The sequence below is a fragment of the Physella acuta genome, unplaced genomic scaffold (genome assembly GCF_028476545.2).
Source record: "Physella acuta isolate Inbredline_101_S28 unplaced genomic scaffold, ASM2847654v3 ptg000144l, whole genome shotgun sequence".
Lineage (NCBI taxonomy): Eukaryota > Metazoa > Mollusca > Gastropoda > Physidae > Physella > Physella acuta.
The window spans coordinates 1,492,487-1,636,665 of record NW_026731663.1 but is presented as its reverse complement, the minus strand read 5'-3'; the positions used below and the strand labels follow the sequence as shown (position 1 = coordinate 1,636,665).

At 38.1% G+C, this 144,179-nt stretch overlaps 3 protein-coding genes across 7 annotated transcripts in view; all 3 read right to left on the bottom strand.

Annotated features, from left to right (window-relative positions):
- Positions 1-23,622, bottom strand: part of LOC131935409 (FH1/FH2 domain-containing protein 3) — a 117,012-nt gene extending 93,390 nt beyond the window's left edge. For 2 of the 5 annotated variants that reach the window (XM_059291802.1, XM_059291800.1), the window contains exons 1-2: positions 23,468-23,622; positions 13,127-13,177 (exon numbers count right to left, since the gene is read on the bottom strand). In XM_059291802.1, coding sequence (XP_059147785.1) covers positions 13,127-13,177; positions 23,468-23,515 — 99 coding nt within the window. In that variant the 5' untranslated portion in view covers positions 23,516-23,622. Of the gene's footprint in view, positions 1-1,445; positions 1,542-13,126; positions 13,178-14,341; positions 14,432-23,467 lie in introns of those variants that run through there. The other 3 variants (XM_059291801.1, XM_059291807.1, XM_059291806.1) reach the window with 3 other exon arrangements.
- Positions 23,623-49,443: 25,821 nt separating this feature from the next.
- On the bottom strand, positions 49,444-52,554 carry LOC131935385 (uncharacterized). Its single transcript, XM_059291761.1, has 3 exons — positions 52,427-52,554; positions 51,897-51,998; positions 49,444-49,641 (listed from the first exon to the last, which is right to left on the bottom strand). The coding sequence occupies exons 1-3, from the start codon at positions 52,546-52,548 to the stop codon at positions 49,476-49,478; spliced, it is 390 nt and encodes a 129-aa protein (XP_059147744.1). The 5' UTR covers positions 52,549-52,554; the 3' UTR covers positions 49,444-49,475.
- Positions 52,555-57,574: 5,020 nt separating this feature from the next.
- LOC131935446 (neuropeptide Y receptor type 2-like) lies at positions 57,575-99,125 on the bottom strand. The gene is made up of 4 exons (XM_059291844.1): positions 98,948-99,125; positions 58,821-59,042; positions 58,201-58,322; positions 57,575-57,754 (listed from the first exon to the last, which is right to left on the bottom strand). Exons 1-4 carry the CDS (start codon positions 99,123-99,125, stop codon positions 57,575-57,577), a joined length of 702 nt encoding a protein of 233 aa, XP_059147827.1.
- Positions 99,126-144,179: the final 45,054 nt, after the last annotated feature.

Below are 144,179 nucleotides of genomic sequence, written 5' to 3'. Positions count from 1 at the left end.
TATTGTTGTATGTGATGTCTTATATTGTAACATGTATACCGTGAAATGTTGTATGTAATGTCTTATATTGTAACATGTATACCGTGTATTGTTGTATGTGATGTCCTATATCGTTGCATGTATACCGTGTATTCTTGTATGTGATATCCTATATTGTAACATGTATACTGTGTATTGTTGTATTTGATGTCCTATATTGTTACATGTATACGGTGTATGCTTGTATGTACTACCCCTCCCCACAAGATTGGCTTGACCTGTGTCAGCACGATAATGTAAACAATACCAATCTATTTGGAGTGACCTCCCATGCCGTGTTTACTAGACATCGAATAGAGTCTTAAGTGTGATGCTACTAGTGTTTACCTTCTCATTCTAGCTAGTACGAACAGAGAGGCAGAGAGAGAGAGAAAGAGAGAGAGAGAGAGAGAGAGAGAGAGGGGGGGTAGGGAGGTCGAGAGGGAGAGATGGTAGATAGGTGGGAGAGAACACACACACACAGAGAGAGAGAGAGAGAGAGAGGAGAGAAAGAGAAAGAGAGGGGGGGGGGGGTGATTAGAGACTTGCTTGTTTTTATTGTGTAAGTTTACTTTATTTTTACGTCTGTTCTACAGTATTTATTAATTTTGTAAAAACAAACAACAACAATACGATTTTTTCATCAAATCTCAATTATTTGTATTTAGTCTAATCATGAGATTAGTCTCTGAGTAGTTTTGTCTGAATCCTGATCTGGTTACATCGCCAATACACCACGTTTATCACGTGTGAGATTACGTCACATGTGTAGTACAACTTTGCCAGGATTACGGACGACGACACTACAACACTAACTTAACTCTAACACTAGCCTTACCTAACACTCGCTATAACCCAAGCAGGTTAACAGAAATCAATGCTGGGGGTTCGATTATGTCACGATAGCTAACACACCAGCCTCTCTAATTTCATCGCATTTGAGTCGAGTGTTCGAATCCAAGGTAAGCTTAGCACAGTGGATGAGCAATATGGGCTCAGGCCTAATGGAGGTTTAGTTAAGATACATTAAGGATAGAGAAAGGGCTAACAGCAAAGCAATGTCGACTCGTTATGGTGTGCTTTTACATAGTGATGTAATTTGGTACAATTTTATACTTTAAAAAAAAAATTAATTAAGAAAGTCTTTTAATTAAGTACATAGCAAATTATTTCGTATAGAGTAAATGGTACAATTTTATACTCATCGAGTAAACAGTTGTTTTCGGCAACACATCAACACCTTTAGAAACACCCTAAATCTTTCTATAGTTATTTGCTATAGTTACATGGATAGTTTTTCAACAATAGGCCTAGCTTTTATCTGATTTGACTACAAATAATGACCTAGCATTTCACACATTTAGTAAACCCGATTAAGAAAAGGTAATTAACGTAAAGATCAATTATTTGCTATTTAATCTACTCACGTAATCAGGTAGGTGAAATTCGCGACCCGCACACCGTCGCAAATTCCGAAAAAATAATGCCCCTTTCTCTTGTGAGCTGGCGAGTAGCCGCCCCTTGCTCTTACCTTTTTTTTTTCTTCTCTCAGGGGAGATCAACAAAAGATAGCGATGGGTGCAGAGCTGGCATATTCAGGCTCTGGCATTTTCGTGGTTGGGGGGGGGGGGGGGGGAAGGGGGGGGGGCAGTAGGCTTCAGTCGGTCTTTCCCCGTGGGTGTTAATGGATGGAGGGGGTGGTGTGAAAGATACAGGGACGGGATGGGAAGGAGGTAGATAAACAAACAGTAACGTTGCGATGGACACAATGTCGATTTGCTGGGAGATAATGTGCGACTAATAAGTAGTTTGGGTAAGTTTTATAATAGATTTGTGTACGCAATTCTTTGAAATTTAGGGGAAGGTGTGGTCGAGTGGGCAAGCGCTAGTACGTCCCGAGTTTAGACCCCCGGGGGCCCGGGGCAGATGCATCTAAGAGAAAACTTTCAGACCCCCGGGGCAGATGAGGCTAAGAGAAAACTTTAAAAACAACCAACTGCTGGGGACGGCGTGGTGATGGTGATGGTGGTGGTGGTGTGTGTGTGTGTGTGGGGGGGGGGGGTGTATGATATCTAACTCCAAACGTCCTGCGTTCCAATCCCCGGGCATATGCAGATAGCAACCGAGCTAGGAGACAAATCTCTGAAATTAAACAACTGCTTCATTGCGTACTGACCTTAGGTGGACGAAGGCTATGGGAGCATATCCAGAGAAAAAAGCTGGCTGAAACTTCAGTCTAGAGGTGTAGCAAACAAAATCCGCGCTCGGGGCCTACTGTCAATTTTGCGCCCCCCCCCACTTTTTTTTACATAGCAAATAAGAGCACCCACTATTTAAAAGTCTGGGGGAGGGGGGGGGGGCGCTTTTTACCAATTGCTCTCCCCTTACAAGTTTTATGTTGATGTCACATAATGGTTGCAGAAAATTGTCAAATCAGTCAGAAAGGTCAAGTAGCAGACCATTTTCTTAACTTCGATTATGTATAATTCAGTAATGAGCTTTATTTTTTTCCTACCCTGTTTGACACCCCCTATAATCATCACCCGGGGCAGCTCCTCCCATCCGCCCTCCCTTAGCGGCGCATTGCATATTGACACGTACTACCCACGTATGTTAGAGTGTATGTATTTCCTCCGATATTATAATTATAAACGAAGAAAAATCTGAAAACTGCATGCCATGTACACAATCATTTGATCGTTTAAATTGTTTAAGACACAGCTTAATGAGACACATGAGTTAGTGGGGGTATTCACGTCTGGGGGGGGGGGGGGGGAGGCGGATCGTTAGCTTTTGTTTAATGGGAGGCACGCAGCTTTATAGATATATGAAATTAAAATAACGGTAGTTAGCCGCCAAAAAAACCAAACACCAGCGAATGATACACGTGAGTGAAATGTCAATGATACATGTGAGTGAAATGTTAATGTTACACGTGAGTGAAATGTCAATGATACACATCAGTGAACAGTAAATGTTACATTCTAGTTAACTATCATTAACAGATAAGTTAATAACCAGCCAGTGAAGGTTAAACGAGAAGAACCAATCTTTTTTTTAAAGTCCATTAAAACACACTCACAATCGAAATGCAATAATAGATATTTTAAAACAAATTTATAAAGAAAATCCCAGTTTGTTTTAAATGCACCCATGCTTTAGGGTGGGGGGGGGGGGGCAAGGTCACATTAGTCACACTGTCCTATAGTCATACTGTCCTATAGTCATACTGTCCTATAGTCATACTGTCCTATAGTAACACTGTCCTATAGTCATACTGTCCTATAGTCATACGGTCCTATAGTAACACTGTCCTATAGTCATACTGTCCTTGCACATTAGTCATACTGTCCTATAGTCACACTGGCCTATAGTCATACTGTCCTATAGTCATACTGTCCTATAGTAACACTGTCCTATAGTCATACTGTCCTATAGTCATACTGTCCTATAGTAACACTGTCCTATAGTCATACTGTCCTACAGTCATACTGTCCTATAGTCATACAGTCCTATAGTCATACTGTCCTATAGTCATACTGTCCTATAGTAACACTGTCCTATAGTCATACTGTCCTATAGTCATACGGTCCTATAGTAACACTGTCCTATAGTCATACTGTCCTTGCACATTAGTCATACTGTCCTATAGTCATACTGTCCTATAGTCATACAGTCCTATAGTCATACTGTCCTATAGTCATACAGTCCTATAGTCATACTGTCCTATGGTAACACTGTCCTATAGTCATACTGTCCTTGCACATTAGTCATACTGTCCTATAGTCATACAGTCCTATAGTCATACAGTCCTATAGTCATACAGTCCTATAGTCATACAGTCCTATAGTCATACTGTCCTATGGTCATACAGTCCTATAGTCACACTGTCCTATAGTCACACTGTCCTATAGTCATACTGTCCTATAGTCATACTGCCCTAGTACATTAGTCATACTGTCCTATGTTCATACTGTCCTATAGTCACACTGCCCTAGCACATTACTCATACTGTCCTATAGTCACACTGTCCTATAGTCATACTGCCCTAGCACATTACTCATACTGTCCTATAGTCACACTGCCCTAGCACATCACTCATACTGTCCTATAGTCACACTGTCCTATAGTCATACTGCCCTAGCACATTACTCATACTGTCCTATAGTCATACTGCCCTAGCACATTACTCATACTGTCCTATTGCTTTAAGCTCCAAATGACTCACACTGAAATTTGGTCCAATTTTGTAAAGACCGTATTGGCTTGTGATAGTTAAGGCAGGCTGACATTTCAAATAACAATAGAAAAAAAAAGATATAGGTTAAGTGCACCTGGTATTAAGGTAAGTGTTAAATAAAACCTCAAAATGCGATCATAAAAACTTTATTTCGCTATGACAGTAGAAGCGTGTGTCTATCACGACATCTGTGTACTATTATACCTTTAAAAATAAATTAATTGTTTTGTGCATGTCAAATATTTCTAAAAAATATCGACATTTTTCAATTCTTAATCGTTACAAAATTGGTGGGTATAGTATTGCATGATATTATAAAGTTTATTTGTTCACTTTCTTCTTCTTTTAAAAATCCGTAACAAAGTTCCAGTCCTTATGGGTATTTTACAGATAAGATTTTGTGTGTGTGTGTGTGTGTGTGTGTGTACTAATTGAAAATTGAAATAATTATAATGTTTGAAGCTTGTATATTAGATTAACACAATAGGATCAATAAACTTTAAATTCGTTTTCTGAGTTAACGGGAAAAAAAAAGTTTTACAATTTTTAGATATATTTATATATATATATATATATATATACATACACATATAAATATATATTTTTTTAAATATTTAAATATTTTTTAAAATTTATTTATATTTTTTTAAAGTAAATCTGTATATTTTTTTTTTTTTTTTTTTTTTTGTTTTTTTAATTTTATTTTTATTTTCTATTTTTTTTTTAAATACTTTTATTTGCAATTTAAAACAAGTACATCAACATCAAATTCTTACATAATTTCGAACATCAAATGAAAACGAAATAGTAATACAATATATTACAATATATTACAATAGTAATATTTCTTTCTTACTTGTAGCCTGCCTTCATTCATTTAAGATGGTTTACATATACATAGATGTAATACAAAACGTCTAAATATAAAGAAAAATTAAAAATTAAAAACCAACCTGAAACTGAAAATGCAAATGTGTAATTAAAAGATGATTCAAGGGAAAGTAAATCTGTATAGAAATTGTATCATGCATTTTGCGATTTTTAATCACTCTCATCAGTAACGCACAATTATTTAAAATCGCCTGTTGTTTAGAAAGGTATCGTTTCTATGATAAAATAATATCATTAAAAAATTATATAAGTTAAAATTTAAACGTTGATTTTTACATTTTAAGAAATTATTAGATTGTTTTATTAATAATAGCTTAATCTATAAATACGTACTTATTGTAAATATGCTGATTTATAATATATAACAACTTAAATTACTTTGATGAGAGGGAAATAACCCCCCACTTGTGTCGTCGAGTTTACTTATTTTACTTCTAATACTACTAGGTTACTTTAAAATTTATTTTATCTTTCGATGATAAATTTTTTTTTAGAAACATCATGGAATGAGAATAAGAAGCAGATGTTTAATAATATTTAAACCATGCCGTCGTCCGACACAGCGTACTGGAAGAAGCCGAAAGGATAGGAAGAATATAGCATGAGACCAACGCAAGAAACGTAAAAAAAATAATGGTGAGGTGGTGAAGATGTCGTCCGATTGCCTTAATTAAAATGGTTGTGTAGCATAGTATGATTAGGTCTACTTGATAAAGGGTATAAGGTCGAAGGTTAAAGGGTTTTACACTGCAGGAATATTAGAATGTAACATAGGGTTAAAATTAGTTAAAATAACTTTCTTATAATATCTAATTACATCCTTTGTTAATATTTAAAGTGCTTGAACTTAATTCTTAATGGTTGCAATAATACCTATTTATATAAATTATTAGACTGTCCTGCATGCTCATTGGAGCTAAAATAATCGCACTTGAAATTTTCGGGGGGGGGGGGGGGCGGTAGACTTTCTTTCGGGGGGGGGGGGGCGGACACTGTTAAAAGTATATATTTTCTATATAAATTTCATTTCGTTCGGGGGGGGGGGGGGTAGACTTTCTTCGAGGAGGGGAAGACGCTCTGGTTGAAATAGAGTGGATTTAAAATATTTGACCACTGACTGGACTCATTTTTGTGCCTTAAAAAAAGTTTCCGTAAAACTCAAAGTTTAACCGTAGTTTCTACCAAACTTCCGGCATATTTGTTTTTCTGGTCGTTAGCTTGCAATCGACCGATTTCTTTCTTACTCGAATCGTAGCGAGCTCCGGCGACAATGCAATGTGACAAGAATTTTAACATCATTGCATGTTTAAATATTTTAAAATCTATAAAACAATACCTCAAGTAAAGGGCCATCTTAGAGGAGTGCTTCTATAACTTGAGTCGTTTTATTTTCTCAACAGCTGTTTTTAAAATACGCCAGAAATAATAGCGTTGGTTATCTCCCGCTTTTAAAGGTGTCTTACGTAAGTTGTATGAGTTAAAGCCGGAAATAATTAAGATAACTTCGACATCGGGAGATTAAAATTATAGGCCTACATGTTTTCGTTTAATTAAACCCAGGCGTCCCTCAAATAGCTCAACAATTACAGATAAAAAGAATTAGGATTACTCTTATATATATATCTATATATATAAAGCAAAGTGGTCAGGTGCCCGATAGGGCACTTCCCGGCGCCGGAGGCGCGTCAAATTTGGCACGATGGTGCCTTGGGGCGATTGAACACGAGGGCCGGTGACGGTTGGCCGAAAAGTGTACGAGGAGGGGGTCAAAACTGACCTCGACTGACCGGCGCCTTATATGGGCTATATTACGAAAAAAAATTTCCTCCGACGACCCCCCTTGAAATTTTGTGAGGTGGTAGGAGAACGCCTCGGGGTGTCACAAAAAACTCGCCATGTCCGGGAAAATTCGTTAAATGGGTCAAAACTGACCAGTCGTATTTCCCTATATAATCTTTGTATTTTATGGGAAAAACAGAGGGTGATTTCAAAACGGATTTTAGGGCACTTACCCTCTTAACATCTGGCTAATTTTTTGCATGCTGTTAGGTAAATGGCTTGACCTTTAGGGAAAACTGTCGGTTTCACTCAAAGCCCTCGACGAGGGCTAAAAAGTGACCGCGAGTGAAATTCTCATTATACGAGATTTGGTCTTTTGGTCTTTGAACAGGGGAAGTAACTTTTTAAAGTAATAATTTTTTAAAATTTTGTATTCTCTTTTCAAGAAAAAAACAAAAATCATAGAGTATAGCATTGTTTAAAATAAATATTTTGTTATGAATTAAGTTTTGCATTGTACTGAAATTGTAAAAAATAATTGCGAAAGTAATTTATTATAATATTTGATTGATACTATTGAGAAACCCCACTGTATAAATTTAGGCCCTAAGCATTTAAGATAGCAGCCAATCACCTATTAATTAATTGTTCGATTCCTCAATTTTTTGAAAACCTAAGCGAAGCTAGGCAGTATGCCTAGTATATATATATATATATATATATATATATATATATATATATATATATATATATATATATATATATGCATGTGGTTGTGTGTGTATAGCAAACAGACGTACACAGATATGAAAACCATATGCTGGTTAGTAAAAATAAATCTTTGTAATTTTTTAATACGAAGGGTTAATCTTGTTATGAACAGTGTAACAATTATTTCTACAAATTTTGTTTCTTAGTCTCTTTGTCTCCTTCGTTCTTAACTGCAATATGGGAGGTGATAGCCCACAATACAACTAAGTATTTTATTTGCCAACATATGCGCCATGCGGCCTATTGACCTTGACTCCTGCCAATTTTCTTTCTGGGTTTGCTTCCACAGCCTGTGTCCACTCAACACCAATCTACAAGGCAGCAGTTGTTTGATCTAGGAATTTTCTTTTTACAGCCTCATCAGTCAGAGGTCCGAAGTCTGGACTTTGCGGAGGATTGTAAACTATGTCATATTTGAAATTCACAACGACTTCTCCCTGAGGTCGCAATCACAACATCCGAACCCAAGAAATGTTCGATGTATCCATGAAATTTGGTAACTAGGTCAATATGGCCGCATAACACACCTCACCTTTATAATACACAATTCGGTCAATGAATTTCTGTACTGCTAGTAAACTACTGTATCAACCCAGTTTCATATTACTTTACAACTTAACCTCGTTACGGTAACAAGTTGGATGAAACATTTCATCAAGGACGACCACTGCGCCAGGAAACGTATCACGTGGTTTTGGCAGACGATCCAAGATCTCATTAAACTGTTACAGAAGATCTACGTCACGTGGCTCATTTAACACGTGAGTGGCTAATAAGTAGGTTAATGAAAAAGTAGCTTAATGATTAAGTCGATATTAGTAGTCAGCATATGAACTAGTAACTCGTTTATTGGATATCATTAGGAGGTGACGGCTTTGATATTAAAATGACGTCACACACATTTTAATTACGTTCTGATCATGGATCATTAAGCCTACACACGGATTTATTAATACTTAGAAGAGAGCTTGACTATCAAAGAAATAATTTTAAACAGACGCTGATGTTTCACTAGGCACAAACTTGCTGTATTAACAGAGTTCTTTTGCACTAAGGTGAAAGGCACATTAAAAAATCCCATCCTCACTTCCAATTTCTGTCCGCATCCCCGACCCTGAACCCCCCTCCCCCCCCCCCCCCCACAATACGCTACGACACTTCACTCCAATTTACGCCCCACACCCTCAACCACTCAACATTTTAAAAACGTCGAAGGATGAAGGATCTTATGTACCCAGTTTTAAAACTCAAATATAAGTTTAGTTATTGCAGCATTGGATTAAAAAAAAATGGTAATTGATAATCCATGGATTAGGGAAACAGTGTGTGATAAAGAGTTATTCATTCGGTACAGATGTTTTAAATTTCTATCATGAACATACACAGACTCCATGGGTTGATAAATTATATTTACAAGTAAACAACCCATGCACTACAAATATTCATCACCAAATGTCATAACAGCAACAATAACTTAAGTTTCCTATGTAGCGAGTTATCTGATAAAAGTAGCGTCACTTATCCTATTATGGCGCCTCTCGGGTGACTTCCTGTTTAATTCTTGTTGAGATGCCTGTGTGTCTGTTTGTCGATGTTAAAACTACATCTTTTAAAGTGCTGACTGACTTCGTGTTTAATTCTCGTTGTGCTGTCAATTTTTTCTGTTTGTCGATGTTTAAACTAGCTCTGTTAAAGTGCTGAATGACTCCCGGTTTAATCCTGGTTGAGCTGTCCGTGTGTCGATGTCAAAACTACCCCAATTTTAGAGTGCGAATAATTTCACAGCGAACTTTTGAAATATCGTAAGCTCCACCATAAAACCCTGGCTCGCCTTTTACCTTGAAATCTCGACGCCACCAAAATTGATAAGTCTATTTTCAAACCACGCCCGGCGCCCTGTCGCCTGCGAGCACCCGAATAGAAAAAAAATAAATCTCGAGCTAATTTCAGCACTTCCGGTCTCAAAGCTCGCTGGCCCGGGAATAAAACTCAGTACGTGTCTTAAAATGTCCAAAAATAGACAACCTCTAGAACTCATCTTTTTTTAAAAGATAAGGTTGTGAAAATTTAAATTCGAAAATACAATTTCCTTCCGCGATAAACTTGAATTGCTAATTTAATGTATAAATATGTTGATAGTAAACATAATACTAAGTTAAAAGTGCTTTGAATTATTTTATGATTAATTTTTTACGCCGTTACCTTGACTCACGAAAACCTATAGCACTTATATAACCTCGAACAAACTCCAAATCTTTATTAACTGCATGTTAACCAGTTCCAGTAAAGGCAGGTGCATTTGTTTAATTATCAAGTAAACAACGAAGATTTAACATTTTTTAACACTCATAAGAAACATAAACAAAAGTAAGTAAAACAAACTACGTTTGAACCGTAGTCTTCTAACAGATTATAAAGAACATTGAATAAAAATAATGAAAAATTTATTTTAAAGATAGAAATAATCGGATTTCGTGTAATTTTCAAATAAACGTATTTTGCTATAAATATAGCTTTTAAATTGTTTTTAGACCTTAAGACGAGACGTCAGTTTGAAATTCTTCTGACGTTTATTGTTTTTTTTTCCTTTCTCAACCCCACTCTGGTACATAGTGAGTTAGTTGTGACGTCACGGTACGTTAATGACGTAGTGAGCCTAGTGATTCACCTGATCGTATTTTAGACTATAGCTCGGTGACGTCAGTGTGATTAATCTCTCCGAGGGAAAAAAATGATCCAAGGTCGATCAGGAGGAAAATACGTGCGATAAATTTGTGAGGTTCTGTTTAGGGGCTAGGATCAAACAGGTGAGCAGGGGAGACGATCCTGAGTACTTCCTGCAGGTTAGGTAAGGCGCATGCGCATCACCGGCTCCTGCATTGCAGGGAGGTTAGATGACTTGGTGCAGGCTATAACAGTTTTACCTGGTACACTTTGCAGACAAATGAGGCAGAATTTAACAATTTTATCTGGCCAACGTGGCAGAATTTAACAATTTTTATCTGGCCAAATAGGCATAATTTATAATTTTTATCTGGCCAACGTGGCTGAATTTATAATTTTTATCTGGCCAACGAGGCAGAATTTATAATTTTTATCTGGCCAACGTGGCAGAATTTAACAATTTTATCTGGCCAACGAGGCAGAATTTAACAATTTTATCTGGCCAACAAGGCAGAATTTAACAATTTCACCTGACCAACTAGGCATAATTTAACAATATCACCTGGCCAACTAGGCATTATTTAACAATTTCATCTGGCCAACAAGCATTCTATAACAATCTGGCCATCTAGGCAGACCTCAGCTATTGTACTAGATCAACTAGGCAGAACATAAGAATTTTACCTGGCCAACGAGGACACTTTAACAATTGTACCTGGCCAGTCAAAAAGACAGCAGTGAAACATTGCAACAAGCAGGATAGTAGTTCACTATTATGACGGTAGCTCCAAGATTGATGAACGCATTACTAATCTGCTCTTTGATATATAGGAGGATGTGGATGGAGACTTTTCGAAAACATGGAGACTGACAATTTCCAGAGTTGTAATAAGTGAGAGTAGAATAGGCGGTGGAGGTGTAGGGAGTGTGTGTGTGTGTTTATTAAGGCTGATGACTAGTGTCCACCTTAAGGCTAATGACTAGTGTCCACCTTAAGGCTAATGACTTGTGTCCACCTTAAGACTAATGACCAGTGTCCACCTTAAGGCTAATGACCAGTGTCCACCTTAAGGCTAATGACTAGTGTCCACCTTAAAGCTAATGACTTGTGTCCACCTTAAGGCTAATGACCACTGTCCACCTTAAGGCTAATGACTAGTGTCCACCTTAAGGCTAATGACCACTGTCCACCTTAAGGCTAATGACTAGTGTCCACCTTAAGGCTAATGACTAGTGTCCACCTTAAGGCTAATGACTTGTGTCCACCTTAAGGCTAATGACCACTGTCCACCTTAAGGCTAATGACGAGTGTCCACCTTATCCCTAATGACCAGTGTCCACCTTAAGGCTAATGACTAGTGTCCACCTTAAGGCTAATGACCAGTGTCCACCTTAAGTCTAATGACTAGTGTCCACCTTAAGGCTAATGACCACTGTCCACCTTAAGGCTTATGACCAATGTCGATCCTTAAGGCTAATGAACATTGTCCACCTTAAGGCTAATGACCAGTGTCCACCTTAAGGCTAATGAACATTGTCCACCTTAAGGCTAATGACCAATGTCGAACCTTAAGGCTAATGACCAGTGTCCACCTTAAGGCTAATGACTAGTGTCCACCTTAAATCTAATGACCAATGTCCACCTTAAGGCTAATGACCAGTGCCCACATTAAGGCTAATGACCAGTGCCCACATTAAGTCTAATGACCAATGTCCACCTTAACATTAAAGAAGACTACAGCCACTAGACAAAGTGCGTTTCATCCCTCTCCCAGTACAGCTTCACATTGACCTACTTTCTGTAATTAGTGCACAGCTGTCATTAATTAACTAAGACAACCAGCTCTGTTGTGCGGCTGTGACCTACATATCTGGAGTGAGTACTAGTAGGTAAACACAACAGACGTGCCACCAACACGAGATAAAAAAAAAACCTTTGCCACAGTTCGTTCCCCTCTTAAAATCTACCCTTGCTTATAATTTAGATGTAATTGTAGGTTGCCATTTCACCAAACAAAAAAAAAAAAAAGAAATAAAAAAGAAAATGTTAATAATTAAAACATGTATTAATCGTTACACCATTGAGTAAACTGGATTAAAAAAAAAAAACTCCCCCCAAACGATGTGCAGCACGCCTTTTAGCTTTCATACAAACAATGGCCAAGCTTGACGCTTTATCCACTTGGCCACATAGATAATTTTGTATAAATTCACTGCTGTTTTCAAGTATACGTAGTACTGTACTTCGTTAGTTATATGAATTAAGTATTATCTACCTGGTGTTTTGCTCGAGCCTCTTCAGTTATATATATATATATATATATATATATATATATATATATATATATATATATATATATATAATATAAATATATATATATATATATATATATATATATATATATATATATATATATATATATATATATATATATATATATTATATGTGGGGGGGGGGGGTAGTTGTGTGTGGGTGGGTGTGTATTTAGATACATCTGGCCTTAATATGAAATTATTATTTTAAAAACTTTTGTTAATAAAAGTTTGTTACTACTAACGAACAGCTCAAGTTATCTAAGGGACAGAATCAATAAAACACGAAGCCTACATTAAAAGTTTGCTCCCTTGTCGAATTATTCCTCTGGTAACAAGTACGCTTGGCTAATAACATGAGGGGTATACGAGGGACGGGAGGGGGAGGATTAAAGTGATGTTATTTTCTGGAAATATTACATGGTATGAGAAACATTGACGATAACTTACCGAGCCATAGGACCTTCCAGTTGACGAGGTCCCATATCTATCGTAGGACGGCTGAAAAACAAAACAACACATCTTTTAATGACAATTTTTAAACTAATTCGAGTAAAAACAAATGTAAATAGGACAAACGAGAAGGGCCATATGTAAAGACATCGAACCTAAAACACGACATTATTAAGAATAATAATACAGTATATAGATTATAGCTAAAATATATTATATATCTTGTTCAAAATGTATATAAGATATTAAAAAAATGAATCTTTTTGTTCCCCTTTATTTGCCGTGCCTATAGACCTTATAACAAACACTGGGCACAAGAGGGTTAACAATCAGTTTTTCATTGTTTTTATTTGACTATTAAATCTTTAAACCCAATGGCAGAATGAGAAACCATGAACATATAGTATTTTAGTCTATAGTAGGTGTTAATGTAAAGAAAACAGCGAGGTGATAGCTAGACCGTGAACTCCAAACACTAAAGTAAGCACCGACAATACTGAGATCAAAGTGAACTAGCAACAACAGATACGTAAAGCAGATCAAAGTGAACTAGCAACAATAGATACATGAAGCAGATCATAGTCAACTAGCAACAATAGATACAGACGAGACACGCCAAGTATACAAGCAACATTAACATAAACAAGTTACATGTAACATTAACAATAACAATTACCGGTAACATTAACAAGTTACAAGCAACATTAAGTAGTTGTTAGTTTATTATATCTAAAAGCCGCCAACACATCTGTAAATTTAAAAAAAATCTTCTGTTCTGCTGGGTTACTTATAAAATATAGTTCTGTGTGTAACTGAATTGTATCTCATTATATTATTAGTCAAGTGTAGCTGTAGCGCTAACGATAGTACGTGATGCTACTAATTCTCACTGCAAAACATAGACATTTATATTTTGATATCTAGTTTTTAAAAACACATGTTATTTACAGTTACATCAACAAACCCATATGTTATTTTACAGTTGCATAAGCACATTTGTTATTTTACATTTACAACATCTATTAACATAACTGTTAAGTAGTTCACAAAACACTCGTAGAGTAGCTATTAATAGCTAGCTGACAGCCAATGAGTAAAAGTTTTACACCGAAAGCAAATCCAGCAGCCAATAGCAACACTTGAATGTGAAATGTATACAGAAAGAATAGCAGCGAAAAGCTATATGCAACATAGAATGAGCACTCGCTTTACCATGGTTGAATATTTTCTCTGTTATTCAGGGGTGGATTGGTAACTACATTTGTCAAAATTCTTGCTGATGCAGGCAGTCTAGGCTAAACTCTGTAATGGGAGTTACTCTATGGTTAGTGAGATAATATAGTGACAATTTACAATAAAAAATAAAGGTAATATTTTTAAAGAAATGTGTTTACCCATAGTAATTTACAATTAATTCTTTATAACTAAAAAAAAAAAAATAAAAAAAAAAAAATAAAAATAAAAAAAATTATTATAAAGGGATATAACTGGTATACTAAAGTAAAAGGTAACATTTCTCGTGTTATTTCCCTTTATATAAACATCGTTTTGTCCCATGGATTCCCAATATATGGGTTTGGACAGTTTTTTGGTGGGTATCCAATTTAAAGAACTACGCAAATAAATTTTTTTATGCTTTTTTAATTGTATGGGGGGGGTCGCAAGTCACGTGAAAAAGTTTTGGAACCGGTGCTTTAGCGTGGGGGTAAGCAGATGTGTATGTCAAGCTAACGGAGAACAGAATACTTGCGTGTGTGTTTGTAGGATGTACATTAACTTAAATATGAATTATATATACCCTATGATTGTGGAATTTTTTTTACAATATATCCTCAAAAATATGTTGTTTTTTTCTGCGGATTAATCTAACATGATTGTTGATGATGATGAAACTAATAATAATAATAATAAGTACGGTAATTATTATTATTCCAATTACTTCTCCCAGTACTTGCTGCAATATGAAAAAATCCCCGCTGTGTACCTTAGGGATGACGTAACGAGAGGTCTACCATTGGTTCAATCTGACACGATAAGTTTGACGGGAAATAAAAAATAAACACAGGGCGGTGACGTCAATGTGGGAATATGATGTGCTTTATGACGTCAGACTTGAATAGGCGGAGCTAGATAAAGGGAAAGATCATTGGTTAGTCGTCCACCGCCCCTTCCATCGTACTTAACTATTTTTCTTTTTTTTTTGTCTATAAGAATGGTGTACATACATAATGGTTTCTTTCATTAAAAAAACTTAAGTCGTAGACAAAAATCAATTTCAGGAGTCACTTTCAGATTTTTTTCTTTTTTTTTCTATCGACCCCTTCCCCCCCCCCCCCCCCCCGAACGAAACTGAATTTAGATCACGGGTTCCCAACCTGGGGGTCGCGACCCCCCTGGGGGTCGCGAAGGGCTTTCTGGGGGGTCGCCAACTGGTATACTAAACCTCAGTAATTTGAAACAAAACATAAATATTTAGAAGAATTTTTGAAATTCGGCTTTACTAACATCACTGGAAGAAGCAAAGCGTACTGTACAAAGTTGTTCTCAGTCACGAGTTTATGAAATCTACAAAACTAAAACGTCATTTGATATGAGTCATTCGAAACGCACCAAAAAAGATATGGAGTTCTTTCGTCGGTATGAAGCTAGTTGCAAACGACAGAGACTTGATCGAACAGGAAGTTTTCACCAAGGAAACACAGCATTAGTGCAAGCATCACATGAGGTCGCGACAGAAAATGCCAATTAAAAAAAAACACAATAGGAGAAAATCTCATCAAACGCTGCATGTTGAAGATGGTGAAGTTAATTCTTACATGTCTGTAGATGTTAAATAACACATTTTTATTGAAATTAAGCTTTCACCATTGTTTGCTTTTCAAGTTGATAAATCAACAGACGCGTGTTCGTGTTCGCAGTTGCTGGTCTTAGTCTATATTTATTCAGATGATAGCAAAGAAGAGTTGCTCTTTTGTGAAGATAGCATGGAGAAAATAAAAACGTTTTTTTTTTAAAATTGGATTATTAAAATGGGTTAAAACGGCTGTGAGGGTTTGTACGGATGGTGCACTATTTATGGTTAGGTCAAACTCGGGCTTTCAGAAAGCAGAAAAGATTTAGCTCCCTAACCACTGCCCTCACCAATCGCCATCAAGAGTTCATTGCTAGTATAAGTCGTAAATTATATAAAATCTGGAGCCTTCAAAGAACTGAGCAAAGACCTGAATAAAGATCACGAGGTTCTGATCTTCAACACTACAGTGCGCTGGCTGTCAGACGAAATGTTGTGAATCGTGTTTTTGAATTGAAATCTGAAATCAAATTGTTCTTGGAAATGCAAAGGAAACAAGACCTTTTGGTATACTTAAAACGACATAGTGTGGTTGGAGAGAGTATCATACCTAGCAGATGTGTTCGTACATTAACATAAGCATAACCTGAAGCTTCAGGGAAAATGAACGAATATTATCACTTTCCATGATAATCTCGGGGCATTTTTATCAAAGCTGCAAAATCGGCGAAGAAAAAAAATCTTGGAAATACTGCTAATTTGAGAAACTCTGCAGTGTGGTAGATGAATCTAATTGTGAGATAATTAAAATTTTGAAAGAAGAAATTTCAAGGCATCTTGATTGTCTTGAATCTATTGAAAACGAACTGCAGCGCTATTTTTTCTCTGAGCTGAAAAAAAAGAATCTGTTTTGACGCATTATCCATTCTCTTCTTCCCTTAATTTTGCCAGCATTCCCGATGAATTACAAGATGAATTCTTTGATTTGTAAGATGAAAACTTCAGACACAATTTTGGTGTAGTATTAACCGTTTATATCCAAACGTAAAATTGATTGACTTTTCGAGAATTAAATTTTATTTTGAACACTATTTTTTCAATTAAAAACAAAATTAAGATAATGATAATGACATAGGTTGCCGTTAAAAAAAAATACTTTAAAAAAAATTAACCGCGAATGTTTAGTTAATAGTATGCAATTTTACTCATGGTATTAAAACAGTTATCAAGAGTAGTTCATATTGAAAGTCTACTAGAAAATCTTATTTTAGTGCTTATTATTTCCATACAAATTTCGGCTTTTTAATTCTATGGGGGTCGCGGGTCACTTAATTTTTATAAAAGGGGGTCGCCACTCGAAAAAGGTTGGGAACCACTGATTTAGATGATATATACTTTTAACAGTGTCCGCCCCCCCCCCCCCCCCCCGAAAATGTTAGTCCGCCCCCCCCCCCCCCCAAAAAAAAAAGAAATTCCAAGTGCCTCCCCGGAGAAAAGGGTCTGGAAGAAACACTGGTCACTTCAGGATTACATATAGTATTATTAAAAAGTTAAATAAAAATTGTTACACATACACACACATACGCTTATGCTCTCATGCAAACATATACACACATACACTTATGCTCCCTATCAAACACATACACACACGGTGTTAACGTTTTTTTTTTGTAGAAGGATCGGCTAAACTAAAACCTGAATTGTAAATTAAAGCAAACACGAGTACCTTTCTCCCAAACATACATACACGCCTACTGTCTTCTTACACGTACTGATGCAGCCTCCATCTTTTTTTTAACAACATCCACTCACCTAATTATTTACCCAACCCACCTGCATCATTTTTTCTACCTGTACATCCAGGTACTTCACAAGGGTAAACTCGGCTCATCATACAATTACTCTTCAAACCAAGTAGTAAAAAATATCCTCTAAACCAAAATAAACTTTAAAAAAAACCATACAGATTAGACCTCAGTATCTAATCACCCCGCCCTTCCCACCCCGCCCCTCCCACCCCCAACCCACACGCCCTTCCAAAACAAAGTTTTGGTAAATCTTCTCAAGTTCATCTATAAATAGATTCCATTAAAAGTGGAAGATTTTACGTCATGTTCTGTTTTTTTTTAAATATTTTTTCAAAGGTCATCGTCAAAAAGAGAGGATTTTATTAGACCTGATCAGACGACTTTTCATCTATTTCTATCGTCTGCCGATAAGATAAAAGGCAACTACACCCCACGCCAAATTTTTTTTAGCTCGGCCATGATGCGAATCCTCCAGTAATCTTTAGTTGTTTTTTTTTAAACCTCAAACCAAAATAAATAACTTGCTTCTATCTTTCCTGGCAAGTCTACAAGTCAAGAAAACTAATGTTTAATCCCCGAAAAATATTGCTTTTTGACTGATAAAATTTTACATCAAGTATGCAAAAATCTGGCCGTTTCCGCTTTGCTCAAGTACATTAAATAAAAACCTTTGGTTAAGAGGGTTGTTGTTTCTTTAAAGAAAAACTCGTTGATGATATTATGAAAATTATAAAGCAATAAATTTATCACAACAAAAAAAAAATGTCTACAAATTTCCTGTAGTAGGCTATAACCAAACATACAAAAACTTAAGTTATATTTTGTTATATTATACGTGATATGAGAGTAACTAGTTGGAGCCAGTTAACGGCGTTTTTTGTTTCTTTCCCTGACCATCTCATACGGCAGAAGACTGACACGACAGAAGACTGACACGGCAGAAGACTGACACGGCAGAAGACTGACAGTGTAGAAGGCTGACAGAAAACTGACACGACAGAAGACAGACACGGTAGAAGACAGACACGGCAGAAGACTGACACGACAAAAGACAGACACGGCAGAAGACTGACACGACAAAAGACAGATACGTTAGAAGATTGACAGAAGACAGACACGGCAGAAGACTGACACGACAAAAGACAGATACGTTAGAAGATTGACAGAAGACAGACACGGCAGAAGACTGACACGACAAAAGACAGATACGTTAGAAGATTGACAGAAGACAGACACGGCAGAAGACACACGACAAAAGACAGATACGTTAGAAGATTGACAGAAGACAGACAAGGCAGAAGACTGACACGACAAAAGACAGATACGTTAGAAGATTGACAGAAGACAGACACGGCAGAAGACTGACACGACAAAAGACAGATACGTTAGAAGATTGACAGAAGACAGACACGGCAGAAAACACAGTCTGGACAAGATCCATACAAACAGGAGATAATCTCTACTAGACTTATAACTTGAGACTCGTTGCTATAGCAACATGTAGCAGCATACATTTTGTGGACAGGTACACAGACCCTTTGCCAATAGAATATATCGACAATCATTTTATTATTCAGTTTAACTTTCAGTTTTAATTTTTTAAAATGTATTTTATTTCTTGATGGTAAAATAGCGCTTATTTTAATTAAAAAATGGAGCCCCCCCCCCACGAAGTCCCACCCCCACACCAATCCCCATTAGCTACTTCATCGGTGTGGTCTGTTTAATGTGGTCTAACCATGACCCGTGCACCATAAAGTTGGTACTGGCTCGGTTTTTTACGCCAGGTGAATGAGAGCACACGTGACTTCTATTTTACCGATACCGCAAGCCAATTACGTCACATGATCAAAGCGTGTAGGTGCGGATACGACCTGGGAAGATCCAGAAATAAAAACTCATTCACGTATCCACTTACCACATTCAGAGCAACGATTCGACCAACGCCCGCACATTAACCCCCGCCCCTCCCCCCTCCCATTTAAGTACGAATCTCTTTACCTGCCTTGAAGATTTTTAAAATTTAAAACAAAAAACCAGAGTTATCCACCCCTGCTCCACCCGCTGTTAACAAAAAGTCAATTCTCGTCATATCTCGCATCGGATCCCCACTGTGTACATTATCATCGGACATTCATCAATAGCTAATTATGCTAATTAGTGTCTGGAGGCGGGTGCTTGTCAACACCAGTTGCTAGTGACGTCACGGAGGTTGTAAACATAATTAAGGCGAAAACAAGGAGCTGGTGTTAAAATTGGAAATTAAAAATAATGGATGTTATCATTCTATATGTAGCCTACATAATTCCTATGTGAATTATCTCAATTACCATTTAAGATATGCAAACTACGCAAGAATTTTGTTAACAATAGCTTCTTTTATCCATGAACTATAACAAGTGTTCCCGTTATCGTGAATTGTAGCTTATATCCCGATTATCCGGGGTATTCTAAAGTATTATTACTAAAGTAAAAATGTATGTTACAAATATTAATTAATTTCCCTCTTTTCTACATTTGTTTTACTGAAGCCTTTCCCATTTCTCATGGTATACACTCAATATTAAAAGCGCTCACAACTACATTATATACACGTCAAAACCAACTTGCTCATATCGCATCTCGCAACTCTCAAGCACTTCAACATCAAACTTGCTCATCTCGCAACTCTCAAGCACTTCAACATCAAACTTGCTCATCTCGCAACTTTCAACCACTTCAACATCAGACCTGCACATCTCGCAACTCTCAAGCACTTCAATATCAAACTTACTCATCTCGCAACTCTCAAGCACTTCAAAAACAAACTTGCTCATCTCGCGACTAAGAGATTTTGAAACATCACAGTCATCGCTCTTGTAGCCTTCACACAAGAAACGTCGGGACAAGATAACAGGTAGATAACAGGTAGATAACAGGTAGATAATGCTCGACAAGTCTGATAAGGATTTTGTTAAGGTTCAAATTTTAGCAACGTTTACCTCAAACCAGAATAGTATGCACGGAAAGGGTTGAGGTGAGGAAGGGAGAGGTACCCCCGCCACCATGGATCCCTAAAATGAAAGCTGTCTCACGTTAGATAACAATAAATGCGTCGGTACGTTCTTGCCGCTTTCATTGCTTACAATTTTAAGATGTGAATGTTATATATATATATATATATATATATATATATATATATATATATATATATATATATATATATATATATATATATATATATATAAAATTTTAACACAACAAATAATGATTACACCACACACACACACACACATACATACATACATATATATATATATATATATATATATATATATATATATATATATGTGTGTGTGTGTGTGTGTGTGTTTGTGTGTGTGTGTGTAATCTTTATTTGTTGTGTTAACATTTTCATAAAAGCTAGATTTATTTCTAAATAGTTGTTTAGACTTCCAAAAATGCACCATTTTATAAGTAAAAACACGACCTTTCTTCCAAACTAAAGTTATACCATAACTGCTATATCCTTCAAGTCAATCTTTCCCATCACACCACACCACAGCACCACCATACTCCCACACAACTACCCTCACATCTAGACCCACACAAAGACCCCCACTTCCACTCCCCCTACCTGCCCAACTATACCAGCAACACCCCGGGACCTACTCACTAAAACAACAACTAGAACTTAACCATCCTCCACCCCCAGTGATCAAACGTGGACGTGGAACGAATTAGGTTATCAAAACATAATTTAGTCAAGGTAGATAACCCCCTAAGACACGACTATTTGTCCAATAAATAAAACTTATCGCCTACAGTTTTGTGTTATGCATCCCCCCCCCCAACCCTTCTTTTTAATACACTAAAAAAATCTAAAAGTTCCCATACTAAAAAAAATAATATTCCATGCTTGTACAAAAACTGTGGATAAACTTGTAATTACTGTGTTAATGAGACCAATGTTGTCTTCACCGTGTTGTATGAGTGTAATGATTATAATGGGAAAGTTCTTTTCCTGCCCAGTAAATCCAGATGCCACTACTGACAGTATGACAACAGACTGACATGGGGAGCTAGTATGATGACACTACTGACAATATGACAACATAGACTGACATGGGGAGCTAGTATGAGTGTACCACATGAAAGTATTACACCTCAAACACGCTAGACAGTCAAGTACAGAGAGCTATCATCGTCTAAGTCACAGTTTACAGATGTTCTCATGCCTAACGATGCTACCAGTTCGTCTTTTATTTCTTGGCTGGAACACATCTCAGCCTGATGCCAAAGTAGGAGGCAACCTGCTTTTTTTTTCTTTCTCTCAGATAGACATACATTAAAGGGGGATAATTACAGTAGACGCAGGGGGCATAACAATACGCAATGACAAGCAAGCGATGGGGAAAACCCAGAGAGTATTAATAATTTGGATTGATTGAAGACGATTTAATTGGGACGGGTGAAGAAAGACTGCACTGCAAGAAATGTCGGGCTTTTAACATACTTAACCTGTAATTGAAATATGAAGCAGATATTTCTGCTCTGTAGGTTAGGTTTTAAAGGCTTTGGGACGAATGAAGCGTAGATATACATAAGAGGGCACGACTGCTAACAACCGAAAGTCATGTGTTCGGTTCACTTTGAGGAAAGTTGCCGAGGCGACAGCACGGTTTGGTACACTTTCATAGGCCGAAGTCACAGAAATATGTGAACTCTACCTCCTCTGACATCTCCGAAAGGTAACTTTAATATCTGGGATTTTTGGGGATAGATGTTTCTTCTTTGGGATTGTGGGATATTTGGGATCGGAATGTCCCTTTTTGGGATTGTGTGATATTTAGGATCAGAATTTCTCTTCTTTGAGATTTTGGGATATTTGGTATACAAAATAAGTTTGTTTTGTGTTTGGGATATGAATGTCGCTTTTTTGGGATTGTTATGTATTTGGGATATGAATGTTGCTTCTTTGGGATTGTGAGATACTTGGGATATGAATGTTGCTTCTTTGGGATTGTGAGATACTTGGAATATGAATGTTGCTTCTTTGGGATTGTGGGATGTTTGGGATATGAATGTCTCTTCTTCGGGATTGTGAGATATTCGGCAAACTTGACTCTACATGCAACCTTGAAATATATGTCTTATAAAGGTTGTGTATATGTTGTGTGAGTATGAGTGAGTTTTATGTTGTAATTGTGTCAGTGTTATCTCGTGTATATGTTATGTGTGTATGTGTGTATGAGTGAGTTTTATGTCGTGTTTGTGTCAGTGTTATCACGTGTATATGTGAGGCTGAGTGTTTTGTTAGTGTGTCTGTCAAGGGGTGGGACGGGGGGGGGGAGGAGTAGGTTAAGGTTTCGTGTTATCTTGTGAGTGTGTGAGTGTGTGTGTGTGTGTGGGGGGGGGGGTTATCTCGTAAAAAGCCTTTAATTTACAGGGTGGCGCCGATGAATTAGCATAGTTGGCTCAAAGCCCTTGCAGATTTTTATTTTTTATTATATTTTATTTTTTATTAGAAATTTAATTTAAAAAAATTTCGTAGAAAATTATATTAAATATAAGGGCTTATAAAAATATGGTACAGAGCGTTTTTTCCGATGGTCTCTAGAAAATTGTGTCCCCCATTTGACGCCGTATCGTATATCAAGTTTAAAATATCAATGATTTATTGATCTTAAATATCAATGTTAATGATCTTAATTATCAATGATTTAAGGATCTTAACTATCAATGATATATTGATCTTACCAATCTATAACTACTGCTAAAATCCAAAGAGGAACGACGACCATACATAGTACGTAAATATCTACACCATTTGGTGTGACATCACAATGGGAAAATCCGGAAAGTTGAGTTCTCTCTTGCGTTAGACCAGCTTGTTTTCACATTCTGTTTTTTTATACTTTCGTTATCTGTGGAGAAACATAGGTGACTGTTATAACAAATATAATATATTTTGTAAATTATTATAGCAGTGATATAAAGAATATTTGCGGCAATGAGGGACACATTTTTATAGTTCAACATCTTTTCTCGTTCATGCACAAGAAAAAGATAAGTAGAGTTCATCTGTTTCAATGGACTCGGCATACAAGTGTGGTCAGCACTATGTCCAGCCGCCTATGTTTCCCCACCGTGACTCAGGTACACATCAGTGCTGGGTGGATCTTAAAAGTTTGAACCAATACAACTTTAAAGATGCTTTACAAGAGCTCCATCGAGCGATGCCAGGACAAGTAGATAACTCTGGTTGGTGGGAAGTCGATCTCAAGGACAATTTGGTTACAGTTACGGCCCTTGTTTCTTTGTCTGGGGGTTTATCTGGTAAAGGTAACGCCCTACCTGTGCACAGTGTTTCTTGCCAATTGTGTTGTCGGTCTACGTATGTAGTCTAGTATATTTTGGGTCTGTGTCTAATGTGTCTTGTTTGTGTCTAATGTGTCTTGTTTGTGTCTAATGTGTCTTGTGTCTGTGTCTAATGTATCTTCGATCTGTGGCTATTGTGTCTTGGATCTGTATCTAATGTGTCTTGTCTGTGTCTCATGTGTCTTGTCTGTGTCTCATGTGTCTTGTCTGTGTCTTATGTGTCTTGTCTGTGTCTAATGTGTCTTGGGTCTGTGTCTAGTGTATCTTGGGTCTGTGTCCCATGTGTCTTGTTTGTATCTAATGTGTCTTAGCTGTATCTAATGTGTCTTGTTTGTGTCTAAAGTGTCTTGTCTGTGTCTCATGTGTCTTGTATGTGTCTCATGTGTCTTGTCTGTGTCTCATGTGTCTTGTCTGTGTCTCATGTGTCTTGTCTGTGTCTCATGTGTCTTGTCTGTGTCTCATGTGTCTTGTCTGTGTCTCATGTGTCTTGTATGTGTCTAATGTGTCTTGTCTATATCTAATGTGTCTTGTATGTGTCTCATGTGTCTTGTATGTGTCTCATGTGTCTTGTCTGTATCTAATGTGTCTTCGGACTGTGCATGACGTCTCATGTGTCTTAAATATGTGTCTCGTGTCTATTATGCCAGTTGTCTATCTAATATATCTGCTTTCTATGGCCTAGTTTAATTTTTATTGTCACCTGAAGTCATTTACTGACCGCATATATACATAAGCTCTACTTCACCTGGTCTACATGCCATTAGAGGCTACACAACTTGGGTGCGATTCAAGTTTACGGACCACCATGAGATGATGAACCTGAGCCGGCTGACACAGTTAGACGTCTCTAACAGACACGCCCCTTCCGGTTTCATGCTCAACTTATTTTAGTTCTCTACAACACGACAACATATGGCCCTAGTTTGGCTTAACACAACAACATATTGTCAAATCTCGCCAAAACTTAACAACATAAAGTTTTCTAGAACATGACAACATTTTGCTAAAGCTAGCCATAACACAATGCCCTATTGCCAAAGTTCGCCACAACATGAAAACATACTGCCAAAGTTCTCCACAACATGAAAACATATTGCCAAAGTTCGTCCGAACACGACAACATACTGCCAAAGTTCGCCATAACACGATGCCCCATCGCCAAAGTACGCCACAACATGACACATATTGCCTATGTTCGCCATAATACGATGCCCCATCGCCAAAGTTTGCCGTACCATGACAACATATTGCCAAAGTTCGCCACAACATGACAACATGTTGCCAAAGTTCGCCACAACATGACAACATGTTGCCAAAGTTCGCCACAACATGACAACATGTTGCCAAAGTTCGCCACAACATGACAACATATTGCCAAAGTTCGCCACACCATGACAACATATTGCAAAAGTTCGCCACAACATGACAACATATTGCCAAAGTTCGCCACAACATGACAACATCGCCAAAGTTCGCCACACCATGACAACATATTGCCAAAGTTCGCCAAAAACATGACAATAGATTGCCAAAGTTAGCCATAACACGATGCCCAATCGCCAAAGTTCGCCACACCATGACAACATATTGCCAAAGTTCGCCAAAACATGACAATAGATTGCCAAAGTTAGCCATAACACGATGCCCAATCGCCAAAGTTCGCCACACCATGACAACATATTGCCAAAGTTCGCCCTGGACCTTAGCAATCAGATCTAACAGCGGGTATTGCCCCTCAAGGAATTCGTGCGCCCTAATCGTCTGCCTGTTCTTGTGTTTGCCGGGGCAGCCATTTTATTTCCTGAATGCCACAGGGGTCAAAGGTTCACCTATTTCACTTGGATCTCACCCTTTAGAAAGGAAGTTCCCAAATTTGTTACATCCTGCTGATTAGAACACGCAAACGGCGTCCGACATTTCACATTTTTATGTCTAGAATTTTCACATTTTCACGTCTAACATTTTAACATAAGTCACATCAACACTTTTCACATTGCTCAAGTCTGATGTTTTCAGATTTTACAAGAAGTGTTTCATTCAGACTTTTCTTAGGTGGGGGTGGGGGGGGGGGCAGACTAAATTTTCACGGGGTAGGACACTGGTAAAAGTATATATTTTCTAAATAAAATCTATTTCGTTCGGGGGGGGGGGGGGGGGAGAATGTGTTTAGACGTAATAGGCAGCCTACTGATTCGTGCTAGTATAATTTTAATAGGTACAGAATGTACCACTACATCGTGAATTAGGTCATGAACTTAGATTTGATGCACTGGAAGTAAACCACGTGACAACCACACAGCGCCACCTGCTGAGCATCTGGTTGTTAACTTTTTCTATCCTACATTTAAAGCGACCTAATTGTTAGCACAATCTACCCTACATATGTGGTGACCTAATTGTTAGCCCAATCTACCCTACATATGTGGTGACCTAATTGTTAGCACAATCTACCCTACATATGAGGTGACAAGTTAGCCCAATCTACCCTACATATGAGGTGACTTGGTTGATAGCCCCAATCTACCCTAAAGTGCCATGTTAGCCCCAATCTACTCTAAAGTGCCATGTTAGCCCCAATCTACTCTAAAGTGCCATGTTAGCCCCAATTTACTCTAAAGTGCCATGTTAGCCCCAATCTACTCTAAAGTGCCATGTTAGCCCCAATCTACCCTAAAGTGCCATGTTAGCCCAAATCTACTCTAAAGTGCCATGTTAGCCCCAATCTACCCTAAAGTGCCATGTTAGCCCCAATCTACTCTAAAGTGCCATGTTAGCCCCAATTTACTCTAAAGTGCCATGTTAGCCCCAATCTACTCTAAAGTGCCATGTTAGCCCCAATCTACCCTAAAGTGCCATGTTAGCCCAAATCTACTCTAAAGTGCCATGTTAGCCCCAATCTACCCTAAAGTGCCATGTTAGCCCAATCTACCCTAAAGTGCCATGTTAGCCCAAATCTACCCTACTTTTGAGATGAGGGGTTATTACAATCTAACCTACATTTTAACGGTTCCTTTGATATAAAAACAACTATTGTGATAATAAAACGAACGCATGTGGAAATGTATTTAGCAAAGCATTAAGCGTGATTAAGGTAATTCATTTTAAGACCAGGCAGCTATTGCTATGTCATGTTCAAGTTTGAATGGCTGCGTCATTTTATCGAGGTAGATGATGATGCATATGCCAGTTTTTTTTTAAAATAATTATCAAGGTCTCACTAATTTCACTATCACTTATTCTCAAGAAGTGTATATCAGTAGACTGTGCATGCAATTAGCAGCGGTGAAAGTGAGAATAAGTGAGAGTGAAATTAGTGAAACCGTGAGAATTGTTGAGACATTAGTGGGACCATGAGAATTAGTGGAACATTAGTGAGACTATGAAAATTAGTGAGACATTAGTGAGACCATGCGAATTATTGGAACATTAGTGAGACCATGAGAATTAGTGAGACTAGTGATGGCTGGTGAAATAGGTGAGACTGAAATTGTTGAGAACGTGGAAAATGGGTCAGAAGTGAGAATTATAGTTCAACTAATAAGAGATGGTGAGACGTGGTGAGAAGTGGTGAGACATCTTGTGATTTATCTGACACGTAAGTGAACTCGCCACATTCAGGTGACGTCAGATTTACGAGCCTGGGAGGGAGGTAATCCAAACTAGTTCTCGGCACTGCGGTCATGGGTTATCTAATGTAGGCCCCTGCAGCCAAAACCTCAAACCTAACAACAGTGGTAATAACACGACCAACAGAACACATTAAATCACACAACAACCACAACACATTCACAAGCTACACATCAGTTAATCACACAACAACCACAACACATTCACAAGCTACACATCAGTTAATCACACACCAACCACAACACATGAACAAGCTACACATCAGTGTGGTTATAGGCCCTCAGTAGGACGGTGCCGTGCATCGATGGGGTAGATGAACTTTATAAGCAACGGTGCCTTAATTGCAGTCTAAACACGCAGAAGGTCGCCTCTTGCAGGTAACTAGCAGGTTAGGCTGTTATCACACCTGAACAACTTTGAGGTTATCTCCCATTGTTTCTATTGGTCTAGTTTAGTACATGGTAACTCCAGACTTTGTTCACAAAATATTGTTGACCTATATATATATATGTATATATATATATATATATATATATATTTATTTATTTATTTATTTATATGTATGTATACTCAATAAATCATTTCATTCTAAATCAAAGACCAATATCAGATAACACAAAATAATTTTTAATAAAAATGAAATTAATCCTGTTTTCTTGATATTTTTTGCTAATCATTTACTACATCATATATATATATATATATATATATATATATATATATATATATATATATATATATATATATATATATATATATATCGTATATATCGTATATATCGTATATATCGTATTGGCTATATTGTATATATTTATATATTTGGTATACATCGAACAAGTCCGATAATTGCAGTTGCAGCAGTGCAAACATCAAACATTAAACTGCACAAAAAATACTCATGTACTGCATTAAATATAATTAATAACATATATAATTATGTAAAAAGTTAAAAACTAAGATCAAAATCATTAGCATACAGACGCCCTGAGTGACCTTTCTGACCTGATGTTAACTTATCACGAAGCAAATGTTTACAACACCTGTTCTCCCTACCCTCAACCAGATCGACCAGCCGCAAACTACTCCAGACGAATGTGTTTAACACCAACACAACGCACAAGGCAGCAGTAAGACAAGCAAAATAAAAATCAACACTCACTCACTCTATGACGGGTCTCCAACACTAGAACTCAGCACACGGCTCTGGTAGAAGAATATCGCTCACCCCGACTTGCACGTCACTGACTCGAGATCTACTCACACAGGTCTACATGGGGGAAAAAAATCACCTCTATAGGTTTACTTTGGTACCCCCTCCCTGCCCCACCCCTCCCTTCTCTCTGATCTACCTTCCCCGTGTTCGTACATCCTGGCACAGCTCGCATCCCGTGCCAGGAGAGAGGGGGGGGGGAACCTGGGGTCAGCTTCACCTGTACCCTCTGTGCGCATGAGCAGAGCTCGGCGCGCGCATGTTTTTCCCAAGGAACAAGGGGAATTAATCGCTGAGTTCAATAGGTCGACTGACGAGTGTTGTAAAGTGATTGGCGACGAGTGAGGAGTTCAATGGTTTCAAAACCGTTACACAATATTTCTTTTCCAAAGTGAAAATCTCGTTGAATATACATGGACGGCTGAATGTATGAATATATATATATATATATATATATATATATATATATATATATATATATATATATATATATATATATATATATATATATATATATATATATATATATATATATATATATATATATATATATATGTGTGTGTGTGTGTGTGTGTGTGTGTTACGGTCAAAGCCCGAAGTCGGCCAAAGCGCACATTGGCCGGCCAATATGGCCTCTCATTGACCGGCCAAAGTCTGAAACTTTACTTCATTTCAGTCTTTGGCCGGCCAATCCGCGGATTGGCCAGCCATGGTGGACCGGCCAAAGTCTTAATTAGAAGATCATCTGGCTAGGGACGACCGGCCAAAGTCTGAAATGGCTCTTGATTTCGGCCATGGTGGACCGGCCAGTCCGAATTAGAAGAGCATCTGGCTAGGGACGAGCGGTCAAAGTCCGAATTAGAAGATCATGAGCAGATTTTGGTTTTTTATACGGTACGGATCATAAAAATTAAGTCTCAGTTGATTATTATTTAGAATTATATTGTTATTTTTACGCTTGCAGCGATTTGTTGTGCACTAGGTTGTGCAATCGCAGCAAATGTAGCCTTGGCCGCCGTTCAGTGATCCATAACAAATGATCAGATAAAATATCCTAGACAAAATAACCCCAGACAAAATGTATCTATCACCGACCAAAGATCTCAGGACAAAATATCTCAGGACGAGTGAAACCTTGGACAAATATTTTCTAGGCGCTATACATGTTTCGTTCTTGCAGTAATTAACACGGCATGTTCTAGTTCGTCTAAAAATTGTATTGTAGATTTAGGTATAGGCCTACTTTGATTAAGAAATCATTTTATGTTTACAAATTAAGTTATTACTTACTAGTTGTCTAGTTAATTCCCATTATTTGAAATTCTTGTATGGGAGACAACAAATAATAAACTTCTAATTGTCTTCAATATCAATGCAGTTCAAAAATAGTGTAAAGACATAATTACAGAATAAAGCCCTTCTTAAAATTACTTTTATATTAAAAAAATCATTTAATAAACGACTCAGTTTAGGTGTATACTTTCTTTTAATAATAAAAAATTATGGTGAAGCTATAGGTTTAGAAACATTAAGAATAGTCAATACTAATTTGATTAATACATGAAAATTGTCTTATCATACCATTGGTTGTATGCTGCTACAAACTTGCTAAATTTTTGAAATTTTAAAAATTAAAAATAAATTTATCAAGCGATAATATTTATAGTCACATTAAAAACATAAAATCATTTGGGTTCCACCGATGACACTCAGTTTCATATTTCGTATAGAATATAAGCCGTTGTAAAGCCGTTAGAATTATTTTATCAGTTCAAATATTCTTAAAAACCGCCCATAAAGTCTCCTTGATGTAAATAGGAATGGCCATTAACTGTACATCACATGTCTGATACAAATGAAGAGCTTTTTTGCTTTTCCATTCTATCAGGTATTTTGTCGACAAAAGAAATTGAATCGTTAAATTTACCTGTTCGACATTTTGATTTACTTTATTATGCAGTATTTTAATATTTCTGTTTATCTTCAAAATTAAATAAACAGGGGACCTCTGTAGACGTATACTGTACTTGATCAGAAAAAATAATATTTTTTTTTCAATAATTTTATTTTTTTAATTTTTGAAATATTATCTCTTTTATTATTTCAGATTCATCCTTTGGTATTTACTAACTCCCCCCTTTCTAGTACAGTTTATAAGCGTGTTGGGCTTTATCAGGAGAGAATAAGACACGGATTATAAGACACGGACGGATTATAAGACACGGATCATAATGCAAGGATAGATTAGGCTAGTTATCTGGGGACAGTAACCCGAGAATCCTGCGAAATCTTTGCTGACTTGCCGATTGTTCTTCAATGGACAAGGGCTATGGAAACAGATCCGGAAAAAAGCAGGCTGAAGTTGAAGTCAACAGGTTATATGGTTATTTCATGCATAACATGTTAGCGCGTTATACTTAATTTTTTTTTCTCCACATTAAGAACGAGGAAGAAGAAGAAAACAACATCACTAAAAATCCCGGTAAATCTAAATGTATTGTCACGGGTACAACCCATTGGGTACCAGTACAACCCTAGATTACTTATATTGACGTGTCCTTTTGAATTCCAACATCTTTAGAACCGCTGAGAATCACAGCACTAGCTGATTAATCTTCGAGTTGCTGGCACTTTTTAAAAAAGTTATCTCCCCTGATGCCAGGTATATTGCTTTATCAGACTCGGTCGTGGGGTAAAAACACATTAGGTCTCCTTAATAACGGGTGATTAGTGGGGGGGGGGGGGGGGGGGGTCACATCTATGTCAATGATCTCACTAGATACATAACATTGTCAGTGTTATATAATAAAGAAACATGAAGCAAATTTCAAACGGTGGTAAGTCGAAACATTGACGTCTTGAGTAGTGAAGTGCACACGTATGGAACAGTCTGCCCAGCGGGGCAAACGACCCGGCTCCACAAACCCCTGGCCTGTATGAGAAGGTCAGTGGCGTAGGCAGGGGGGGGTTAGGGGGGGTTACAACCCCCCCATAGACCCCTCTGTATATATATATATATATATATATATATATATATATATATATATATATATATATAATGCTGGGAAAATTTGAACCCCCCCCCCCCCATGAGACGATCCTGGCTACGCCACTGAAAAGGTAGAAGAAACACAAGTCCCACAACCCACTTCCAAACAGGAAATGCCTGACAAGATTCTCAGAACGTAACTTTTTTTCCCTATTAGTTTATAAAAACATTTCCCAAGGCTGAAACATGTAATATAATTTTTTAATTATTTATTAAAATAGTACTACCAAGCTCAACAATAATCTCTAAAAAAACCCTCATCAAAATTACTCTCATCATCTAAATATAAATAGGCCTAGCCCTGAATTACACTGAAGTCAATGTATATCATCCACTATTTCCTGTTCAAAAACGACCTTAAAAGAGATTTACAAACTATAGATGAGCACTAGGTCAGATATGAGCAATTGCCATCGTGTATGACGAAACTGCATCACTCACTCATCATACAACACACACCACTCACTCATCATACAACACACACCACTCACTCATCATGCAACACACACCACTCACTCATCATACAACACACACCACACACTCATAACACAGCACTCACCAGTCACTCATCATACAACACACACCACTCACTCATCATACAACACACACCACTCACTCATCATACAACACACACCAACTCACTCATCATACAACACACACCAACTCACGAGCATGATGACCTGCTTGGTTTAATTAGCGCGTGTTTACATCCCAGGTAAAACGTCGTCAGCTAGCACTTCCGGGTCACGTGAGTGGCCTAATTAGGTTGTTTACCTAGCGTGTTGGCTCACGTGAGTACATCAGTTGGGGGCTTTGATTTCTGTGGCTAAACTAAGCGGAACGGTGACTGACCCCAGGAGGTAATGACATGATTGATGTGTACATGACGTATCAGTGTGTACATTTGTGTCGGTTGGTGTGTACATTTGTCAGTTGATGTGTACTGTAACGTGTAAGTCTGCCATCATTTTGCTATATTTTTTTTGTCGACCCGTGCATAAAGTTAATATGCATTGCTTCATTGCTCACATTCAGATTTCAAATCAAGCTGGGACTGAATAATTATAGTTGACCAGATAAATATTGATGACACAAAGTTAAAATTACAAGTTAATTAAGTTGCAGTCACCAAAATCAGTCGGCCAAGTAAATGTATTATTTATAAGGTAAATTACAGTTTTATTAAGACCAATTAAAAGCTAATCAAATCAATTAAATGAAATTTGATTTGGCAAAATCATTAAAAAATTTTAATGAGTAGTTAAAATGTCATTAAAATTATAGCGAGCCTGTTATCGAGGCGAAAAAAAACCCATATCAGATAAAAAGATCGATGAACCGACAAGGCCCTGCACCGGATCAAGACACTGGCGGTCAGGTTTTAAGCTAGAAGTTACACAACAGTTCACACATTTCTTTCTATTTAAAAATACCTCTCTTTTCATATAGTTTTGACTCACAACAGAAACAGATGAATCTACTTTAACTGCCACATAGACCGTCAGGTTCGAAAAGTGTAACTTACATACGTGCACACCATAACACCATAACAGATGATTAAGCCAAATGTGAAACATGAGTTGGACACCATTTACTTTTTCTCTAAAGCTCAGATAGGAAATGACTTTTAAAAAAAAATTCTGAATAAAATTTCACAATGACGAAACTTCTACTTGTAGATAGCATTGTTGCGCAAAAACACATTATTTTTTTAACTTCTACACGTTGTAGCTTCAGTTTAATTTTGAAAATGAAAGCATTTTTTTTAAACAAAATTTATAACATACAAACGGCTATTTTCACCTGATACAGTTCAAAATATCAAATTGTTGTAACTTAACACTACAAAACTTCAACAAACTCACCATATTCTTGATTCCTCAACATGTATCTCCTCTCTCCTGATTTACCAACTGTTGCTTGAAATCACATCTTCTGAACAAAAACTCTCCCCTTCGCCAAGGTACGTAACTACTTGTCATTATAAAGCTGCTAGTCGCTTCCCTTGGTTTGTTTATATCATTTACTTATGTTCCTGTCTTTTGACTTGATATTTTGCCAGAACTCGATTCAAGCAAGTTTTTTTTAAGAATGTTTCTTCTTGAAGTAAAAAAAAAAAACAACAAACAACTCTGTACCTTGATGTCAAAAGTTGTTCAACTTTTTAAACTACTACACATCATACATTATGTGAGCAGTGAAAAGGCACACATATTACTCACACACAGCCTAACACACTGAAGCGATACACATGCCACTTATAATTAACGAGTGCACATTTTCAACGATCCCTCCTCTGTTTACTACTTTTATGTTTATTTGACATATCTTTATTGTCGTTTGAAAACGGGATGTAGCTTCAAATTGTACGTTCAATTATGTCCCGGATTAAATTATGTCCCCTTCGTTCAATGATTGAGTTATGCCCCTTCGTTCTCTGATTGAATTATGTCCCGTAGTTTACAGATAGAAAGTTAGCTTTCCTAGCATGGCACGCACACACTAGGTTCTAAATTTAAATCTAACAACCTTTCAAATTTTGATTCGCGTTTAGTTAGGTTGACATAACTGTGTTATAATAAAAGAGCAAGTTAACACAGAATGGAGTAGGCCTATATTTAGGATTCAATGCTTAGTTTTATCGAGAAAAGGCCGCACTCTTCTCTAATGTTAGCACCAAGTATCTCAATGTGACCGTCTCGCCCCATATTGTAGTCTTTACTTTACAAATCATATAAACTAGATTATTTTTTTCTATTTTCTTTTTATTACAACAAACCATTTCCACCACAAACCCATCTTAATCACAGCCACCCCACCAACCACCCCCACCCACACCGGCCACCTCAACCGGCTACCCACACAAGCGTCCCCATCTCCACCCTCACCAACCACCACCAGCATCCCCACCACCAACCACCACCAGCATCCCAACCACCAACCACCAACCACCACCAGCATCCCAACCACCAACCACCACCAGCATCCCCACCACCAACCACCACCAGCATCCCCACCACCAACCACCACCAGCATCCCCACCACCAACCACCACCAGCATCCCCACCACCAACCACCACCAGCATCCCCACCACCAACCACCACCAGCATCCCCACCACCAACCACCACCAGCATCCCCACCACCAACCACCACCAGCATCCCCACCACCAACCACCACCAGCATCCCCACCACCAACCACCACCAGCATCCCCACCACCAACCACCACCAGCATCCCCACCACCAACCACCACCAGCATCCCCACCACCAACCACCACCAGCGAACCCCAATATCCATCCCGCCCTCTGTTGTAAGTATTCACACGATGTTAGTTACATGTAGCAGTGAGCAGTAAGTACAGGTACATACATCAGGTGATTTTACCTGCACGTCACTTAAATAAACAGCTCTCGGAGCCAGCTGGTTTTGATCACGCTCACGCATGTCTGCTCTATGTGTCTCCCCTCTATACCTGTAATCTGTCTGTCTATACTTCTCCCCTCTATACCTGTAATCTGTCTGTCTATACTTCTCCCCTCTATACCTGTAGTCTGTCTGTCTATACTTATCCCCTCTATACCTGTAGTCTGTCTGTCTATACTTCTCCCCTCTATACCTGTAGTCTGTCTGTCTATACTTATCCCCTCTATACCTGTAGTCTGTCTGTCTATACTTATCCCCTCTATACCTGTACTCTGTCTGTCTATAATTCTCCCCTCTATACCTGTAGTCTCTCTATAATTCTCCCCTCTATACCTGTAATCTGTCTGTCTATAATTCTCCCCTCTATACATGTAACCTGATGTTATGAAACAACCAATTTTTGGAGTAAGCTTTAAATAATCCTTTCTAAATAATAAAAAAAAAAACATGGAATAATCGCAACAGCTGTTTCTTATTTTTAATTTTAGTTCTTTCATTTAATTTTTTTTTTAAATGTGTCAATAAAACTATTGCCATAGTCCCAACACATGTGTTGTTGAATAAAAGAGATCTATCGTTTTAAAAAACTAGACTTTTGTTGTTCAAAAAATTGAACTCGGTTGTTCTTGGCAATGAAAGACCTCTGTTTACTTTAAAAATAATAATAAAACATTTCATATTTTCAAATTACATACAATAAAACGTTATTAAATAAACCGGGAGTGATGTCCCCTAAACTTTCTCGAATATTCTTATATAAAATAACAGGGGATGGGAACTCGGGCTATAGACATGATTTTTAATCCATTTTAAATACTTAAAGTTTTAAAAATAGAATAAAATCTCGCAGACAGATTAATTGCACACCAAGTGAACGCCAAATAAAAACGCGTATAATAGTGCGCAATATTATTAGTACTTTAAAAATTTACATTAGTTTTTTGAGAAATCGGAAGTAGCGTAAATTACTACTTCCAGTCAACGGAAATTACTCAAACTTTAACAGAAGGTAGAGAATTAGATGTTTTACTTACATGTGAAATTTCATTTATCTATCTGAAATAGTATTCAAGTTATAGGCTTTTGAAAAATTCAAAGTAGGAAAAGTACCACTTCCGGTTATCGGAAATCGCTCAAAAGTTGATACGGATCTACGATTTTGATAAAATACTTATATATGAAATTTCATCAACCTAGCTGTAACGGTACTCAAGTTATCGTGTTTACACACGGACAGACAGACAGACAGACACACACACACACACACAGACACACAGACATACGGACAAGATTGCAAAATTATGTTTTTCCGTATCAGTGAGGTGTAAAACGTCGAGATTTGTAAAAATCTCGATTTTTTTTTTTTGCACGATTACAAGACTTTCTCTATACTTCGTATATACGAGAAAGTAAAAAAAACAATGCAATGCGTGAACTCATATTAAGTTTATATTTTAAACTTTAACCTATCTACCATTAACCAAAGTCGTGATTTGGAAAGCTCTGAATATTCGTAAAAACTTACACAACACCTTTTTTTACCCACTTTGTAATTACTATTTTACCGGAAATCACTAATTACTATAATTATCCATTAAATTAACCTGACTAAGATATCTTTGATTGATATTTTTACTTGTCTGGGCCCATCTTAGTGCGACTGTACCGGATTAAAATGGATTAGATAACTCCTAGCTTAGCTGACCTAATATTTTTGCAATCTCGATGTCGAGCTAATCTACTCTAGTAAACCAGACGACCCAGAAAACATCCGAATTAGTTGATGAAATTCCCCAAAAGTGGATTATACATGTATGTCACTAGACTGATGACGTAAGAACCAAGATTAACCAATCACATTATCACGTTTAAATTTACAGCTAACCTTGGTATCCAAAACTGACCCCGGAAATTTCGCTCGATATCGATATTTAACTATCGTTATGAAACTTTAATTGTTAGACCAGGCAGCGACTATTGGCTTGGTGGCATTTTAAATTTCGAGGACGGAAGTACATTACTGCTTAAAATTATGGTGTTTTTTGTTAGTGAATTCTAATTAGAAAAAGTTTAAATAATACAATCACGTTGGGCTATCAACGTAAAAATGTGATTTTACTTTTGCACTAGTTAAATATGGTTGTGAATAATTTATGAATAATTTATACAAAGAAGCAATAGTTTATAAAACAGTGTTCGAAGGTTTGACATCAGCGACTTTATTTGATGATTGCTGCAAGGGAGAGAAAAACAGTAATAACTGTTCAAATAATAGTTATCATACAGGTTAATTCCCTTTAGTTAGTTGCATTACCTGTGTAGTATTTACCCAGGTTTAAGTACAGTGTTTGATTGCGACATCTTTTCCGGAAGGGGGGGGGGAGGGTGTGAGGGTGGTTAAATTTCCAGTTGGGGGGAGCACTTGAAGTATATATTTTGTATATAAATTCTGCTTTTGTTCGACGAGACATGCCACCAGCCACCCCACCCCCTGAGGAGATGCCTGAAAGAAACTCTGCATACGACAAGTATATAGATGTATGTCTAGCTTGTTTACACCTAATGATGCTAATTTTGTTGCTGTCATCGATACATCACTGCCAGCACAGACCTAAATGACGGCCATCTTAAGCCGACCACATTATCATGTCACATCAATTTCAACCTATCACATTTCAGTGAACAATCCATTCACCAACCAACCCATCCCCATATCAACCAACCCATCCATTCACCAACCAACCCATCCCCATATCAACCAACCCATCCATTCACCAACCAACCCATCCCCTTATCCCCCCACCATCCCCTCACCAACCAACCCATCCCCTCACCAACAAACCCATCCCCTTATCCCCCACCATCCCCACCAGTCACCCCCGCCCTACAGTTATCCAACCAGCCCCCCCCCCATGCTCAGCTATCGATCATCTGTCTCCACCCCCCCCCCCCCCTCTTAACGCCAGTTGAAGCAGACTACAGACCGTCGTGAAGTCCTTTTGTACTGGGTGCATGACCTTGACCTACCTGGGTTAAACTCATCTCACACTTTAAACCAGAGCAGTGCGACATGACGTAATCCTAGCAAATCTCAGGGACGGAGATTATCACATCAAGAACTGAATCGGTGGCAACCAACGTTCCCTCTAAGGGGGAAAAGCTAGTGTGCAAAATTTATTTTCTGTGCGCGCTGTTCTGAAAGTTTTATAGAAGGATATATTTATTTTACCAAATCACAGCGCGGCAGCTCAAAACTACTGCGCGGCCGCGCAACCGCGCAGCTTAGAGGGAACATTGGTGGCAACTAACTCCAACTAACTCCAACTATCTAGCTCCAACTAACTCCTTCCATGGTTTGTGGCGTTCAAGTTAAATCTTTAGTTCTAGATTCTGGTTTAATCAGAATACTTTTATGGTACATATGAATTATGAGTAATAGTGCCCCAACACAAAACACACTTAAGTTAAGGCACTAATGCTTCAGTGTCGACTCAGATTTAATTAGTACCCAGACTTGTTAATTAAGTGTTTTTTGTTTATACAAGCTCTACTGCATCTGCTTTAAAATAGTGAGTCATATCTACCATCGGTTTTAGAATTTTTTTTTCATAAAAAACGTTTTAATAACAAGCTTTTATGTAATTATGCACTAAAAAGTAGAAAATAAATCACTTTAGTATCTATAATAATAATTCATAAAAAATTAATCAGGCAACCAATTAAGTCAAATTTAATGTATGTTGCAGTCTTTATGTCTTGACCCACATCGCAACGTTGAAACAAATCTGTAAGTTAGAAGTCTCCAAAATTTCGCTCGGGCGTTTCGATCTAGACAGACAGAAAGACTGTCGACAGAGGAAGGAAGTTAAATAAAAGCTTGTAAAATCACAATCCCACCAAAAACGTCAAATGTTTAAAGTGAAGAGACAATTTTAGACCCAGACGCAAAGAATTCAGTTTTCTTAGAATAAAGAAAGGACAGACTAATAAACTCTAATCTATTCTTTATGGCAAGGTAACATCCTTGTTGAAAATATAAATATATATTATTTACCGAAAGATCTTCCAATATTTCATTACATTTTTTTAAGTTCGTTGAAAAATTTTTGAAAGTGTCGACAAAGTCGAACAAAAATCGACCACAAACTTCCGTCTTCTTCAAGAAGTTTCAGATTCAGTCTAGACAACATTAAAGGCAGGAAATCTTGTCATGTTTTCCTTCGGTCAATACCAGTCTCAGACAAAAGTACACAAGTCTTGAAAGAAAACCTGAAGTCACACGTTTCTGGCAAAGTCATAAATTCTAGTCATATTTTTCTTAAATTACAACTCTGACGTCTAGAGCAGGGGTCTCCAAACTTTTCAGTCCGAGGGCCGCATTAGCTATCAAATTTCAGTTCGGGGGCCAGTTTCTTCCAGATATGTCTTTAATTTTTCTGGGCAAAGTTCCTCAGCCATCACCAGCAAACATTTTTTCCGTGGACAAAAAGATCTCCGCGGGCCGGATGAAAGGGCCTCGCGGGCCGCATCTGGCCCGCGGGCCGTAGTTTGGAGACCCCTGGTCTAGAGCGTTCGCTAAGGTACCGTCACAACAGCTGTTTCTATTTTTGTTTAAATTACTTTTATTCTTGGCCTAGCCATAAATTACATAATAGTTTAAGATAATGGTTATGATTTAATTTGTAGTTAAATTTACAGTTAAGTTTACGGTTAATTTAAATAGCTGTATAAAAGTTCAGATGAAATTGACAAGTCCCCATTCTTTTTTTCTAAATCTGATTCACTGTATAGTGCTTCGAGTCAGTACTAAGTTCAATAATTTTAGACAATCGCTGTTTACGCTATGCGTTTCACATTGGTTCATGCCGTTTGTTTAAAAACCGAGTTATTCATTTAAATCTCATGAAAACATAAATAATTTTTTACTTTAAATTGTATTTTGATGTCCCAACGTTAATTGCAACTAAATTACAATAATTCAAACCAAACAACTAAGTTACCTTTGAATTAATTAAGACAGACATTGTTTATCAATGTTATAATTCACAAAGTTTATTTAACAAACCGATTCCATAATAGTTTTTTCCTTCCTCTCAATACAAAAATAAAAATGAAAACAAATATATATTCTTGAAGTTTTCAAACCTGACATATCACAAGCTATAGTAACAAATAAATGCAATAGATCGCAACATTCTTCTGCCATTCAAAGTTTCCAATAGTCTGATATACCTCTAACGCGATCACAGGGAAGCAAGCAATCCCATGAGAAGATAACTCAAGATAAATGTAAAAAGCATCTCAATAAGGCACTGCACAACACTGAGAAATTGAAATGGAATTTAAAAAATGCTTACAAGTTAATTGGAATGAATAAAACAAAGATAAACAAAACTGAAGTACATATATCCACTGGAAAATTATTAGTATGGCACTAGAATAAATGATTGTAAATTTGACATTTGGAAATGTGGAATGATAAATTTATTCACATCCATAAGGAAAATAATAAAACAATTAAATATTTTAAAATGCTGATCGTCTCCTTGTAAATAAAATAAATGCAACCAGGCTTCGACCAAACGTCTTCACCAGTATTGCACAATTTTGTTACACACAATTGACAAAAACAGTAATATATAATTAAATAATCACAAGATAATAAACATGTATTTGATTAGCATTTTTACATATGTTAATTAGCTTAATAAAGTCAAGTGGAAATATAATATATGTTAACAAAAGCGTCAAATCTCCATATAATGACATTGTTTACAAATATCGCTAAACTGTTGCTATGACAACCTATGTATCGGTACGCCTGTAATGATTGAACTCACTAATAAATGTCGGGTCCTCTTTAAAACAGATGGACCCCACTGAGATTAAGTGTCCCTGTGGAATAATGAGATTTGAATCAAACCAAGGCCACATGACCAATTATTTAGCCCAGGCTGCCACCACGCCACTTTTTATAATTTATCCCCCCCCCCCCCCCCTAAAGAGGTAAGCGACTCACGTCCATCAAACAGGAGCTTTGGGTAAAATCAGTTTTAAAAAAATGAAAACTCCACACCATCGCTCAACCCATTTCTTTAATAGAAAAAACCTATCTGTGAAAAAACTAATAGAAAAGGGAAAAAAGAAAAGGAATTTAAAAAAAAAAGAACAAAGCGTCAATATTTCTACAGTGTCTGCCGATTATTTATCAGGAAAGAAAATTTAAAAATAGAAAAATACGCTAAAGAAGCCATCTACACTATAACTGAAAAAGTTACCCAAAAACAGGACGTCAACTACTCAATATGTAAAAGAAAATCCGGCTAAGAAATGTTTTTTATACTTCTAGAGTCTAGAGTCTCTCACGTGAGAAGGGACAAGATGGACGTTGCTACAAGAAATAAATGGCATCCGTTTGGTTGTTGTCACCCGCCATGTTTTGTTCGGCTACAACTCTCAGGTAAAGTAGGTCAACCGTACGTCATCCTCACGTTGCAGGTAAACAACAATGTGATCGTCAGGAGCGGCAGAAATGACTGGGGTCAGCCTGATCATTTGTCTTGCCATTGATTAACTATCAGCCAGAATTATATGCTGTGTCTAAACTGGTTTTTTCCTGTTTGTTTTTGAAAAACATCTTTTTTCGTCAAACTTAAAAAGTGCAAACAAATTTTCCGAAACAAAATATTTTAAAAATAGTGTAAAATAGGACAGTGTTGTTTTTCTTTTAACTTTCAAGAAACAATTTTGAATGATATTGCTTTATTTTAAATTAAAAAAAAACAATCAAACAACAACAGCCAATATACATCTTTCGAAAGTTACATTTGGTTGGTATGTGGCTAGAGACATATAACATTGAGACAAGCGCCCCAATCCCCATTCCCCATTCTGTTCTCACCACTCCCTCCTCATCACCATCTCTAAGATGATTGAATACCCAACCAGAAATGTTTTTAAAAATCAAATAAAAATGTCGACACCACAAGCCATCGCTCACGTATATTTTTTAAAAAATTTCTTTTATCTGATGAGGTTTATAAATAAGAGTACTAAAGCTATCACCCCCTCTAAGCCTCCACACCCACACCCACGTTACTTCCTGACTAAACAAATACCCCCCCCCCCCGGCCATCATATTTTTCTACCATCTCCATCTTGACATATTCACTATAACACACACTCACGCGAACAGTCTAATGAAACTCCGGGGTCCTTTTAGAATTTTCATGGCATATTTTACATTTAACTTGTCGCTTAAAAAAGATAGAAAGTCGTCTATTTTCGACTGCGGCTAATTTGTTGAAACTAAAATAGACAAAAAACCGGGGCCTTTTGACAGGCGTTAGGACTACTGGCATCCTGATCTCGTTACTCAAATCTCGCGAGAGTTGGGGTCGGAGGGTGGAAGTGACTGAAGCACAGGGAGGGGGGAGCCGTTTTAGTGACGTGTACGCTTTATCTGGCCAGTGGCGTTTGGTGTGATAATAGAGTGGCATTAGCCTAATGACACACATCACTTACAGGTCAGTGGCTTGATGGCATAGATTAAATACAGGCCAATGACCTAATGACATAGATTAATGACAGGCCAATGACCTAATGACACACTTCACTTACAGGTCAGTGGCTTGATGGCATAGATTAAATACAGGCCAATGACCTAATGACATAGATTAATGACAGGCCAATGACCTAATGACACACATCACTTACAGGTCAGTGGCTTAGTGGCATAGATTAATGACAGGCCAATGACCTAATGACATAGATTAATGACAGGCCAATGACCTAATGACACACATCACTTACAGGTCAGTGACTTAGTGGCTTAGATTAATGACAGGCCAATGACCTAATGACACAGATTAATGACAGACAAATGACATAAAGGAGGCTGACAAGAGACTTAACAATATGCCCTGAAAATATTTCAGTATTACATCAGTAGCCCGGGCCAAATATTTTTATATTACATCATTGATTTAGATGTCTAAATACTGACCACGATTGAGCTCACAGCTGTCATTTCTAATCACCCTCCCCCCCCCCCACCCCTCAAATATTAATCATCAAGGTAGACATTTTGCTTTTAACCCTCATGTTAACTGTTATTTAGATTTCTGATCCACTTCAGATTTATAATCAACCGTCCATTTTATACTGTGACCGCCCACCTCAGCGTCTATCCAGTGTAACATAAGGCGAATGTTATCTATAAAAAGTGTGATTAGGAAAACAAAAGTTATATTTTATTGCTTATTGGTTTGATAATGAACTATTTACATTATAAATACTGATCAATTCGGCACTTCAACAACAAAACGTCTCTGATACATGTCAGACTATTACACAAATATGAAAATGAATTTTGTTGTAACCCACATTAAACACGGCTTCCCATGAAAATTCAGATTTTTAAAACAAAAAAAAAAATTCATAAAAAACGTTTTAATAACAAGCTTTTATGTAATGATGCACTAAAAAGTAGAAAATAAATTATAGACTACTATTTAAATAACTATAAAGAAAAGCGTGGGTCACTTTAGTATCTATTGGATACCTTTACTAATGTTAAGGAAGACACCCACGCTTTTCTTTATAGTTATTTAAATAGTAGTCTATAATTTATTTTCTACTTTTTAGTGCATCATTACATAAAAGCTTGTTATTAAAACGTTTTTTATGAATTTTTTTTCAGTACTTTACATGTTTTATCTACAATAGAGTTACATGACTAAAAACCATTGCGCGCCTACTGAACATCACGTTCAGTAGGCGCGCAATGGTTTTTGAACGCAGCCATTACGTGGTCGTGATGGCGCAGCTATTGATGACGCGTGTGGTGTGGTTGGCTAGACATGCCTACTAATTCGGTCCAAATTTTAATTAATTCATAAAAAATCAATTAGGCATCCAATTAAGTCAAATTTAGTTTCAGATTGCATTGTCTTCATGTCTTGACCCACGTGCCAACTGTGAATCGTGTCGGTCAAGTAGAACTGTCCGAATTTTCACTCCTGCGTTTCTATCTAGACAGACTGTCGACAGACTGACGACAGAGGAAGTGAGTTAAATAAAAGCTTGTAAAAATCATTACGTTTTCAGATATAATCTATAGTAATAAGAGTTTTTCAACAGTAATTCTATTCCAGACAACAGATCCCACTGGTTCTAATAAACGACATTTTTTTTTCTCAAAGAGATAAACAACTACAAGATCTAAACTCTTCTAAAGTAGCCTGAATTTAAACTTCGCTGCTATAACACAAAGAAAAAAAAAAACAAAAAACTAAAAATGAACACTACCACTACAAATAACAGAGTTAAACTTTTCTACAATAAAGAACTTGACTTCCTTACTTCCGCTGACCTATAAAAAAGGGAATATGAAAATATTTTCTTATAATTAATTTTAAAAAAAAGTTTATCAACTATATTTTTGTAGCTTGTTCAAATGTAAAATAAATGTTGTCGTCAACAACTCCCAATTCCCTGTAAACTCCAGGTTCACTCAACAAAATCACAAGTAAGTGGCGTCCCCTGAACTAACTCGTGAAAACATTAAGTGTACAAAAACGTAGTCTCGCTAATGTCACCCAAGGCACAATGATAACTGCTCGCGCTGACTTCCCAGACGTTCGCCTACACTCACAACCTCACGAATAAAAAACTGTAATTAAAACTTAAACGCGAACAAACAATTCAACAATCCGATGTTGCCCAACATTAGATTAAGATAACATTTTCACTTAATGGAGGAGGGGGGGGGGATTTAAAATTGTACTTACCCCCAATTAGCCCCTCCCCCCCCCCGACTTTGCCTCAAGTAAAATATCCATCTCCGTTAGAGCGAAGCACCATCTAAGTTGTTGAGAAATCTTGCTACATTTGTTAATTAAGTCACTTCAAGTTAAAAAAGACAAATGTTATTTTAAAAAACATTATAATTAATGATTCATTGACACGGCATTTAACAATATTATTCTTTAAAAAAAAAAAACAACATTAAAATTTGTTAAGTTATGAAATTAATGTTGTTTTCGTCTTGGATGTGTTCGACAGGTCGTTATGACAAAAAGTAGGGGCGGGGCTGGGGGTTGGGGGGGGGGGGGGGGAGGGCAGGTATGTAGGGCGTGTTAACATGGGCTTCTTTCAGCACACGAGAACTTCACCCCCCAGCAAACCCCACCCCACCACTAACAAGTGCGATCATCAAAGAGTAATACGGCAAGATTAGCTTCCCCTTCTGCAGCGTATTACCTCGAATAAAAATGTACCGTATAATTTTACATCACAGACACTCGGGTGAGTTCCCATAAAATTTGACGATCATGAACGCAAATGCTTAATTAATCATAAAACTTTTTTTTTAAATAGACGCCCTCTGTTACATAAAGTCTAGAAAGTAATTTTCTTTTTTTCTTTTTTTTTGTGTTGTAGAAATGCTTTAAATGCTACCGTCTTCCATAGCTTCAGTCTAGACAGTCCTGTGGAGGGATCATAAATTTGGGTGAAGAATGTCATGTGTTCTGACTACACCCCCCCCCCCCACACACACACCCGTGAAATAAAAACCGACCCTCGGGTCAGGCAGTCGTTTGTCCAGTGCAAGAAGTTTGAGAACAGCTGACTTGGAAGGTTCTAGAGTACGAGCCAGAACCAGCAAAAGTTTTTTGTGTCTTAGACTTATCTCGTCCGTCGGTAATTGGAATCATTTTTCTGGAATAGTCGATTGGATTTAGATCGTAAAACGATTAATTTGAACAAACAGTAAATTACAAACAAAACAACAGATAATTTATCTTTCTGTGGGCGGACAAGAAAATCACAAGGTAATTTTACCTGTTTGGAGATTTGTTTAGGCTAAAATAAATACTCGCTAGAAACAAAACAAGACATTTAAAAATTAGCGACCTTGACATTAATTACATATTTGAATTTCCGATACATACTTATATATATATATATATATATATATATATATATATATATATATATATATATATATATATATATATCTATATATATAATTCTCTTCTTCGAGCCGTTAGAAAACAAGCTGCAAACGCTCTCCCTACCTCCCCACCCCTACATGGTTTTAGTGAGCTGTGTTCACTCTAAATGTTTACAAGCAGAGCCAACGATTTTAAACGTAGGGGGGGGGGGGGGGGGAGGAGTGGGGGAGGGAAGGAAGGGGGGGGGGGGTTATGGTCCTTAACGAGCTACTTATAGTGTTTTAAAGAAATATTTTCAGTGTCAGCGTTGGTACTGTCGAATTCACAAATTATGAATTATTGAAAATTAGAAACAACTAAATAGCGGCGTATGTTATGCCGCGGGCCGGCTCGTTACATTTTAAAATGTGTATCCAACGATTGGCGCAAGCCTGTAAACATTTGGTTGGAGAATTTCAATGCATGCAGAATGAATTATATATGTATTGTAATTATATAACAAACATCTGCAAGTAAATTTCTCAGGATGGTCACACAAAAATACTACATTGAATTTCGCTGTGATTTACACAGGTTTTCTGATGTAATTTCTAATAATTAGAAAAGTTAGATCGTGAATATGTAAGCAATGTAATCATGTACAGGCTAGGATTTTATGCGTTAAATATTATAGATAACAAGCCATTCATGAAAAATGCCTTTTAGTTTTCACGTGATTTGAAGCAAACATTATAGAAAAAGTAAACACAAATCAATACATTTGGAACAGGATAAAAAAAAGCTGAATAAATTTAAATTTTAAAAAAATATTTCATTCAGAAAAAAAAAATTAAGCGCTTTAAATTAACATAAAAATTATGCAATGAAAAAGCAAGTTAGCGAAATATGTTAGGAGATTATCAACATTTGCATAAATGGAGACAGTTCTATTGCTTAGAGAACAGGACTTCATAGAATTGACAGGCAAGATGGTTGGTCAAGGTCGCCGGAAGTGTGACCTGTAAGGTGCAGGTAAACAGCCTAGTTCATCCAGGTCAGCACTAGCCCCAGGTAGAACAGGAAACCTATTTAACCATGCACTTCCGGTTCTTTTAACAGCTGGTAGTGACCTGTATCCGGTGAAATGCAGAGTGTTGAGATTTCCGTTGATTTCTTCTAAGGCCGAACTAAAAGGCTTTCATTTCTCTTAATCTTAACACTGTTTATTTCCTGGGAATGTTCACATTCTAATACGTTGCTTCTAATCTTAAAACTGCTTTACATCTCCTAATGTTAACACTGCTTTACATCTCCTAATGTTAACACTATATTACAGCTCCGAATCCTAAACAGCTCCAAATCTTAACATTGTTTCACATTTCCAAATTCTAACAGTTTTACAGCTCCGAATTTGGACATCGTTACACTTCCAAATCCTAACTCTGTTTCAAAGCTCCAAATATTATTATACTTCATACTTGCCGCATGTGTTAACATGTCATTAAAGAGGTGTCCTCTTAATTAAGATAATTAAAAACAACAGCGAACAAATCCAATGAAATTGGGAACAAATTCGTTGAACCGGCCTAGGTGGGGTTCACGAAAAATGTGCCGAAAAAACAAACAAACAAACAAACAAACAAACAATCAACTGAAATCAATGATAAAACTACCAGACGTGACTACAGCTGATCTTAAAATGTCGCTACGTGTTGTAATGTGGCAAAAAAACAGTCAATCAACAATCAACTGACATCAATGATGACACTACAAAGCTTGCCTAAGCTAATCTACTTGTTGTAATGACAAAAGTGAATGGTTTAGTAGCAGATTGCAATGTAGGTATTAATGCTATGACGTAATGAACTATCAAGTGATTGTTAGAAAGTTGGATGGGTTACTGGCTGGTTAAACGTAATCTAAAACATAACCTTTTAAATAAAAAGAAGTGTTTTTGTACAATACTTAAATAGAATTATGTGTTTGATTAAATGGAAATTGTGCCAAGACTGAAAGATCTAATTATCATCACAAATATATGTGGTCAAAACTGATACTTGAAATGATGCGTAAGCAATTTACTACTGAAATTTCTACCAAATTTATAACATCTTAAGGGCTATTAATTAATTCTAGGTATTTCATCTTTCATAGCTGCTATAGTATATAGTTAAGTCAAATATATTAAAAATGATTGTGATTAAATGTGTAATGTCAACATCTACTTTCAACCAGATGTGAATTTATACCAACAGCCAGGACATTTTAGTAAGTTATAACTGTCTACTGGCGTGTATGTTTGGTGTGGCACAAAACTAGGCTGTTTCACCATCTAGTCTTAAAGGTTCATCAGGTCCTGGTTGTATCTATTGTTTGTCATGACTTTTAAACCACACACTGTCACACCCCTCATCATATACAATTTAACTGACGTAGCACGATCACACTCTCACCCTTTCAACCCTCCACTAACACAGGTAACCCTCAATACACAACCTATCTCTTATACTCTTTCAGCGCCCCTTACACCCCTTACCTCTATCATCCCACACCCCTCCTCTCATCCATCCCCCATTAATACACTTGGAACTTGGAACCCCCCTTGCCAACTTATAGACTAGTAGCCCTAAGCCTAGAATCCCATCCACACCTATACAATGATCGCCTTCAGCTTATACCCCCCACCAATAAACTAGAACCCCCCTCACCACTCCACCAACCCACCTATACACTAGCAGCCCTAAGGTTAAAACATTACCCCCACCCCTCCACCCCACCTACAGACTGGCAGCCCTAAGCTTAGACCACCCCCCAACCCCCCTCCCTACACACTAGCAGCCCTGAGCTTAGAACCCCCCACCCCCACCCCCTACACACTGGTAGCCCTGAGCTTAGAACCCCCCACCCCCACCACCTACACACTGGCAGCCCTGAGCTTAGAACCCCCCACCCCCACCCCCTATACACTGGCAGCCCTGAGCTTAGAACCCCCCACCCCCACCACCTACACACTGGCAGCCCTGAGCTTAGAACCCCCCACCCCCAACACCTACACACTGGCAGCCCTGAGCTTACACCCCTCCCCTACACACTGGCCGCCCTGAGCTTAGAACCCCACTGTCTAGACCGGTTCGCTAGTCACTCGAGCAGCAGATGCTCGTACAGCACGAGGAAGTCGTTCCGCTGGAAGTGGCTCTGTCTGTCCATGGCCTCCTGCTCCTCCCGCTCCTTGTCGCGGATGTTGTTGTCGATGTCGTACAGGCGTGCTGCTGTGCTCTGGCGCTGTTGGCGGATCGAGTCCATCCTGGAAGGTCAAGGACAATTTTGTTTTTAAAAAATAATGACGTAGTTAAACAAATACATAACTAGTTAAGACGTAAACACAAACAGAATTTAGCATAAATACTAGCAGAACGTGAGATACAACGTTAGGGAATGTGAAGTAGCACAACAAGTCTGTTGGAATAGTGGTTATGTTGGGGTGGGGGGGGGGGGGGGTGGATTTGAGGCTAGATTCTAGAGATCTGGATCTCGCGTGTTATGAAGAAAAGCGTCGTTAGTTGGAGGGGAGATTAACATAGTACGACGTCAGAACTAGACATTATCGCATACCAGAGGCGTAGCGATGGGGGGGGGGGGGCTTATGGCCCCGGGCGCCGACTTTAGGGGCGCCAAAATGGGTTGTAAAAACAAATTAAAATGTCATTTTAGCTGCATTTTCGCAGTTTGAGGGGGGGGGGGGGGGGGCAAATCGGAAGTTTGAGGGGGGGGGGGTGTGCAAATCGAAAAGCTGGGGGGGGGGATGCAAATCGAAAGTTTGCTCTCGAGGGGGGGGGGGGCGCCAAATTGAAAGTTTGTCCCCGGGCGCCGGGAAGGGTCGCTACGCCTCTGTCGCGTACCAGTTTAATACATTTTCCACCAGACCATATAATTATTATACAGCCAGATCTTATCATCTGTTAGTTCAATAATTTACAGCTAGACTAAATAAACTAGTACTTTAATACATTTATAGCCAGAGCGCATTACCTACTAGTTTAATCCATTTATAACCAGACCAAAGAAACTACTAATTTAACACTCATCAGAGCATCTTTTTCTGGCTCCCCGAGAGAACTATAAAAGCTGTTTACCTTTATGAAAATTAGGTTATTGTGCATGTTTCTTTGGCTTCTATTGTTGTGCACTATTCAACATTTTATTTACTCAAAAACACAAGGGGGCGGGGAGGGAGCGAAGGGGAGGGAGGGAGAAACGAGGAAACTCCATGCCAGAAACAATTTGTATCTGAACTCTGAGACGCCATCTTGGCGGGAAACACGCTTTTAACGCGCTCATTTTTCAGGCCGCCCATCGTTCTTTATTCAGTGTGCGCTCGTTCCATTCAGCAGTTCAATAATTACATCTTTCTTAGTGTTTCAGATACTTGAAACTTAAAGGAAAAAATTCCATCGTTCTTTTTTCCCTCTTTATCTTACATTTTAATTAAATTTTAAGAAGGTGAACAATGTTTACTTTGTGATTTAATTTTTAAAAAGGTGAACTATGTTTACGTTTGTGATTAGATTGCATCATGTGATTCGTGTCGAATTTTTTTTTTCTAATTAATTTTTTTTTGCTAATTAAAAACAAGGTCTGGGTGAGAATCAAGGACAAGCACAAACTACGTGACTATATGACATCTGTACTTGCTGACATATTACCCGCATCACGTGACTAGATGGCATCTCTACTATCATATCTGGGAACAGGGCATTACCCCCCTCCGTCAATTCCCCCCGGACATTCCCCCTTCCACATTACCCCCGGAGTAAATACCACCTGTCAATTACCCCCCACTGCCCAGTAGGACATTACTAGGATTAGGGTTAGTGTTATGGTCAAGGTTAGGCTTAAACCATTGTCTAGAGTTGGTTTTGTGTTAAGTTTTAGGCTGAGGTAAATACTTAGGCTTTGGTATTTTTCTTAAGGTAATTTGAGGGGGGTGGGGGGGGGGATAATCGACAGGGAGTAATTGCTCCGGTGGATAAATACGGGGGGGATATGTCCGGGGGTACTTGCCGGGGGGGGGGGGGGAGTTAATGTCCTGTAGCCATTATATCCCTTACTTCTACTCTGATAGATCGCATAGGAAACCAGCGACAGTTTTAAAAATGTTCCGTTCTCATAGTTTCGGTGTATCCAGTTATTTGTGTTCCCTGTAGTTCATGTGTTCCCATAGTTCCCTTTCGTTCATGAGTTAGATGTGTTCCCACAGCTCTCTGTGTTGCATAGTTCCATGTAGTTCCTATGATCCCTTAGTTTCCTGTTTTCCCATTGTTTCCCGTAGTTCCCGTAGTTCCGTGTAACCCCTTAGTTCCCGTAGTTCCCTGTAGTTCCTGTGTTCCCATAGCTCCCTGAGATCCCTTATTTCCCTTGGTTCCCAGTTTCCCCATAGTTCCCATAGTTCCCTGTGATCCCATAGTTCCCCGTAGTTCCGTGTAACCCCTTAGTTCCCAGTTCCCCCTTAGTTCCCATAGTTCCCTGTAATCCCATAGTTCCCCGTAGTTCCCGTGTTACCTGATTGGCTGTCTGTTGTTGACCAAGTCCTTCCACTCCTCAAGTCTCGCGTTTCTCCGTCGTCTCTCGCAGCATAGCCAGAGCAGTGCGCGACGGAATTTTCTGGAAGGAAGAATCGACGGACGTTTACATTTACGCAAGGACATTTTTAAGGGAAAAGAATAGCTTTAATTTTTTAGAAATTACAACAATGATATTTTTTTTTTTTGAAAAAATGTAAAGGCTTGTATAATTTTCGCTGGGTTTATTAAAGGAAACATTTCTAATTTGTGTTTTTAATCATTTGTATGGTGACATTTTGAGGGAAACCATACGATATTATTTATTTATAAAATTTTTTTTTTTTTTTTTTTTTTTTTTTTTTTTTTGTAAAGGAGATTTTTCCCTAATGCATATATGAACTGACCTAAAAACAGATACCAAAGTGCATATGCATTGCAATTATTATAATATTTAAATGGAAAATATTTTTTCCCAGGAGGAAATTGAAAAAGTTTATCATCAGAAAAACAAGTGCCATTTTATCTTACCTGGAAACAAAGTTGTAAACAAAAGGATTGATTGCATGATTGGAGTACATGAGGATGCGGGTCATGTAGATCATGGTGAGAAAACTGTTGTTGTCCATCCCGCCTGCTTCAATGGTGAACATGCTCCACAGCGCAATCGTTCTGTTAGACAGACACAACCACACGTTGAAGGTCACGTCAGACACAACCACACGTTAAATGTTACGTCAGATAAACACAACCATACATTGAAGATCACGTCAGATAAACACAACCATACATTGAAGATCACGTCAGATAAACACAACCATACATTGAAGATCACGTCAGATAAATAAACCACACATTGAAGATCACGTCAGATAAACACAACCATACATTGAAGATCACGTCAGATAAACACAACCACAAATTGAAGATCACGTCAGATAAACACAACCTCACATTGAAGATCACGTCAGATAAACACAACCACACATTTGAAGATCACGTTAGATAAACACAACCACATAAAGAAGATCACGTCAGATAAACACAACCTCACATTGAAGATCACACCAGACAAACAGAACCACACAAAGAAGATCAGACATAAACCACACATTTATTATTAACAACAAGAAGAGTAATCCTTATTTTATAACTGTAACAATAGTTGCACAGAAGCATTTTTTTCACATTGGCCGTTAAAAAAAATTAACAACATTTTAATAGAATATCAATTAAATATTAAAGACAAAATAGAAAAAAAAATTGTGGGGAAAAAAGAGATAATGTTTGCACAGTTATAAATGAAAAGTAGGAGAAAAGAAAAGATGAGCGAGAAATTGTGCGATGACTCAAGTCTTGAGAAACATAGAACAATATTTTTTTATTTGCTTCACTGCGCGATGTTTGCCTAATTAAAAAATCTCAACATTATTTGGTTTATTATTAACTTCATAGTGTGAATCGGTCCAAATCAACCGCATACATCAAGGGAAACAAATCGTGGTGTTTATATAACTCAGGCTTGCTACTGCTCTCATCTGATCCTGACCTTCACCTTGGTCCCAGTTGTTTCTGTGCCTAGCTGGTATGACTGCAGTGTCAATACATTACCTTCGTTAAAACTAACGGGAAAACATTTGTAAAATTTCTTAATGGGCCCGAGATAAAAACCCTGGACAATACCCCGCTGGGCTTAACCTTCTCGGACATAACCCCCCATGGACATTTATGGACATAACCCCATGGACGTAACCCACATGGACGTAACCCCCATGGAAATAACCCTCATGGAAATAACCCTCATGGACATAACCCCCATAGACATAACCCCCATGGAAATAACCCCCATGGAAATAACCCTCATGGAAATAACCCTCATGGACATAACCCCCATAGACATAACCCCCATGGAAATAACCTTCATGGACATAACCCCCATAGACATAACCCCCATGGACATAACCCCCATGGACATAACCCCCATGGAAATAACCTTCATGGACATAACCCCCATAGACATAACCCCCATGGACGTAACCCCCATGGACATAAGCCCCATTGACATAACCCCCATGGACATGACCCGCATTGACATAACCCCCATGGACATAACCCCCATGGACATGACCCGCATTGACATAACCCCCATGGACATGACCCGCATTGACATAACCCCCATGGACATAACCCCCATGGACATAACTGCCATGGACATTCATGGACATAAACCCCATGGACATTCATGGACATACCCCTATGGACATAACCCCCATGGACATTTATGGACATAACCCCCATGGACGTAACCCACATGGACATTTATGGACATAACCCCCATGGACATAACCCCCATGGACATAACCCCCACAGACTTGACCACCATCTACATTACCTCCATCGATATAAAAGCGCTGAACATAACCACCCCGTGCATTTTTTTTTTTTGAGGTAAGGAGAACATTAGCAAGTCAAGTTCCGCTAGTTATTCAATTTTTTTAGATACGCTGTTAAAACAATCAATATTTTGAGATTCGCTGGTCTCCTTTAAAAGTGTATTTCATCAAGGTCATCTGAAGTCTATTACGTAACAAGATTGATCTGTCTGTCTGTATTGTCTGTGTATTTAATGCTGGACGGAATACAAGAGTACTCGTAGTATTAAACTAATACATGTTCAGCCGTAGACGAGAGTTCCCGTTAACTGCAATATTTAGTTACTAAACAAAGAGAGGTAACTATAGTTGAGATGTGAATTATTGCCCCTTTTTGTTCTAGAGGTTTACGTGTGATTTATAATGTTATGGTATTGGGTTATTTATGGAAGATTGGGGTAAGGGAGTGAAGCGGCTTTGTAATAAACAAATGACATGTCAAGGTCTAGAGGACATCTCACCTGTTAGGTGTGTGACATACACATGTCAGTGTGACACATAGAAATAGCGTCGTCTAAAGGACAGAATACTTGTATGGTGTGTGACATAGCTCACATTAAAGGTGTGTGGTATAGATTACCTGGTGGGTGGGTGACATAGCTCACCTATAAGGTATGACATAGCTCACATGTAAGGTGTGTGACATAACTCACCTGTAAGGTGTGACATAGCTCACCTGTAAGGTGTGACATAGCTCACATGTAAGGTGTGTAGCATAGCTCACCTGTAAGGTGTGACATAGCTCACCTGTAAGGTGTGTGACATAACTCACCTGTAAGGTGTGACATAGCTCACCTGTAAGGTGTGTGACATAACTCACCTGTAAGGTGTGACATAACTCACCTGTAAGGTGTGACATAGCTCATCTGTAAGGTGTGTGACATAGCTCACCTGTAAGGTGTGTGACATAACTCACCTGTAAGGTGTGACATAACTCACCTGTAAGGTGTGACATAGCTCACCTGTAAGGTGTGTGACATAGCTCCCCTGTAAGGTGTGACATAGCTCACCTGTAAGGTGTGACATAGCTCACCTGTAAGGTGTGACATAGCTCACCTGTAAGGTGTGTAACATAGCTCACCTGTAAGGTGTGTGACATAACTCGCCTATAAGGTGTGACATAACTCACCTGTAAGGTGTGACATAGCTCACCTGTAAGGTGTGACATAGCTCACCTGTAAGGTGTGACATAGCTCACCTGTAAGGTGTGTAACATAGCTCACCTGTAAGGTGTGTGACATAACTCGCCTATAAGGTGTGACATAGCTCACCTGTAAGGTGTGTGACATAGCTCACCTGTAAAGTGTGTGACGTAACTCGCCTATAAGGTGTGACATAGCTCACCTGTAAGGTGTGACACATAGCTCACCTGTAAGGTGTGTAGCATAACTCACCTGTAAGGTGTGTGACATAGCTCACATGTAAGGTGTGTGACATAACTCACCTGTAAGGTGTGTGACATAACTCACCTGTAAGGTGTGACATAACTCACCTGTAAGGTGTGACATAGCTCAACTGTAAGGTGTGACATAACTCACCTGTAAGGTGTGACATAGCTCACATGTAAGGTGTGTGACATAACTCACCTGTAAGGTGTGTGACATAGTTCACCTGTAAGGTGTGACATAACTCACCTGTAAGGTGTGACATAGCTCACCTGTAAGGTGTGTGACATAGCTCCCCTGTAAGGTGTGACATAGCTCACCTGTAAGGTGTGTAACATAGCTCACCTGTAAGGTGTGTGACATAACTCGCCTATAAGGTGTGACATAGCTCACCTGTAAGGTGTGTGACATAGCTCACCTGTAAAGTGTGTGACGTAACTCGCCTATAAGGTGTGACATAGCTCACCTGTAAGGTGTGACACATAGCTCACCTGTAAGGTGTGTAGCATAACTCACCTGTAAGGTGTGTGACATAACTCACCTGTAAGGTGTGACATAACTCACCTGTAAGGTGTGACATAGCTCAACTGTAAGGTGTGACATAACTCACCTGTAAGGTGTGACATAGCTCACATGTAAGGTGTGTGACATAACTCACCTGTAAGGTGTGTGACATAGTTCACCTGTAAGGTGTGACATAACTCACCTGTAAGGTGTGACATAGCTCACCTGTAAGGTGTGTGACATAGCTCCCCTGTAAGGTGTGACATAGCTCACCTGTAAGGTGTGACATAGCTCACCTGTAAGGTGTGACATAGCTCACCTGTAAGGTGTGTAACATAGCTCACCTGTAAGGTGTGTGACATAACTCGCCTATAAGGTGTGACATAGCTCACCTGTAAGGTGTGACATAGCTCACCTGTAAGGTGTGACATAGCTCACCTGTAAGGTGTGACATAGCTCACCTGTAAGGTGTGTAACATAGCTCACCTGTAAGGTGTGTGACATAACTCGCCTATAAGGTGTGACATAGCTCACTTGTAAGGTGTGTGACATAGCTCACCTGTAAAGTGTGTGACGTAACTCGCCTATAAGGTGTGACATAGCTCACCTGTAAGGTGTGACACATAGCTCACCTGTAAGGTGTGTAGCATAACTCACCTGTAAGGTGTGTGACATAGCTCACATGTAAGGTGTGTGACATAACTCACCTGTAAGGTGTGACATAGCTCACCTGTAAGGTGTGTGACATAACTCACCTGTAAGGTGTGTGACATAACTCGCCTGTAAGGTGTGACATAACTCACCTGTAAGGTGTGACATAGCTCACCTGTAAGGTGTGACATAGCTCACCTGTAAGGTGTGAAATAGATCACCTGTAAGGTGTGACCTAGCTCACCTGTAAGGTGTGACATAGCTCACCTGTAAGGTGTGACACATCGCTCACCTGTAAGGTGTGTAGCATAACTCACCTGTAAGGTGTGTGACATAACTCACCTGTAAGGTGTGTAGCATAACTCACCTGTAAGGTGTGACATAGCTCACCTGTAAGGTGTGACATAGCTCACCTGTAAGGTGTGAAATAGATCACCTGTAAGGTGTGACCTAGCTCACCTGTAAGGCGTGTGACATAGCTCACCTGTAAGGTGTGACATAGCTCACCTGTAAGGTGTGAAATAGATCACCTGTAAGGTGTGACCTAGCTCACCTGTAAGGTGTGACATAGCTCACCTGTAAGGTGTGAAATAGATCACCTGTAAGGTGTGACCTAGCTCACCTGTAAGGCGTGTGACATAGCTCACCTGTAAGGTGTGACATAGCTCACCTGTAAGGTGTGAAATAGATCACCTGTAAGGTGTGACCTAGCTCACCTGTAAGGCGTGTGACATAGCTGACCTGTAAGGTGTGTGACATATAAAAAAGACGAGAACGACGGTGATGATGATCTGGGTCATCTGTCGCTTGAGTCGAACGATCTCCCGCGGGTAGTTGAGGGATTTCTCGTGTTCTCTCTTAAACAGCAGCATCAGTTTCATGTACACCTGCAATTTTAAAACATCAGTTTCATGTACACCTGCAATTTTAAAACATCAGTTTCATGTACACCTGCGATTTTAAAACATCAGTTTCATGTACACCTGCAATTTTAAAATATCAGTTTCATGTACACCTGCAATTTTAAAACATCAGTTTTATGTACACCTGCAATTTTAAAACATCAGTTTCATGTACACCTGCAATTTTAAAACATCAGTTTCATGTACACCTGCAATTTTAAAACATCAGTTTCATGTACACCTGCAAATTTGAAAACATCAGTTTCATGTACACCTGCAATTTTAAAACATCAGTTTCATGTAAATCTGCAATTTTAAAACATCAGTTTCATGTAACTTTAAAATTGGTGTGTGTGTGCGTGTGTGTGTGTGCTTGTGTGTGTGCGTGTGACAAATTAATCTAGCTAATGGTATGACAGTGAGTGACTGACCTTGGTGTATAAAAATAGAATAATAAATAAAGGCATGATGAAGAAGAACCAGTTTCCAAAGACAGCGTAGACTTTCTGCCACGTTTGGTTAATCTCTGTCACGCAGCGTGACACACGAGTACCTGCGTGACGGGAACAAGAGATGGGTTAAATGTTCCATGGTCATAACAGAATCTTAATTACATGGTTGGGGACGGTGTGGTCTAGCGGTGGAGAGCTAGACTGCTAATCCGAAAGTCTCGAATTCGAATCCGGGTTCAAGTCTGTAGATTGTCCCTGAGTCAGCCCAGCTATGATGGGTACCTGACTTGCGTTAGGGAAAGTAAAGGCGGCTGGGCATAGTGCTGACCACACTTTCCCTTCATTAGCCGAATTCCATGAAATAGATTAGCTCTACTTTATCTATCCCATGTGTCTTGGGCACGAACTGGAAAAGATGATGATGAATTACATGGTAATAACATATGGTTAAGTATTAACCCCAGAAAAGTGATAGAAACTAATATCTTGAAATAATAAAACAAAACAAAAACATTATATATATATATATATATATATATATATATATATATATATATATATATATATATATATATATATATATATATATATACACTTACCGTCAATGTACTCTGCGTTTTTAAACTCGGTGATGAACAAAAATGGTAAGGCTCCAGCGAACGAGGTTAGCCAGATGGCAAGGAAGGATTTGAACACAGTGCATATACTGGCGGTGGTGGTGGTGGAGCGGTAGGCCACACGGTGGCGCTCCACGCTGATGGCCAGGATGGTGACGACGCTGGCGTTACCCACCACGTTCTCCAGGAGCGTCACCAGATGACCTGTGGATGGAATCAAAGATAAAACTGTCAGTCACTTTGGTTTTTTTCGATAGTTGGTCTCGTGGTATTCTCGTGGTATTCTCGTGGTATTCTCGTGGTATTCTCGTGGTATTCTCGTGTTATACTCGTGGTATTCTCGTGGTATTCTCGCGGTATTCTCGTGGTATTCTCGTGGTATTCTCGTGGTATTCTCGCGGTATTCTCGCTGTATTCTCGTGGTATTCTCGCGGTATTCTCGTGGCATTCACGCGGTATTCTCGCGGTATTCTCGCGGTATTCACGCGGTATTCTCGCAGTATACACAACCAAGACAGTCGCCTGTAAATTGAGCGAAAACAAACTCGGATAAACACATTAATTAGTTGGTCGGCTGGGCGTAAATATTTACCTGTATACTTTCCTGCTACATCCGAAATAATATAACTTTTAATATAAGAGAAGTTGTTTTATGTCAATCCTAATCCTTTCAAATATTTATACAATATAATTAGACATTAAAACAGTTACTAAATTTTGTCTTAAGATTACTATATTTAAAAAAGGGGAGAAAACTCGATTAATTAATAGTGACACTCGATTAATCCATTGAACGGGGTCACAGATGTTTTCACTTAAGAAATCCGACCAGGAGTCTAATTAGGGGCAGATAACTGTCGTTTGGGGTGACTGATCGCCTTTTAAAGCAAATATTTTGTTTAGTTGTGTGTGTGTGGGGGGGGGGGGTCGTCTTTATTAATACAGCGGGAGTTAGCTCCCTTAAAGCTACTATTATCTACGTATACAACAATGAATGGTGGGTGTGGCGCTGAAATCGGGGCCTAGCAATGGCAGATATGTTTGTGACAACATCTTTTGTGTCGATTTTCTTCCCGATCACAATACTTCTCCGCAATATTCCATATATATTCCATGTATATTCCATATATTCCCTATTCCATAGAGGTAAAAGTAAAAAAGGACAGAATGAAAGAAAAAATATGAAACTAATTTATTATAAAATTTACGGATGGACCTTCTCTTACATCTATACAATATAATATATAGACTAAAAAGAAGAAATTAAAATTAATTTGTGTAACCATTATTATATTAACAATACGCTTTTAACAGCGCTAAAAACATGAAACACAATTGTCATCATATATTAATTGTAAAATCAAAGTTTTTTGTATTTGCGAAATCTTTGAATTTATTTTAGCAGCCAATGATTTTAATGTTACAGTTTGATGTAAAGACAAGACTTTATAAATCCTTAATGCATGTAAAAGCATATTATAAAGATCTTTTTGAGTTATAATTTTGTTTGTTTCAAAGATTTTCAAAAGGCTCAATAATTTACTACTGGGTTTATTTTGTTGACTAAGAATGCTAATGTTACCGAGGCTATTTTTACTTATCGTCACCAGTGGCTCATCGATAAAGTTGGTATTGTTTATACTTCACGCTCAGAGTGGGATGAAAGAATCAATTAATTTATGTCGTTAGTTGAATTGGTCGAAGCAGAGGACAGCTAAAATATATTGAAATATGCCGTAATCTGAAACACGATTAACATGTTCTATCGTTAATCTGAACCGGACTAGCCACAAGTCTTGTTTCATTAGCTCTAATCTGAGAAGCTAACGATGTGGGAATGAACTAGTTGTTGTGTTAAAACTTTTTAACCCGAATTTGTTTATGTGAGGAATGGACATATAAATACATAACATGTAGGCGGAGAGGGTGTGTTAGAATTTTAGGATTTTGATAGTTGTAAACAGCCTTTTTATGGTCAGAATCAACCATAACCCTTATGGACATAACCCCATGGACATAACCCCCATAGACATTCATAGACATAACCCCCCCATGGACATTCATGGACATAACCCCCCCCCCATGGACATAACCCCCATGGACATTCATGGACATAACCCCATGGACATAACCCCTATGTCCCTTTGGCGATTGTAAACAGCCTTCTAATGGTAAGAATCAACAATTTGGCGATAAGTCTAGTGGGGTCCTTTGTTGCCTAAAGCAGCTATTCGGAAAGGATGATTCGTCACATATAAGCATTTGATTTTATTGTATTGTTTATTATTGTGTCAATTCAATTGTTGGCTTTTATTAGATTAGATTACATAATAGAATCGATAACTTTAAAGATTTAGTTTCGAGGTCGCAAAATATTGCATTATTACAATACATTGATGTCCTTCCTTGATGTGTTTGTCTATAGTTTTTTTTTAATTTGACAACAGATTGAACTTATATATGTTGTAAGATTGTGTGTATGCAATCAAAATGTTTAATTTCAAAGAATTGAAAAAAAAAGAGTTAGCGGCACGATATTGTTTCGACAGAGACAAACAAATTCTTTAAAAAATCAAATAAATAATCTGAGGGTAAGCACTTGAATGTGAGTTAATTTGAATAAAGACTTAATTTACAAGTGGCAACTACTGGCAATTCAGTTCAGTCCATCTTAACCTCCTTGTCCTCGCGACGTCCAGCAAACTCCAATCTATTTTAAACTTCTCTTTTTATCTCAATCCAGCGTATTCCAATCCACCTTAACCTGTTTTCCCCCTCCCCGCCCAGAAAACTACAGTCTACTTTAAGACCCCCCCCCCCCCCCTCACGACCCTTCTATTTCCAGTCCTACCTCGCCGCCCACATCTGACGTCACTGTCCAGAAACCTCTGACGTAGCCGTGTCCACGCGTTGCTCGACTTTTCCATTGGTCAGCTTGCCCTTCCGGTTATCTGAAGGCTTCCTGCTTTAGACCCGACCATTGCTGATGGTGAAAGGCGGATAGTTCAACAGCTGACATGCGTACGGGGGGGGGGGGGGGGGCATCATGATCGGGTAGGGGGGGACGGAGGCGTATCTAGGTTAATTCAACAGCAGACATATATATGTGATGATGGCTCTATAACGTTGAAGCGGAAAGTTCAACAACCCCATCAGGCAATAAATACAAGTATATTTTTGTATTTCAATTTCTTTCACCTTTAATGTCTAGTTATCTTGAGAAAAAAAAAGTTTGTCTAAGGTAATTCTGAGAAACTATTTTCAGTGCTGACATCTGTCCACGCGTACATTGACCTAACCCTTGACTGCTAATTTTAATTTGGATATCTCTTTTGGGAATTTCATTAATAGAAGATAAAACAGTTTCTATGAGGTGTTTTTTTTTTTTACAGTACAACAACTTTGCCGCATGATTCCAATTAGTTAATTCAAATGACACAAAATCTACCGAGCATTAAATATCCTGCATCACAGCACTATCTGGTCAAAGAATTATGGCTCAGCTTGTTGTTATCTGACTCGGTCATTTGTTTTTGTACTTTGGGCTTTAGACTTTTCTTGTTCGTCTTTTGGGCGTAATTATTTGATGATTCCCTCTTGCTTGGTTTTTTTTTGTTTCGCTTGCTAGGCTTTTAATTTAAAAAATAAAATAAAAAACAGCCAACTCGACTAGAGGTACATATTCTCAAACGAATTAAATAATCTTGTGAAAACTTTATGTTACGATGTATTCCGACACCAACACCAAGTCTAAACTATCTTCAGTAGACAAAGTCTAAACTTATCTTAGGCAAACAAAAGGCTAAACTTATCTTCACTGATCAACGTTTAAATTTATCTTACTGATGAAAGTTTAACCTGAATGAAGTATTAACTTCACTGAACAAAGTTAACTTATTACTGAATGCCAGCTAACTTATCTTCACCAAAACCGACAATGTTCCTTAAGACAAACAAAACAAAACAAGCAACAAACCAATTGAAAACTCCACTCATGGAAACAAGCAATCCAGCGAAGAAAACCATTATTTTAGTTTCACAAATTAGAATTGTACATCGATTAAGCCCGACCCGTAGCCCAGATTTTGGATTCTAAAAAACAAATTTTTCTCTGTTCTCACCAGTCATCAGACCTAACTGGCAATATTTCATCTTGTCTGACCAGACAGTTGGCCAGATTTACTGCAGTTAAAAGCCCAATTTCTCGAGGGAGATCGCGGGGTGAAAAACCTTTTCAACGAGTGTACTAAATATAACTTCTCCAGAGCTTTCGAGTATAGAACTAATTAATGGATTTATTACATTAGGACAAAGTATTTAGCAAAGAAGTATAAGTCTCTCTCTACGTAGACATACACACACACACATATATATATATATATATATATATATATATATATATATATATATATATATATATATATATATATATATGTGAATATCACCTTAGAAAGTTAGTAAAAGTCCCTGGACTCTGAATATTAAATGTCCTAAATTTGAGACTGGGACTCCATTAGGTATTTTGTTAAAATAATGTAATGGTGTCATTGAAAATGGTGTCACGTTACATTGTGTAACTTCAATAGATGAAACGTTAAAATTGTGTAACATTACATGGTGCCACTCTCATCAGCTATCACAGAAACGTTAAAACCCTTCACATCACAGATGCATGCATAGATAGTTAAATGTCTGAAAATAACAAACAAAAATCCTTTAATCGATACACTACACCACATGAGTATAGCTTTGGCTGAACTTTAAATCAGCTGATGGCATCATACAGATGACATCGCCTCAACATTTAGGGTTATCTACGGTATAAAGAAGAAATTAAAAAACTATAACCTGCAAATAAAACAATGTTTGTTTAGTGACCTCGCCGATGCGACATAGCAAGATCAGTCATTACGATTTCAGATACCGGTAATTTACGTGCCCACGTCATGAGCTGAGGTAATTAAGCTTTTAATTACCTGAATGTTTTTTTTAAGATTTGTATTCGATTATCCGCAGTTGGTTGTAAAGTGTGTATCACCGAAACAATGTTTCAGGTCATAAACTCTAACCAAATTTATATACATAATTCTTTAACTATCTTAAAACTAACTTTGTGTCAGTATCAAAATCGGAGAAATCCGCATTACAACTTTGTGTGCATTTTAATGTTAAAAGTTCATTTCTATTAAGTTTGTACCATAAGCCTGCTGGTATGTACTTTATCATTTGTAAAAGCAGACCTCAAGCCAATGCGGACACGAAATACCGTAGAGAAGCAGACAATGAGAGCCTTCAACAGAAAGAAAAACACAAACAAATTTTAAAGTTTTTCTTCCTTCAACTTTCTACTTCCTCAGCTACAGAAGAACTCCATGCCCTTCTCCACCCATCCAATCCCATCCCTCCTCTCACCACCTACCCCACCCCCATCACGCCACTCACCACCAACCCCCCCCCCCATCTCGCCTTTCTCCATTCACCCCACCCCCAACCCTCCAGTCACCACCTACCCCACTCCCCATCACGCCACTCCCCCCCCCATCACGCCAGATCTGACCGCCCTAACTACTCAACCAACTTCCGGTCCCCAGAAAAAGAAGTCAAGTATCTTGTCTTGGTCACTGAGTTCCTCGGGCGCCATCTTGTTCTATTTGTTTCCCCGGCTCGGAAAATTGTTTTCCCTTCTCGAATCCCACGTCGTCAACGTAAACAAATTATCGCGAGAAAACAAAAATTGTTTGTGAACTTCAAAACATAACAACGGCGCTAGATTTTGTTTTGTAATCTTTCTGATCATTTTTGTGATAGATTTGTGTACGCTGCACTTCAAGAAACAGTTAACTTCATATAAAAAATACTGGGAGTTTCAGATTAAGAAATACAGGTGAGTTCACATCAAGAAATACAGGTAACCTCACATCAAGAAATACTGGTAATTTGACTTCAAGAAATACAGGTCATTTCATGTCAAGAAATAAAGGTGTTTTCACATCAAGAAATACAGGTAATTTCCCATCGAGAAATACATGTTAATTTCGGTAAACAGTTACAAACGTTGTGATCAATTGATAACGTTTCCAATAAGTGTAGGTTAGGCTAAGCTTCTTTGTGTGATGAAATATGATGGGTCATCGATTGATGATTTAATTAAGATTTTTTGCAGATTTTTTAAATCGTCGGTTAAAATATGTAATAAGGTGTACATTAGAAAATGTCTGGAATACATGGTCAGATAAGCAATGGTTTATAACACACACGCAGGCACACACACACACACACACACATACATATATATATATATATATATATATATATATATATATATATATATATATATATATATATATATATATATATATATATGGTTGATTCTTGGAGGTGGGTTCGTGGGGTGAATGATTGTCCTAAAATACATATTTTTGTATAGCCGACAAACATGTAAAACGTGTAAGATGAAGATTCGAAAATTAGTAAACTAATTTAATATTGGATGGGAAACTTTACAAAGTTATAGACTACAGTCAAAACTACTGCCATAGTTCATTACAATAATTGCTGTATTTGAAAAAATGCGATTATTTCTTTTCTTTAAAATATGATTTTGAATTAGTTTCACTTGAATTAATAATACAACGTAATCTACTGTATTGTGTAAAGTGTACATTTAAAATAAACCGGGAGTGATCTCCCCTAAACTTTCTCGAATATTTGTAATATAAAACAACAGGGGATGGCAACTCGGGAATTAGACATGATTTTTAATCCATTTTTAATTACTTAAACTTTTTAAAATAGAATAGAATCTCGTAGAAAAAAAGAATTGCACACCAAGTGAACGCAAAACAAAATGTGTATAATAGTACGGAATATTATTAGTACTTTATAAATTCAGATGCGTTTTTTTTTTAGAAAACGGAAATAGCGTAAATTAGTACTTTCAATCAACGGAAATTACTCATAATTGGATAGAAGGTAGAGAATTAGATCTTTTACTTACATGTGAAATTTTATTTTTCTATCTGAAATAGTTCTCAAGTCATAGGCTTTAGAAAAATTGAAAGTAGAAAATAATCCACTTCCGGTTATCGGAAATCGCTCAAAAGTTGATAAGGATCTACGAATTTGATATAATACTTCTATTTGAAATTTCATCAACCTAGCTGTAACGGTACTCAAGTTATCGTGTTTACACACAGACACACATACAGACATACGGACAAGATTGCAAAATTATGTTTTTCCCACTCAGAGATTTGCAAAATTCTCGATTTTTTTTGCACGATTACAAGACTTTCTCTATACTTCGTATATACGAGAAAGTAAAAAGCAGGAGTTACCTTTATCCACTAAACCATGATTGTAAAAGATAAAAGAGCTCAGTTAAACAAATCTAAAAAGTGAACAAATCAATTTAAAACCTACAGAGTTGCGATGAGAGATAAATCTCAACTTTTCCATTCAAGCAGCTACATTGTAAAAAAAAAATTAGACTTTCTCAGTCTGATAAATGGGATCAGAAGGAACGATTTTCTTCTATCAGGCAGATAAATCTCAAAGATGGGACAGCAATGAATGTATCACAAATACCCTGCTAGTTAGATCTCTTCACAAAATTGACGAAACAATAAATCAACCCACAGTGACGAATGCGGGAATTCCCTAACCTTGCCATTAAAGTAAACTGATCAGTTTGAAATAACATTTTCTAAATTACGAAATTCGGGACTTCCCTAACCTTGCCATTAAAGTAAACTGATCAGTTTGAAATAACATTTTCTAAATTACGAAATTCGGGACTTCCCTAACCTTGCCATTAAAGTAAACTGATCAGTTTGAAATAACATTTTCTAAATTACGAAATTCGGGACTTCCCTAACCTTGCCATTAAAGTAAACTGATCAGTTTGAAATAACATTTTCTAAATTACGAAATTCGGGACTTCCCTAACCTTGCCATTAAAGTAAACTGATCAGTTTGAAATAACATTTTCTAAATTACGAAATTCGGGACTTCCCTAACCTTGCCATTAAAGTAAACTGATCAGTTTGAAATAACATTTTCTAACTTAAGATTGTTTTGTTGTTGTTCTTTACCTCACAAGTTTAGCACTAGAGCTGGAAAACATGGAAAAAATTTAGCACTAGCCACTTCCGGCTGAGCCTGTCGTTCTGGAATCCTAAGGTTTCCCTGGCTGTCACGTAATCCAGAGCACAACTAGGTCAGTCCCCTTTCGCCCCCCCCCCCAACACTCTCTTTTAACAGGTCCAGTTCGTAAAAAAAATATACCCTGATGAAACTAATTATCCTACAGAACGGACATTCAATGTATATATAGCTAGGGGTTAAGTAGACAGAAAATCGACACACATTTTATATATATATATATATATATATATATATATATATATATATATATATATATATATATATATATATATATATATATATATATATATATAACTATATAAGCCTATATCTATGTATATATATATTTATATATGTGTGTGTGTATATATATATATATATATATATATATATATATATATATATATATATATATGTAAATTCTAAGGCAACAGCAGTTTATTGCAATACGTTGTTACAGCAATATACGAATACAGTCACTCTAATTAGTCGAGTATATTTGAATTAGCTAAATATAGGTCAAACATGTCTCGTGACTATCCCCCCCCCCTCTTTTTCCGCACCATAATTACTAATTATCAGCTAGAAAGTTACATCAAGCTAGATCGATCCAGTTCAAGATGCGTGTTTTTCTGGACTGACTGTTTTAGTATGTCAAGTACTTCATTTTGTTATTGACAGACTTAGCCTTCCTAAATGTCAGACCAGGCCTAGAAGACGTCTCCCACTTACTAAAATCAAACGGCACCAACGCTGCTGAAAATCCCCCTGGCATATCCACTAGCTCTCCCTGAAGAAAAAAAAATATTTAATTCCTGTGTATTTTCTGGCATTCGTTAGATCGGACCGTGTTTCGTCACTGGCCTGCTGTCACCGGTGATCTCCCCTTAATCTTGATACACGATTGATTTATTTATGGGATCAGGGATCACGGAGGCTGGGCGATACATGCATTTGATCAGGTTGGTTAGGGGGAGGGAATTGGGGGTGGGGGGGGGGGGGCGATACATGCATTTGATCAGATTGGTTGGGGGAGGGAATGGGGATGGGGGGGGGGGGCGATACATGCATTTGATCAGATTGGTTGGGGGAGGGAATGGGGATGGGGGGGTGTGTGAGAAAGTACGGCATAATTTGGGCATGTAGGAGGAGAATCAACAGTCGCGTGTAAAGGAAAGGACATTTGACAATTATATTATCTAGCAGAGGTTTGAACAATTTACAATAAAATTAGCGTCTTGCAATTCAGAATATTATAGTGTAAATGTTGGGACAATTTACAATTATATTATCTTGCAGAGGTTTAAACAATTTACAATAAAATTAGCGTCTTGCAATTCAGAATATTATAGTGTAAATGTTGGGACAATTTACAATTATATTATCTTGCAGAGGTTTAAACAATTTACAATAAAATTAGCGTCTTGCAATTCAGAATATTATAGTGTAGATGTTGGGACAATTTACAATTATATTATCTTGCAGAGGTTTAAACAATTTACAATAAAATTAGCGTCTTGCAATTCAGAATATTATAGTGTAAATGTTGGGACAATTTACAATTATATTATCTTGCAGAGGTTTAAACAATTTACAATAAAATTAGCGTCTTGCAATTCAGAATATTATAGTGTAGATGTTGGGACAATTTACAATTATATTATCTTGCAGAGGTTTAAACAATTTACAATAAAATTAGCGTCTTGCAATTCAGAATATTATAGTGTAAATGTTGGGACAATTTACAATTATATTATCTTGCAGAGGTTTAAACAATTTACAATAAAATTAGCGTCTTGCAATTCAGAATATTATAGTGTAGATGTTGGGACAATTTACAATTATATTATCTTGCAGAGGTTTAAACAATTTACAATAAAATTAGCGTCTTGCAATTCAGAATATTATAGTGTAAATGTTGGGACAATTTACAATTATATTATCTTGCAGAGGTTTAAACAATTTACAATAAAATTAGCGTCTTGCAATTCAGAATATTATAGTGTAGATGTTGGGACAATTTACAATTATATTATCTTGCAGAGGTTTAAACAATTTACAATAAAATTAGCGTCTTGCAATTCAGAATATTATAGTGTAAATGTTGGGACAATTTACAATTATATTATCTTGCAGAGGTTTAAACAATTTACAATAAAATTAGCGTCTTGCAATTCAGAATATTATAGTGTAGATGTTGGGACAATTTACAATTATATTATCTTGCAGAGGTTTAAACAATTTACAATAAAATTAGCGTCTTGCAATTCAGAATATTATAGTGTAAATGTTGGGACAATTTACAATTATATTATCTTGCAGAGGTTTAAACAATTTACAATAAAATTAGCGTCTTGCAATTCAGAATATTATAGTGTAGATGTTGGGACAATTTACAATTATATTATCTTGCAGAGGTTTAAACAATTTACAATAAAATTAGCGTCTTGCAATTCAGAATATTATAGTGTAAATGTTGGGACAATTTACAATTATATTATCTTGCAGAGGTTTAAACAATTTACAATAAAATTAGCGTCTTGCAATTCAGAATATTATAGTGTAAATGTTGGGACAATTTACAATTATATTATCTTGCAGAGGTTTAAACAATTTACAATAAAATTAGCGTCTGGCAATTCAGAATATTATAGTGTAGATGTTGGGACAATTTACAATTATATTATCTTGCAGAGGTTTAAACAATTTACAATAAAATTAGCGTCTTGCAATTCAGAATATTATAGTGTAGATGTTGGGACAATTTACAATTATATTATCTTGCAGAGGTTTAAACAATTTACAATAAAATTAGCGTCTGGCAATTCAGAATGATATTAAAGTGTAAAGGGTGGGACAATTTACATTACTATTATTTCGCAGAGGTTTGAAGAATTTAAAATAAAATAAAATTGTGACAATTCAGAAGGATAGTAATGTGTAAATAATTGAACAATCTACATACTATTTGATAGAAAACGATAGTTATACTTATAGTTTTCCCATTTTAAAAATAAAACCTTTCATGTGTGCTCCTGGTCACAGTAAAAAGTAATTTTTCATTGTATATCTCATTTAGCTGAACGTTTAAATCGCCGCGTGTCATCTTAGCTAATTCCAATCAAAACACGCCAAATTAACACGTTTCATCTTTATACAAATGTGAACAAACTTCCTAGAAAACATGAGTTCTCTGTTTCGTTTCGTTTATGCAATAAATTAATCCCATCCGTACGCTGAATTTTAAAATACAATTTTTTTCCACGTCATATTTGCATTGTACACGCTTCAGTGTGTGGGCGTGCTGGCTAGTTTTTTCCTCACACGATTCATATGCTCACTGCCTAATATTTTTCTTTAGCTGTCTTCTGCTCGTCCGAAACTTGAATTTTTTAGGCGATCAGCTGACCGGATCTGACGTCATACTAGACACGCGTTTATTGGGACATCTACACACTGATGTCACAGAGACACACAGTAGACAGTCTTCACTTTGACGTCACGTAGACACGCAATTATTGAGACAGTCTTCACTTTGACGTCACGTAGACACGCAGTTATTGAGACAGTCTTCACTTTGACGTCACGTAGACACGCAGTTATTGAGACAGTCTTCACTTTCACGTCACGTAGACACGCAGTTATTGAGACAGTCTTCACTTTGACGTCACCTTGCCGGTTGTTGGGACAGTCTATTTTTCACTTTATTTTAGGCAGTCGCCCGTGGAACAATCTACTTTTTTATGAAAACGGTTCTAATTTTAAAAAAAAAACAATCTAGGAGAGAGGCCGGAAATCAAAAGAGGTATTTCATCATAGACATGACTGAGCTAAATTTAGCTTTGTCCTGGGGTTTAAAAAAGATCGACCAATCCCCGATGTGGTAACAATACCACGTGTGGTTTGAGTCGCCCAAAATGGCCACACACAAAAATAATGACGTGTGCGTAGGCCACTGGTTGCTCTAGCGGATATGAGAACAAAAGATTCAACTTCCGGGGAGTATTACACTTGTGATACACATGACCTCTCATTCCCCCCCCCCCTTCCCCAACTAAGGCACTGATCCACTCTGCCTCTTATTCGACTAAATCATCGGACTAGAATTGTTAAATTTGACATAATTTAATAAAATTACTCTTTTACAAAGAGTGTTAAGAGTTTTTTTTTTAAATACAATATTTTTTCAAATCTAATCATCATTTATAAATTCATTTCACGAATTAAACGCTTACATGTATTTCCAATCATTATTAATTCTTTTAGCTTCAAGAAAATATTTAGTAACTAAATTTGTTAGTGCAAAAATATACCAATTACACCCTCGTTTAAAAAATTCTAGCACCCCAAGATTTATGATTGAACAAAGTTCGAGAAGCCCTCATTTACGAACATGTAAATTTTTTTAGAGGGTGTATGACGTCGGTATAGCCACTTTTCATATTTTACCAGAGGTGAAAAAAGGACGGCGCGACTGGAGTTCTGGGCGTCTTATGTCTGAGTTCCAGATTTTGAGCACCTTTTTTTGTATACTTGTCTGGACATTTTAACACTGCGCAAACTCAACTATACTCTGATCTTTCTTAAGTTATTTTTTAGCTTGTCAATTAAATGTACTTTTGACATTTTGAAACTTGTTAGTACAGACCGGAAAGAAATTCAGCTGTCAAGGAAATGATAATTTTGATGGGGTTTTTTTTTCTGATTTTCTTTTCTGTGTGGCTTTTTTTTTACAAATTTTAAATGCCAACTTCAGTCGTAAATAATTACAATGCCTTTATACGATATCCAGATCACAAGTAAATAAGACTTGTTTCCTTGTCTCGCACAAGTATTACAATTTCATCTCTGTCATAACTTTAGTCTAGATATGTGTAGTGCTTGTAGTGTAGAAATGTCCTTCCTACAGTGTTTAACTGTTTCACCTGCAGTGTTTAACTCTATTGTTTCCTGTCTGTAGTGTTTAACTGTTTCCTGCCTGTAAGGTTTAACTTTGTCCTGCCTGTAAGGTTTAACTGTGTCCTGCCTGCAGGTTTAACTGTGTCCTGCCTGTAGTGTTAAACTTTACTTTTACATGCCTGCAGTGTTTAACTGCGTCTTGCCTGCAGGTTTAACTGTGTTCTGCCTGCAGTGTTTAACTGTACAATGTCCTGCCTGCAGGTTTAACTGTGTCTTGCCTGCAGTGTTCACATGGGCTTAGCCTGCTCTCGTACATGTACTCTAACAAATAGATCAACTACCAAATCTCGCACAAGCTCTCGTTGCGCGATATTTCGTGCAAACTCCCATCCGCTCCAGATTTCTGTCAGATTTATGCCAGATCACTGGAATAAAACCTGGAAATCCTTCGCACTTTCTCTTGTGAGGTAACTGCTTTTTTTTTTTTTTTTTTTTTTTTTGTAGCGCCATTTATAGTTATATCATTTTTTTGTGTTATGGCACTTTCTAGTAAGGTAAAGTTTTTTTTATGGGGGGGGGGGGGGGGAGGGAGAATTGCGAATTGCGTAATCCAGCGGTAGAACGCATGCTTGCGACTGGTAATATGGATGAGAGACGGTCAATACACATGTGGCTCACTGGCTAGCTAATGACCGTATACATAAGAGAGAGTAATGTCCTTTTTTTGTATCGCCATTATTTTAGCTAGGCCTATATTGACAACCCTTTTGGTTATTATTGTATTAGGGTGACCGACAATGAACTGTTCCATAAAATGGGGATGTTAGTTATAAAGTAACAAGTCATAATATATAAGTAACCTATGTCACCGCTGATCAAGCCATAGCCCTAGCCTTAACACTAAACTCTATGATTACCACTAACTAACTACACCTTTAATTTGAAGTGTTCAGGCCCTAATCATATTTAGTGATATTCTCCAGACAATGTTGTTACTGTTACCATCACTCTCTTCCATGTCTCGCATATTGCTAAAAATAGGTACAATGGACGCCAATGACATTTTGTACACCTACACAATAAAAATTCGGATTTTCCCGACGTCAAGACAAAAATATCCGGTTCAAACTGTCAAAATGACTGGATGAAGGTCTTGACTGGAAAACAACTTTTTAAAATAGGCCGAGTTTTTATGCGTTAATTAGGTTGATTTAATTAGCACAGAAAAAACCATTAAATGTGTCTAATTACATAAACGAAAATGGTGCACAAGAAGAATCGGTAATTTTTCTTGAATTATTCAAGTAAGGCAAATCTGTCACAGTTGTTTAAAGTAAGACAAATCTGTCACAGTTGTTAAAGCAGAGGCGTAGCGGGGGGGGGGGGGGGTGCGGACCGCACCGGGTGACACCATTTAGGGGGGTGACACCAAGGCAAAAAAAAGCAAAATATATAGAGAAAAACTTGAAGGGGGGGTGCAAATCGAAAGTTTGAGGGGGGCGGGGGTGCAAATCGAAAGTTTGAGAGGGAGGGGGCGGGTGCAAATCGAAAATTTGAAAGTTTGTACGACTTTAGGGGGGGGGGGGCACCATTAAGTGCCGCACCGGGTGACAACCGACCTCGCTACGCCACTGTGTTAAAGTAAGGTAAATCTGTCACAGGTTATTCCTTTCTTTAAAAAAATAGTGATGTAAATATTTTAAGAACAATTAAAACGTTAGCAAATTATGCTAAAAATGTGTTTAATTTTATATGACAAAAGCATGCATTTTCTCATTAAAAATTATCCCTATTGCTATATGTAATTTACCGTGAGATTTTATCTGAGATATTTTGTCTTAGTTATTTTGTCTGAGATATTTTGTTCGTGATATTAAAGATTATTTGTCCTCAAATAATTTGTCCTGAACTAATTAGCCCCGACATAATTTGTCCTGAGACCATTTGTCGTGAGATATTTTGCTGGGGATATTTTGTCTGAGACCATTTGTCATGGTATCCTCCTCACTCATACATCTTTACAAAAGTCTCCTAACTCCCCTAAATGCCCGATTTAAACCAGAGGCGTAGCGACCCCTCCCGGCGCCCGGGGCGAACTTTAAGTTTGGCGCCCCCCATATATATATATATATATATATATATATATATATATATATATATATATATGCGTGTGTTTGTGTGTGCGACAGTCTGGAAAAAAATTAACCTATTACGCTGATTGTCGTTCCCTAAAACTTCACTGGACGCCTATTAAACTCACCTTAAGTTGCCGAAACGAATAAAAAGTAGAAAATCAAAAGAGCTTAGAACAGTGGGCTCCATCGAACCCGAGAGGTTCGGTAACTCAGTCTCAGGGCTTCCGCGGAGGTTAAGACACACACCTGACTCATAGGATTCACGATCGGATTTTGTCATTGTGGACGATACAACTATTATGGAGGGTTCGGTGATTGCGCATATGAAACTGATAGGGTTCGGTACTCCAAAAAGTTAAGAACCACTGTTTAGAGTGTATTTTGTAGAAGGTGCAAACCTTATTTGGTCTACTTTTGGTCGTGTCTTTAGAACAACTTCGATAATAGTAGGCCAATATTGCCATTTTCAATTATCAGTTAGGTTGAACAAAGTAATAATCAGTACAATATACTAATTTCTTCTCTCTTAAAATTTTGGCAAAAAGTGTCGCTTCCAATCCACCCGCTCAGACAGTCTGTTTTTTACTGATCGGATAGCGATACAAGAATCCGTTATATTTAAAAGAGGTATCTATCAACTGATCCAGTACAAATCCTGCGGTTTTTGTTAGTGAAAAAGCGCCCCGACATCTTGGACAAAAATGGTAGAGCGGATTTTAAATGTCACTAACTCATTTTTATGTTACACAATCGTAAAATAAGCTTAAGTTCAATGGGTTTCTTTTCTGAGTGATATCGGTTATTTATTCCTTAATCCGATGTGAATTTTTCCGATTTTAATCTTTGAAAAAGCGCCCCCCTTCCCCATCTACGAAAGCTTGAAAGCGGTTTTTCCGGTCACTGTTTCTTAAAGATATATGTTTTACAGTTACACAATCAAGGTAGAAAACAGTTAAATCAGTATGCAAAGGCTCTCAGCCGTTAAATTTCTTTACTTTGACTGTTTATAATTCAAAACTGCAGCTTAAAATGAGCTTTTAATTTATTTTTTCTACCCCTTTTGGCGCCCCCCTAGGGTCGGCGCCCGGGGCGGCCGCCCTCCCCGCCCTCCCCTAGCTACGCCTCTGCCCCCCCCCCCCTCTTTTTTTTTTAAATTATAGGTAGGCCTATATTTTCTTTGTGATCTCTGAAGTTTTTTTTCCCGTTCTTTTCAAAGCAGCATTCTGCTAACTATATTTAGAACCGCTAAGTTTTCTTGTTTTCTCGAGTAAGAGACAGACAAGCAAATATTAACTGGGCCGCGCGTTTTGCTTAAAGTGAACCAGTGTTTAAGTGATTGAAGTCTCACAACAGAGGTGTTGCATAGAACTGCTCACTAAATCATCGCCGCCGTACGAGAGGAGAATGAGATCTACTGGAGCGAGAAATTGTCTCAAGACAACAACCAGTGTAGACTGACTTCTAACGAATGCTGGAAAAAATTGTAACACATCAATACATTCTTATCTCACTGTAAAAGGACACACACGCATTTCCGTACACAAATATTCGCGCAAACACACACACTCACCCAAACACACACACTCATACAAACACATACACTCGCGAACACACTCATACATACTCTATGACTCTTGTACAGACACACTTGCTCACACACAGTTAAACCTAGTGGGCGGCGGGCACAATTTATTTGTTGTGTTCGCCGAAAAGTTCTTTCCAAAATACAAACGAGAAAAAAAAAAAAAAAAAAAAAAAAAAACACTAGCTAGAGAAATTCAACAAAGTAACGAGTTCTTTAAAAAAAAAAGACTCATTTTACAAACGCTTTACCGATAATTAAACTGATGTCCAAATACAATATGTTAGAAATACAAGATTTTATAATAACCGAGTTTCAGTTTTCTAGCGATCGTCATTTGCTGCTAAATACGTCACGTCTTGTGTTACATACACGTTTTCTTTTAAAATAACAAATGCCATCCGACCTAAAAGAAAGATAAGTCGAGAAATAAGAGTTGAAACTCTGGAATTTCCCAAAGTCAAATTTGGAATTTTAAGTACGCTCGTCTAGCTGTACTTAACCGTTGTGAGAAAAATGGGCGGTATAATATAATCCTGAATAAAAAAAATCATTAAAGCGCCGATAGCCTATGATCATGTTGTCGATCTATGGCGGAGCGAGGAGAGGGGGGGGGATGAAACAAAATTAGCCGCTGGTCAGACTTGATACAAGTCATGTGATATAAACGTGTCACTCCTATACGAGTCGCTGGACACACGTTAGTAATTGTATTCAAGTCACTTCAGACGAGCTTGTTATTATTGTACAAGTTACTTTGGATGATGTGTCCTTTAATACACGCAATGAAACATCATAATCATGGATAGACTAAGTGGCTGGGGGGTAGTCTTGCGTTCAGATCCAAAGCTCGAGTTCTCTATACCAATCGCTTTATATACCGAGGTCAGTGAAACGTATTTAAAAATTCAGTTCTTTAAATTTCACAAGGGTACACAGAAAATAGCGCAACACCTGCTGATCTAAAGAGGATTATGAAAATATTTAAATGTCTTGAACATTAGCACTCGATAATGTAACGAGGTGATGGAGGAGTAGCGCGTACGATTACTAATGCAGAAAGTTCCGAGTTCAAATCCACGGAGACAGCAACCCTTCTAGGGGAGGTAACTTCAAAATCAAACAACGACTACCTTACAGATTGTTCTTGGGTTGACGGTGGCTATAGGAGGAATTCCAGGAAGAAAATCTAATTGAATTCGGAGTCTAAGAGCTAAATTGCGCACATCATGTTGACACATATGTTACGGGTGAGTTATAGGTTAGATTAGAATAGGATAGAATGATCTAGAATTAGTGAGAGTGAGTGTGTGAGTTGAGTTTACCCTAGAATATTATTAACCCCGGTGTGTTTGTGTATTGTGATCCCAAGGTCGAATACGGTATAAAAGCTGGAGTGAATGATTGTCAGGGGTCAGTTGCTAGCGGTTAGGACGAGGGCTACTTTTGAATATATATATTTTTGGCGGAATAAAAGTAGTGAACATAGTCACGAAGAGTTGTTGTGTCAGAGACTAACCCGGAACGTAACAACATATTACTATTCAGCTGTGTTGGAGGATATTCCCCCCCCCCCCCAGTTGAACAATGAAGAACGAAGAAGAAGAACACACGATGCTTACACAACTAACTACCAACCAAAGACAGCAATGAATTAAGCAGGGCCAGTTTGAGTAATATTTTTAGAGTATAATACAGTCTACGACGGCTATTAAGAGAACAATTCATTTTAAGGCAGCTATTTTGAGAACAATCCTACGTATTGAGAAAACAATCCAATTTAAAAAGTCTATTTAGCGAGCAATCCAACAAGGCAGCTATTGGGAGAACAATCCTACATAAGACGGCTATTCAGAGAACAATCCAGCCTGAGGCGGCTATTTAGATGCACAGTGCTACATTAGAAGGCTGCTGATGTAGAGTACAAACACGTCCAAGACAGATATTGAGAATATCAACCTGACTAAGACAGCTAGACACATATTTAGAATATCAACCTAAGACACCTAGACACATATTGAGAATATCAACCTGACTAAGACAGCTGTTAGCAGAAGAGTATAATTTGATCCTTGAATTAAGTTTTCCCGCGCAGAGATTAACAAATAAATTGCGGTCTTCACGACTTCTAAGCCAAAGGATCAAAATCTTATCGATAATTTATAGAGGTTATTAATGGCACACGACTAAGGTAAACATACTTTTCCTGTGAAAATAGAAAATGCAGCATGTACTGGATACAAATTAAAAAAAAATACCTTTATAATAACAAGCTTTTTAAATGCACCGAAAATAAATAAAAAAATAAAACCTTGTTTTCTTAAATAAAAACTTTGGTCGCTCAACAGTTCTCTTACAAAAAAATATATTAACGGCCAAATATTTTATTTATTTATTACTTTTTTATATTTGCTTTATTTTTATCTCTCCTTTTATTATTGATATTAGTAATTTTTTAACAAATTATGAATATTTTTGCATTTTCATTAAAAAAGAAAGTATCTGGATAGTTAGAACTAAGTAAAAGCTTTTAAAAGAAAAACACCGAGAAATTCCACAGCTTAGCCTTACATTAGTTAGATCCAGAGGTGTAGTGATGATGGCCAGTGGTGACAGGTGAGGTCAGCATGACATACCTTACAGGTGAGATAATTAAGGTATATTAATTGTCCTAGTATTAACTGATCTACAGGTAGTTTTAATTTTACTCTTCCTGAAGAATATGCTGATATCAAGTGCTGAACTCTAGGCTAGTAAAGTTAAATTAACAGACATAATCCATAGATGAGGGATATTCTCAGTGACATTCTTGATTATTTAATTTTGCTAGAATAGACTATCAACAGAAGATTTAAACTGAAAAAAAAACAGCCTAAATATTCAATTTTTTTCAATCAAATAATTATCAAAAGTAATAAGTGGAAACTAACAATAAATTAAATCTAAGCGACGCAGCAAAGACATTGATAAACTACATAGCACTTTTGGAATCGCTAATTTTCTTGTTGATCTTCGTTAAAAGCTTCAGTTAAAACGTGTATTCTATCTGGGGTACACGTTAAATCTGAGGTACACGTTAAATCTGGGGTATAAGTTAAATCTGGGGTACAAGTTAAATCTGGGTAAAGTTAAATCTGGGTAAAGTTAAATGTTGGGTACAAGTTAAATCTGGGTACAAGTTAAATCTGGGTAAAGTTAAATCTGGGTAAAGTTAAATCTGGGTAAAGTTAAATGTTGGGTACAAGTTAAATCTGGGTACAAGTTAAATCTGGGTAAAGTTAAATCTGGGTACAAGTTAAATCTGGGTAAAGTTAAATCTGGGTAAAGTTAAATCTGGGTAAAGTTAAATGTTGGGTACAATTTAAATCTGGGTAAAGTTAAATCTGGGGTACAAGTTAAATCTGGGTACAAGTTAAAGGATATTTCGGCCAAGAAGAAGTAATATGGAGGGTGAAGTAAAGTGTTGAATATTATAACGTGTATTTTTCAAACTATATTCAGAATCGCTCAAGTCAAATAGTCATAAGCTACATTTTGCAAATTATACGACGTCTCGCTTAATATACGGCACATTTTGCAAACTATACATCGACCATCTAAAGTCAAAAAGCAAATTTTGCTAATTAATTATACGTACTCGCTAAAGTCAGAATATAAATATTGCAAACTATAGGATGACCGCTAGTCATAGAGTGCATTAAACAAAATATACGTGGACTCTCTGAAGTCGGAAGATACATATTGCAAAATATAAGTCGACTGGCTAAAGTTATAAGGTACAGTTTGCAAACTATACGTCGACTCGCTAGTCATAAGATACATTTTGAAAACTATACGTTTTCTCCCGTTACTGACTCGGTGTGAGTCTTGGACTCATAAAATTAATTTCTCTCTACTTAATCTACTTGAAATGCGAAATTATGGTGCGCGGACCTTTGACCACATGTGCTTTGACCATAGGGGGTTTGACCATAGGGGGTTTGACCACAGCGGAGCTTTGACCATAGGGGCTTTGACCATAGGGGGTTTGACCACAGCGGGCCTTTGACCAATATTTAAATAAACATTCTGCGTATGTTGTTTTTTAAGCTATCTTTCTTTTTAAAAAATAATTAAAATCTAATAATGTAAAAATGAATTTCCTTTGTAAAACTTAATTTGTATTTTTTTGTTCATGTCTCTTGTGTAACGAAATAAAACCATATTCGGACACGTGGACTCCAAAAGCCAGTTATTTACCAGTTACAAATATCTGGCCCACAGTGGGTCAAATTTTGTGCATGTAAACATAAGTGGACAAGGACATGATGCTAAAAATAGTTCATGCGATAAATCCTATGTCACGTTCAAAACAAACAACGCAGTAGGCGAGCTCTCAAGGTCTCACAAAAGCCACGGATGTCATTATCAAGGACGGTATCATTTATTTTCAAACTCAACATCAAATGGAAAAAAATGTGTACTTTATTCCAGACCTATTTATTGAGTGCAGGGCCAGACAGTTGCGGTTTAAGCTGGATTATTTTCTAGCATGCAATCTTGAAATGGCGGGGACAGTTAATACTTCCGGTTAAAGCAGAAACAGTTGATCACGTGGTGTTTACTTTGTCCCCATGTCTTGTCAGAAACTAAACGAAAACAAGAAGCAGCCCTGACAGCCCTACCATATCAACAATATAGTGTATATATATATATATATATATATATATATATATATATATATATATATATATATATATATATATATATATATATATATATATGTATATATATATATATGTATATATATATATATATATATATATATATATATATATATATATATATATATATATATTTATATAGATATATATACACATACACACACACACACACATATATATATATATATATATATTTATATATATATATATATATATATATATATTTATATATATATATATATATACATGTATATATATATATATAAACTATAAGATACATTACGCTGAATAGTGCATTTACTTCATGCGTTTATAGAAAACTTTTCTCTTGGCTATTAACGCGGCGTTAAATTTAGACCATCATAAAAGAGTTTTTTGTCCCTGATCTACCAGGGTTCAATGGATGCCGCTAAAAGGTTTCTTGTTTATATGCAGACTCGCATTCGCGTCTGCTGAAAGCTTTCATCCAATCAATTTTTAGCTGACAACCAAACTTCAGCTCCGCCACACTTTCGATGTAGGCCTGAGTTGATTGGTTAAAGATTTAAATCGTGTTAGACGCTGGCAGTTAAAGAATAACAATATTTAGACCAAGTTATTAGTTTAATCAATAAGACATTTTAGACCAATATATTTGTTAAACATCTATGATTTAGACCAAAATATGTATTAATCAAATCACTTAAAACATTTTAGACCAATATATTAGTTAAATCAAGAAGACATTTTAGACCAATATATTACTTAAATCAATAATCACATTTTAGACCAATATATTAGTTAAACATTCATGATTTAGACCAAGATATGTATTAATTAAATCACTTAAAACATTTTAGACCAAGACGTTTGTTAATCAAATCACTAAAAACATTTTCAACCAAGATAGTACCAAACGACTAAATATTTTAGACCCGGGCGTTAGTTAAAGCCTGAAGACACCGGATCATTTTAAACTAACAACAAAGTAAACATTTATAGTTAACATTTATAGTAAACATTTATAGTAAATGTAGGTCAAAGGATCTAAACCAGGTCGAACACAAGCTTGACCTGTACAACCATATGATGACCTAAACTAGATGAAACTCTATGAACTACGAGCAGTTACGGAACGAAATCAATTCATATCTCCAAGTACCAGTGTACATTTGCTTGCCTAAAGCCGACTCATTTGAAACCTGAGCGGATTTCTAACGAATTCACTGCTCGCACTAACGCAGGCTGAAAGTGCAAAAATGATTTTTTAACATCATTTCATTTCCGAAGGCCATTTTTATTTGAAGAAAAATTATTGCGTAATTTTTTTTACTCGGTGGAAATCTGTCAGTGTGGATTTGTTTTTTATTGAATTAAATCTAGCCTTTACCATAAATTTCTAGTTACAAAATATTACACTAGAGGAGGCTGTTCTAACTTGTGATGTAGGGAAAGAGTGTTTAACCTTGTGATGTAGGGGAGGGATGTTTTAAAAACTTGTGTTCTAGAAGAGGGCTGTTCTAACGTGTTCTAGGGGAAAGCTGTTCTAACGTGTTCTAGAAAAGGGGTGTTCTAACTTGTGTTCTAGGGAGGACTGTTTTAACGTGTTCTAGTGAAGGGGTGTTCTAACTTGTGATTTTGTGGGTGAGGGGGCTAGGAGGGGGGGGGGGTGGGGGGCTGTTCTAACTTGTATTCTAGGGGAGGGCTATTCTAACTTGTGTTATAGGGGAGGGCTGTTCTAACTTGAAAATTAGAGGATGGATGGTTCATCCAGGTCAGTTACAGACCAGATCATGTAAAACATGTTTTATTTCCTCTTACATCTGCGCTAAATTTTTACACACCACAATTTTTCCGCAATAAGTAGAGCTGTTAAACTTCTTTTTTCTAAAAATTATTTTCCATTGTCAGAAAACTTTTTAAAATGCGTATATAGCGTATTATTCTGGCTTGGCAACGCGACATCAAAAAAAAAAAAAAAAAAAAAAAAGAGGAACAGGAACAATGTACTTTTAATTTTTTAACATGCCTACACAGCCTAATTGTTAACATTTTTGTATCCAACACTGATGTTTTATCGCTATCTTGAAGGATAATTACTGGCAGTTTTGAATGGATTAATTGATAATTTGTTGTTTTTGCGTACGTTTAAAGCTGTATGTACTTTAGGAGCTCCTGCGACAAAAACCAGTATTTATAAGATCGTATGGGATAAATGTGGAATCTTAATAGCAAAGTTAAATTGTTAAACCTAGTAGGTTTGTATATCGAATTTAATGAAGTTAATTATTGAGGCTATGTATATATATATATATATATATATATATATATATATATATATATATATAGTCATATCATAATATTATTTTAACATTTAATATTAATAACTAGTACGTTTGTTACTTCCTATTTGTAATTTTAAAAATATTCAAGGGACACAACATATTTATATAATCCTAAAAGTCAAAATTATTCCATCTTAATAAAATATTATTTTAAAATAAAATATAGTTGTTATAAATTTATAAAGCATTTAATCTATTTTATATATTAAATTATTTATTTTCTCCTTTAGTTATTATTTAATAATAGTTTAATATGTTTTTAACCTATAATCGCTTGAAACACACAATTATCGAAGTAAAAATTTTGTTTGATAATTAGTATTATTTTCTTACAATGAACACTATGTGATTTGTTTTTTTAGAGCAATTTTTGTTATAATCAAATACATGACATCATGTAAATATTCATTATGTACATTTGCAAAACCTTTCGTTTTCATTTGATGTTCAAAATTATGTTAAAAATTTGATGTTGATGTACTTGTTTAATTGCTAATAAAAGTATTAAAAAAAAAATTAATGCAGCTATCCAACAAGCATTAAATTCGATGTATCTTTTGTATTTATTTACATATTTCGCTATTTATTTACTATATTCTGTACACCAATGTAACTATCTTGTAAATATCCACCCAAACGGCGTGGAATGTTACTGCATTTGTTTTAAATTGGAAAATAAAGGTATTAAAAAAAAATAAATTAGAGAATCTCGGGTTTAAAAATTGTACAATCTGAATATAGACAGAAATACACACCTCTCACTCCCCACCCCTCTCTCCCCCCCCCCTCTCTCCCCCCTCCCCAACTTAACCGGACTGGCGGATAAATCATGGGCAGAGTACGCTCATTGCCAGGGTCAATTTAGTGACATGGAAAATTTTGGAAGGATAGATAGTATGCTTATTTTCCCACTGTCGTTTTTATTTCTGGCCATGGCTGGCTACAATGTCAACTTTTAACTTCGCAGCTGAGGATGGAGCACAGTAAACTGAGCAGTCAAAAGAAACGGAGTTGCACACCCTATTTTATATAACACTGGCCTGCTTAAGGACCCCTCTAATCTCAATGAATTTAAACTCCATTTGAAATATGGAAAAAACTAAAAACATATTAACATCAACAAGCGAAGAGGTGCTAGGCCCTATCAAAAGACAAGCGAAGGAATGGATTTTATCAGATACCATGAAAATTATTGAAGAGAGAAAAAGAAAGAAGGCAACATTAAACAACAGCCGCACACGGGCTGCTAAATTAAAAGTAATGGCCTCCTTAGCCACACACCGAACACACAAGAAAGCTGGTACTTACACATGAATGAGCCTAGGTACCAGGCCTCTTTAGACACACACCGAACACACAAGAAAGCTGGTACTTACACATGAATGAGCCGAGGTACCAGGCCTCCTTAGCCACACACCGAACACACAAGAAAGCTGGTACTTACACATGAATGAGCCGAGGTACCAGGCCTCTTTAGACACACACTGGACACACAAGAAAGCTGGTACTTACACATGAATGAGCCGAGGTACCAGGCCTCTTTAGACACACACTGGACACACAAGAAAGCTGGTACTTACACATGAATGAGCCGAGGTACCAGGCCTCTTTAGACACACACTGGACACACAAGAAAGCTGGTACTTACACATGAATGAGCCGAGGTACCAGGCCTCTTTAGACACACACTGGACACACAAGAAAGCTGGTACTTACACATGAATGAGCCGAGGTACCAGGCCTCTTTAGACACACACTGGACACACAAGAAAGCTGCTACTTACACATGAATGAGCCGAGGTACCAGGCCTCTTTAGACACACACTGGACACACAAGAAAGCTGGTACTTACACATGAATGAGCCTAGGTACCAGGCCTCTTTAGACACACACCGGACACACAAGAAAGCTGGTACTTACACATGAATGAGCCTAGGTACCAGGCCTCTTTAGACACACACTGGACACACAAGAAAGCTGGTACTTACACGTGAATGAGCCGAGATACCAGGCCTCTTTAGACACACACTGGACACACAAGAAAGCTGGTACTTACACATGAATGAGCCGAGGTACCAGGCCTCTTTAGACACACACTGGACACACAAGAAAGCTGGTACTTACACGTGAATGAGCCGAGATACCAGGCCTCTTTAGACACACACTGGACACATAAGAAAGCTGGTACTTACACATGAATGAGCCTAGGTTTAGCACCACACTGGACACACAAGAAAGCTGGTACTTACACATGAATGAGCCGAGATACCAGGCCTCTTTAGACACACACTGGACACACAAGAAAGCTGGTACTTACACATGAATGAGCCGAGATACCAGGCCTCTTTAGACACACACTGGACACACAAGAAAGCTGGTACTTACACATGAATGAGCCGAGGTACCAGGCCTCTTTAGACACACACTGGACACACAAGAAAGCTGGTACTTACACATCAATGAGCCTAGGTACCAGGCCTCTTTAGACACACACTGGACACACAAGAAAGCTGGTACTTACACATGAATGAGCCGAGGTACCAGGCCTCTTTAGACACACACCGGACACACAAGAAAGCTGGTACTTACACATGAATGAGCCGAGGTACCAGGCCTCTTTAGACACACACCGGACACACAAGAAAGCTGGTACTTACACATGAATGAGCCTAGGTACCAGGCCTCTTTAGCGTACATGTCCACCACTATAGTCGGGCCGGTGATGACCAGGGCAAATAGGTCAGCCAGACAGAGATTCAGGAACAATAAGTTGATGGACGTCCTCATCGACCTGTGGAGGAGGTTTCACGGTAGTCATTTGATGGTTTGTATTGACAGAAGTTTTACAGTAGTCATTTGATGGTTTGTATTGACATAAGTTTTACGGTAGTCACTAGATGGTTTGTATTGCCAGAAGTTTTACGGTAGTCATTTGATGGTTTGTATTGACAGAAGTTTTACAGTAGTCATTTGATGGTTTGTATTGTCAGAAGTTTTACGGTAGTCACTTGATGGTTTGTATTGACAGAAAGTTTTACAGTAGTCATTTGATGGTTTGTATTGTCAGAAAGTTTTACAGTAGTCATTTGATGGTTTGTATTGACAGAAGTCAAGTCAGTAAAAAGTCAGAGTCAACCCAGCTCTAATAGGTACCTGACTCACATGTGGCTGGGCATAGTGATGACCACACTATCCCTTCTTGCCGAGGTCACAGAAACAGGTGAACTCTACTTCATTTGCTTTACGGGCGGTCAGGTTCGAAAAGGTAATAATAGCAGCGTAGTTCAAACACGCATTTCTTAAGTTGTAAATAAATAACTAAAATAATTACTGACAACATTTCATTCATTATTAACATGATATAAGTGTTTTAATGTCGTAAAATGAATGATGTTTTATTTTGAAGTTTATTTTTTTCAGTTAACAGTTGTTTTTTTTAACATGAAAAAATGTGTCCATGATATCTTGTAAATTGTATTATTTGCCCCTGATATATATGTCCTGGGATATTGTTTTCTAAGATATTTTGTCCGGATATTTTGTCTTGGAAATTTTGTCTGGGATATTTTGTCTGGGAAATTTTGTCTTGGAAATTTTGTCTGGGAAATTTTGTCTGGGATATTTTGTCTGGGATATTTTGTCTGGGATATTTTGTCTGGGATATTTTGTCTGGGATATTGTGATTCGGGTTTTTCGTCTGAGATCATTAGTCACGAAATAGTTGTAAAAAATCTTTTAATCGATGTAACTTATATTGGACCAGGTGAAAAAGGTAACAACACATTGTAGTTTTTAAAAATGTGGTACAGCGTGTTCGAGAGATAGAGCTCTCCACTATATGTGAGTTTTAATATCAACATACAATGAGCCTGTTTGGTAAAGTAGTATGTGTCTAATGCTGGTCACACAATCCCTTCAGTTGACTAGGTCAAAGAAACAGATGAACTCTACTTCACCTGTCTTACGCATCATGTTGTTTCTGAGCGAATACATTCTTACATGATTGTACTGGAGATAAGCGCTAGCTTTGTGCATGCGTGTGTGTAAGGGTGTTTGTTATTTATAGACATTTAAAACATTGATGCGTGTTCACAACCGTTTTAATAGTAATCAAAACATTTTAATTACTATGTTATTGAAATTAACTTTTTACGCTATCTAAGTATTTTTTTAAAAAGTGTAACCTACTTCCAAATTAAAACGCTACCATCACTTCATTAACATAATTAACCTAATTGTATTTTAGTCGAAAAATTAAGTCTAACTCGTGTTAAAATTACCATTGATTTTCTTCAACCTCCACAACCCCACTCCCCCTTTTTGAATAGGACGCTTTATATAATTGGCTTTTTTTTTTTAATTGACAAATCTCCGAACCCTTCAGCTTAGCGAGACAAAAAACGTACATCATTACGTCACAACATTCATCTGTCTTCTGGTGACGTCTTCGTACTGTCGTCGCTCTTTTATCTCCGGGCTAAAAATAGCTTCCTGTGATTTCCATTTTTGTGGAGACTTTTTTTTTTGGACTAGTTCGAGGCCGACTTGACACGAGTCTGCAAGTAATTTGGCCGGGGGCGGGGCGGGGCGGGGCGGTGAGGGGGGAGGGGGGCAGGAGGGAGTAAATCGGTTTCTAGAACTTGGTGTTCTCCTTCTTTACATGCTGCCCTTATGCTTTGTTTTCTACTTAGATCATCCACTTCATGCTTTTAGTTCTGCTGTCATCAGATAGTCTACTTTTATTTTTTACATGCTGTCTTAAGGCTTTAGGTCTACTTATATCATCTACTTCATGCTTAGATTATACTTCCAACATCTGCTTCATACTTTGGTTCTACTTCTCTCATCTACTTCATACTTTGATTCTACTTCCATCATCTACTTCATACTTTGGTTCTACTTCCATCATCTACTTCATACTTTGGTTCTACTTCCGTCATCTACTTCATACTTTGGTTCTACTTCCATCATCTACTTCATACTTTGGTTCTACTTCCATCATCTACTTCATAATTTGGTTCTACTTCCATCATCTGCTTCATAATTTGGTTCTACTTCCATCAATAAGACATCATTTTTTTTTCTTCATACCATTCTCTTTTTTTTATTCCATCTACTTAACGCCTTGGTTGTACTTGTATTAAGTAGACAACTATACTCTTTCCATACATCTTTAAAACAATTACATGGTTGTCTTCACTCCCTGGCCAGACGCCCCCCGCGCCCAGACCCTCCCCCCGCCGCCCAGACCCTCTGCCAAACCCCCCCACCCCGCCCAGACCTCTGCCCAGACCCCCCCCCCAGCCCTCTGCTCAGACCCCCCGCCGCCCAGACCCTCCCCCCGCCGCCCAGACCCTCTGCCAAACCCCCCCCCCCCACCCCGCCCAGACCTCTGCCCAGACCCCCCCAGCCCTCTGCTCAGACCCCCCGCCGCCCAGACCCCCCCCCCCCCTCACCCTTGATGTCTCACGTGTACAACATGTTGAGCCAGCTGCTACCCCTTCACCCCGCCCCCCGATTCCACCTAACAATCCAACACAAAACCCCATACTATTTCACCTTGTTTGATCAAAGTTTCCATCTTCGGACCTTCCTTACCCTAGTTGAGACCAACCCTCCTACTTCTCCCTCTGTTTCTACCATATTGGTGCCTGATTGTACCCCACTGACCACCCCTTCCCTATGATAAAATCTTTCCTACCCATCCTGCATATCCCCTCACATTAAATCCCGTAAATCCTATTTTTCATCAGCTCAGTGTGTGGGTTACATCTATATATATGTAACTAGGGGAAGTTACCAGAGACATAGGAACGCAGTACGGCGCTGTCAACTTTGACACGACTGATGCAATAACACAGGTGTTGGCTGATAACGATCAGAAAGCCAAGGCGTAGTATCTTGGGAAGCGATACGATAAGAACGCAATACGGTCTGTCAACTTTGATGTGACAGGATGCAGATGGCTTATTAAATCGGACTGTACGACAGAAGCGGCGTAATTAACATTCTGATGCAACGATTAGAATCGATTACGATTACGATTACGATTACGAATCCGATTACGAATACGAGGGGATATATAGGAAGGCGACGGCTGAGATAGACAGATCAGAGATGGACAGATGATCAGTGAGGATCAGTCTGTGGCAGTATCAAGTTGGTTATTGAACGGGTTAGCCGTATTGTGTTAATAAGGACGATAGACATGTGCATTCAGTTATGTGAAGACTAGTGAGGACTGTTGGGGGTCAGTTGATTCCGACTATTATTGTGAAGCATTTCTTTTGATTCATTATATTATTGTGAAACATTTCTTTGATTCATGTAATAAAAGGATCAATAGTGAACCTGCATCTTCGAGTATCTATACTGTGGTCGATGTTGTATAGAATGAGTGGTTAGACTCGTTAACATTTGGCACTACAGGCAAATAGACTCGTTACATTTGGCGTCGTCGGCAGAGGAATCCAATTAGACCAGCCGCTTTAAGCACCCATAGTCAACCTAGTTCATAACTGTGTTTAGTGTGTGTGTGAATTCGGACATTCAGGAACAGTGAAAATTGAGGAACGAGGAAAATTTTTTCATACACACACGGTAAGAAAGGTCTTTTTTATTTGAAGGAAATAAATAAAAGGGAAGACTGAAATCAGAATTGAGGAAATTGAAAAGAACAGAGATGAGACACCTTTCATTATCATTCTGGCTTGGTGTCACATGCTCTTTTGCTGCTGCAAGCATGTGGCTCAGTATACCCCTAGTTGTAGCACCAGCCACCCTGGGGACAGCTATGGGGCTGACCACCAGCATCCAGATAATTGGCATTGGTATCTCCAACTTGGTTGTGGGACAAATACTAGGCAAAGATGACAACCAAGATATAGATGGAACTCTTAGACACTGGAAATGTGTCATGATCTCCCTGTTGGGCAACACTATCTGCTGCATAGCTGCAACATTTTTCCTTAATGTGAATGACAGACGCAGGAGTGGTATTTTAAATATCAGAAAAGAACAAAAACTCCTGCTGGCCCAACAATCTGAGCCAGATAAAGATAGCCCAGAGATAGGCAACGGTGAGGATGACCCTTTGCCTCCAGAGGGACCAGGACAAAATTTGGACAAAAAGCCGATCCATATTGTGGTCCTGCCCAGTGAGTCCCACATCAACAAATTTTACGGGGACGGTGATCCAACCTTAACCAACAGGTTCAGTGAAGAGGTCAGGGCTGCCTGGGCCTCGAGATACATGTCACCAGAGGAAAGATTAAGACTGCTGATGGGCAGTATAGGGGAGACGGTTAGGGCAGAGGTCAAATGCCACGATAAAACCATCCAATCAGATCCAGATAAGGTGCTGGATCTAATTATGGAGACCTTTGGGGAGAGACGGTCGGGATCGCAACTGCTATCGGGGTTCGTAGGCTTAAAGCAGAGAATGGCGGAGAGTGTGATGGAGTATTCACACCGAATGAACGGGGCCTTTGAAGCTGTAAAAGGCAAAATACCCGACATGGATGCGCGCCTGCTGAGGGACCATTTCATCGAGGGGCTGGCGACCCCTATGGCAAGAAGATATTTGAAAGAAGAGGTCTACAAAGACCCACAGTTGACCTTCCTTCAGGTCAGGAACTCAGCGATCCGCAGGTCCGAGGATGAGGACCAATCGAACTGTCCGGTAGACAAAGTCTCGGTGCCGGAACAGAAACAATCCCCACCCACAGGGACCGGCACGATGGAAACCATGATGGCTCAACTGTTGGCCCACCTGGATAAGGTTGACCAACAATTGGAGAGGTTAGAAAGCAGGTCAACAGCAGAGAATCAGGGCAAAAACGGGACAAAACATAGTCAGGTTGGACAGCCGCGACCTGCTGGTCCATCGCTCCGGTGGACGGCTGACGGTCGACCAATCGGCCTGTCCTGCTCTCAACCCGGACATGTGGCACGGTACTGTCCGGTGAAACGATCGCCCTCTGTAAGGCAAGACAAGGCTACAGAGTGGCGAGGTTATGGCTTAAGAAACAAAATGGGACAAACAATGAAAGAGTCTCAAACAGGACTTGAAGAGAAATTATCAGATATTGAAAAAGAACTTCAAATTACACAAGGAAAATTAGATTTGAAGCGTTCTGAACTTCAGAATTGTGAAACTAAGCTAACAGATACTATAGCCTTGGTGGAAGAACTTAAGAATTCAAAAGACTTGTTAATAATAGAAAAAATGAACTGTGAAATGAACTTGGATGTTGAAAAGTTTCAAGTGAACAATTTGTTGGCAGAGAAAAATTATGATAAGAAAGAAATTGGTAAACTTAAGAATGAGATCTCAATGTTAACCATGAAACTGGATAGGGAAAGTTCATGCAAATTAAAAGCACAGGAGAAATGTTCATCTTTAAAGTGTCTGTTAGCTGAAGAAGAAAATAAAAACATGAGACAACAGAACAGTGTTGGCAAACTAGAAGAAATGATAGAAAAAGAAAGGCTATTGAATCAACAGTTAGAAAAGCAAGTATTAGAACTAATGAAAAAGGTTGAAAATAATACACTTCTTATAGCAGATGAAGAAAAAGAAGTAGAAGTCTTGCACATTTCTATTGAAGAAGTAGAGGTGATGCAAAACGGGCAGACTGTGGTGGAGCACAGATCCACAGAGCCCCGTCATATGGACATTAGTGATTTTAATTGCCTTAACAATAAAGAGATAAGAGATGCCCAGAGAACGGATAGTGGCTTACAGCCGCTATTGAAATACGTCCAGGAACAAAAATTCCCAGGAAGAAGGGAAAGAGAACAATTTGGTCGAGAAACAAAGAAAATACTGAGTCAGTGGGACCGTCTCAGTATAAAGGATGGTGTTCTCATGCGGAGAATTCATGACCAAATTGATGGGACAATACACCAGGTGGTGGTGCCTGGACAATTACGAGAAGAAGTGCTAAGGTTGGCACATGACAGGGCAGGACACCAGGGTCAGGACAGGACGCACAAAATACTACGACGGAGGTGTTACTGGCCCAATATGGAAATGGAGGTCAAACGCCATTGTGAGGCTTGTGTGAGGTGTCAGCATGCGTAAATGCCAGTTGTCAAAATGAGACAGCCATCAGGACACTTACTGGCGACAAAACCACTAGAGATTGTGGCTATGGACTTTACGTCGTTGGAGCAATCATCGGATGGGACGGAACATGTGTTGGTAATGACTGATGTATTCACCAAATGGACTGTTGCGGTGCCCACACGAGATCAGACGGCCAAAACAGTGGCAAAGGTCTTAATAGAACATTGGTTCATCAAATATGGCATACCAAGACAATTACACTCTGACCAAGGAAGGGCCTTCGAGTCAGAAGTAATTAACCAACTGTGCAGCCACTACGGGATCAACAAATCTAGAACAACCACATTTAATCCGAAAGGAAACGGACAGTGCGAGCGGTTCAACCGCAGCATGCATGATTTGCTGCGTACGCTAGAACCTGAACAGAAAAAACGTTGGCCTGATTTTCTCCCAGAGTTGGTATATCTATACAACTGCACCCCCCATGCCACAACCGGCTTTTCGCCACACATGTTACTGTTCGGACGGGAGGCTCGACTCCCCCTTGACTTGTTCCTAGGGAAAAAGGAAAGTATGACTGGCTCATACACCGCACTAGAATATGTGAATGAACATATGAGACGAATTAGAGAAATGTACAGGGTAGTACAGGAAAGACTAGAACATGAAGCACGGCGAAGGGAACCGCCGGTACAGACAAAGGACCCGCCACTCAAACTGAACGACAGGGTATTACTGCGTAGCCACCCGTTAGGCAGAAACAAAATCCACGACCTCTGGGGACAGGAGATATGGCAAGTCGTGGAGATGCCTAAAGTAGCAGGTGGCCCCTTTAAGATAAGACCCATCGATCACACCAAACCGGATCGGTGGGCGAATATTGCTCAATTAAAGAAATATTGTCATAGTCAAGAAGAGCAGTTACACACAAGGAAACCTAAGACAATTAGGGAACCGGAAACTATAACGGAAATTCACATACCCATCCCGGAACCATGTCACCATCAACAGCGCAACAGCGATACACAAGGGGAGGATAACGGCAACAAGGAGGATCCCGGTCCTCCCAGAAGCAGAGACACAGTAGAACAGCAGATAAGTGGTCCGCGGAGAAGTTTGAGAAACAGAAAGAATACGAAATTTTTCGTCAGCAACCATCAATTTTTTCATGGTCGCGCTGGTATGAGAACAGACTGTTCAAAAAGTTATAAAAGTGAACTGGTGAAGTCACCAAACGAAAAAAGGTGGATGTGAATTCTAGAACTGCTTTGTGTCTGAGGAATATGAGGTAGACACATTTGATATGTGAAATAGGGATAACTGTCAATCTTTTACGAATGTGACGACATTGACAGTGAATGGAACAATAAATTTTTTTTTACGGTGGTGCGATTGACTTTGAAGGACTGCACCTGCCAAGCGTTGTTTGTGGTTGATAACACACAAAAAAAGGCAGGGGTGGATGTAACTAGGGGAAGTTACCAGAGACATAGGAACGCAGTACGGCGCTGTCAACTTTGACACGACTGATGCAATAACACAGGTGTTGGCTGATAACGATCAGAAAGCCAAGGCGTAGTATCTTGGGAAGCGATACGATAAGAACGCAATACGGTCTGTCAACTTTGATGTGACAGGATGCAGATGGCTTATTAAATCGGACTGTACGACAGAAGCGGCGTAATTAACATTCTGATGCAACGATTAGAATCGATTACGATTACGATTACGATTACGAATCCGATTACGAATACGAGGGGATATATAGGAAGGCGACGGCTGAGATAGACAGATCAGAGATGGACAGATGATCAGTGAGGATCAGTCTGTGGCAGTATCAAGTTGGTTATTGAACGGGTTAGCCGTATTGTGTTAATAAGGACGATAGACATGTGCATTCAGTTATGTGAAGACTAGTGAGGACTGTTGGGGGTCAGTTGATTCCGACTATTATTGTGAAGCATTTCTTTTGATTCATTATATTATTGTGAAACATTTCTTTGATTCATGTAATAAAAGGATCAATAGTGAACCTGCATCTTCGAGTATCTATACTGTGGTCGATGTTGTATAGAATGAGTGGTTAGACTCGTTAACATTTGGCACTACAGGCAAATAGACTCGTTACATATAGATCACATGTGTACTTTAAAACATATTTTTAGTTGAAGAAGATATTTATATAAAAACGTTCATTAGTTCGAGCACCGACGTATCAAACCCTTTAAATTCCTCACACCGTCCATTAAATAACAGCATCATTGAGTCTTTCGACAGAATCACGGCATTAAAACAGACCGTCCATAGAATCTCAGCATCATTGAGTCCGTCCATTAAATAGCGGCATCAATGAGTCCTTAGAACAGAATGCCAGGCGGCCTATCAAATACATACGGCTCGTGAGATAAGTCAATTACAAACAGAAATTAAGCATTGATTTTTGTGTCGAGAGATGTTGATCTTGTCCCCCCTCATTGAATCACATAATTAGGTCCAGCAATATCCGTGTGATGGGGGTCAGCTTTAAACACATTTAACACAGCCTGCTGGGGTCAGCTTTAAACACATTTAACACAGCCTGCTGGAGTCTGCATTAAGCACATCTAACAGGTCATTGTTGGGGTCATAATTAAACACATTTAACAGGGCCTGATAGGGTCATAATTAAACACATCTAACAGCCTGTTGGGGTCATAATTAAACACATCTAACAGCCTGTTGGAGGCGATATGAAATATTAGGAGAACATAACGCATGTCAATAGAGAATGGAAATATCTATCAGAAAAATATAAACTAAATTCGTATGGCCTTTATTCAGTGAGTTCATTAGCCAACAAGCTAATCAGGCAGTGTTCATTTATCCAGCAAATGGGGGCATTACTCTATTAGCTGTTTAAAAATAGCATAGCACCGGAAGCCAATTTATTTGTCAGAAACAGCATGACAAAAATTGAATCTGAAGATTAAGAAACGAAATAAGATATTCAAATAAACGCTGAAAAAGCTGAACGAAAAAAAGAATTTAAAAAAAAAATGAATGCAATGTATGAAATTGGTAAACCAATATTTTTAGAGTGTTATACTTGGATACAGAGGCGTCGCGAGGCGGAGGCGGGGGGTGCGGACAGTACCGGGTGACACCGTGCAGGGGAGGGGGTGACACCAAGACAAAATATTGCAAAATGTATTTTTTAAAAACGTGTTTTTTCCAGTTCAATACATGATTAATTAGAGTTAAAAAGTACGTGAAACCACATCTTATAATTTGTTATGAAAACGTTTATTTTTTTTCTACTTGAATTGTAGCTGGATTAAAATAATTTGTGCACAAATTCACGCCATTAGGCAAAATGGTAGGGGGGGGGGACTACGTGACACCATTTACAACTATATATAGGCTTATGTTGACTTATATGTATATATCCTATACTTTTTCTTTGGTGGGGGGGGGTGACAAAATGAGGTGCCGCACCGGGTGACACCCGACCTAGCGACGCCACTGCTTGGATATGCTGCTCGTATCTCAACTATCTATACAAATTACTTATTATCCCCAATTACGTGTAATATACACTTTTTTAAACAACAGCGCCGTAAATTTTTTGTTATCAAATACTGTACATTAAATTATAACCATGTGTAAACAAAACCAGTAAACATTGTCTGATTTTAAGGTTTTAATTGGCGTCAGGTACATTTTCTGAATGGCGGAGATTGCAAACAGGACGTAGGTGTTGTTTATACAAAATATAAACAAACGTTATATGTACCACACCCAGCAGACGATGTATGTATCACTGGACGTTATATGTATCATAGGAAGCAGACGTTATTTGTATTAAAAGTAGAAACGTTAACATCTATATCTATATATATATATAATTATCTTCTGGGAGCCGTTAGAAAACAAGCTGCAAGCGCCTCCTTGCAGTCCTCTCTCTTTCTCTCTATCACTATCACTATCACTACCACCCCCACCCCACCCCCACATTGTCTGGTGAGTTGTGGTCACGCTAAATGTTTACAAAGCTAAATGTTTACAAATCGTAGAGCCGTAGAGCCGGGTTTCTTTTAGGGGCAGATAATTTAGTTCGATTTTAAACTTACAGGAGGTAACGAAGAAATAACTAAGAGGGGGCTGCTTTCACGGGGGGGGGGGGGTGTAGGTTCGGGGTTAGGGTAAAGGGGGGGGGGTTAGTGTTTTAAAGCAAATATTTTCAGTGGCAGCATTGGTACTGTCGAATTCACAAATTATGAATTACTGAAAAGTAGAAAATAAAACAACTAAATAGCGGCGTATGATACGCAGCGGGTCGGCTCGTATTATATAATTCTCTACGTCGCCACCACTCACGTTGACTCTCTAACCCTCCTCAAGCCCCCTCCCTCGCTCTCCAGGCATGCGCAACAGACCATATCGCTATGACCACCACCCCCACTAGTCTGGTGAGGATAATCGTCCTTCACTAGCCACTGATAGTGTTTGAAAGCAAAATATTTTCATTCGCAGTGTTGGTAGTTTCGAATTCACAAATTATGCATTACTGCAAATTAGGAAATAAAACAACTAAATAGCGGCGTATGCTACGCCGCGGGTCGGCTCGTATGTATTAAAAGTAGCAGACGTTATATGTATTAAAAGTAGCAGACGTTATATTTATTAAAAGTAGCAGACGTTATATGTATCTAGGGAAGCAGGCGCCATACGTATTAGATGAAGAAGACGTTATAATATGTTTCACATGAAACAAAAGTTTGAATATTTGAGATATGTACCACAGAAAACGAATCACAGAAGACATACGATATATTTCATATAAAACAGACGCAGAATTGTATCGATCAGACGTGATTGATTCTATTTGTAATTAGTGTTTGTAATTAACAGGTGAGGAGACGGAGATGAGAGGCTGACAACTTCCATTTCCCCTTTCCGTCTGCAAGTTTTACCGCGCTGTTAATAAATTACTGTCCTGTGTTTTCATTGGTTAGAAATCACGAGACTCCAAAAGTTCCGGCAAAATAAATTACCCTTCAATGTTTAGCTGACACGGCCAATTTTAGCGATGTTAGCGGCTCAGAGGCGTAGCTATGGGAGGGCGGGTGGGGCGGCAGCCCCAGGCGCCGACCTTAAGGGGGCGCCAAAAGGTGTAGAGAAATTAATTTGAAAGCTCATTTTTAAGCTGAAGTATCGAATTATACACTGTCAAAGCTACGAAAAATAAACGAGTACAAGGCTTCACACACTGATTTAGCAACTTTGTGACTACGAAATAGAAATTGTTTCAGGATTGTAACTGGTAAGAAGCGCCACAAACCTTTTCAACTGGGGGTGGGGGGGGGGCGCTTTTTCACAGACAGGAATAACTATATATAGATATGGGGTGGGGTGCGAAATTGATAGTTTTGTGAAATCACCACACACAAGTCCGATTCAAGATTTAATGTTCTTTATTTTACACAATCAACTTCTTACCTCTATCTAACTAGTACATACTATATACTGTCTAACTGTTCCCTAGCTCTACATATATCCGACCGTCTCTACCGCACGATCACCGTCTGCTCTCTACCCACGCTTCAGTGGTCAGCTGACCGTGCCACGTGACCAGTCAGCTCCCGCTTTTCCATTGGTCTGTTTAACTAACTAAGCTATAGTCTGTTTCTACCATCTACTTGACTTCTAACCTAAACTAGCGTCATCACACATCTATTATTAAAAAACCAAAATGCCTTGATGAATACACCAAATCACCTGGTTATTTTTGGTGTCTTGAAGAACCAGCCACCTCTCGTTTGCAATATTTCTCTACCCAGATTCCCAACACGTAAACACTCGGTTTAACCTCTCCCATGCCAATCTAGTGCGCAAACCGCGCTCAAAACCGGAAGTAACCCAAGCAAGTTCAAGGCAAACGTCCTTCAAAGACGGGCGTAATCTTGGCCAATAAGTTCAAGCCTGCGGTTGATTGGAGGATTTCGGCGATGGAAAAATAAAGAAGATGTGAATTTGTTGAATCTTGATCAATCGGATTTTTTTTTTTCAAATTGGAAGCTATATATGTGTATTGGAGGTTATTAGAGGGTAAAAATGGTTCGGTCAGCTTCGTATATGGTGGTGGGGCTAATTATTTTAGATGTGTGCAGATTGTGACGTGGGAAATATTTGAGATGTGGTCAAACAAAGTGGGAAATATTTCATATGTGGTTAAATAAAGTGGGAAATATTTCATATGTAGTTAAATAAAGTGGGAAATATTTCATATGTAGTTAAATAAAGTGGGAGATACTTGAAACGTTGTCAAAGCAAACAGAAATAAGTGCAAGTAATGATTAAATGTTGTATCACTGGCCAAATATAATTTCCAACACACACAAAAACAAAAAGATCAACAAATTGTTGCAGTAGAAACCCATTACAAAGTTGGTCATGTATAGGCGAGAAATGAGTTACATATAATGTTACATGGAAGGCTCTTAATACGGGCCAGGCATACAAACTTTTGCTACCACTGCTGTCAGTCATAAGTCGGCAGTCACGGCATGTGTCCTATAAAACAAACAATGCAGAAGTGACTCAGGTAACAGCACAACGTGGCAAGGTAGAGCTAGGAGAACAACAGGTAGACTGACCTACATTGAAGAAAAACAGGTGGACTGACCAACATTGTAGGACAACGGGAAACTGGGATCCGATCACAAGACCACAACAGGTAGACTGACCTACATTGAAGGACAACAAGTAGACTGACCTACATTGAAGGACAACAGGTACACTGACCTACATTGGAGGACAACAGGTAGACTGACCTACATTGAAGGACAACAAGTAGACTGACCTACATTGAAGGACAACAGGTACACTGACCTACATTGAAGGACAACAGGTAGACTGACCTACATTGAAGGACAACAAGTAGACTGACCTACATTGAAGAACAACAGGTACACTGACCTACATTGAAGGAAACCAGGTACACTGACCTACATTGGAGGACAACAGGTAGACTGACCTACATTGAAGGACAACAAGTAGACTGACCTACATTGAAGGACAACAGGTAGACTGACCTACATTGAAGGACAACAGGTAGACTGACCTACATTGAAGGACAACAGGTAGACTGACCTACATTGAAGGACAACAGGTGGACTGACCTACATTGAAGGAAACCAGGTAGATTGACCTACATTGAAGGACAACAGGTAGACTGACCTACATTGAAGGACAACAGGTAGACTGACCTACATTGAAGGACAACCAGGATGACCGCCACGTTCCCGATGAGCCCCAACAGGAAGATGACCACGTACAGGATGGTGCAGATGGCCAGCAGGTGGATGGGCGGGTGGGGCATGTAGTCCGACAACTCATCGCCGAAATGGAATCTCGTGATGTTGTAGAACGGGTTGTCCCCCTTTGACATTCTTTATACTAATCCTCACTCGGATTTTCTCCTACTTGTTAAATTCTGTGGAATTATATACTATATATATATATATATATATATATATATATATATACATTCTGATAAGTTATAATTTAGAAGATATTTTACCATAATACCCCATATTTTTTATGACTCCCATGTGCCTGGAGCCGTGACACTCAATGATACACTAACCCCTTGACCCCCATGCCCACAGCGCATGACATCTAAAACAAACAAACAAACAAACAAACAAAACATTTTTATGCCCATCAGCCTGTTATCTGGACAGAAGTTTATTTGAACAACAATTAGGATCTCTCGCGTTGTTCTCGTCTTGTGACGAGAATCTCGCGCTGTTAATGGCAGGTATATGAGAGCTGATCCATGGGGGGGGGGGGGGGGGTTGGGGTGAGTAGAATTGTTCCCTGGGAGGGGGGAGTTAATACTCTACATGGAGGACTTTCATTGGCCGCAGTTTGTCCTACATTAGAGCCTCTCATTTAACAGCTTTTGTTACAAGCTCAATGGGCAAGTTATATTTAGAAACTTTTACATGATTCGCAAAAAAATTGGAATAAACCATCTTTAATTTCTTTTTTTTTTTGTAATACGCGAACAGCAGAAAGTTATATTTGGAAAGAAATAATCAAATATACAAACTATTATAATACGCACAATAAAACTGAGAAATTTTCTTTCGATATTTTCACTCAAGATTTATGTGGTTTTTTAAATATTTTAGTGAATTTTAAAAGCAAGTCTATATATAGTACCCTTCGGTAATTAGGATCGTATGTATCATATGTATTATTTTCATACTGTTACTTGTAAATTAAGTCTGTAAACCACGTGACGAGAATGATCTGCCCCGAGTTGGAAATCGGATCCCAGGTTTTAAAAACAAATGTGCTCAACAAGTGTTTCTTTCAGGTGGTGAGGGAGAGGGCTGGGTGGCTGTTTGTCTGAATGACCGACCGACCGACCGACCGACCGACCGACCGACCGACGGACCGACCGACCGACGGACCGACCGACCGACGGACCGACCGACCGACCGACCGAACGACCGACGGACCGACCGAACGACCGACCGACAAACTGACTGACCGACCGACCGACCCACCCATCGACCGACTGACTGACTGACTGACTGAATGGCTGAAGGGCTGTATGACTTAATGACTTACTTTCGCACACTTTGACCCGAATAAGATCTTGTAAAATCCAACACTGGATACAAAATCTCAAAGTACACGCAATCTTCATCGAGAAATGAAAAACCAGATGGCTTTTTAAAAACTTAATGGCATTTTTCCATCTTTTCACCCATCGATTGTCATACGATCCCTGCGGTTTGTCGTCTGTCACGTAGTCCCCCCCCCCCCACCACCACCACGAGCAGTAAAAGGTCACGTGTCTATTGTTTATGTTTATCGCAGCTAGCAGTCAAAAATATTTTCCTCAATATATTTTTTTAAACAGTGCTGATATCGAACGGTGCCAGAAATAGACTACATTTGCCCGCATGCTGCGCCTGAAGAAAGATCTCCTTACATATTACATGTAATTGTTTACCGGCATTATGGTGTAACAGCAGTCATCAAAGTGCCACAGTGGTCCACTTCCTGATATACACAGCCCTTTCTCACACGACAAGTTTTTGTAATGTAATTATTTTGTCGTTTAATTTAACATAAAGTTAAAAACAAAACCTTTTTATTGATTCCTTTTAACAAAAATGTAGTCAATGAAGTGTATAGCTGAAAATCTGAATGCTATTGAAAGTGAGCATCTATTTCTGTTTGGTAAAGTTCAAATTTTTCACAAATGTTGCATCATCAATATCTAATTATTTAATTATGTTCAAAGATATTTTAATTTTTTTATTGGTTATTTATAATTAAACTCCTGAGTGGTTCTGTATAATTAAGCTTCTGAGTTGTTATGTATAATTAAGCTCATGTGTGATACCGTATAATTAAGCTCCTGATTCGAGAAGTTGTGAGCTTTCCGCATGTTTGTGCCGTGTACATCAAATGCCTTTAAACGATTTAATTAGACTAGGGTCTAATTTAATTATTTCAGTTCAGTTTTTACTTTCTCGTATATACGAAGTATAGAGAAAGTCTTGTAATCGTGCAAAAAATCGAGATTTTTAAAAATCTTGACGTTTAAGGGCTCCCTGAGTCGGAAAAACATAATTTTGCAATCTTGTCCGTATGTCTGTGTGTGTATGTGTGTCTGTGTGTGTGTGTGTGTGTGTGTGTGTGTGTGTGTGTGTGTGTGTAAACATGATAACTTGAGTAGCCGACCGTTACAGCTAGGTTGATGAAATTTCATATATAAGTATTATATCAAAATCGTAGATCCGTATCAACTTTTGAGCGATTTCCGATAACCGGAAGTGGAACTTTTTCTACTTTGAATTTTTCAAAAGCCTATAACTTGAGTACTATTTCAGATAGATAAATTAAATTTCACACGTAAGTAAAAGTATTAATTCACTGCCTTGTTTCAAATTTTGAGTAATTTCCGTCGACCGGAAGTAGTAATTTTCACTATTTCCGATTTCTCAAAAAAAACACATGTGAATTTAAAAAGCACTAATATTATCCAGCACTATTATGCACATTTTATTTGGCGTTCACTTGGTGTGCACTTCTTTTTTTACGAGATTCTATTCATTTATAAAAAGTTTAAGTGATTAAAAAGGATTAAAATATTGTCTATGTCCCGAGTTGCCATCCTCGTAGTGGTATATTAGAATATTCGAGAAAGTTTAGGGGAGATCACTCCTGGTTTATTTATTCCACTTTGTAGGGTTGCTGAAAACGATGACATTTTGAGAACCGCTCAAGTCAACAAGCAGACAGTAATGTTTGGAGTTTTCTGTTAGCGAGAGTTCTTGTGTACGACTTAGTCGATATCACCAATAGCCGATTGATCTCCAGTACAAAATTGTACTTGATAGCTCTACAAAGATACTTAACAGGCTAGAGACAGCTATACTGAGAGATACAGAAAATACTAACATTAACTATATGCAAAACTGGGTTTTCAGAACGCGAAACAACCGGTTATTAAAATAATAACAGTTAATTTGGAGTGATTTTTTTTCCTACTTGCAGTAGTTACATCTACGACGAACGTAGCATCTATACATGGTTTCTTTTTAAATTCGTTTGTTTTATACAGTAACGTAACACATGATATTTCTTTGTATACTGCAGATAGGAAAATCTAGCTAGATTTAGTCATTGAGGTATTCGGCAATTAATTTCGCGAAATGGCCAACGAATTTAGTGTTTTAATTGTTGGTAATATTTGGGTAACTTTGGGAAAAGTCCAGGAGGCTTAAAGCGGGGAGGGGGGATGTCGGTGGTGTTATGACAAGGGGGATTATGTCGGGGCTGGGCAGATTATGTCGTGGGGGTTACGTTTATGAGAGATTAGTCCGGACAATTATAATCTGGACATAATCCCTAAACAATAGTTTTTAAAAACAATTCACATGATGGTATTAACCTTGGCCGAATTAATATCGAAATGCGTCTTTGGCGTGAGGCACATATTCGAAACTCTAATTTGCTTAATTAATTAAAAGTGTTGTCTGGAAGTGAATTAGCCAGATAAAATGAGCGACGGCTCCATATTAGAATTGAAATGAAACATTAAACTGACTTTTGAAATTCAATCCAAATCGATATTTGATGTTTGTGTATTGATGACATCCACGAATGACTTACTTCCTTGACAAACCCCCTAAATATCTTGAATTAAAAACCCAGTAAATCATGAGACCATTACCCTCTCGGCTGCTGGTAAAAACGACCACAGACCACGAGTCCTTGTCTGGACTGTTGAGCTCTTAGCTCAACACAATGTCCTGCTTCAAGGAAATAATGTCCACCTCACCAAACGACGCGGATAAATTAAGACGACCACGGACAAAATGTCCACCTCAGTGGCGTAGCCAGGATCGTCTCAAGGGGGGGTGTCCAATTTTTACCCGGGGACAAACTTACGATTTGCACCCCCCCCCCCCCCTCAAACTTTCGATTTGCACCCCCCCCCTCAAACTTTCGATTTGCACCCCCCCCCCCCTCAAACTTTCGATTTGCACCCCCCCTCCCTCAAACTTTCGATTTGCACACCCCCCTCATACTTTTTCTATATACCGAGGGGTCTATGGGGGGGGGGGTTATACCCCCCCTGCCTACGCCACTGGTCCACCTCACAAAACGACGCGGATAAATTAAGACGACCACGGACAAAATGTCCACCTCACCAAACGACGCGGATAAATTAAGACGACCACGGACAAAATGTCCACCTCACCAAACGACGCGGATAAATTAAGACGACCACGGACAAAATGTCCACCTCACCAAATGACGCGGATAAATCAGGATGACTATGTCCAAAGTTAATTTGTTTTGTATTTTTCGAATTGCCATCTCTCCGTAAGGAGATAAAATAAAAAATGTACCCTTTAGCTAGCAATGTTGATATGCCAAATGCATCCTTTATTGACCAATTACTACAGTAAATGTCAATGAATTCAGGTAAAGCTACTAAGTCCCATTTCATTAAAATTTACAAAGAGTCTTTTGAAGTTTTGAAATTTAAAATAACTTTTATTTTTTTTAAATGCAAAAGTGTGACGTCACAGATTATTAAGCCGCTTCCTCTCACATGCGTCCCCGCCCTCCCTAATATATTTCTCATCGTTTAAAGAAATCCCTAAGGCAGGTTATGAAGGATAGCCGGACATCGTTTATCTCTAGAGTCTGACCACACAGTTAGGATACCAGGCCATTTCTCTAGAAATATTTTTCCTTGAGAAATCTATGTTGCAACCACGTGATGCATTATTTTTTTTTATAATTACACGGTGTGTATTGACTAAGTAATTAAAACAATAACCGCAAACACGAATTTTTCAGTCTCTATGTTTACGTCTATCTGTGCTCAGCCTATCATTACCTGAAGTGAAGGTCACAAGATTTATATTTTTACTTTCAATTATAGCCGACACCAGGACGTCTTGTGAAAAATCGACAAAAACGTTGAAAAACATCGGGGTATCCTGGTGGCCTTGTACTTTCTGTGGGGATCAATTCGTCAGTAGACCAACCCACGTCTAGTGTTGTTTCAAATACGTCTAAAAGTTAACCATCAGACAAGCCCACGTCTCATGTTGTTTCAAATATGTGTAAAATTTAAAGGACGTAAAATATGATCGCCGACCTTTCAAATACGTCCAAAATTAAGGACACAAATAAGATCATCAACTTTTGATTCAAATACGTCCAAAATTTAGGACGCAAATAACATCGCCGACCGTTGATACAAATACGTCACGCCCAGCTCTGCTAGTGCTGATATCTGTAAGATCTGCTGATATCTGTGAGATAGAAAGCCCTGAAGAGTCTGATCTTTAATTAGACCATCTTTCGTGGTTTGTTGATTACTGCACCACGTTGGATGCTTCTGCTTTCATTTCCGACTTGAGGTACCGTGGCCTTCGGTAGTCTGCCCCCCAGACACCAAAAAGTCCAGACATTTTCAATTACGTTTTTTTTTTCACTTATACGGCTATTTTCACCCACCCGTTGTATTTTTAGTCCTTGTGTAGGCTGATTTAGTTACAGGTCTGATTAAAACTAAATCAACATGATATCTGTAGAACCATAATATGTGGCGGTCTGCACTTTCTAGAATACTTTGAAGCACTTTTAGCAGTGTGGGATACCTCGAAAGTGCACTGTGACTCTCTTTATCTGTTTATCTGTCTGTTAACACTTTTTAACTTAGACAACATCTCACTAGTAGAAGGTAGTGCCGAGGTCTGTTTAATGATTCGTTACACTCGTCTTTCGTCTACTGGCAAATAATGTGCTGATCTTGCAACTAGCATATAATCTACACACACACACACACACACACACATATATATATATATATATATATATATATATATATATATATATATATAACCACTCAGCTCTTAAGGGTAACTTACTCGTGTTAGAAACCCATATATTCTATTATATATACAATATATATATATATATATATATATATATATATATATATATATATATATATATATATATATATATATATATATATATATATATATATGAGGCTAAGTTTCAGCATAGTAACTCATATATCCCTTCAAATTTAACTTGTTCTTGAGACAGCCGATATAATTGACCCACTAAGACAACCCATATACATGACCTACTAAGACAGCCCGTTGACCCACTAAGACAGCGTATATCCCTAACCTCACCAAATGAAATTATTCCATCAGTTTCCTGAAATGATAACTAGGTTTGTCAAATTGTTTAGCGCGGTTGTCTAGCCTGCTGTGAAATCAAGATTTGTGTGCGCTTGACCTGTCCTCAAATCCCTCCCCCCTGGTATGTACTCAGCCCAAGAGAGCAACTATTTGAATCAGTCCCCAAGCAAAACTTTTATTTTTTTATTTTTACAGGTTTTTGTTTTATTACTCTAGGCTGGTTTTCTTACGTTCTCATTAAATTTTCTCGCTTCATTGATTTCTCGTGGGTTGATTGGTGTAGGCACAAGTCATTACGTAAGACATAGCTACTTTGTTAATCTTAGGTATTAAGTAAAGACTGGTACAACAGCTAATCGAATAACGGATCCAATTTAAATGAGAGTTCGTTGAACCTTCAGTAGCTAAGTAGAGAAGACTTGATAGATGTTTAGCCCAATTCAACAGCAACAAATATACAACAAATATTTGAAGTAGGAAGTAGTTGTTTTGACCAAAAGTCTTGACGGTGGTCGTTTAGCGAGGGTCTAAATTGTAAGTGATGTAAGTCCTAAATTACATCGAATTGTCTGCTGATTTCTGGTGTTTTAGAGTGGACCAGCGTGCTAGGTTTGAGGCTAGGAATTAAAGTAGATCTCGCTTCCTTTACAGTGGACCAGCGTGCTAGGTTTGAGGCTAGGAATTAAAGTAGATATCGCTTCCTTTATTCCTGCACACAGCCCGCTTTGAAATAAATGCAACATATTATTATTTTTTCGATGAAGTTCGATGGTAGATGAAGTAGAGTCGAGGCATAAGAAGAGTGACATTTAGCAAAGATGGCGAGTTTCGTTAAAATACTGCCACAATCTGTTGCGACTATTTCAAGTGCCCCCCCCCCCCCGGAGAAAAAAGTCTGGAAGAAACACTGGTTAGGACATTGTTTAGGATAAGTGCAGTGATCCGTGGAAAGGGGGGGGGGGGCGGGAGGGGGGTAAAGATGTGCATGATCGTCTAACATCCATCCCGTCCAAACATCAGATCACATGAACTCACTTCCATCCATCACTCACGAACATCAAATCACGTGACTTTACATCCATCCAACCCCCCCCCCCCCCAACATCAGATTACCTGAACCCTATAGCAGTTAACGTGCTATGTATCGATCAAAGATCGATTTAGTCCTCACGAACGAGCCTCTAATTCGTTGATATTTTATACTCAAACGCCAGAAGTGTCGCTTCAAACAGTGACTTAGTATTTTACAAGCCTTATTTTTTTTACAGAGCTCACTTTTGAGATTCGCCTTAGCTGACTGACTGTTTCTCTCAAAATCAAGTTAATTTTCATATGAGATGGTTGTGCTTAGACTGGCTAGACTCAAAGTTTGTGGGCGAAAAATACTGCCTATTTTAATTATACAATAGATCTGAAAAATTTTTATTAGCTATCCAATCATCGTCTTATTCCTTGCGTCTAATGAATTCCATTTTTGATAAACTTGCTTGTATACGTACACACGTACTGTCTGCCAAACAAGACGGTAACACACCATGTAAGACATCCTAAAGACAGGGCTATTGTGAACAAGAGGCCTCTAGTAAAGTCTAACTACCGTAGGTACAGACAAGCAAATACATACCATCAAGTTTGAGAACCTTTGCAATGCACTTCTACCACCAGGCTGGCCCAACATAATGGGAACGTCAGAATTGGTCACCTAATATTGTTTTGGGCGACACCGTTTGATCGCCGTGACGTCATTACAAATTGGATTGTCCGCGATATTTTAGGGATTCAGAGTCACGTCAAGTTTGCGAGTAAATATCATTACTGTCGCCTTCATACATGTTAACAGCTAAATATTATTCTTTTCTCCGGTATACAAAGCAACAATTAAATATTATTGCATACAAATAAATACAAATTATTGTATATTATTTATACTTATAAACAACTGAATATGGTTACTGTTACATTTCTACTACACGCCAAGTAAAGCGGGGTAACTACTGGTACTATCAGCTTGTACAAGTTAACAAGAGAATATGAAGGGATATCACTCACATCAAACGACACGTTCGGGGGTAGGGAAGGAGGGGAAGGGGTTCTAATCTTAGTGCTGGTGTGCTGCTTGTGATTGTTTTTTAGAACGATAACACCACGATATTCTTATCATAAAATAGAGCAGGAGTGATCTCCCCTAAACTTCATCGAATATGCTTATATAACACTACGGTGGATGGCAACTTGTGATATAGACCTGCTTTTTAATTAAGTTTTACATTCTTGTTAAACTTTTTAAAATACAATAGAATCTCGTAGTAAAAAAAGAATTGCGCACCAAGTGAACAGTAAACAATGCGTGTATAGAAGTACGGAACATTAGTACTTCATATTTTCATTCCCGTTTTTTTTTTGAGAAATCGGAAATAGCGTAAAGTACTACTTCCGTCACCGGAAATTACTCAAGATTTAACAGAAAACAGAGAATTCGATCTTAAACTTTTGAAATTTCAACTAACAGAAACAGTACTCAATTTATAGGCGTTTTAAAAACTAAAAGTAGAATAAGTTCCACTTCCGTTTACCGGAAATCGCTAAAAAGTCGATACACAACTACAAATTTTATATAATACTTAATTATGAAATTTCATCAAAATAGCTTAAACAGTACCCAAGTTATCATGTTCACGGACGGACAGACAGACAGACACACACATACACACACATCACACACACACACACATCACACACACATCACAGAGAGAGAGAGAGAGAGAGAGAGAGGGAGAGAGAGACATACGGATAAAATTGCAAAATTAAGTTTTTCCGACTCATGGAGGACTAAAACGTCGAGATTTGTGAAAATCTCGATTTTGAATTTGTGCACGATTACACTACTTCCTCTATACTTCGTATGCGAGAAAGTAAAAAGATAAAAAAAACATGTAGATTTATTTCCCGTTAGAATTATATCTGGAACTTTCTGACGTGAGGAAGTGTATTGATAGTATTATTTTTTTTTTAAATTGGCCCAATAACCCAGATAGGCTAGTACCTTTGTGTTACTATAAACCCAGTAATATACACTAATCAAATAAAACCGTCTACCGGGTCAAAAACTAGGACAATTCCTTACATCTCAATTCCGGTTTCTGTTTCTCATACTTTCAGCGTTCTCTGACATCCGGTTCTAACTTGAAATGTCGTCTGATTCCATTGATGAGATCAATAATCTCCAGTTTTTTTTTTGTCTGAGCCGGCCAAACTAAAATATTTGTATTATCAAGCCGGCCAAACTAAAATATTTGTTTTATCATCAAGTCAATGGTTGCTTCAGGTGCTGCTGGGTTAGAGGACATTCAGCTGAAGCTGTGTAAGGACATACAGGACATACAGGTAAATCTGTTTTAGGACATTTAGTGGGACATTTATTTAGAGTAGTTTGTGGCCGTGTTACGGTAATGTTTAGCCTTAAGGTAAAGTTAGGACTTCGATTGTTAGAGCCAGAGTTTGTTTCTACACCCCCCCCCTTCCCGAACGAAATGAAATTTATATAGAAAATCTATACTTTTAACGTTGTCCGGCCCCCGAAGAAAGTCTAACGCCCCCCCCCCCCCCCCCCCCGAAAATTGCAAGTGCCCCCCCCCCCCCCCGGGGGAAAAAGTCTGGCAGAAACACGAAACACTGGTTAGGACATTGTTTAGGATAACTGAAGGACATTAATTAACATTATGACGTGCTTCCAATGACAGTAGGACATTAATTTATATTATGCCATGTGTATGCAATAATATTAGGACATTAGTTTGCAATAACAATAGGACATTAATTAATATTATGACATGGGCGTCCAATGACAGCATGACATTAATAAATGTGAGGACATTTGCTTAGAATAACAGTAGGACATTAATTAATGTGTGGACGTTTGTTTAGAACAATGTTTAGACATTGTAGAACACGCATTGCAAGAAAAAATAATTACATATCCTATAGAAAGTTGTAATGATGTCATGCTGTTCTTATTGATTAGTTAAACAAAATCTCTCGCCCATTGTATGTAATCTAAAAACCATCACGCTGATAAATTACATCTTGAAAGCCAGATTGTTTGATGGTTTTAGAATCCTACCACAGTAAAAAAAACATGTTTTTTAAGTCCGAAATCTAAGACGATTTCTACGCAATCTTTGATTGGAACTTTCTAAGCCCAAAACTAACACGGCTAGTTTGCTAGTCCACTATTTTTTCTGACAATAGAATCCTATTTATTCAGGAACTTTCCATGGTAAACGGAGATGAGTTGAAGTGTTTGACATCTATCGACTGGCAAATGGCGAATCAATGACCACTTGGTGAACGATTTGGTGAGGATGTCGAGGACAATTGACCGCCACTCACAGAAGGATGTCCTACAGGACTGGCCAGAAGTGAGATCTACTGGTCACACAAAAGGCGGGGGGGGGGGGGGGAGAGAGGTGATTTACGGGGATATTCGAAGGTTTTTTTTCTCGATGGGTCGGGGTCACTGAGTACTAGCTGGGTCCGTAGGTTTATTTCTCTTGGTTCGCTTCTCTTGGTTCGTATTTTTTTTCTCTTGGCTCGTTTTTTTTCTTGGCTCGTTTTATTTCTCTTGGTTATATTTTTTTTTGAGTACGATGGAATTTCTTTTCTTCGTCCTTCCTTTTTCGCTTTATTTATTTTTTCTTTACAATCTTTGGGTCCGTTATTTTTGCCCTCGTTACTTTGAACTTCACACCTATCGTTACTTTCATCTGTGTGTGTATTATCCTCGTTATCTTCCATTCACGAGAGAGGGCGTTGACTTTAAATTGCCTCTTTGTAGTTTTTTTTTCTGTTTTACAGTTTTAAATTTATTTTCTCACGTGTGCTTCGAGATGAATAAATAAACAACATTTCAACTAAAGCAAGAATGTTGTAAATAGGTTAATTGAACTGTCACCGAGCGATTACTACCAAATGCCTGTTTTTTTTTTAATATTGCGATAACTCCTGGCTTATTGTGAAGTGTGTAAAACTTCAGGTAAACAAGGTTTAGGTGGAGGGGGAGGATAAAAAACACGGGATTGTGTACGTATTATACAATAGTATATAGGCCTAGCCCCCTGTTATATTATATCAGTGGATCGTGCACATATTATACAACGGTATAATAGGACCTAACCCCAGAATATATTGTAGCAGAGGATCGTGTGATATACAACTATATAAGAGGAACTAGTCTCATGTTATATTATAGTACTAAATCGTGCACATCTTATACAACACTATAAAGAGACATAGTACCTCGAAATATTATATAACGTATACATAGATCACAAATTCTTTTATATATATATATATATATATATATATATATATATATATATATATATATATATATATATATATATATATATATATATATATATATATATATATATATATATATAAGATATATACTACCACTTCAACTCCCAACCACAATAACTATTTTTAAACATTGGGTATTTTAAAAGCAATATTTTATTTAAAAGGAAACTAATCTTAAAGCCAGCTGGGCCAAATATGTATTGTCCAACTTTATTATTTAGAGAGAGTTGGGAGTGTAAACGTAACAAAATCAACGTTAGTATTATAGCCGACCCCACCCAGCTGAGCATTATACATCACAATAGAACACCCAACTGAACACAATACAACACCACAATAGAACACCCAACTGAACACATTAGAACACCCAGCTGAACACAATAGAACACCCAACTGAACACAATAGAACACCCAACTGAACACAATAGAACACCCAACTGAACACAATAGAACACCCAGCTGAACACAATACAACACCACAATAGAGCACCCAACTGAACACAATAGAACACCCAACTGAACACAATAGAACACCCAACTGAACACAATAGAACACCCAGCTGAACACAATACAACACCACAATAGAACACCCAACTGAACACAATAGAGCACCCAACTGAACACAATAGAACACCCAACTGAACACAATACAACAACACAATAGAACACATAGCTGAACACTATACAAAACCACAATAGAACACCTAGCTGAACACTATACAAAACCACAATAGAACACCTAGCTGAACACAATAGAACACCCAGCTGAACACAATAGAACACCCAACTGAACACAATAGAACACCCAACTGAACACAATAGAACATCCAACTGAACACAATAGAACACCCAACTGAACACAATAGAACACCCAACTGAACACAATAGAACACCCAACTGAACACAATAGAACACCCAACTGAACACAATAGAACACCCAACTGAACACAATAGAACACCCAACTGAACACAATACAACAACACAATAGAACACATAGCTGAACACTATACAAAACCACAATAGAACACCTAGCTGAACACAACAGAACACCCAGCTGAACACAATACAACACCACAATAGAACACCCAGCTGAACACAATACAACACCACAATAGAACACCCAGCTGAACACAATACAACAACACAATAGAACACATAGCTGAACACAAAACAACACCACAGTAGAACACCCAGCTAAACACAACACCACATTAGAACACCCAGCTGAATACAATAGAACAACACACTAAAGCACATAGCTGTACACAATACAACAACACAATAGAACACCCAACTGAATACAATACAACAACACAACAGAACACCCAGCTTCGCAACACAGAAGAACGTAGTGATAAGCCCCAACCCAATGCCTCAGTGTTATATGTGCCCAATCCCTTTGATAAATCGAACGTCATGGAAATCTATCGATTGTTATTTTTATTTTTTTTTATTACTGACGATAAAATCAAGGCACAAAGAAGCGAATTAGTTACAGAACAATCTACCAGATACAAAATGAATTTTTAGATTAATCGGCGACCTTCCCTCCTACATACTGTAAACCTAATCATTAATTAGAAAATAATTAGCCGTCAGCATGTGGGGGGTTTGCTCATTATTGTGTTCATTGTTTTAAAACATTGACGTCTGTTGGATAAGCAGTAATTAATTTTCTTTCAACCGAATTAATATATTTTAATGGAGGTTTTAATGGGGTTATGTAACGTTTTTTTAAATTGTACATAGCGTTCGTAAAAGCGCTTTATTTTCTGTCAATAGAGGACTAAGCTATACCGAGTGTTTAGTTATTTATAAATTAGGTTAAAACAATCTAGGTCAGCAGACTTTACCTAATGATTTAACAGACGTTAATTATCGATGATTGGTTGCGGTTATTTTAAGACACAGAAGGGTGTTGCCAAAAGTAGGGTAAGTAAAAGTGACACTGGGTTATATGGGTCATTAACATATTGGCTGGACAATATGGGTCATTGACATATTGACTGGACAATATGGGTCATTGATATATTGACTGGACAATATGGGTCATTAACATATTGGCTGGACAATATGGGTCATTGACATATTGACTAGACAATATGGGTCATTGACATATTGACTGGACAATATGGGTCACTGACATACTGACTTGACAATATGGGTCATTGACATATTGACTGGACAATATGGGTCAACTAAATATTTATGTTATGGCATATTTACTACTATGGTTATTTTTAAAGTATTTGATATGTCATAGCATGGAGGTTGTTTGTGTAAAAGACTCGGAAAATTTGGACCAGTTGCCCAGTTTGAGAACAGTTATACTGATGCTTGACGATAATGATTCTAATAATCCCCACCCCCACCGCACCCCAGGTGTCTGACGATCGAAGTTGCCGGGAGGTTATACAAATTGTGGCAACAAATTAACGGGTATCACGTGATGCGATCGAGCCGTTGACAAACTTGTTAAATGATCACCGTCGTGGTTCAGCAAGGATGTCAGGTGTGGTGTTGTTTTTTCTTTTAAATTCAATCAACTGCTGATTGGTAGGGGTAATGGTATGTAGGGCTCGCAAAAGATGGGGGGGGGGGAGTGCTGATATCGCAGCGTGCAATTAAATGGACACTTTTGACTTTGGCTAAAATTTACTGGACCGGAAGGGGTAGGTAATAAAAATATTATCTAGACAACTTTTGCTTTTTAATAGGCATGCTCAAGTAAATGTGCGTTAATGTAATTGTGTATCGATTCTTCTGTGTGTGCTAGGTGTGCGAATGTGTGATAATCATTTGTTGTGTTTTTTGCGGCATTTGGGTTCACATTTTTCTGTCTATTGTCATTCAAGTCTTTCATTGTTAAATTTCTGTTTTAAGTCGTTTCATGAACTAGCAAGCCGTTGTCACCACTAATATGTCACTACTAATATATCACCACTAACATGTCACCACTAACATGTCACCACTAACATATCACCACTAACATATCACCACTAACATGTCACCTCTAATATGTCACCACTAACATGTCACCACTCACATGTCACCACTAACATGTCACCACTAACATGTCACCACTAACATGTCACCACTAACATGTCACCACTAACATGTCACCACTAACATGTCACCACTAACATGTCACCACTAACATGTCACCACTAACATGTCACCACTAACATATCACCACTAACATGTCACCACTTAACATGTCAGCACTAATATATCACCACTAACATGTCACCACTAACATGTCACCACTAACATGTCACCACTAACATGTCACCACTAACATATCACCACTAACATGTCACCACTTAACATGTCAGCACTAATATATCACCACTAACATGTCACCACTAACATGTCACCTCACCACTAACATGTCACCACTAACATGTCACCACTAACATGTCACCACTAACATGTCACCACTAACATGTCACCACTAACATGTCACCACTAACATGTCACCACTAACAAGTCACCACTAACATGTCACCACTAACATGTCACCACTAACATGTCACCTCACCACTAACATGTCACCACTAACATGTCACCACTAACATGTCACCACTAACATGTCACCACTAACATGTCACCACTAACATGTCACCACTAACATGTCACCACTAACATGTCACCACTAACATGTCACCACTAACATGTCACCACTAACATGTCACCACTAACGTGTCACCACTAAACATGTCACTACTAACATGTTATCACTAATATATCACCACTAACATGTCACCACTAACATGTCACCACTTACATGTTATCACTAATATATCACCACTAACATCTCACCACTAACATGTCACCACTAACATGTCACCACTAACATGTCACCACTAACATGTCACCACTAACATGTCACCACTAACATGTCACCACTAACATGTCACCACTAACATGTCACCACTAACATATCACCACTAACATGTCACCACTTAACATGTCAGCACTAATATATCACCACTAACATGTCACCACTAACATGTCACCACTAACATGTCACCACTAACATATCACCACTAACATGTCACCACTTAACATGTCAGCACTAATATATCACCACTAACATGTCACCACTAACATGTCACCTCACCACTAACATGTCACCACTAACATGTCACCACTAACATGTCACCACTAACATGTCACCACTAACATGTCACCACTAACATGTCACCACTAACATGTCACCACTAACATGTCACCACTAACATGTCACCACTAACATGTCACCACTAACATGTCACCTCACCACTAACATGTCACCACTAACATGTCACCACTAACATGTCACCACTAACATGTCACCACTAACATGTCACCACTAACATGTCACCACTAACATGTCACCTCACCACTAACATGTCACTACTAACATGTCACCACTAACATGTCACCACTAACATGTCACCACTAACATGTCACCACTAACATGTCACCACTAACATGTCACCACTAACATGTCACCACTAACATGTCACCACTAACGTGTCACCACTAAACATGTCACTACTAACATGTTATCACTAATATATCACCACTAACATGTCACCACTAACATGTCACCACTAACATGTCACCACTAACATGTCACCTCACCACTAACATGTCACCACTAACATGTCACCACTAACATGTCACCACTAACATGTCACCACTAACATGTCACCACTAAAATGTTACCACTAACATGTCACCACTAACATGTCACCACTAACATGTCACCACTAACATGTCACCACTAACATGTCACCTCACCACTAACATGTCACCACTAACATGTCACCACTAACATGTCACCACTAACATGTCACCACTAACATGTCACCACTAACATGTCACCACTAACATGTCACCACTAACATGTCACCACTAACATGTCACCTCACCACTAACATGTCACCACTAACATGTCACCACTAACATGTCACCACTAACATGTCACCACTAACATGTCACCACTAACATGTCACCACTAACATGTCACCACTAACATGTCACCACTAACGTGTCACCACTAAACATGTCACTACTAACATGTTATCACTAATATATCACCACTAACATGTCACCACTAACATGTCACCACTTACATGTTATCACTAATATATCACCACTAACATCTCACCACTAACATATCACCACTAACATGTCACCACTTACATGTTATCACTAATATATCACCACTAACATCTCACCACTAACATGTCACCACTAACATGTCACCACTAACATGTCACCACTAACATGTCACCACTAACATGTCACCACTAACATGTCACCACTAACATGTCACCACTAACATGTCACCACTAACATATCACCACTAACATGTCACCACTTAACATGTCAGCACTAATATATCACCACTAACATGTCACCACTAACATGTCACCACTAACATGTCACCACTAACATATCACCACTAACATGTCACCACTTAACATGTCAGCACTAATATATCACCACTAACATGTCACCACTAACATGTCACCTCACCACTAACATGTCACCACTAACATGTCACCACTAACATGTCACCACTAACATGTCACCACTAACATGTCACCACTAACATGTCACCACTAACATGTCACCACTAACATGTCACCACTAACATGTCACCACTAACATGTCACCACTAACATGTCACCTCACCACTAACATGTCACCACTAACATGTCACCACTAACATGTCACCACTAACATGTCACCACTAACATGTCACCACTAACATGTCACCACTAACATGTCACCTCACCACTAACATGTCACCACTAACATGTCACCACTAACATGTCACCACTAACATGTCACCACTAACATGTCACCACTAACATGTCACCACTAACATGTCACCACTAACATGTCACCACTAACGTGTCACCACTAAACATGTCACTACTAACATGTTATCACTAATATATCACCACTAACATGTCACCACTAACATGTCACCACTAACATGTCACCACTAACATGTCACCTCACCACTAACATGTCACCACTAACATGTCACCACTAACATGTCACCACTAACATGTCACCACTAACATGTCACCACTAACATGTCACCACTAACATGTCACCACTAACATGTCACCACTAACATGTCACCACTAACATGTCACCACTAACATGTCACCTCACCACTAACATGTCACCACTAACATGTCACCACTAACATGTCACCACTAACATGTCACCACTAACATGTCACCACTAACATGTCACCACTAACATGTCACCACTAACATGTCACCTCACCACTAACATGTCACCACTAACATGTCACCACTAACATGTCACCACTAACATGTCACCACTAACATGTCACCACTAACATGTCACCACTAACATGTCACCACTAACATGTCACCACTAACATGTCACCACTAACGTGTCACCACTAAACATGTCACTACTAACATGTTATCACTAATATATCACCACTAACATGTCACCACTAACATGTCACCACTTACATGTTATCACTAATATATCACCACTAACATCTCACCACTAACATATCACCACTAACATGTCACCACTAACATGTCACCACTAACATGTCACCACTAACATGTCACCACTAACATTTCACCACTAACATATCACCACTAACGTGTCACTTCTAACATCTCACCACTAACATATCACCACTAACATATCACCACAAACATGTCACCACTAATACGTCACCACTAACATGTCACCACTAACATCTCACCACTAACATATCACCATTAACATGTAACCTCTAATATGTCACCACTAGCATGTCACCACTAATACGTCACCACTAACAATTTTCCGCTATTTTTTACCACAACTCACCACTACCGATGTTTGATCGTACAGCCCTATATTTCAACCCCCATGTTTTATTCTCAAAGTGTTTGTACAAAGTAAACGACTAGATCGTTTGCATGTTTAGCTGATTAGTATTGTCTAATTTATAGCTAGGCTGCTTTACGCCCCCCACCCCCTGACATGTGGTATATTTTACTTCTCATCTTGATGGTTAAATACTTAAATTTGGGGAGGATATTGACATTTTTAATCAGTAATGAATGTTTCCGAAAATATAGTTAAATCTCTTGGATTAAATTTAAAAAGTCAACAGTAGGTCTGCAGTTTATAATTTGTATTACCTTCTTGTTAGAAATCGCCCAGGCTAACATCCTAAAGTCGACATCTTTAGCCGGTTATGTCCCCTGGACAAGATCAGCCAAGATGAGTTGTCGTTACTCCACGGCAAAGGGAAATCACTCACACTTTCAAACCGTTAGCTCCGATAAAAGAGAAAAACTCATGATAAAAGAAATCAAATAAATCCGTGTGCGTTAATTGCCTCCTCCTGACAGAAGATTCAGAGACCTTCTGGGCGACAGGACATGGAGTTATCTCGCTTTTGCCCTCTCACTCACTCTCTCCCTCCATCACTCTCTCACACACACACTCACACATACACACGCGCGCGCGTCTCCCCGCTAACTGCGCTCACCTCTCGTTCTCCGTATTTTTTTTCCACCGGAGACGGATGGTGGAAGCGCGTCAATTTGTTCAGGCTTAGAATCGACGCGATTATCTCCCTGCTAATCTCTTCAAGATTTCCGTCCCTTTACTCAATTAAATTTCGTTTGGTAAAATTGAAAAAGTTTGTGATTTTTTTCTATTCAAATTTAATTTAACGAACTTTTTTTAAAAACTAAACCTACAACTAAACCTAAAACTATTATCTATATGAATTATTCCTTAAATTAATTTAAAATATGTTTCGTAATATTCGTAAACCTGCGCCGTTTAAAAACCATTTTAATCCACTTTCCAATTTTTTCAATGTATGAACCTTGAACTTGAAACAACCCTACAACCCTATTTAGAGCTGTGTATCAGCACTATAGGTATGAATTTGTTTCACTCATAACTTATTTTAATCTGAGAACCCTTTAACGTTTTCTAATGGTGAGTTTAGCTTTAGTTTAGGTTAGACCAGTGTTGCAGGGTTGTATGTTTTAGTTGGACTGCTGTGTTTTACTTTGAATGTAGGGTTCAACATGATGAGCTGAATGTTTAAAGTTTCAACTCTAGTAATGAGTTGCTTTATGTAGAGTTCAATTCCCTTGTGTGGGCGATTGTTTGTCCTCTCTCTCCACGCATCAGTGCAACAAGGGTATGGAAATATTTCTATGTTGAGATGATGACAGATCCGAATTTAAGAGCATTGTTCAAAGAATAAAGGAATAAAAACGGCTGGATAATTTTTGAATGACAACAGAACTTAGATGAATGAATGAAGACAATATATCAAGACACAAAAAAATACATTTGAAGACCTTTATGCACTAGCGGAGGAAAACATGTTGTCATTATTTAAGAAATAAAACGTGTCTCAATTTTAAAACTGGAGGATCTTTGACGTCGCTCAACCAACTAACCCATCGTTTGACCAACTCACTCACAGTTTGACCAACCCACACAATTTGACCAACCCACTCACAGTTTGACCCCCCACACACACAATTTGACCAACCCACTCACAGTTTGACCCCACCACACACACACACCCACAATTTGACCCACCCACTCACAGTTTCACCAATTAGCAACTAAAAATACTCATTTATTCCCAGAACGAGGGCCGTCACGTGACTTTAGGACAAACCACGTGACGTGACTGTAATAGAAACCAAAAGGTCTGGAACATTGCCGAGTCCTGCCTTGGTAAACCTCCCCGCCAGTTTCCGCCCGTGACGGTTAAACGAACGTTAAGTGCCAACGAGTGCTATTTTTATACTCACTCTAATGGTGTAGTGAGTGGATATGTAGGGGGAGAGAAGAATTTTTTTTCCGAAAGTGTTATCGATCTTTGCAGTTACAGGATTTGATTTCGCCAATTTGATAGTAGCGACCGTCCATCAAAACCAGACTAGCAATGTCCTTGTATTTTTTCCCCGAGATTATTGAACTAGCAATGTCCTTGTATATTTTCCCCAAGATTATTGAACTAGCAACGGACTTGCATGTTAAATTGTAAGCTACAGTTTGTAACTTCAATCTCATAATTCTATTAGCGCTGATTCTCATACTGTATTTGAATGGCATCGCCTAGTATTCGTTTGTCGAAAGTAGTAGTTTTCAATCTGAGTTTGATCGATCCCCAGGGGTTCGGTGATTCAGTCTCAGGGGTTCGGCGGTGGTCAAGAACCACACCGCCTCATGTTTCACGATCTGATGTTGTCAATATGGACGATAGAACTGTTACTAAGGGTTCGGTGAATGCGCATATGAAACTGGTGGGGTTAGGTACCTCCAAAAAGGGGCTAAGAATCGCTGGTCTAAAGAGTTCAGATGTACAGGTCGCGTCAGATCTTCGCACTAAAAATTCTGACGTAAAGGTCAGTGACTGCCCTACTTCTTATTGGCAGACCTTAATGACACGCTCTTTTGTCGCCTTAATGACATGTCTTAATGACACGTCTTAATGACATGTCTTAATGACACGTCTTAATGACACGTTCTAATGACGACGAGTGTTTATGACAAGTGCTGATGACACGCTCTTATGACAAGTCCTCATGACATGTCTTAATGACACGTCTTGATGACATCTAAACGACAAGTTTATGACAAGTAGCCCTACCCAGCTATGATGACAAGTTTATAATGAGAAGTACGAAGAATATGTTTTCATTTGGAATAGATCACCTAGTCACATGTAGAGTTAAGACAACGCCTGTATCCGTATCACACCGGGACGATCTGCTAGTTAGTTCTATCAAATGAATGCCTTTAGACTACCGCCTTTATACAACATCTAAATATTCTATATATTTTAGTGTTAATTATTCTTACTCTATTTTTAGTTTCGTTGATTTCGATATTTTCGAAATTAGCATTTTCTTTTAAAATGAAGTGAGTGATCTACTGATCCATTTTGACTTATTCCTATAGCGTCAACAAGCAAGCAAAGATCTACAACAATGCTAAGATCGGTGCTGTTATCGGATTTCTAAACCGTGCCTGCACTATCTCCACGACATTGGTTAATTAATTGATAGTACTTAATTAAACCTGGTATGATTGTATTTCTGCTGACTAAGATAAAACATTAGCTTTCAATTCTCCTCTCCACCATCGCCTCCCCTATCATCCAGCCTCACCCCCCCCCCAACACACACACTACCCCCACCGTCCTATCTCTAGAAGACAGAAGCATCGATGACTATCAGCAAACGATTGCCTCCAGCCTCTTGACCAGACGAGTGCTATGTAAATTTACTCTCTCGTCCCGGTGAGTGCTGGGATTGCTTGCATGAAAACCACCCCCACCCCACCCCCAGCTCTGTCCCCCACCCCCCTGTCCCCCACCCCCAGGAGTGGTAATCACAGCGGTAGTGACATGATCCGGGTCGGGCGGAAACAGATATCTCCGTGACCCGGTCATCCAGGTGACGTCAGAGATGTCAACGTCCTGGTCACGTGACCCTGGGGTTGCCGCGGTGTTAAATCATCACGTGGTCACCTTATGTTACAGGTAGCCTCGTTGTGATCACTACCTGTTACAGGTAGCCTCGTTGTGGTCACCTTAAGTTACAGGTAGCCTCGTTGTGGTCACCTTAAGTTACAGGTAGCCTCGTTGTGGTCACCTTAAGTTACAGGTAGCCTCGTTGTGGTCAGCGTCAGTTAGGCCTACATGCAACCTCATTGTGATCTTTATGCAGTCTCGTTGTGATCTGTATCTGTTGCGTGTAACCTCGTTCTGATTCCCGCCTAGCCCATGTGACCTCATATGTTCCCTCGGTGCAGTAGTTGTGATCTTTGCTACGTGTTTTTTGTGTTCTGTATCGTTATAGATGAACTGGACGTGAGATATATGGAAGAGATCGACCACAATCATGAGACTACAGACATTTGGCAGTAGTGTGACTAAATAGGCCGAGGTAGCACTAAGTAAAAGCCAGTCACCCCATAGTGTGTGTGATCATATTACAGTTTTATAAACATTTTCTTGACATTTTGTTCACATTGTGTATTCCTTTCGTGGACAATTTTTCATATATTTTCTATACATTTTGAAGATATCGTAAACATTATGTAGACTTTTTATTAACCCGCCAAGTACCACGGCCACTGTGATAAAGTAGTAGTACCACTAAAAAATTAGGAATCTCAAATTTTCTTTTTAAATTATATATTTGTTTTGATAATTTTGGGATTGTAAAACAATTTAACGAATTTTAATAAAGCTGGTGGAAAAAAACTGTTCTCCAAAAATTGTTTATCTCGCTATTTTCTAGAAAAAAAAAAAGAATGCTTATATTTAATATTCTTTTTTGTTAAGGAATTTAAAAATAAAAATAAAATGGATACATTTCTTGAATGCATAGAATGTCGGGAAATCCTAATCTACTCTTATAAAAAAATAAAATGTATTGGTTTTTATGTTTCATTTATTTTCTTCATCTATTTACGCTGACAGAAATAATTGTGCGCTATTCTAGATCCATCGTTTAATTCTCGTGTCTCTACGTCAAAAGCTACAAGCTATTTTCTTATTTCGTCTTCAGCTCCATTGGCAGAAGAACAGGCCTTAAAGATCATCTTCCTAATTCTTGTCCTTTTATGTCGTCTTTTTTAAACACCAGGCTCATAGATGAAACTAAAGTGGCGGAAAAGTACGGTAAAAATTGTAAAATTTATATTTAGACTGTAACCAATTTTTTAGAGACTATTTTCTGTTTGTGACGTTTCAATGTAACAAAATCAAATAGGAATATATATTATAACGTATTAATGAAAACTCTATAACAGTGGTTCCTAACCTGGGTTTTATGGTACCCTAGGGATTTGGCGAGTAAATTTCAGTGGGTTCGTCGGAGGTCAAGAGACACACCCAACTTTCGATCGGATTTTGTCAGTTTGGACGATAAAACTAGTAACACGGGTTCGGTAAATCCTCATAAGAAACGGGTGGGATTCAGTACCTCCAAAAGTTGAGAACCACTGTTTTTTAAATAACGTGATGGAAATTGATGTGTTTTCTTATTTTACAAAACACAGCATACGATTATTGGATTATTGCGTAATAGTTCCAATTACACTTATTAATTTGCTTACCTCAATGCATAAGAGTTGACCTTCTGATGATGTATTTTTATCAATGAAGTTTATGACCTTAAAGTTTCTGTAAACAGTTATGAAAGTGTATAATGGACGGCTACATTGTATGGCAACTATGGATAGCTACTTTGTACGGCTACAATAAATGGCTACTATGGACGACTATTTAGATGGTTAATTGGACGGCTGGATTTGAGTGTTAAATTCGATCGTCTAATTGGCGGCTAGTATGGGCGGATAATTCGCCCGTGCCCTACGGCTATCTAGCTTACAACTAGAGTCTATGTATCCATCCCCGCGCCCTTCAAATGACGCCCCTCCCCACTTTAGAACTCACTATAGTGTGTGTGAAAGTTAAAACATCTTAATTTTTCCCCAGGTTACTTATTTACATAAGAAAATCGAAGAAATGCACGGTTAACAAAATAAGATGCTGTATTTTTTGCGATATATGTCGGCATAAATTTTAAGGTTAAATTTTAACTATAATATAGAGTTTTAAACCGAACTAGACGCAAAATATAAAGATTTGTCTTTAACTAATTAAAAATTTATTTTGTTGTTATTGTTTTTTTTTTTTAATATTGAAATAGTTTAAAACAAAATCTAATACTAAGAGAACGATTGTTTTTTTTTTCCACTCTGATGTTAGAAAATGTAATCATCTATTGTAGAGAGTTCCCGCTCTTGGTGCTTTGCCTTGCTGGAAACTTCAGCACTAAGCAATGCCTTACTGGAAACTTCAGCAGTAACCAATGCCTTACTAGAAAATTGTCTAACAAGGAGGATATGACAGCAGGGTGCTGTTTTAAATATTGGAACTGTTTTTAATGTGTTTACATCCTCAATAAAAGACACACTCAGCTTTCAGATGTGATTCAATGACGCAAAAATCATCTATTGACATCAAGAATATATTTGTTTCGATAAAACAAGGTCACATGTTTATAAAAACTATCATGATAGAAATTATCCTTTCAGCATTGCTGCTGGGTAATTAGAAATAATTCGATTTTTTTTCTGATACAAAATTAGCATTCATATGATGTGTCCAGATTGTGCTTAGTTCTGTGTAAGAGCTGTTTACATGACAACTCCATAGGAAGCTTTGATATAAACTGTTTGATGCTGGCCGCTTGGGTTTTGTTTTAATTTGGTGCTGGCCGGTTGTGTATTTTAACTGGTGACAAGACTTTATGACTTATATTCCTGTTAATTAACGGAAAATAATTAATTAGCTAGAATTCACGGTGTTGTGTTAGGGAAGTGTCAATGTAAGAAAGTGTACATAGCACAGCGCTTTGAAAGATTGTGTATGTGCTATTAGCACATTGAAATGAACGTGTGCGTGGCATTTGGACATTGACTAGAAAAGTGCAGATTTCACTGACCAATTCAGTCGCTTGTGACGTAATACACGAGTCTGTAGTGAGTTGGTTGGTGTGTGCTACAACACACTTGTCATTGTCACCCTTTCTCTACACCATACCCTAATCCCCCCTCCTATTCCCACCATTCTTAGCTTTGTCTTGGATTATCTTTCTTAGCCCTTTCGTGTCACCATCATCACGCGCTCCTTATAAACTCACAAAGCGAATTGAACAACTTAATGGCAGACCTTCAGATTTGTACAAAGATGTTGCTTGTTTTGTGTTTTAGTGGTTTAGGGGGGGATGTTAATTGAAATAAATTGTAGATCATTAAAGGTGTATTTGTTTCGAGTAAAAATATTGTTCAAGAAAATTGTTTTTAAAATAATTTTGCAAACACACCAGAAATTATTAAACTGACCGCTTTTCTTGGGGTCGTGTTCATGTCAAACGAAAAAAAAAAATAAACGTAAAAAAAAAAAAGTTAAGCGATTGTAAAACGAAACGAATTAAACGGTTTCAAAAAAACTCGCCGACAAGACAAAACAAACGAGAGTTTGACGTGACTGCACGAGACTGGCCAAAAAACTCGCGAGACGGATGGATGCGAGTAAAACGATTAGGAAACAATGACACTGTCACATGATACCTCGATGCTGTCACTGCTGGGGTCAGTGGGGCGTCATGACACGTCAGTCTTGTGTCGTCACGTGATGTCATGTCTGTCTACTGGCACACGGGCTCAATTTTAGTCCTTGGCTCTGTCACTGTCTGTAGAAAACACTGAATTTGGTGGGATATATTACTACAGGTAGTGATATCTACTGCTTCAGGTACTAATGTCTACTAATGTAAGTAGCAACATTTATTGCTGCAGTTAATCAAAAATACCATTACAGGTACTGATATCTAGTGCTGTAGGTAGTTGTAGGTAGTAGAAACCGTTTTTCTTGTTGTGCGTACAGGATACATTTGAAGTCCATTTTCTCTAGACTGCTGCTTAATACTACATATACGACACATATGTTACCCCCCCCCACCCATTCCTCCTAGACCCCCCTTACCCACACCCACCCATTCCCCCTAGAGTCCCTACTCCCACCAATACCCCCTAGCCCCCCCCCCCCTCCCCTCCCGGGAAAAGTTGTCTAAGCTAACCCCTGATCTTCAGTGATCAAGTGGTAGTCTAGTTTATGTTTAACGTGACACGTCATCACTTTATGAAATGACTTTAGACCACTCTTGACGTGAGTAGATGACTTGAATGACTTCTATTCTACTGGCCGTTAACGTGAGAGATCATTGTACGAACCTGTGTATCAGATTATCCGTTTGGATGTGCTTACTTGATTTAAGCACTAATACAACATTATGATAGCAGTGTGTACATCTTGTGAGCACATATACGATTATAAGATTTGAAGTGCGTATATCTTCTGAGCACATGTAAGATTATGAGATTTGAAGTGCATATATCTTCTGAGCACATGTAAAATATGAGATTTGAAGTGCGTATATCTTCTAAGCACAAGTAAGATTATGAGATTTGTAGTGCGTATATCTTCTGAGCACATGTAAGATTATGAGATTTGAAGTGCGTATATCTTCTGAGCACATGTAAGATTATGAGATTTGAAGTGCGTATATCTTCTGAGCAAATGTAAGATTATGATATTTGAAGTGCGTATATCTTCTGAGCACATGTAAGATTATGAGATTTGAAGTGCGTATATCTTCTAAGCACATGTAAGATTATGAGATTTGAAGTGCGTAGATCTTCTAAGCACATGTAAGTTTATGAGATTTGAAGTGCGTACATCTTCTGAAGCACATGTAAGATTATGAGATTTGAAGTGCGCACATCTTTTGAGCACAAGTAAGATTAAACTATGGGATAATATTGTATTGCTGTTTGGCCTTGGTATGTCTAGACCTTACAGTAAACTATGGGATAATATTGTATTGCTGTTTGGCCTTGGTATGTCTAGACCTTACAGTAAACTTTGGAAAAATATTTCTCTTTCTTTGATTATAACTTCTGTTATAAAAAAATGACGCTAGGCCAAAATTTAAAAAGTCATATTTTTCGAGTAATGACAGTCTATACAGTCTTTTAACTAGAGAGGAAGAGAGAGATGGAGAGATGAAGTAAGGCAAGGTCTTGTACTTGCACCAACAGAAACCAGTGAACGTCATATTACTACGTCCAATTATTTTCTAACTGCAGGAACTACCAGCTCTGGGGGAAGTTTTAAACGAGCATCAGAAAGAAAAGGATTTGAAAAATTGCATGGCGTTCCTACAGCGAGCCTGATTGATTATTTGATGTGATTCAAGAGAAAGCTTGGGGTAAGATGAAGGGGGGGGGATGTCCATTAACATGATGTCACGTGATTCTTGCATGTCTGACCTTGAACTAGTTGTGGAGTTTGTTTGTTTTTTTTATATTTCGTTTAGCGCTAATCAATGGCCATAATGAAGTGTTAATCCCGTTCTTGGTGCTCTCGTGATAGGGTTGGGCAACACATTACTGGAAACTTCAGCAGTAAGCTTTGCCTTACTGGAAACTTCAGCAGAAAGCTTTACCTTACTAGAAACTTCAACAGTAAGCAATACCTTACTGGAAACTTCAGCAGTAAGCGTTGCCGTACTGGAAACTTCAGCAGAAAGCTTTACCTTACTAGAAACTTCAGCAGTAAGCAATACCTTACTGGAAACTTCAGCAGTAAGCAATGACTGATTGGAAACTTCAGCAGAAAGCTTTACCTTACTAGAAACTTAAATACCTTACTGGAAACTTTATCAGTAAGCAATACCTTACTGGAAACTTTATCAGTAAGCAATACCTTACTGGAAACTTTATCAGTAAGCAACACCTTACTGGAAACTTTATCAGTAAGCAACACCTTACTGGAAACTTTATCAGTAAGCAACACCTTACTGGAAACTTTATCAGTAAGCAACACCTTACTGGAAACTTTATCAGTAAGCAACACCTTACTGGAAACTTTATCAGTAAGCAACACCTTACTGGAAACTTTATCAGTAAGCAACACCTTACTGGAAAATTGTCTAACAAGGAGGCTATGACAGCTGCCCACTGTTTAAAAGATTGGAACTGTTTTTAATGTGTTTACATCCTCAATAAAAGACACACACATCTTTCAGTTGTCATTAAATGACGCAAAAATCATCTATTGGCATCAAGAATATATTTGTTTCGATAAAACAAGGTCACATGTTTATAAAAACTATCATGGAAGAATTATCCTTTCAGCATTGCTGCTGGGTAATTAGAAATAATTCGATTTTTTTTTCTGATACAAAATGAGCATTCATATGATGTGTCTAGATTGTGCTTAGCTCTGTGTCCGAGCTGTTTACATGACAACTCAGTTTGAAGCTTTGATATAAACTGTTTGATGCTGGCCGCTTGGGTTTTGGTTTAATTTGGTGCTAGCCGCTTGTGTATTTTAACTGGTGACAAGACATTATGACTTATATTCCTGTTAATTAACGGAAAATAATTAATTAGCTAGAATTCACGTTGTTGTGTTAGTGAAGTTTCAATGTAAGAAAGTGTACATAGCACAGCACTTTGAAAGATTGTGTATGTGCTATTAGCACATTGAAATGAACGTGTACGTGACATTTGGACATTGACTAGAAAAGTGCAGATTTCACTGGACATTGACGAAATGTGTACGTGGCATTTGGACATTGACTAGAAAAGTGCAGATTGTACCTTACTTTAGCCAAAAAACATGAACTGACCAATTCAGTCGCATGTGACGTAATACACGGGTGTGTAGTGAGTTGGTTGGTGTGTGCTACAACACACTTGTCATTGTCACCCTTTCTCTACACCATACCCTAATCCCCCCTCCTATTCCCACCACCCTAGCATTGTCTTGAATTATCTTTCTTAGCCCTTTCGTGCCACCATCATCACGCGTCCCTTTTAAACTCACGCAGCGATTTGAACTACTTAATGGGGGACCTTCAGATTTGTACAAAGATGTTGCTTGTTTTGTGTTTTAGTGGTCTTCGGAGGAAGGGGGGATGTTAATTGAAATAAATTGTAGATCATTAAAGGTGTATTTGTTTCGAGTAAAAAATTTGGTCCAGAAATTTGTTTTTAAAATAATTTTGCAAACACACCAGAAATTATTAAACTGACCGCTATTCTTGGGGTCGTGTTCATGTCAAACGAAAAAAAAAATAAACGTAAAAAAAAAAAAGTTAAGCGATTGTAAAACGAAACGAATTAAACGGTTTCGAAAAACTCGCCGTCAAGACAAAACAAACGAGAGTTTGACGTGACTGCACGAGACTGGCCAAAAAACTCGCGAGACGGATGGATGCGAGTAAAACGATTGGGAAACAATGACACTGTCACTTGATACCCCGCTGCTGTCACTGCTGGGGTCAGTGGGGCGTCATGACACGTCTGTCTTGTGCCGTCACGTGATGTCATGTCTGTCTACTGGCACACGGGCTCAATTTTAGTCATTGGTTCTGTCACTGTCTGTAGAAAACACTGAATTTGGTGGGATATATTACTACAGGTAGTGATATCTACTGCTTCAGGTACTAATGTCTACTAATGTAAGTAGCAACATTTATTGCTGCAGTTAATCAAAAATACCATTACAGGTACTGATATCTAGTGCTGTAGGTAGTTGTAGGTAGTAGAAACCGTTTTTCTTGTTGTGCGTACAGGATACATTTGAAGTCCATTTTCTCTAGACTGCTGCTTAATACTACATATACGACACATATGTTACCCCCCCCCCACCCATTCCTCCTAGACCCCCCTTACCCACACCCACCCATTCCCCCTAGAGTCCCTACTCCCACCAATACCCCCTAGCCCCCCCCCCCCCCTCCCCTCCCGGGAAAAGTTGTCTAAGCTAACCCCTGATCTTCAGTGATCAAGTGGTAGTCTAGTTTATGTTTAACGTGACACGTCATCACTTTATGAAATGACTTTAGACCACTCTTGACGTGAGTAGATGACTTGAATGACTTCTATTCTACTGGCCGTTAACGTGAGAGATCATTGTACGAACCTGTGTATCAGATTATCCGTTTGGATGTGCTTACTTGATTTAAGCACTAATACAACATTATGATAGCAGTGTGTACATCTTGTGAGCACATATACGATTATAAGATTTGAAGTGCGTATATCTTCTGAGCACATGTAAGATTATGAGATTTGAAGTGCATATATCTTCTGAGCACATGTAAAATATGAGATTTGAAGTGCGTATATCTTCTAAGCACAAGTAAGATTATGAGATTTGTAGTGCGTATATCTTCTGAGCACATGTAAGATTATGAGATTTGAAGTGCGTATATCTTCTGAGCACATGTAAGATTATGAGATTTGAAGTGCGTATATCTTCTGAGCAAATGTAAGATTATGATATTTGAAGTGCGTATATCTTCTGAGCACATGTAAGATTATGAGATTTGAAGTGCGTATATCTTCTAAGCACATGTAAGATTATGAGATTTGAAGTGCGTAGATCTTCTAAGCACATGTAAGTTTATGAGATTTGAAGTGCGTACATCTTCTGAAGCACATGTAAGATTATGAGATTTGAAGTGCGCACATCTTTTGAGCACAAGTAAGATTAAACTATGGGATAATATTGTATTGCTGTTTGGCCTTGGTATGTCTAGACCTTACAGTAAACTATGGGATAATATTGTATTGCTGTTTGGCCTTGGTATGTCTAGACCTTACAGTAAACTTTGGAAAAATATTTCTCTTTCTTTGATTATAACTTCTGTTATAAAAAAATGACGCTAGGCCAAAATTTAAAAAGTCATATTTTTCGAGTAATGACAGTCTATACAGTCTTTTAACTAGAGAGGAAGAGAGAGATGGAGAGATGAAGTAAGGCAAGGTCTTGTACTTGCACCAACAGAAACCAGTGAACGTCATATTACTACGTCCAATTATTTTCTAACTGCAGGAACTACCAGCTCTGGGGGAAGTTTTAAACGAGCATCAGAAAGAAAAGGATTTGAAAAATTGCATGGCGTTCCTACAGCGAGCCTGATTGATTATTTGATGTGATTCAAGAGAAAGCTTGGGGTAAGATGAAGGGGGGGGGATGTCCATTAACATGATGTCACGTGATTCTTGCATGTCTGACCTTGAACTAGTTGTGGAGTTTGTTTGTTTTTTTTATATTTCGTTTAGCGCTAATCAATGGCCATAATGAAGTGTTAATCCCGTTCTTGGTGCTCTCGTGATAGGGTTGGGCAACACATTACTGGAAACTTCAGCAGTAAGCTTTGCCTTACTGGAAACTTCAGCAGAAAGCTTTACCTTACTAGAAACTTCAACAGTAAGCAATACCTTACTGGAAACTTCAGCAGTAAGCGTTGCCGTACTGGAAACTTCAGCAGAAAGCTTTACCTTACTAGAAACTTCAGCAGTAAGCAATACCTTACTGGAAACTTCAGCAGTAAGCAATGACTGATTGGAAACTTCAGCAGAAAGCTTTACCTTACTAGAAACTTAAATACCTTACTGGAAACTTTATCAGTAAGCAATACCTTACTGGAAACTTTATCAGTAAGCAATACCTTACTGGAAACTTTATCAGTAAGCAACACCTTACTGGAAACTTTATCAGTAAGCAACACCTTACTGGAAACTTTATCAGTAAGCAACACCTTACTGGAAACTTTATCAGTAAGCAACACCTTACTGGAAACTTTATCAGTAAGCAACACCTTACTGGAAACTTTATCAGTAAGCAACACCTTACTGGAAACTTTATCAGTAAGCAACACCTTACTGGAAAATTGTCTAACAAGGAGGCTATGACAGCTGCCCACTGTTTAAAAGATTGGAACTGTTTTTAATGTGTTTACATCCTCAATAAAAGACACACACATCTTTCAGTTGTCATTAAATGACGCAAAAATCATCTATTGGCATCAAGAATATATTTGTTTCGATAAAACAAGGTCACATGTTTATAAAAACTATCATGGAAGAATTATCCTTTCAGCATTGCTGCTGGGTAATTAGAAATAATTCGATTTTTTTTTCTGATACAAAATGAGCATTCATATGATGTGTCTAGATTGTGCTTAGCTCTGTGTCCGAGCTGTTTACATGACAACTCAGTTTGAAGCTTTGATATAAACTGTTTGATGCTGGCCGCTTGGGTTTTGGTTTAATTTGGTGCTAGCCGCTTGTGTATTTTAACTGGTGACAAGACATTATGACTTATATTCCTGTTAATTAACGGAAAATAATTAATTAGCTAGAATTCACGTTGTTGTGTTAGTGAAGTTTCAATGTAAGAAAGTGTACATAGCACAGCACTTTGAAAGATTGTGTATGTGCTATTAGCACATTGAAATGAACGTGTACGTGACATTTGGACATTGACTAGAAAAGTGCAGATTTCACTGGACATTGACGAAATGTGTACGTGGCATTTGGACATTGACTAGAAAAGTGCAGATTGTACCTTACTTTAGCCAAAAAACATGAACTGACCAATTCAGTCGCATGTGACGTAATACACGGGTGTGTAGTGAGTTGGTTGGTGTGTGCTACAACACACTTGTCATTGTCACCCTTTCTCTACACCATACCCTAATCCCCCCTCCTATTCCCACCACCCTAGCATTGTCTTGAATTATCTTTCTTAGCCCTTTCGTGCCACCATCATCACGCGTCCCTTTTAAACTCACGCAGCGATTTGAACTACTTAATGGGGGACCTTCAGATTTGTACAAAGATGTTGCTTGTTTTGTGTTTTAGTGGTCTTCGGAGGAAGGGGGGATGTTAATTGAAATAAATTGTAGATCATTAAAGGTGTATTTGTTTCGAGTAAAAAATTTGGTCCAGAAATTTGTTTTTAAAATAATTTTGCAAACACACCAGAAATTATTAAACTGACCGCTATTCTTGGGGTCGTGTTCATGTCAAACGAAAAAAAAAATAAACGTAAAAAAAAAAAGTTAAGCGATTGTAAAACGAAACGAATTAAACGGTTTCGAAAAACTCGCCGTCAAGACAAAACAAACGAGAGTTTGACGTGACTGCACGAGACTGGCCAAAAAACTCGCGAGACGGATGGATGCGAGTAAAACGATTGGGAAACAATGACACTGTCACTTGATACCCCGCTGCTGTCACTGCTGGGGTCAGTGGGGCGTCATGACACGTCTGTCTTGTGCCGTCACGTGATGTCATGTCTGTCTACTGGCACACGGGCTCAATTTTAGTCATTGGTTCTGTCACTGTCTGTAGAAAACACTGAATTTGGTGGGATATATTACTACAGGTAGTGATATCTACTGCTTCAGGTACTAATGTCTACTAATGTAAGTAGCAACATTTATTGCTGCAGTTAATCAAAAATACCATTACAGGTACTGATATCTAGTGCTGTAGGTAGTTGTAGGTAGTAGAAACCGTTTTTCTTGTTGTGCGTACAGGATACATTTGAAGTCCATTTTCTCTAGACTGCTGCTTAATACTACATATACGACACATATGTTACCCCCCCCCCCCCACCCATTCCTCCTAGACCCCCCTTACCCACACCCACCCATTCCCCCTAGAGTCCCTACTCCCACCAATACCCCCAAGAGCCCCTACCCCCTTCCCAAATTCCCCCCCTAGCCCCCCCCCTCCCCTCCCGGGAAAAGTTGTCTAAGCTAACCCCTGATCTTCAGTGATCAAGTGGTAGTCTAGTTTATGTTTAACGTGACACGTCGTCACTTTATGAAATGACTTTAGACCACTCTTGACGTGAGTAGATGACTTGAATGACTTCTATTCTACTGGCCGTTAACGTGAGAGATCATTGTACGAACCTGTGTATCAGATTATCCGTTTGGATGTGCTTACTTGATTTAAGCACTAATACAACATTATGATAGCAGTGTGTACATCTTGTGAGCACATATACGATTATAAGATTTGAAGTGCGTATATCTTCTGAGCACATGTAAGATTATGAGATTTGAAGTGCATATATCTTCTGAGCACATGTAAAATATGAGATTTGAAGTGCGTATATCTTCTAAGCACATGTAAGATTATGAGATTTGAAGTGCGTATATCTTCTGAGCACATGTAAGATTATGAGATTTGAAGTGCGTATATCTTCTGAGCACATGTAAGATTATGAGATTTGAAGTGCGTATATCTTCTGAGCACATGTAAGATTATGATATTTGAAGTGCGTATATCTTCTGAGCACATGTAAGATTATGAGATTTGAAGTGCGTATATCTTCTAAGCACATGTAAGATTATGAGATTTGAAGTGCGTAGATCTTCTAAGCACATGTAAGTTTATGAGATTTGAAGTGCGTACATCTTCTGAAGCACATGTAAGATTATGAGATTTGAAGTGCGCACATCTTTTGAGCACAAGTAAGATTAAACGATTTGAAGTGCTTACATCTTGTGAGCACAAGTAAGATTATGAGATTTGAAGTGCGTAGATATCTGTGTCTAAATATAGCTGACAACGTCGGGGCGGATTCACCACGGAGCTGTCGAAACGTCTGTGACCTGGATGACGCAACTTCCTGTCAGTCACGTGACAAATGAGGATTGTGGGTCTGCTAGTTTCCATTTCTTGCCTCCTGCTGCTTAAATCAGTTATTTTAAGGATGATATTTTCAGCTTTTGTCACTAGTGTAGGATGATATTTTCAGCTTTTGTCACCAGTGTAGGATGACATTTTCAGCTTTTGTCACCAGTGTAGGATGACATTTTCAGCTTTTGTCACCAGTGTAGGATGACATTTTCAGCTTTTGTCACCAGTGTAGGATGACATTTTCAGCTTTTGTCATCAGTGTAGGATGATATTTTCAGCTTTTGTCACCAGTGTAGGATGACATTTTCAGCTTTTGTCACCAGTGTAGGATGACATTTTCAGCTTTTGTCACCAGTGTAGGATGACATTTTCAGCTTTTGTCACCAGTGTAGGATGACATTTTCAGCTTTTGTCATCAGTGTAGGATGATATTTTCAGCTTTTGTCACCAGTGTAGGATGACATTTTCAGCTTTTGTCACCAGTGTAGGATGACATTTTCAGCTTTTGTCACCAGTGTAGGATGACATTTTCAGCTTTTGTCACCAGTGTAGGATGACATTTTCAGCTTTTGTCACCAGTGTAGGATGACATTTTCAGCTTTTGTCACCAGTGTAGGATGACATTTTCAGCTTTTGTCACCAGTGTAGGATAATATTTTCAGCTTTTGTCACCAGTGTAGGATGACATTTTCAGCTTTTGTCACCAGTATAGGATGACATTTTCAGCTTTTGTCACCAGTATAGGATGACATTTTCAGAATTTTGTCACCAGTATAGGATGATATTTTCAGCTTTTGTCACCAGTGTAGGATGACATTTTCAGCTTTTGTCACCAGTGTAGGATAATATTTTCAGCTTTTGTCACCAGTGTAGGATGACATTTTCAGCTTTCGTCACCAATTTAGGATGAAATTTTTAGCTTCTCTCTCCAGTATAGGATAATATTTTCAGCTTTTGTCACCAGTATAGGATGATATTTTCAGCTTTTGTCACCAGTGTAGGATGACATTTTCAGCTTTTGTCACCAGTGTAGGATGACATTTTCAGCTTTTGTCACCAGTGTAGGATGACATTTTCAGCTTTTGTCACCAGTGTAGGATGACATTTTCAGCTTTTGTCATCAGTGTAGGATGATATTTTCAGCTTTTGTCACCAGTGTAGGATGACATTTTCAGCTTTTGTCACCAGTGTAGGATAATATTTTCAGCTTTTGTCACCAGTGTAGGATGACATTTTCAGCTTTCGTCACCAATTTAGGATGAAATTTTTAGCTTCTCTCTCCAGTATAGGATAATATTTTCAGCTTTTGTCACCAGTATAGGATGATATTTTCAGCTTTTGTCACCAGTGTAGGATGACATTTTCAGCTTTTGTCACCAGTGTAGGATGACATTTTCAGCTTTTGTCACCAGTGTAGGATGACATTTTCAGCTTTTGTCACCAGTGTAGGATGACATTTTCAGCTTTTGTCATCAGTGTAGGATGATATTTTCAGCTTTTGTCACCAGTGTAGGATGACATTTTCAGCTTTTGTCACCAGTGTAGGATAATATTTTCAGCTTTTGTCACCAGTGTAGGATGACATTTTCAGCTTTTGTCACCAGTATAGGATGACATTTTCAGCTTTTGTCACCAGTATAGGATGACATTTTCAGAATTTTGTCACCAGTATAGGATGATATTTTCAGCTTTTGTCACCAGTGTAGGATGACATTTTCAGCTTTTGTCACCAGTGTAGGATAATATTTTCAGCTTTTGTCACCAGTGTAGGATGACATTTTCAGCTTTCGTCACCAATTTAGGATGAAATTTTTAGCTTCTCTCTCCAGTATAGGATAATATTTTCAGCTTTTGTCACCAGTATAGGATGATATTTTCAGCTTTTGTCACCAGTGTAGGATGACATTTTCAGCTTTTGTCACCAGTGTAGGATGACATTTTCAGCTTTTGTCACCAGTGTAGGATGACATTTTCAGCTTTTGTCACCAGTGTAGGATGACATTTTCAGCTTTTGTCATCAGTGTAGGATGATATTTTCAGCTTTTGTCACCAGTGTAGGATGACATTTTCAGCTTTTGTCACCAGTGTAGGATGACATTTTCAGCTTTTGTCACCAGTGTAGGATGACATTTTCAGCTTTTGTCACCAGTGTAGGATGACATTTTCAGCTTTTGTCACCAGTGTAGGATGACATTTTCAGCTTTTGTCACCAGTGTAGGATGACATTTTCAGCTTTTGTCACCAGTGTAGGATAATATTTTCAGCTTTTGTCACCAGTGTAGGATGACATTTTCAGCTTTTGTCACCAGTATAGGATGACATTTTCAGCTTTTGTCACCAGTATAGGATGACATTTTCAGAATTTTGTCACCAGTATAGGATGATATTTTCAGCTTTTGTCACCAGTGTAGGATGACATTTTCAGCTTTTGTCACCAGTGTAGGATAATATTTTCAGCTTTTGTCACCAGTGTAGGATGACATTTTCAGCTTTCGTCACCAATTTAGGATGAAATTTTTAGCTTCTCTCTCCAGTATAGGATAATATTTTCAGCTTTTGTCACCAGTATAGGATGATATTTTCAGCTTTTGTCACCAGTGTAGGATGACATTTTCAGCTTTTGTCACCAGTATAGGATGATATTTTCAGCTTTTGTCACCAGTATAGGATGACATTTTCAGCTTTTGTCACCAGTATAGGATGACATTTTCAGAATTTTGTCACCAGTATAGGATGATATTTTCAGCTTTTGTCACCAGTATAGGATGACATTTTCAGCTTTTGTCACCAGTATAGGATGACATTTCCAGCATCTGTCACCAGCATACGATGACATTTTCCCCAATTCCCACATTAACCCTAACATATTCTGGGATTTCCTAGCACATATCTCAATAGCTTGACGAACCGAATATCACAAACTACCGCAATAACAAAAATCAACAGTAAGAAATCTTAAGACAGCCAACTTCATCAATATAAACCTCCACAAACAAAAAGAAAACTTAAGACAGCCAACCTCATCAATACAAACCTCCACAAACAGAAATCTTACGACAGCCAACTTCATCAATATAAACCTTCACAAACAGTAAGAAATCTTAAGACAGCCAACTTCATCAATATAAACCTCCACAAACAAAAAGAAAACTTAAGACAGCCAACCTCATCAATACAAACCTCCACAAACAGAAATCTTACGACAGCCAACTTCATCAATATAAACCTTCACAAACAGTAAGAAATCTTACGACAGCCAACTTCATCAATATAAACCTCCACAAACAGAAAACTTAAGACAGCCAACTTCATCAATACAAACGTCCACAAACAGAAATCTTACGACAGCCAACTTCATCAATATAAACCTTCACAAACAGTAAGAAATCTTACGACAGCCAACTTCATCAATATAAACCTCCACAAACAGAAAACTTAAGACAGCCAACTTCATCAATACAAACGTCCACAAACAGAAATCTTAAGACAGCCAACTTCATCAATACAAACGTCCACAAACAGAAATCTTAAGACAGCCAACTTCATCAATATAAACCTCCACAAACAGAAAGAAGTCTTAAGACAGCCAACTTCATCAGTATAAACCTCCACAAACAGAAAGAAAACTTAAGACAGCCAACTTCATCAATATTAACCTCCACAAACTGAAAACTTAAGACAGTCAGCATTATCAATATAAACCTTCACAAACAGTAAGAAATCTTAAGACAGCCAACTTCATCAGTATAAACCTCCACAAACAGAAAGAAAACTTAAGACAGCCAACTTCATCAATACAAACCTCCACAAACAGAAAACTTAAGACAGCCAACTTCATCAATACAAACGTCCACAAACAGAAATCTTAAGACAGCCAACTTCATCAATATAAACCTCCACAAACAGAAAGAAGTCTTAAGACAGCCAACTTCATCAGTATAAACCTCCACAAACAGAAAGAAAACTTAAGACAGCCAACTTCATCAATATTAACCTCCACAAACTGAAAACTTAAGACAGTCAGCATTATCAATATAAACCTTCACAAACAGTAAGAAATCTTAAGACAGCCAACTTCATCAATATAAACCTCCACAAACAAAAAGAAATCTTAAGACAGCCAACTTCATCAATATAAACCTCCACAAACAAAAAGAAAACTTAAGACAGCCAACCTCATCAATACGAACCTCCACAAACAGAAAGAAAACTTAAGACAGCCAACTTCATCAATACAAACCTCCACAAACAGAAAGAAAACTTAAGACAGCCAACTTCATCAATATAAAACTCCACAAACAGAAAGAAAACTTAAGACAGCCAACTTCATCAATATAAACCTCCACAAACAGAAAACTTAAGACAGCTAACTTCATCAATATAAACCTCCACAAACAGAAAAGTTAAGACAGCCAACTTCATCAATATAAACCTCCACAAACAGAAAGAAAACTTGAGACAGCCAACATCATCAATATAAACCTCCACAAACAGAAAACTTAATGCAGCTTTATCAATATAAACCTCCACAAACAGAAAGAAAACTTAAGACAGCCAACTTCATCAATATAAACCTCCACAAACTGAAAACTTAAGACAGTCAGCTTTATCAATATAAACCTCCACAAATAGAAAGAAAACTTAAGACAGCCAACTTCATCAATATAAACCTCCACAAACAGAACGAAGTCTTAAGACAGCCAACTTCATCAATATAAACCTTCACAAACAGAAAGAAAACTTAAGACAGCCAACATCATCAATATAAACCTTCACAAACAGAAAGAAATCTTAAGACAGCCAACTTCATCAATATAAACATCCACAAACAGAAAACTCAGGGGAATCAGTCCATAAATCATTGCAAACATAAATCTCCACTAATTACGTATGCAGGAGTGGAAATTCTGCTTCTCCAAACTGTTCTTTTCTATTTTAGCCATTGAATAGGAATTAGGTGAGTTATTTTTAGAAAGGCCGTAGACTAGTTTATTACCTAGAGTGTGAGGACTTTGAACCCTGAAACCAACATCACTTAGGTTTAGGTTCAAGTCATAAACGACATTTTAAAAACTTGGTCGCAGACATTCTTTACTCGCACCCGGCGAAAGGGGATTATGGATTAGCATAAGTCCAGATTAGTGAAGATTTAAAAGGAAGCGAAAATGTGCATTAAAATAATGTTTACAAATTCACGGTTGTGGTAGTTGAGAGACTTACCCTGACAATTTTGAAAGGCTTTTTTGTTATTGTTGTAAAAGGTTGGAGGTTTAGGAATACATTATGTAAGCTTGGATTTATTTTCGACTTTTTCAAATGTTAGATTGGTTGTTTTTTTTTTTTTTTGGTTTTTTTTAAGAACTAACAAATGTTAAATTATTGTATTTTTAAAACTAACCAATATTAGACTGCAGCTAAATCTACCAAAGCCATCAACCCCCGCCCTAACAATCCCCCCCCCAGCCAACGTTTCCATCTCATCAGCAGTTGTTGCAAGCTGGTCAGTACTACGGTCATAGTCACAAGTGTGTCGATTCTATTAAAATCTATTGCTGCTGTTTTTTTAAACCAGTTGAATCTCAAAAAAGTATTCACCTCAGGGCACTTCCAACTGTAAATTCACAAACGTTCTCTTTCTTGTGTTTAATTTTTCAATTTCTGTAATTTGTTTTTTTTTAGCAATAATTTACAGATTTTTAGATTATTTTCCACCCAAATCTTCGAGACGCCAGAATAAATAAACGTAGACAGCAGACGTTTAGCTTGCAGCTAATTTATTGCTTTGTTTTAAAACATTATCTTCGGCCTATTTTTTTAACACGTTTTTATTAACTCAGCTTCGCGTGGATGTGTTTGTTGTTAAAATTGACATCGAAAATTAGCCCACTTCTGATTGCTCTATAGATCTGAAATTTGGCATGCAGGTTACTTTCGCCTAACAATTTCAGATGCAATCATAAAAACTAGCAATTAGAGACCGTAATTAGCTTAATTTAATTACGCCCAAAGGACCATAAAATTGAGGACATGATTTCTAAAGATACCGACAAGACTGGAGGCTTGTTGACACAGTTACTTCGGCCCCAATCGATGTGAGCGCGCTGGCCGTGATCGTATAGTGGTTAGTACTTCGCGTTGTGGCCGCGACAACCCAGGTTCGAATCCTGGTCGCTCAAGATTTTTTTAGTCCGTGTATTTATAAACACTTAGTCAATTCATACTTAATCAAGTCATTAGATAAAGTAGAAAATAAACTATATAAAAAACTTTTTTAAAAAACACGTTTTTCATGTGTAGCAACGGACTAAAAAGGAGAAAATAAAATACTTAAAAAAAACTTTTTAAAAAACCACGTTTTTCTTGTGGACTAAAAAGTAGAAAATAACTATTTACATACATTTGATGACAAAAAACGTGGGTCGGGCAGATGGGTCGAGAAATTTGATGGTGAACGTACCCACGTTTTTTGTCATCAAATGTATGTAAATAGTTATTTTCTACTTTTTAGTCCACAAGAAAAACGTGGTTTTTTAAAAAGTTTTTTTTAAGTATTTTATTTAAGTTTTTTCTTAGTATCTTTTAAAATTCTCTTTACTTTCCCCTTACATCGTTTGTTTGTTTGTTTTTAAACTAATTTATTGTTATATTTTCCTTTACATTTTGTTTGTTTCTTTATAAATTTATAGTTGTATTTTCTTTGCGGTTTTTTTTCTTTATAAACTTAATTATATTTTCGTTTTCATTTAGGTAGATCAAAAGGAGGGAAGCTGAAGGTGACCAACCCAAAAGTCTAGACAGAATCCAGACTCCACAGTCTAATCCTAATCCAAATAGACCTGAAAGGGACCTAATTTAGCAGTTTAATACCTACATAATGTACACTGAATTCAACTGTACATTTGCCTATATTTCAACGAATTTCAGGCTTTTCTTTTTCACCCACGCCATCTCTGTTGTAACAGGATTGTTCAAAAACTTAAACGAAGCTAAACTTTTTAAAACATTGGCGTAAATTCGCATTTGCGGATGGCTGTCTTGTATCACACAACACTTGCGAAACAATCTAGGGTTGTACTTGACAACCCGCCACCTCTGCCAACCTGCTGTACACAGTGGTGTCTGTCACAACCATCTAGCAACCCTTGCACACATGGTTGCAGAGGAAGACAAAATGTTCAATGCTGTATTTCCAAAATCCCTGGACCAATTTATTTTCAACTGTGTTCACAAATTTATTCATTAATTAACTCGAGTTAACGAAGAATTTTCTTGAGAAATGTAGGTCAAGAGTTCAGAGAAAATTTATGACGGAGAGAAAATAACGTTCAACCAATCAAATTAGACATGAGACGGTGGGCTTCGGCGTGGTTCCATTTAAAATAACACACAGAATAAGTTCTCGTGTGTACTGTAATACATCAAACAAACTCAATTTAATTAAAAGGGGAGGGGATATAACAAATATATAAATAAGCTTTATAATAATAAGCCTTTAAATAAATGCTTAAAAATAAGAAAATATAACAAAATTGCTTTTTAATAAAAGCTTTGGTCGCTAGAATACGTTAAAGATTTCATGAACGACCAAAGCTTTAATTTTTAAAAAGCAAGTTCGATTAATTATATTTATTTCAGTGCACTTAAATGCTCGTTATTGCAAAGTCTTTGCTATGTTCCCCCATTTTAGGCATACATTCTCAACGAAATAGTAACTACATACGTCACGTCACGACTAAACATATTTTCGTAAAAAACCCGACCAGTAGCTTGTGATCTCTAAAAGACAGTTATCTGCCCTTTCCTCCTAGATCGTGATCGTCGCTCAAGTAAGAAATCAACCAGCTGTGTAGAACAGTAGCAATAGCTACTATTTATCTTGTTATCTCCCCTTTTATTATTGAATATAGTAATCTCTAAATCTATTTTATGACCAATTAAACATCTAATTAAATTGAAAATTAAACATTCTTGCATCGTCATCGGAGACAAATGCATTTGGAAAGTTGGAAGTCAGTCAAAACGGAGTTATAAGAATCGACAAAAACCTATAAAAACGTTGTAAACTAAGTTAAATGCCAGTAAAACCCTTAGCACTGTATTTGTATTTGTTCGAACAGTTCTTGATCTGTGTTCAAATTCACGCGGGATAAAATAGGTAGACAACAAATACCTAAAAAGTCGTAATGCACATCAAAAGTTGTCTGACAATAACTAACCAAATTCTCGTACAAAATATAAATGCACTGTACTTTATGGTTTTTATTACATACTTAAACTTTCGGATTTTAAATAAATTTTTAACACTTTTACCCTAGAACTTCAATCTGTGAAATGTGTTTTTAAAATTGAAATCAATTAAGCACATGTGTGACATCGATCACACCTCGTTAGCAACAAATTCCGATCAATTTTCAACGGTTCATTAAAATCTTAAACGATAGCTGTCAACGCTTAGCGGTGTTGTCTGGATGAAGAACGGAAGTTAACCCCCACCCCGTGACCCGGATGTGAACAGAATGCCCTTGCTAATCCAATTTTTTTTCTCGAGACATAGAATTTTCTTCAATGTACTTGTAAAAATGTTAACGAAATGTAATAGACAAAAGAGACGATTGGCTGATTCAACGATTAGCCTGTCCGAGGGTTGGGTGATTCGATTCATCAAATAGAACTGGATTCAATGTGGCAGGATTTTCATTAATTAAAACCAGTGACGTCATGGAAACATTTTCTAATGTATTCATTCCTTTCAATAGATCAATTTTGTTCTTTTCATTGATCAATTTTGTCCTTTGAATGCACCGCTATCTTAGGTTAATTGGAAGACTGAAAAGAGAAACTGTACGCAGTGGTACAGGTCAGTGGTTACCCACATGTGGTGGGTGTACCTCATTTCACCTAATCTCAGGAGTGGGGATTGGGCATAAAATGAAAAGCAGTAGGGTCGGGAAATTTCCAACGGGGGGAGGGGGGGGGGGAGCTAATTTGAAACATATCATAAAATGGCTTACATAATAACATTACCGATCAATAGAATAAAAGCTAATCTCGAAGAATAGAAATAGTATGATATGCTGGGTGGGAATGGTATGATATATTGGGTGGGGATGGTATGAGGTGCTGGGTGGGGATGGTGTGGTATGCTGGGTGGGGATGGTATGAGGTGCTGGGTGGGGATGGTGTGGTATGCTGGGTGGGGATGGTATGAGGTGTTGGGTGGGGATGGTATGGTATGCTGGGTGGGGATGGTGTGAGGTGTTGGGTGGGGATGGTATGGTATGCTGGGTGGGGATGGTGTGAGGTGTTGGGTGGGGATGGTATGGTATGCTGGGTGGGGATGGTGTGAGGTGTTGGGTGGGGATGGTATGAGGTGTTGGGTGGGGATGGTATGGTATGCTGGGTGGGGATGGTGTGAGGTGTTGGGTGGGGATGGTATGGTATGCTGGGTGGGGATGGTGTGAGGTGTTGGGTGGGGATGGTATGGTATGCTGGGTGGGGATGGTGTGAGGTGTTGGGTGGGGATGGTATGGTATGCTGGGTGGGGATGGTGTGAGGTGTTGGGTGGGGATGGTATGGTATGCTGGGTGGGGATGGTATGATATGCTGGGTGGGGATGGTATGATATGCTGGGTGGGGATGGTATGATATGCTGGGTGGGGATGGTATGAGGTGTTGGGTGGGGATGGTATGAGGTGTTGGGTGGGGATGGTATGTATGCTGGGTGGGGATGGTGTGAGGTACTGGGTGGGGATGGTATGATATGCTTGGTGGGGATGGTGTGAGGTACTGGGTGGGGATGGTATGATATGCTTGGTGGGGATGGTATGTATGCTGGGTGGGGATGGTATGATATGCTGGGTGGGGATGGTATGATATGCTGGGTGGGGATGGTATGATATGCTGGGTGGGGATGGTATGATATGCTGGGTGGGGATGGTATGATATGCTGGGTGGGGATGGTAAATTATGCTGGGTGGGGATGGTATGATATGCTGGGTGGGATGGTATATGCTGGGTGGGGATGTTATTTCAAATGGGTCGGATTTTTAACGATTTAGTTTGTTTTTTTTTTTTCGCTTTGTCACTAATATCGTTCTACGTGTAATAAGGAACATTGGGTTTTGACCAATGGCTATTTATAAAAAAAAAATTTCAAACAAGTATAACATTAAAATATAGGCCTATAATTCACGTATAACGGGTACCGACGGTTAGTATTCTTATAATACCACTACGGGAGATGGCAACTCGAAA

What these genes read in the sequence shown, in the direction of transcription:
- LOC131935446 (XM_059291844.1), bottom strand. Translation starts at nt 99,125, where the DNA reads ATGTCAAAGGGGGACAACCCGTTCTACAACATCACGAGATTCCATTTC. An exon ending in CATCCTGGTTGTCCTTCAAT is followed by an intron (nt 59,043 to 98,947) that starts GTAGGTCAGTCT and finishes TTCCATCCACAG; the next exon opens with GTCATCTGGTGACGCTCCTG. An exon ending in TTCTATTTTTATACACCAAG is followed by an intron (nt 57,755 to 58,200) that starts GTCAGTCACTCA and finishes TTAAAATTGCAG; the next exon opens with GTGTACATGAAACTGATGCT.
- LOC131935385 (XM_059291761.1), bottom strand. Translation starts at nt 52,548, where the DNA reads ATGTTCACCATTGAAGCAGGCGGGATGGACAACAACAGTTTTCTCACC. An exon ending in GTTTACAACTTTGTTTCCAG is followed by an intron (nt 51,999 to 52,426) that starts GTAAGATAAAAT and finishes TCTTCCTTCCAG; the next exon opens with AAAATTCCGTCGCGCACTGC. An exon ending in AACAACAGACAGCCAATCAG is followed by an intron (nt 49,642 to 51,896) that starts GTAACACGGGAA and finishes TTGACCTTCCAG; the next exon opens with GATGGACTCGATCCGCCAAC.